The sequence below is a fragment of the Ylistrum balloti genome, unplaced genomic scaffold, assembly GCF_031769215.1.
Source record: "Ylistrum balloti isolate Yb309-2 unplaced genomic scaffold, AGI_CSIRO_Ybal_v1 Utg370902, whole genome shotgun sequence".
Classification (NCBI taxonomy): Eukaryota; Metazoa; Mollusca; class Bivalvia; order Pectinida; family Pectinidae; genus Ylistrum; species Ylistrum balloti.
The window spans coordinates 322,982-467,160 of record NW_026782512.1 but is presented as its reverse complement, the minus strand read 5'-3'; the positions used below and the strand labels follow the sequence as shown (position 1 = coordinate 467,160).

The following is a 144,179-nucleotide window of genomic DNA, read 5'->3' as shown; positions in this document are numbered from 1 at the left end:
AAGCACTCCACCATTACCAGATATATGTAAAGAAGCACTCCACCATTACTAGATATATGTAAAGAAGCACCCCACCATTACCAGATATATGTAAAGAAGCACTCCACCATTACCAGATATATGTAAAGAAGCACTCCACCATTACCAGATATATGTAAAGAAGCACCCCACCATTACCAGATATATGTAAAGAAGCACCCCACCATTACCAGATATATGTAAAGAAGCACCCCACCATTACCAGATATATGTAAAGAAGCACTCCACCATTAACAGATATATGTAAAGAAGCACTCCACCATTACCAGATATATGTAAAGAAGCACCCCACCATTACCAGACATATGTAAAGAAGCACTCCACCATTACTAGATATATGTAAATAAGCACCCCACCATTACCAGACATATGTAAAGAAGCACCCCACCATTACCAGACATATGTAAAGAAGCACCCCACCATTACCAGATATATGTAAAGAAGCAATCCACCATTACCAGATATATGTAAAGAAGCACTCCACCATTACCAGATATATGTAAAGAAGCACCCCACCATTACCAGATATATGTAAAGAAGCACTCCACCATTACCAGATATATGTAAAGAAGCACTCCACCATTACCAGATATATGTAAAGAAGCACTCCGCCATTACCAGATATATGTAAAGAAGCACTCCACCATTACCAGATATATGTAAAGAAGCACTCCACCATTACCAGATATATGTAAAGAAGCACCCCACCATTACCAGATATATGTAAAGAAGCACCCCACCATTACCAGATATATGTAAAGAAGCAATCCACCATTACTAGATATATGTAAATAAGCACCCCACCATTACCAGATATATGTAAAGAAGCACCCCACCATTACCAGATATATGTAAAGAAACAATCCACCATTACCAGATATATGTAAAGAAGTACCCCACCATTACCAGACATATGTAAAGAAGCACTCCACCATTACCAGACATATGTAAAGAAGCACCCCACCATTACCAGACATATGTAAAGAAGCACTCCACCATTAACAGATATATGTAAAGAAGCACTCCACCATTACTAGATATATGTAAATAAGCACCCCACCATTACCAGACATATGTAAAGAAGCACCCCACCATTACCAGACATATGTCATAAAGCACTCCACCATTACCAGATATATGTAAAGAAGCAAACCACCATTACCAGATATATGTAAATAAGCACCCCACCATTACCAGATATATGTAAATAAGCACTCCACCATTTCTAGATATATGTAAAGAAGCACCCCACCATTACCAGATATATGTAAAGAAGCACCCCATCATTACCAGATATATGTAAAGAAGCACCCCACCATTACCAGATATATGTAAAGAAGCACCCCATCATTACCAGATATATGTAAAGAAGCACTCCACCATTTCTAGATATATGTAAAGAAGCACTCCACCATTACTAGATATATGTAAAGAAGCACTTCACCATTACCAGATATATGTAAAGAAGCACCCCATCATTACCATATGTATGTAAAGAAGCACTTCACCATTAACAGATATATGTAATTAAACACTCCATCATCTCTCCCAAAACCTAACCATGTAAGCAGCACAAACTGGTCTGTTCCACCTAAGGAAGTGAGCATCCAGCACACAATTTGGATCTACAGCTTTACTGAGCTATTTCAGCACATCTATTCTTCTTACATAACCTGTGTATCATTTTCTTATATTTAATTCTAATATGTACCTGGTAATCATTATCTAAAACATGTTATAAACTAGACTATAACTGAAAGATTAGCATGTACATTTTAAACATTTGAAATAAGGCCTAAAGGGCCTAGTATTCAATGTTTTTTTACAAATACATTGTCTTTTCACATCAATTACATTCAAAATCTGGGTTAATGAAAAATCATTTTAAGACTTACGCAAATTAGACTCCTGTGACCTTGTTTGTGGATCAAGGCCATTTTTTTTTTTTTTTTCAAAAAAGTTTGTTTGGCTTCATTCCAGGAAACCCATACCATGGAAACCTTTATTTTAAGGTCATTTGATTCATAAGAGGAAGTCATTTAAAGGTTTCAATAAAACTGACATTCTGCTTATGGAGACGAAAATGCCAGGTGGGTTAAAAACGACATAATTTTATATTTCAATGCTAAATTGTTTTTGATTGATGTTCATTACTTGATGGAACTGGTTACCATACAAGGATGAATTATAATTTTCTCCATAACACTTATGATAGTTTAAAATAAGGTACTAGATGGAGTAACATTCAATGCCTTTGTATGCAAATTAGATCTATCATTATCTAAAATGCAATATCTTTTAAAAACCTAGATATAATTCTTATAAATATACATACAACATAGGAAGTAGATGCAGAGTTCAATTATTATAAACACAGTGATTGACCAGACAGATTTTCCTCATGTGACTGCCCGAAGTGTCTGCTTTTTCCTATAGGTCACCACACAAAGTAATTCTATGTGTCAGGTCTAGGGGATCATCTATCCTTCATACATCCTGTAGAATCAAATAAAACAGGAAATCTTGTCCACATCAATCTATAATCATTGCTTACTTTGGGCTTTTCTCAGTATATCTGCTATTGAATGGTTCAAAAAGGTCAACTACACGAGATAAATACAGACAATAGAGCTGACACAAGGATAGCTCTGTTCCTTACACAGATTTAACAGTCATTCATAATGCATCACTAAGTCTCGTTTACTTAAGACTTATAGTGAGAAACCTATAAAAGTTTCTGTGAAAACATCAATAAATAATAAGAAAAGTCTATCTTTTTTATTTTCAGTTATTGGTTTTGAAAACCAATACTTGTACATCATCAAGGTCTGGGCTTCACAAATTATATTATATTGTTAATAATTATAAATCAGCTATAATGGCTGACTTCATTTTGTTTTGACTACAAGTTGAATTTTTAATGAATCAATATTGCAATTTATCCTATAACCTTATCCTATGTTTAATAATGCCAGCATATAATTGATTGTTATTACACACGCATCGAAGAGACCAAACTTCACACCATGGACCTAAAGCACTGGTCTCATGCTCTACTGACTCAGCTTTTCCAGCGACTTTGAGTTAAGGAGGTAAAAATTTCCCCGACCCAGTGGACAAGATTTTTTAAAATCAGCACAGATACCTCTCCTTGTGAACCTTAAGTCCCAAATTGTGTGTCAGGGCAAACTTTTACATGTATTGACTTCTGATGACTGTAAAAATGGCTCAGACCTGAGTACATTATGTAAGTTCATCTGAGGCCAGGTAGATATTTTCCCTTATACTCCTCATTCTAAACCTGACATTCAGTTTTTCTTGTAGTATAATATTGTCAATAAAGGGGATGCACCAGTGGATGTATAATCTGATATTTTAGTCGATATCTTCTAGTTCATACATAGCACTGACCGATATACATTGCTTGTGAAGGTCATTGAGATTGTTTATGTACACATACAATCCTCCATTTTCTGCTTTACTACACTTTCTAAGAGTCAAAAGCCATTATAGAAACTTCAGCATATAAAAGCTACTTAGCCAAGAGAAAGTGTCGTCTGCCTGTTACATTAGAACTACTGACCAAGTTCTTATTCTGTTTATAGGCTGGAAGGCATACGACAAGGAAGATTTTACTGTGTGTGAAGTCTTTGCCAAATAGGGTTCTCACTGGCTGATTGACAAGCAGGATAACTTAAAGCAGTCAGGTTTCTAATGATGAGTTTAATGGACTTCTCAAGTAGGTGAAAGCATGTTTAATCTTTCAATTGAAGAAAGCAATGCTATCTTGCGCAAAAACAGCATTACAACACTTAAATCCTGACACTAGCCTTAATTTTGTATTGAAAGTGATAAATGTCTTCAATATTGCTTGGTTGTGATGACAATGGCTGTCTTCAATATTGATTGGTTGTGATGACAATGGCTGTCTTCAATATTGATTGGTTGTGATGACAATGGCTGTCTTCAATATTGATTGGTTGTGATGACAATGACTGTCTTCAATATTGATTGATAATGATGACAATGGCTGTCTTCAATATTGATTGATAATGATGACAATGGCTGTTTTCAATATTGATTGATAATGATGACAATGACTGTCTTCAATATTGATTGGTTGTGATGACAATGGCTGTCTTCAATATTGATTGATAATGATGACAATGGCTGTCTTCAATATTGATTGGTTGTGATGACAATGGTTGTCTTCATTATTGCTTGGTTGTGATGACAATGACTGTTTTCAATATTGATTGGTTGTGATGACAATGGCTGTCTTCAATATTGATTGATAATGATGACAATGGCTGTCTTCAATATTGATTGATAATGATGACAATGACTGTCTTCAATATTGATTGGTTGTGATGACAATGGCTGTCTTCAATATTGATTGATAATGATGACAAAATATTGATTGATAATGATGACAATGGCTGTTTTCAATATTAATTGATAATGATGACAATGGCTGTCTTCAATATTGATTGGTTGTGATGACAATGGCTGTCTTCAATATTGATTGATTGTGATGACAATGGCCGTCTTCAATATTGATTGGTTGTGATGACAATGGCTGTCTTCAATATTGATTGGTTGTGATGACAATGGCTGTCTTCAATATTGATTGATAATGATGACAGTGACTGACGCCTTTGTTGAAATATTAATTTATTCTTCTAACATGTAAGGATTTTCTTTAGGTGTTTTTGAAATATCAGCACTGATTATTCCTTTAGACTTTCTTCAGTCTTGACTTCAAACTGCAACATTTTAAAAAGAATATTTTTGTTGTCTTAATTGGTAACCAAAACATTTTGTGTGTGTAACAATGACTGGCAATTACATTATATTGTTTTTTTTCATCTGTCAATCATTTCACAAATCAATTTTTTACTTCCTGCAAAAGGTATTTACAAATCATTTAATTCTGTAAGGGAAAAAATTTCATTCCACTTGCTGTATTCTGCGCATCCATTTTAACCACTAGGCAATTCACGAAATATATAAGCTCAGGCATTTATGGCACTACAACATCCTGTTATTTTCCAATGAAACCACTGCCACAATTAGTCTCATGATTCCCAGTGGACATAAAAGGTATACAGTTGTGAGTGTGAGGTAAAATACACCTTCACTTTCCAAACTTAACCACAATGTTTCACAATTCACATCATAGACAAGTGCTCACAGACAAAGTGCTCATGAACAAGTGCTCTCCATCATTTATTGCTCTGGCTACATATACACTCAAATTTATCTCTTTGATGTGAAAATCTACCGCATGTTACATTCTCCATAGCCTAAATATTTACCCCTGAAGAGAAGCTGAGAACTACCTGTAGATCGACATGTTACAGAAAATCCATTGTTGTGTCTCTCAACCTTGAAATGTCAATGTAGCCATTTCACTTGCTTAGTATAAACAATAAGCCTGTGAAATTGTCTCATTTCTGCCATCTATTTCCTTTGTAATCAGTAGCAAGGCACTCTGACTGCCTAGACTTTATGATGGTGTGAATACATTGGTATGCAAGCAAACTGAGACACCTGGAGGAACAGACCTCCAGTGTATACAGTTGCAATGTTTATATCCTGGAGCTGTTGAAAGTCAGATATAAACGAACATGGAGAGAGGGACACCATATATAAACAAGGGGATATCTTAATCATTTCCTCCTGATGATACAAGCCTCGGTAAGATACCTCCAGGGGTATCATTATTACTTTGACACTAAACAAGTTCTACACGGAGATTGAACTGATAAAAACAATAATAGGGACACCCACTCTCCAGAGCAAAAACATAACTCTACACCAACATGGGACAGTAAAAATATCTGTATAAACACCACGCACGATTCTACTCCTTTAACTTGTGCCAAAGTATGCTACAGAAGGAAAAAACATATAAAAGACATTATCAATTGTTTTCCAACACCCACTCAGAACCCATTAAGATATGCAACATCCCATGATGACGTAGATGTATCGTGGGACCTGACATTCCATCACTGGGTCACAGCATTTTTCATTGGCTGGAAACTCAGGCGCTGAATCTCTGAAATTACTTCACAGGCCAATAAAACACATGGTACACAACTTAGGTAGATTTTTATGGACTAGTACTTGGTATTGTACTTCTTTATGTAATTCATCTCTTACCTTGATCAATTATGTCCACTGACATACATTGAACAAATTACATGAGCAGTACTTTGGCAGAGAGTATGGTACATGGTGTTTACTTGATGTTGGACCAATTCAAAATAAAGCTGTGTACTTTTAGCATCATTTCCAAGTACAGTATCTGGCATAATTGTTGACTAAGATTTTAATTAAAACAAATGAGTTTTCACAGAAGCAAGTAATTTCCTTTTACAATCATTTTCCTGAATGTTTTCTTTGTCTGTGACAACAATGCAATGAATATCATAGAATTTGGAAACAGATATGTTATCTGTATGTGCCACTAATAACTTGTAGTCAAATCTTGTAACCAGTATATGGAACTCGTATAACTCAAAGACACCATTTGATTGGAAGTATTTCAACTATTTTGTTTGTCCTAGCCAAACTTGACACCAAACATTCAGCCTCACTTAAATCAAATACTTGGATAACGCCTAGGTTTTCCCACAGTCAAGATAACAAGATTCCACTGTATATGATGAAGACTAGTCAAAATACATTTACTTGGGACAAAATTTTTGCAAAGAGTTCTCCTATTATTCTTTCACAAGCTAATCTATCATTTATTTGAAACTTGCGATACAAAATTTCTTGTTTGTTTCATGTAAATTCAAGATTTTAACGATAGTTTTCAGTCTATATGTAGACATACAGTTGCAGTTAATTTTCCTTTAATTGAAAAGATGGAAATCATCTCTTCAGAAATATTGGAATAGTACACCTCCCTTCGTATATCTGAACATTTAATTTGATCAATTCTTTTTTATTGTCTGTCTTTCTATAATTTCACATTTTTAGAGCTATTAGGACCAATAAAAAGTCCTAGAAGGATGAAGCAAAACGTTTCATACATTTTTATGTTCTGTGTTAGACAACGACTGGGTCTACTATATATAGAATAAGACGATTTTCATATGTGTGCCTTCTGTATATAGAACAGAAAATCAAATTCATGGATATAGCTGGTAAACATTATGAGCTTAACATTTACTTGGGTAGATTTTCTGTCTCAATCATAAATTGCTGTGTAATTTCATTTCTCTCCTTGACAAAACAAAATTTACTATTTACTATACCCTTCTGCATGTAGAAACATGATGGCATGTTTGTAGGGTAGCAAGGTGAGAAGCACATGCAGTAATTCATTCACATTCAAAGTGCAGATTAAGAAATCACCATAGACTAAAGTGGGAGATTTGTTTACTTCCATGAGGATGAGGTAGAGAGATCTCAACCCTAGGGGAAAGATTCTTAAATATCACTTCAAAGGTTGAGATTTCACTATCTCAGAAAAGAGTATAATGATTATCCTATTGGATTTCACAATGAATGATCATGAAAAATAATTTTTCCAAAATGTTGATCTTCATATCATTCACAGAAGTAAAATGAGATTATGATCGCAACCACAAAACCTTTCCAGTGCATCTTTTGAAACCTGGTTTTATCGGTTTGTCTGTTAGTAGTCAGCATAAATCACAGAAATTCAAAGCAATTGTGAGCCAACATGTGAATACTTTAACTAGGATAAGCAAGTACAGTACCATAAAGAAACAGAAATGCTGCCTTTGATTCTGTGGTATGGTAAGCTATATATGACACTGGGTTCCCTACATCAAAAAATAGAGTCTTGACAATACCAATGTCTCTTGTTTCATAAATCAGCCTCATAAAACACAGAATGACAGCTAGCTGCCTTAAAAGATCAGCTATAGGGTATTATCAAATCTGTCATGGCTTTCTGTATATATTATTACCAATCATATAACAATAACATTGTCCTAAAGTGTACTCTGGATCTCCATGTAGGAGATGTCTTAATTACTACTGCAATAAAGTTTCCTCCCTCGGGAAAATTACCAGTATATAAAAACAGTGGATGGAGTTGTTCACAGCCTGTTGGGGAAGCAGCAGTGTCCTTATTATAGAGTTAATGGTTGTCTATTGTACAGTATATGTGTAATCTATATAGACATACTTCCTCAATAAACAACATATTTAATGAGATTGTCCCTCATTTCTGACCTAGTGTACTACCAATAAGCTACAGCACTATAGGGTTTATAGATCAAAGTAGGATAGAAAAAACTCAGATCTAGGTCAGTGGGTCAGTAATTATATACCATCGAGATTCAGCACCATTACCTGTACCTGTAAGTACATGTAGATTTAAGGTAAAGAGATAATGGAATGTTTACACAAGGTCGATAGGAAACCTATCTTAGCCATGATCTTTCAACACATTTGATACAAGCAATACACTCAGTTGTAACTGTATTTTTTTCTAATCTATTTAATTGTGATTATATGTAGTCTTTTCCTTCCCCCCCCACCCTTCACTCCAAAAACAAAAGATGCATTGGTGAATGCATTGGTGACAACAGTAACCTTGACCCAGTTTGTATTTGACCTTAGAAAGCATAGTATGACCTTGAACCAAATTGTACTTGACATAGATAAAATAGTGGTACTGACTCAGATTGTACTTATAGAAAACATACTGACCTTGACTTATTAAATTCAATACTAAAAAATTAACTACTGACTAGTGACTTTTGAATTGATGAAATATATCTGAAGAAAGGTTGACCTCAACTGACCCATGGATGATCTAATAGGTGTAACAATACACTGATAAATGAATCAGTACATTTCACTTGTGATGTAACAATGTAAGACCATCCAATATTGATCACATGTTCTAGCATAGCATCTCCAGACTTTTCCTAAGAAGGGTTGCCAATAACTTACCATATTTTCTGGATTATAAGCTGCACTCCCTATTTGTGAGAGAAAAAGGTATGGCTTACATGTGGAAGAAAAAAAATCGGCAGCATAAAATAAAAAGCATAGGAAACATACCAATACACCAGTACAAGATGGTATCGAATTGTTTTTGTGAGTACCTGCCTGTCACGTGTGTGTGATTGAAACAAATCATCTTGAACCCTCATTTGCAATTGTATACAGGATGATTTGAAAATTGTATAACATTCTCATGGATTTAATTAATCTTATCTTGTTATAGGCCAAATTCATGAACAACTGCCATGCTTGATTACGATATGAATGGCTATGTGTAACTTACAAGAAGAAATGATATGGGACAATAAGAATTTGGTCAGCATGCCTGGGTCTTTGTTAATATTCAACAGTACGAACACTTATAACCCATGAAATATGGTAGTCATCAAATCTTCCCGTGAACAAGTTATATATTTCATTACATAGTGGTGCGGCTTATAACCAAGAAAAAATGGTAGTCATCAAATTTCTCCAAGAACCAGTAGATATTTCATTATACAGTGGTGCAGCTTATAACCTAGAAAATATGGTAGTCATCAAATTTCCCCATGAACCAGTAAATATTTCATTGTATAGTGGTGTGGATTATAATCTAGAAAATATGGTAGTCATCAAATCTCCCCATGAACCAGTAAATATTTCATTAAACAGTGGTGTGGATTATAACCTAGAAAATATGGTAGTCATCAAATCTCCCCATGAACCAGTAAATATTTCATTACGATTTCAATACCCTGATGTCAAGAGTAACAGGACAAAGCTGACTGGAACAACAAATAGAGTGGAACTTGTCCAAACTGGCCATGCATGGCACATCAAACTTTGGCTGGTTCCGGGTGGGTGAGTTTGCAGATGTCAATGAAATTGACAGGTCCAAATCTGATTCTGTACATTACATTAGTATCAAATCAATCATGATTTAATTCGTAAATGCAGAAAAAGAAAAAAAAAAAAAAAAGAGAAGAATATCAATTAAGAGACAAAATACAGGTTATATGATATCTGATTAATTCTAGAAGAAAAAAAGGATGTTTTATTGATAAGGACATCAAAATTATCTTTTCAAATAACACTCCATTAATATTTTCATTTTGTACAACTTGTAATGATATTACATTCCATAACTTAACCAGATCAGATGTGAAACTGAGGCTGTAAAGTAGAGAGTTCAGTATTGGGAAGTTTTTTGTATTGTAATAAAGAGGACATCAATCAGTACATTACCAGTTTGTTTGGTTTTAAGAGTTGACCAGTTTTGGGGAAATTGATCCGCAATATTTATTTTGATAAAGCTGAAATGTTCAGAACCATACATGCCTATTTAGCATTCATGGCTTATTCAAGGTCAGTGCTTGTTAAACTTGACTTGAATTTCTAAAGTCTTTTAGATGATTTGACCAGATAGCTCTCCTCTGTTTATACATTAAAGCAGACATTAATATTGTGCTGAAGCTCTATTAAATAAGATGAAGTTACAATCTAACAGCCGTGTATAATATATGAAGTCAATGCAATGGTGCATCTACTTCTTTTACATCTGATTTTATTCAACAATATTTCACCGAACGTTTTTTCATTTTAATCATGATTTTAAATGGAATGAATCACAATGGTTTAATAAGACCCTCCAATGAAAATCCAGGAGATTAATACCTCTGTACACAACACACCTGGTTTCAACTAATACCAGGATACCTGATGTGTCTCACTGACTGAGTGTTTAGAATACTCACCAAAAGCACTGTGAAAATTCATGAACAAGAGATCCAACGGGCCTGCAACACTCACCTGGTATATATATACACCAGCCAAATATCATGCCTTTTGGCCTTTTAGTTTATGAGAAGTCATTTAAATGGTTTAAAAGATTTGACCCCTTGTGACCTTCAACATAGGTCAAGGTCATTTATTTTCCAAACTTTGTCGCGCTTCATCCTAGGAACATACCAGCCAAATAGCAAAACATTTGGTCCATTGGTTATTGAGAAGAATTTGTTTAAAGGAAAAGGTTGTTACAGTGTCATTTATTACAAGAAGGGCTAAAGGCAAGCTAGTACACTGCTCAAGATATAAAATACCCAAATGCTTAAAGCCCCAATATCCACAACTTTCACACAAGTTTAGTTGTTTCCATATCCCCACAAACTGTTTCTTAATAGATTCTACACAGTCTAAGTATGTTTAATCTTACCTTTGCATAATTACCACGGGGAAGTTTTTTAAAAAATTTTGTTTTAACTACATAAATTTGCCAACTGATGCATATGTTGGCAGTTTTACATTGTACAACCCCTACATAAGGAATACCAGATTTCAATACAGTTGGAAGGAGGATGAATTATCTCCTTGTTTAGTATTACAGGAAATACGAATTCCGATCTCAGCAATATCAAGTTTGTGTCAATCAACTACAGTGTAACTTCTACAAACCCAACATGCATAGGACATGAATACTTGGCTGGTGGTTTAGGGAGGGTTTGGTTTGTAAAAGTGAAGTAAGTTGACCTGTCTGTATTTATATAATTGAATTGATTTGGTTCTATACATCATGTTAAACATTCCATTTCCTTTCAGTATTTACAATGCACATATCCAAATGAATACAGAAAAAAAATTTAAAGAGTGAAAGAGTGAAGATTTTGTACAATATATGTCGCGCTTTAGTCGAAAAGAAATCTGTGCATTGCTGTGTGGCGATCACGGAGCTAACTTTACATACTTGTCTGAAAGTGTTACCAACAAATATATTTGATGAATATGTGTTTTTGTTGATCAGTGTAAAAATTTATCTTCGAAAATAACACTAAGCTAATATTTCCAATCTGCATGCATTAAAATAACATTATTCAATTATCCACAATTAGATGCAAAACTGGGGCTTTCTGAAACTGCAACTTGAGAACAGAAAGACAACTGACAGTAATGGTACATCATCAGATCACCTTGGCCCTTTGGACTAGGTGAGCAAACAATATTCACTCATTCTACATGTTTGTGGTATTCACAGCTTTGATGCAATGTCGTAAGATTCAATAATCATGTATATCAAAATGACACATCATATGCAAATGATTGTGTGTGTTGTCAAACTAATGATATTTAATTATGTTAAAATATTTAAACGTTTGATGCTTTTGATTATTCATCATATGGAAATGCTTGTTTGTGTTGCTGGGTATGCTGTTTGATGTACCCTGGTCTGTAAGACTGTCATAAGGAATTCAGATTACCCTTGTACCATTTGCTTCGATCAAATCAATTCTTATCTTCTAACATTACAGCATACAGCTGGCCAGTGTGCAAGTAAATCTTTTAAACATCATAGCATAGGATTCTTATTGAATTATTCAAGCAGATACATATATATATATATCTAAATGCCTTGCAAAAAGATATGGCAATTTGATATATTCAGATATAATATAAATTGTCCTACACATTCATGAATATTAAAACTTTGAGAGAGATAAAAGATGATAACTTATCCAAAAATGTAAGCACTCTGTTTTGATTGCATCAATTCTAATTAGATTTCAACATCAAATATACTGCTAGATTCTATACTCTCTGTATAATGCACCTCAGCATTAGTCATCTACTGGTTCTACTTAAGAAACTAAGTTTTCACACTCCTCTCACCCACGAGGGGAGCGCCCCCCTCTTGTCACCAGAGAATCAACACACATTGATTGAACTCTGCCCAACGACATGCAGAGTCAAGGAGATGAGAAACCTTCGTCGTCGTCGTCGTCGTCATCGTCATCATCATCATCATCATCATCATCACACTCCTCTCAGTCAACCCTTTACTATCTCATGGCTAAAAATTCTGTTAATGTTCCCTTACAATTACTAAAAGTTTGGATGGATTTGTTCTTTTGCTGGTAAAGAAGTTGAGAGTACAGGTCACTTTATGAGCCTCAGCTAACAGGAATTTCTCTTTAGTCAAATGGTAGAGTGTCTGGCTAGGGATGGAAAGGTCATAAGTTGGAACCCAAGCACAGAAATGGTGTTATTTTATACTCTTTCCTATAAAGAACTGATGCCATTGGCTACTCCAAGGGTAGAAACTGTAGACAATTGAGATGCTTCCTTGGAGATATTGAATCAGGGTTGCTGTTGACATTGGGGTTGAAGTCTATAGCGTTACACAATACAGAGTTGTGGCCCCTTTGTTCACTCTGTCAATGTGTCTAGGGCATCTCTATAACCTCATGTTCTTAAGAAATTTCGCAGATGTGTAACACTCAAATGGATCATTCATGTTTTCAAATGAAATGAAATGATAAAAGTTCTTGGTTAGAATTGCTTTCCACTTTGATTGATTACTGATCTCAACTCAAGTTCTTTTCCGCGAAACATTTCTTTGGTCAGATAATTACCCTTTATTAGAGTAATCTAAATGCAATTCCAGCCTGTTTTAGTCTTCATACAATTACTATTTTTACCATGCAGTGTATAGTTTTTTCTTGTCATTATATAGAAGGTAACATTAAACCACAGCAAAACTTTTCATGTACATTAACTGGTGTTTTAACATAAGAACACCAAAGAGTATTAGTCAACATTTCCAAAAAACACAATTAAATGGATTCAAAAATTCGTAAAATAATATTCAATATGGCAGCACAATACAAACAAATGATGTTTCCAGAAAAAAATAGTTCACAAAAATGACAACTTTTGACAGTCATCAACTGGTTCATTTATCTCCCCAACCTTGAAAGAAAATATAAAATAGTGTGGCCAGTAAGGATTATCTCTAATCATTAATTGAGTTTTGGCTTCATATCCTCATGTTGTCCCTCTTTTAACATCCCAAACCTCTATTACATCAACCAGAGAGAGATAAGAAATTGATTCTTATCTCTATCAAATTTTACTTTATCTTTTATTTTTTACAATTAAAATCCTATACTTTAGATGTCATGTTGTATACAATTTAATAGTATGTTGTTTACTGCTTAATTCTGATGGTCCGGGGTCAGTAGAGGTCAATCTCATACAGCTGATGAGAAGCTGAAAATGATGCTGTGGTACTGAGTTAATCTAGTGGGGAAGAGTGATGATTTGATGAACAATAAATCAGGTAGATGAGGCACAGACAAGAGAAGGTATATTATACTTCTGGTTAACCAATGCTAAAGGCTGGAACACATGGTCTGATTATCTCTAACTATAGGAGGGAGCAGAGAGAGCAATCACTCCAGGGGATAGTTATGGGGTGTAACAACCACACAATGGGAGATGTACTTAGGCACCAACTACTGCAAGTAAACACGTCACATCAAGGGATAGGTACTAGTTTAACAGGTGCACCATGGGATAGGTACTAGTATAACAGGTGCATCATGGGATAGGTACTAGTATAACAGGTGCATCATGGGATAGGTACTAGTATAACAGGTGCACCATGGGATAGGTACTAGTAGATCAGGTGCACCATGGGAAATGCATCAGTATAACAGGTGCACCATGGGAAAGGCATCAGTGTAACAGTCACACCATGGGGGTAGGTACTATCAGTACAGACCAGTATACAGTCACACCATAGAATAGGTACTGGAAGAAGGCACTACAGTATAACAGCCACACCTGGATATATAAGTACCAATCTATACACCAGTGTAATTGTCACACCATTGGATAGGTACTAGGCACCAGTATAATCATCATGCTATGGGACAGGTACTAGGCACCAGTATAATCATCGTGCAATGGGATAGGTATTGAGGCATCAGTAAAATCATCGTGCTATGGGACAGGTATTGAGGCACCAGTATAATCATCATGATATGGGACAGGTACTAGGCACCACTATAATCATCATGCTATGGGACAGGTACTAGGCACCAGTATAATCATCATGCTATAGGACAGGTATTGAGGCACCAGTATAATCATCGTGCTATGGGACAGGTACTAGGCACCAGTATAATCATCATGCTACAGGACAGGTACTAGGCACCAGTATAATCATCATGCTATGGGACAGGTACTAGGCATCAGTATAATCATCGTGCTATGGGACAGGTACTAGGCATCAGTATAATCATCGTGCTATGGGACAGGTATTGAGGCATCAGTATAATCATCATGCTATGGGACAGGTATTGAGGCATCAGTATAATCATCGTGCTATGGGACAGGTACTAGGCACCAGTATAATCATCATGCTATGGGACAGGTATTGAGGCATCAGTATAATCATCATGCTATGGGATAGGTATTGAGGCACCAGTATAATCATCATGCTATGGGACAGGTACTAGGCACCAGTATAATCATCGTGTTATGGGATAGGTACTAGGCACCAGTATAATCATCATGCTATGGGACAGGTATGAGGCACCAGTATAATCATCGTGCTATGGGACAGGTATTGAGGCACCAGTATAATCATCATGCTATGGGACAGGTACTAGGCACCAGTATAATCATCGTGTTATGGGATAGGTACTAGGCACCAGTATAATCATCATGCTATGGGACAGGTATGAGGCACCAGTATAATCATCGTGCTATGGGACAGGTATTGAGGCACCAGTATAATCATCATGCTATGGGACAGGTACTAGGCACCAGTATAATCATCATGCTATGGGACAGGTACTAGGCACCAGTATAATCATCATGCTATAGGACAGGTATTGAGGCACCAGTATAATCATCGTGCTATGGGACAGGTATTGAGGCATCAGTATAATCATCATGCTATGGGACAGGTATTGAGGCATCAGTATAATCATCGTGCTATGGGACAGGTACTAGGCACCAGTATAATCATCATGCTATGTATTGAGGCATCAGTATAATCATCATGCTATGGGATAGGTATTGAGGCACCAGTATAATCATCATGCTATGGGACAGGTACTAGGCACCAGTATAATCATCGTGTTATGGGATAGGTACTAGGCACCAGTATAATCATCATGCTATGGGACAGGTATATGTGCTATGGGACAGGTATTGAGGCACTCAGTATAATCATCATGCTATGGGACAGGTACTTATAATCATCGTGCTATGGGACAGGTATTGAGGCATCAGTATAATCATCATGATATGGGACAGGTACTAGGCACCAGTATAATCATCGTGCTATGGGACAGGTATTAATGCATCAGTATAATCATCGTGCTATGGGATAGGTACTAGCCACCAGTATAATCATTATGCTATAGGACAGGTATTGAGGCACCAGTATAATCATCGTGCTATGGGACAGGTACTAGGCACCAGTATAATCATTGTGCTATGGCACAGGTATTGTGCTATGGGACAGGTACTAGGCATCAGTATAATCATCATGTATAATCTATGGGACAGGTATTGAGGCATCAGTATAATCATCGTGCTATGGGACAGGTACTAGGCACCAGTGAGGCACAGTATAATCATCGTGCTATGGGACAGGTACTGGGAGGCACCAGTATAATCATGGGACAGGTGCTATAATCATCATGGGACAGGTACTAGGCATCAGTATAATCATTGTGCTATGGGATAGGTACTACGCATCAGTATAATCATCGTGCTATGGGATAGGTACTAGGCACCAGTATAATCGTTGTGCTATGGGACAGGTACTAGGCACCAGTATAATCATCATGCTATGGGACAGGTACTAGGCATCAGTATAATCATCGTGCTATGGGACAGGTATTGAGGCATCAGTATAATCATCGTGCTATGGGACAGGTACTAGGCACCAGTATAATCATCATGATATGGGACAGGTACTAGGCACCAGTATAATCATTGTGCTATGGGACAGGTATTGAGGTATCAGTATAATCATCGTGCTATGGGACAGGTATTGAGGCACCAGTATAATTATCATGCTATGGGACAGGTACTAGGCACCAGTATAATCATCGTGCTATGGGACAGGTATTGAGGCATCAGTATAATCATCATGATATGGGACAGGTACAAGGCACCAGTATAATCATCGTGCTATGGGACAGGTATTGAGGCATCAGTATAATCATCGTGCTATGGGATAGGTACTAGGCATCAGTATAATCATCGTGCTATGGGATAGGTACTAGGCACCAGTATAATCATCATGATATGGGACAGGTACTAGGCACCAGTATAATCATCATGCTATGGGACAGGTACTAGGCATCAGTATAATCGTCGTGCTATGGGATAGGTTCTAGGCATCAGTGTAATCATCGTGCTATGGGATAGGTACTAGGCATCAGTATAATCATCGTGCTATGGGACAGGTATTGAGGCATCAGTATAATCATCATGCTATGGGACAGGTATTGAGGTATCAGTATAATCATCATGATATGGGACAGGTGCTAGGCATCAGTATAATCATCGTGCTATGGGACAGGTATTGAGGTATCAGTATAATCATCATGCTATGGGACAGGTATTGAGGTATCAGTATAATCATCATGCTATGGGACAGGTATTGAGGCATCAGTATAATCATCATGATATGGGACAGGTATTGAGGCACCAGTATAATCATTGTGCTATGGGACAGGTATTGAGGCCACCATGTGTAATACAGGCATACACTGGTAAGTATTAGGGTGACAAGTCACACCACTGTTGAGATTCCAATAGAATGTCACAACAGAAGATCAATACAATGAGGATAATGTGACAGGTTTGATGGAAAATATGTAAATATGTATAAATCTGACTAAGTCACAAAAGCTAGGAGACAAATACAAGCATAAACAAATGACAATCATACCATCCATGTTATTCCTCTGTACACAGACTAATACATGTCCTATGTTAACCTAGTTTCTGCCTGCCTGACCATGAAATAGGACACTTTTTGTTGAAGACTTCACCCACATCAAGATCAAGAATAACATGTATACTGAATTCTACATATTGAAATTACTTTTTACACTGCTTATATATTACTCAATTCTTCAAGCATAGTGAGGGTTGATAACATCATACTGATGACCTTGACCTTCTCTGAACACCAGTCAGCAGTCTTTTGTAAACATGCAGTCATGTGACCCCATGAGAAGGTTCCTGTTTTACAGAGATTCCAAAGATATAATCTACCTTAATGTTCTTCTGTCTCCGATCATTAATGTTTCATGTAATTAAACTTATCTCGAGTATATTTTACAAAAATTGAAATTATCTGTGATAGGAAAGTTAATAAAATGTTTCCTGGTTCATGTTAATATATTTAACACAGTTTTGTGTATGATGATTTTTGATACAGATAATCCCCTTTTATATGTTAGTTTTATAGGACAATAACAACAGAGTAATCAAGGATTTGGATATACAAGAACTACTATTTGATAACAGAAATAGGCTTCCAGCAGCTCTCAGTTGGAGAAAACCAAACATTTTACATGTCTGATGATCTTAACTCAGGGGAGATAATCACAATAAAGCATAGAAAACAAAGATAAAACAATGCTGTTTTAGCAAATACTATTCAAAACGCAACATCTAGTTTCCAAAAAATCATTTTGTATTAATTCTTTTAATGTAGTAAGGAGAGGCACAGACAGATTGATGAACAGGTAATGAATTAGTGTGGCCAGCAGTAGTTCTACTGTTATCAGTCCCAGCCAAGTCTCAAACTGAGCTTCCCATGTTTGATATCAGACATTACATCGATGTACAGGCCTCCTATCACAGATCTAACACTTGGTTTGTACCTGATGACCTCTGTATTAACTGTGTGGACTGGTATCACAGGTTGTTGCTTATTTACTCTAAAAGTGTTTCCTGCCAATAGAAGCAAGATTTTCACAGCTGAAGTTGCATCAGGTGTGATCTTGGAACAATATGACCTCTCTTCCTGGAAAAGTACAATATTGCATCATCCCATGACTTTGTAACATCTTGCATCCACAATATCCTGATTTGCATAGGCTTGTAGATTTCCATAAAACATTTATTGATTCTGAAGACTGATCTACAAACACAGTTATATGCTGGAGCCTGGATAATTTAGATACCTTTATTCTAAACCAAAGTAGATGGAAGATTTCAATATAGCCTCGATAATAAAGGTACAATTTGATAACAGCAAATGTTATCTGCATTCTGTCCCATGAAACACTATTGTGGGATAATAATGTGAAAGTTTTGGATTCTAAAGGTTTATTTCAATATGTCACATTCAAATTCAGAAATTGATATATACATGAATTTCATGTCGACAAACTATTTCCTAAGAATTGTATACTACTGATGACAGATTGATACTTCTCTCTCCCTTCTGTTACAATTTAACTACTGCATGTTATTATGTAACCTGTTCAGATTGGATAAATCTACTTAAGGGTCATTTTAAAGATGACAAACAAACAAGGAAAAAAATAACAAGTATGATAAGTGTTTATAAAATAGAAGTTCTTATGTCCCAAGAAGTAAGAAAATCCCCCCTCATTCCAGCATCTCTGATGTGAAACAGAAAATCTTTATCCCAACCAGTAAGTCCAACTGTGTGTGATAATTACGATGATTACACTGTCACCTCTGTATTAGATGGCTGATGAAGATGACAGTGTAGTCACAGCTTTTTACTCTTTAGGATATTGGATAAAAGAATCTCTATTTTTCACTTACTAACACATGAAAACGTTTTACATTATCAGTATTTGACACAACAGCCAAGGTCATAAGGGTCTCCTAAGATGGTGACCCTCTCAAGGGTCACTAATAACAAACTGATACTCTGAACTGCCACAATATAGACAAAGACTGTACATTCCATCGCTAAAGATAGATTTTAATTCTGTAAATATTTTTGGCAGGTAACCAACCAAAAGTATATCTAGATAATATAAAACTTTCAAAATATCTTACTTGTTGTTTGAAAATTATGGTTAATGACTAATTAGATGTATTTGGTAGCAGAAAAGTCCATGTAATGTTACTAATTTGTATAGAGGAGATACACAGCTGAAATCCCCTTTGACGTTAATTATCAACAGTTTATTCCACAAAGGGAATGGACAAACAACTGTTGTATACAGAGTTTAAAACCTGTACACTGTGTAAACTGTGATACTGTTATGACGTCTTACTATAGCTAAGTGACGTAATCTATTTTTTTTACTGTCAACATCACAGATCTTTTACTATCACCATGCATCGTGTATCTGTTTTAATCAAAGTAGACAATCTTGTGATCTACAGCTAATAACACCAGTCATGTTTACCCTGGCCAGTTAGCGTAGATTCTATCAACAATTGTTAAATGTTGTCGTTACATATAGAAGGGAAAGTATTCAATTCAGGTCATAAAAAGGTCAACCAGAAACTCCAAACAGCTAAGGCAAAAGCGTTTTTTCATAAATACCAATTTTCTTCACTTTATCTTTCAAAATGATTTTGAAGATATATATATATATATCTAAAGCATACATCATTTCTTATTCATAGGTGCTTGAGTGAAATATATGGTATTATTCTATATCTTAACACTAGTCAGTATAGAAATATAAGGCATTGTTCTATATCTTAACACTAGTCAGTATAGTATAGAAATATAAGTATTATTCTATATCTTAACACTAGTCAGTATAGAAATATAAGGTATTATTCTATATCTTAACACTAGTCAGTATAGTATATATATAATGTATTATTCTATATCTTAACACTAGTCAGTATAGATATAAGGTACTATTCTATATCTTAACACTAGTCAGTATTATTCTATATCTTAACACTAGTCAGTATAGAAATATAATGTATTATTCTATATCTTAACACTAGTCAGTATAGAAATATAAGGTATTATTCTATATCTTAACACTAGTCAGTATAGAAATATATGGTATTATTCTATATCTTAACACTAGTCAGTATAGAAATATATGGTATTATTCTATATCTTAACACTAGTCAATATAGAAATATATGGTATTATTCTATATCTTAACACTAGTCAGTATAGAAATATATGGTATTATTCTATATCTTAACACTAGTCAGTATAGAAATATAATGTATTATTCTATATCTTAACACTAGTCAGTATAGTATATAATAATGTATTATTCTATATCTTAACACTAGTCAGTATTATTCTATATCTTAACACTAGTCAGTATAGAAATATAAGGTATTATTCTATATCTTAACACTAGTCAGTATAGAAATATAAGGTATTATTCTATATCTTAACACTAGTCAGTATAGTACATATAATGTATTATTCTATATCTTATTCTATATCTTAACACTAGTCAGTATTATAAATATCTTAACACTAGTCAGTATAGAAATATAAGGTATTATTCTATATCTTAACACTAGTCAGTATAGTATATATTAATGTATTATTCTATATCTTAACACTAGTCAGTATAGAAATATAAGGTATTATTCTATATCTTAACACTAGTCAGTATAGAAATATATGGTATTATTCTATATCTTAACACTAGTCAGTATAGAAATATGATGTATTATTCTATATCTTAACACTAGTCAGTATTATTCTATATCTTAACATTAGTCAGTATAGAAATATAAGGTATTATTCTATATCTTAACACTAGTCAGTATAGTATATAATAATGTATTATTCTATATCATAACACTAGTCCGTATTATTCTATATCTTAACATTAGTCAGTATAGAAATATAAGGTATTATTCTATATCTTAACACTAGTCAGTATAGTATATAATAATGTATTATTCTATATCTTAACACTAGTCAGTATTATTCTATATCTTAACATTAGTCAGTATAGAAATATAAGGTATTATTCTATATCTTAACACTAGTCAGTATAGTATATAATAATGTATTATTCTATATCTTAACACTAGTCAGTATTATTCTATATCTTAACATTAGTCAGTATAGAAATATAAGGTATTATTCTATATCTTAACACTAGTCAGTATAGTATATAATAATGTATTATTCTATATCTTAACACTAGTCAGTATTATTCTATATCTTAACACTAGTCAGTATAGAAATATAAGGTATTATTCTATATCTTAACACTAGTATGTATAGAAATATAAGGTATTATTCTATATCTTAACACTAGTATGTATAGAAATATATGGTATTATTCTATATCTTAACACTAGTCAGTATAGAAATATAAGGTATTATTCTATATCTTAACATTAGTCAGTATAGTATATAATAATGTATTATTCTATATCTTAACACTAGTATGTATAGAAATATAATGTATTATTCTATATCTTAACACTAGTCAGTATAGTATATAATAATGTATTATTCTATATCTGAACACTAGTCAGTATTATACTGACTATTCTATATATAAGGTATTATTCTATATCTTAACACTTAATATCTTACTAGTCAGTATTATTCTATATCTTAACACTAGTCAGTATTATTCTATATCTTAACACTAGTCAGTATTATTCTATATCTTAAAACTAGTCAGTATTATTCTATATCTTAACACTAGTCAGTATTATTCTATATCTTAACACTAGTCAGTATTATTCTATATCTTAACACTAGTCAGTATAGAAATATAATGTATTATTGCTGCTTTAACAGAACTTGATTTTACTGTAATATTTGCAGCCGTAAAAGATAGCCTGAAATGAAATTCCGCAGCAAACAATGTTTCAAAATCTTTGAAAATGTATTTTCTATGCCTGGAAGCCAAATGTGTAAAATTTATTCCTGTGAATCAGAATAGTAAGTCAAAACAAGGACCACCAAGAAACTTTAGTCTCATTGAATTTATCAACTATACGATATAAATACACATCATGAACCAATATGATTTTTTATGAAAATGTATATCTGGCACTATAGTTAAAGAACCAGATTTTACTTCCATGTAAATTGCCAGGTATTTTCAGTGCTGACACCACATCTAGCATATTTTACTCAGTAGGATACTTAGATATATATATATATGCACTTTAATTGTCTTACCTTTCGCACATCTCTTCTGTTGTGCCTCACCATAGCCACTGGTGTATCTGTATAATGAACAAATTGTAAAGTTTAAGTGGGTGTAAAAAAAAACTGAGATATTGAGGGGTGAATGATCTCCAAGTGAAAAATAGGAGAGACATTTTTGTCTATGCTATAAAAATCACCATAAAGAAGACAGCCATTCCCCACAGCTACTGACAGCATTTGAAACCAATATGGAACCCATTATAATGCCTTTGACCTCCCAGACCCTCCTCTTGTATCACCCTATCAGCTGTGGTGGCCCATGTAGCAATTTAAACCATCTGGGCAGCAGTAAGCAGTAGTACAAATATTGAACAATTATCACAAATAGTCATTGTTTTTCTTTATCTTACTGACAGATTCCACAAATAGGAATTATGTTTAATCATTTTTTTCAATTGAACAGATCAATTCAATGAATAATCCTTATTTCTATCAAGTCTACTGATACATTCTTTACCAGTACAGTAAACACACCAGTGATGGTTGATACACCAGAACAGGTTGATACACCAGTACAGGTTGAAACACCAGTACAGATTGATACACCAGAACAGGTTGATGCACCAGAACAGGTTGATACACCAGAACAGGTGGATACACCAGTGAATGTTGATACACTAGTACAGGGTGATACACCAGAACAGGTTGATACACCAGTACAGATTGATACACCAGTACAGGTTGATACACCAGTACAGGTTGATACACCAGAACAGGTTGATACACCAGTACAGGTTGATACACCAGAACAGGTTGATACACCAGAACAGGTTGATACACCAGAACAGGTTGATACACCAGAACAGGTGGATACACCAGAACAGGTTGATACACCAGTACAGGTTGATACACCAGAACAGGTTGATACATCAGAACAGGTTGATACACCAGAACAGGTTGAAACACCAGTACAGATTGATACACCAGAACAGGTTGATACACTAGTACAGGTTGATACACTAGTACAGGTTGATACACCAGTACAGGTTGATACACCAGAACAGGTTGATACACCAGTACAGGTTGATACACCAGAAAAGGTGGATACACCAGTACAGGTTGATACACCAGAACAGGTTGATACACCAGTACAGGTTGATACACCAGTACAATGATACACCAGTACAGGTTGATACACCAAAACAGGTGGATACACCAGTACAGGTTGGTACACCAGAACAGGTTGATACACCAGAACAGGTTGATACACCAGTGAATGTTGATACACCAGAACATGTTGATACACCAGTACAGGTTGATACACCAGAAAAGGTGGATACACCAGTACAGGTTGATACACCAGTACAGGTTGATACACCAGAACAGGTTGATACACCAGTGAATGTTGATACACTAGTACAGGTTGATACACCAGAACAGGTTGATACACCAGTACAGGTTGATACACCAGAACAGGTTGATACACCAGAACAGGTTGATACATCAGAACAGGTTGATACACCAGAACAGGTTGATACACCAGTACAGGTTGATACACCAGAACAGGTTGATACACCAGAACAGGTTGATACACCAGAACAGGTTGATACACCAGAACAGGTTGATACACCAGTACAGGTTGATACACCAGAACAGGTTGATACACCAGTACAGGTTGATACACCAGAACAGGTTGATACACCAGTACAGGTTGATACACCAGAACAGGTTGATACACAAGTACAGGTTGATACACCAGAAAAGGTGGATACACCAGTACAGGTTGATACACCAGTACAGGTTGATACACCAGAACAGGTTGATACACTAGTACAGGTTGATACACCAGAACAGGTTGATACACCAGAACAGGTTGATACACCAGAACAGGTTGATACACCAGTGAATGTTGATACACCAAAACATGTTGACACACTAGTACAGGTTGTACACCAGAACAGGTTGATACACCAGTACAGGTTGATACACCAGAACAGGTTGATACACCAGAACAGGTTGATACACCAGAACAGGTGGATACACCAGAACAGGTGGATACACCAGTACAGGTTGACATACCAGAACAGGTTGATACACCAGTACAAGTTGATACACCAGTACAGGTTGATACACCAGTGAATGTTGATACACCAGTACAGGTTGATACACCAGAACAGGTTGATACACCAGTACAGGTTGATACACCAGTACAGGTTGATACACCAGTACAGGTTGATACACCAGTACAGGTTGATACACCAGAACAGGTTGATACACCAGTACAGGTTGACATACCAGAACAGGTTGATACACCAGAACAGGTTGATGCACCAGAACAGGTGGATACACCAGTACAGGTTGATACACCAGAACAGGTTGATACACCAGTACAGGTTGATACACCAGTACAGGTTGATACACCAGAACATGTTGATACACTAGTACAGGTTGTACACCAGAACAGGTTGATACACCAGTGAATGTTGATACACCAAAACATGTTGACACACTAGTACAGGTTGATACACCAGAACAGGTTGATACACCAGTACAGGTTGACATACCAGAACAGGTTGATACACCAGAATACACCAGTACAGTTGACATACCAGAACAGGTTGATACACAGAACAGGTTGATACACCAGTACAGGTTGATACACCAGAACAGGTTGATACACCAGTACAGGTTGATACACCAGAACAGGTTGATACACCAGTACAGGTTGACATACCAGAACAGGTTGATACACCAGTACAAGTTGATACACCATTACAGGTTGATACACCAGTGAATGTTGATACACCTGTACAGGTTGATACACCAGTACAGGTTGATACACCAGTACAGGTTGATACACCAGAACAGGTTGATACACCAGTACAGGTTGATACACCAGTACAGGTTGATACACTAGAAAAGGTGGATACACCAGTACAGGTTGATACACCAGTACAGGTTGATACACCAGTACAGGTTGATACACCAGTGAATGTTGATACACCTGTACAGGTTGATACACCAGTACAGGTTGATACACCAGAACAGGTTGATACACCAGTGAATGTTGATACATCAGAACATGTTGATACACCAGTACAGGTTGATACACCAGTACAGGTTGATACACCAGTGAATGTTGATACATCAGAACATGTTGATACACCAGTACAGGTTGACACACTAGAACAGGTTAATACACCAGTACAGGTTGATACACCAGAACAGGCTAATACAATTGTACAGTTAATATACGGGTTGATGTTTACTAAGTAATACAGAATAGTAATGGTTTGTACGCAGCAGTAATGTTACAACAGGATGACAAATACTGATCTGAATTATCTTACATTTTTTATCTTATATCCTTATTCTAATTTGTTCTATTCTGTTATTTTTTTCAGTGAAAGTAATTTACAGAAGGCAGGGAAAGTAAAGATAATGGCCTTCCTGCAGTTGCACTTTAAAGATCGTTTACAGGTATTCTATATATAGCAAAGTTCCTGGGAAATCAGTTGAAGAACAGAGGATGGATGAGAATGCTTTCAAAAACTTTGAGTAACAAATAAAGACTGACATCTATACTATAAAGTTGGTGTACCCCTTCCACCCATTAGTGTATGGTTGGCCTCCACCTCCCCCTCCCTATATCTGTATGTCCTTAGTACTACTGCCAGTGAATAGCTGTCAAAATCTGTTTCCCGTCTTGTTATATCAAGTGCCAGTCTGCACCGAAATAGTTGGTCAGTTCATTACTGTGGCTATTTCTAGCTTATCAGATATTTTCTCAGTGAAAAGATTATCGTTCCTAATCACTTTGTACAATCCATGACCTTGTACACCAACCTTGTACACATTGATTGACAATTTAATATGATGTTGCTGTCTGTTTTCACTCTCTGTTAATTCTATGTTATCATTTTTTTACCTTTTTATTTTATCCTCAAATTACTTGTAGTGAATATAACTCCTTGAAAATATATCTTTACAATATTCAATAACCAAAACCTTTTTATCTGACTTAAAGTTACTTCATCAATCATTAATTTTGTACTTAGGATGGTCGTATGGCACAGTGGTAATGCACTCGCCTTTCACCTAGCCATCCGGGGTTCAAGTTCAAAAGTTCAATCCCAGAATGGATTTGAAAAAGTATGGGGTCACCTGCCAACCACATGGGTTTTAACCGGGTATTCTTGTTTCCTCCCATCACACACCACAGTAAGATACACACACACCATCCCCTCCCCCCACAACCCCTACCCCTCGCTTCCATTCGGACTAACAAGATTGATTAATATAAGCTGACAAAGAAAGTTGGTCTATGATTTAAATTTTGTACTCTAATCATGTCAGTAACAGTGAGGATGAAGGGACCAAAGGGGTGCCGAATTGACAACTGGAGTAAGTGGTTTAATTAAGGTGGACCAATACATGCAAAAAAGTAAAATGAGGTAGCTATAATCCTCAGAAGTAAGAACTCCAAGTTATCCATGGGGAAGATAAACTGAAAGTAGAGTGAAGCAATGAAACTGAAATAAGAACAATGTCACTAACAGGTAAACTGAAAGTAGGCCGAGTGATGTCCTAACAGGTGAAGGTTAGGATGAACAGAAAGTTGGTTGAATGAGTCGATAGAGGTACAAATATAACCCAACATTTGGGGACGGTGTAAACTGAATGTATACTGCTGCATGAGGTAACTAATTACATAAAGCATATACATGTACTCCTCATTGTGGGCAAACTGAACAGAGCGTGAAGGATAACATCAATACGTGTGGAAGATAAACGAATGATGAATCAGACAACAAATCTAGGATGGTGAAGGAAACCTACTTGTCCTAACTGCGGTTGATTGGGTAAGCATAGGCAAAGGTAAATAACTCTCGCTATATATATTGATATTGTATTTTATATTATAACTATCGTATGCAATGCCCTATTAACAACCTTGTCATCTTGATTCAGCTACATGTGAAGATTCGTCATCGCATTAACACCAACAGCAAACGCCTCTCCTATCGCCCGAGTCACTCTCTTGTGCTTTTCTGCGCCCTTCTGCGCATTAAAGGACGTGCGCATACATTTCCCGTGTTATAGCGTCACCATACACTGCAACACTTGGTAGTCCGCGGGACTGTCTGTTCAGGAAATTCATTTAAGGGGAAAATAATTGGGTGGCCATGATGCAGATAATGTGTACCAGGAGTGGAATTTCTGTGGAGTCGAGAACATTATATATTTGAACGCTAGTATATATTTAAAAAGAAACAACCCACGTGGAAATATTTTTCGTAATACAAAACTCACTGCTGTCAACTGGTTTTGGAGAATTTTGGTTAAATCATTGCATTGATAACGAAATGTATTTCTCTTTTTTACATTTTTTTTCAAACAACTTGCTGACAATTTTATACGATTAACAAATGAGTTTGTTGAAAACTCGTCAAAATTTTGTCTGTAATTCAAATCGCGGCCCATCTGAATACCCAATACTACCCATTACTAACCTGATACTTTTAAATACTTATTAATTTTCAACTGTGATAAGTAAATTGATACACACGTTTCTTTGTGCTCTCAATGTCAAGTAATGACAAATATAACGTGAATATGTTACCTCAGTTGAATTTCAATATATGCGCTGCATGTGGTATAAGAACAAATGACAACTTACAAGTACAGTACATCTGAAGCGGTGAACGAACCTGGTTTTATAAAGGTGTCATTTTACGAAATATGCAGAGTAAGAAAATATTATGACTCAAGTTTTTGAAAACGGTACTTACTATGTTACAAAAAAAATCCTCCAAAATATGGCTTTAAATACCAACGTTTCACTCCAACCACGGGCTATATACGTCTCTGGTTGTACGTAATGTTAATGATATTAAGTATAAGTATTATGCACGTTGTTTTGAAGTTATACATTTTTTTCTAAATGTTAACTACTAACTCTTAATTTCTATATGTGCATATTATTTTTCTTACGATAACATTTCTTTGAGAAAATCCACGTTTTCGCGTAAAATATTTCTAAATACCTAACCCCTTTTCGAGTTACGCCCCTTCGTACACTGACTATCCGGATATTTGAATTTTAACATCAATTATCTTCGACACTTAAATTTTGTTTGTGCGTTCGTGTAAAGTTACCTTTTAATTCACAGATTGACATTATATTTAAAGAATGAATTTTGATACTTAAATCGCCAAGTTTATTGAGCTATCTTGACCTTATTTCAGTGATCAGCAGAAAGCATGCATATTTTCGAGCATCACCACACACGACCCCTTTTCAGGCTCCCGTTTTAACTCAGCGACTCTATTACTCATTGTAAAATCAGACCAGTTATGCATCATTAGAGCACCAGTAGAGTGATACAGACGTTATCAAGTCTGTTTTAATTGTGTATTAATTTGTTATTTATTTCATCTCTTTAAACCTACATTTCGCGATCACTCTGACGGAATTAAAATACCGTGTATTGGAATTAACCGCCTACGTAGTAGGATTTTGAAGTCCCGTATGTAATGATACTTCCAATTACATTTGCATGGTTTTTCTCACCCGCTGAAATGTCGTAATAGTGTTCGTAAAACCCATTAAATAAATAAATAACAGCCATTTTAATTGTTCGCCGTAATGTCGGTTGGACTTCTACAGCCGGCGGGGTTGATGAGTTGTTGACAGGAATTAAACGGCGAAATATGTTGACATTACTGTCGTATACACATTTGTGTCAGGATATCTACCATATACAAACATTAATTTGCCATCAATGTTTATGTGCTCACACGTGTCATGTTTACATGAAATCTTTTTGATCAGTTTACTGACACGAGCAGGTATTCCAAAATGGAATCTCATAGCTTTGTGATTGGGATGTAAATTCTAAATAATGGTAAGTTTATTTATCAAATAGTATTAATTTTCATGTTCTGTTGCGACAATAAGCTAGGCCGAACAAGCTATGTCAGACACGGGTGTCTGTACACCGTAATATGTTTGTAAATTCTCAATCATGTACGATATTTCCTTGCTAAATGGTTAGTCATCTAGGCTTCATAATTTCTAATTTGGCTTTGACAAGCAGCAGGCATTTGTTAAAAAAGATATCGCGACAAAGGAAGGCAATTATAATTTTCTGCATGTAGATGATGGTACAAAGACCCAAAAATGATCTATGAAATTCTACCTAAAGATCTTAAATCATGTCATGACTAATAATTAACGACAAAATCCTATTTGTGTATTCGATCGCCCGTTTAAATATGATGTCAAGTCTGGAAATAGTGACGTTAAATAATATCTTCTCTTTTGATGTGTTTCCTATATTAAATCCTTTAGACCGATAAAAATCTGTCTCTAAAAGGATAGTTTAATGACAATATTTCCATTTATTATGCTATTAATGATATTTACATTTTTTTAGTAATTATGCTCTACAAATCTGGAAAAGCGGGTGTAGACTCGTTTGCATTTTGGTTGCCATGTACGACTTTAAATTCCGCACAGTGAATGAAATGAACATATCTAGACATAATTATGTTTAGAAATTACATACCACACTGAAGGATTTTTAGCACAAAGTCTAATAAACGTTTAGATTTTGAATAAAATTCATTTTTTGTGGAACTCATTGGTTTTCCATATTTGCACAATGATGTTAAACAAAAAGGATTTATATTGAAGATAAGGCAGACAAAAAAGGGACATTTTATTTTGGAATTTATACCGTATATCTTTGCTGCTTGATACAAGTAAATGTTCTGAACACAATAAGACGTTTTAAATTAATGTCATTTTGATTATAACGATTCGTTTAGACGAATCACAGCTGTTTTCTACTCTACATAAGGTATAACATTATTTCATCTTGTCTTCATCAAGAAGCCAAATGCGACTTTCGTTGTACACAATGGTGGCCATTGCATTTAATATTTAAACGTTCGTTATCAATTAGTTTATTTTTTTCCATATGAATGTGAATCAACTACATGTCATACCTGTATACTACAGGACCTTGACACGAGGAGTGCTTACTAGTTTACTTTGTTATGTGCTGGGCACCTCAGCGTCTATATCAGAAATATATCACGGACAATAAAATTTATATTGATATCATTAAGATGACCTCATGGTCATTATTGACTTACATGAACGTTCACCAACGACATGATAAACACGTGTAAAACACTTAGTTCAAAAGTGTCATTTGTTGCGGTATTTTCCATCTACAAATAACCCTAATATGTAAACGTCGGAAAGGGTATTCGAACCCTTGATCCCTTAATCATGACGAGGACGAGTTGTTAATCTTTTTTGATGGGGGCAATGATGGTAATATCCCCTCAACCATTTGAAGAATAGTGTTAGGCGTAACATTTGATCCGAGATCTGCTATTGGAGACAGTCCTAGGTTCTTCGACGAGTTTGTAAGGCAACGAACCTTCTTTCTCTGCTCCTGTAGTGGCTAGGTATGAAACGTGTATCGTTATGCTGGACCCTCTCTAGGCTTGTTTTGTAGTATCGATAGTATGGGTCCCAAAACGACACTTCCATTACTCCAAGGTTGACTTTACAAGGCAGAGGGAGGCTGACCTTCGGCAGTGTTTCATGTTACGGATAACGAAGCTGAAGGAACGATGCACCTTTTTGACAGTCTTAGTAAATTGTGAGGTTCACCTAAAGTTTTCAATGATGAGAACTACAAGGCACTCACTAGTTTGCTGGAGAATTTGGCCACCGATCAGTGAGAATAACAGTTCTTTTCCTCGGTTTGAACATCATGCTCCTATCTGTTGTCCAACGTTTAAGTTTGTTGCGGTAATTTTGGAGTCGGCACGTCAATCTCATTGAGATGGTTTGGAACCAGTTTATTGCGAAATAACGATGCAATGTGTACATTGAACACATGTAAAAAATTGTGTGTTTATGTGTGAGAATGTGTCGTTGTAAGAAGCGTCAAATATGGATTGATATACTTATGGATCAATGTACGAATTCTCATTCGAAATCCCCTTACTTCATTATAATAATTTACAAATCAATTATATTGATTCCGATAAGGTATTCCGATTGATGAATTATAGTACATTTGAGTTACCTCCCTTCATTTGACAGCCGGTTGCCCCACCCAACTAAATGTAATTAATTTTCTCTGTTCAAAATAAGAACAAATAACATGACATTTCTTGTTGCTGCTTCTAAGGTTAGATCAAACGTTAATACAAGTCATATGGTCCAGCCTCAATCATACGGATGTATCACAGTAATCACTTTCTATTGTATTATAATATGTTGTAACTGTTTATCATGATAAGCTGTAAGGCTAATTGTAAATATAACTGTTACACTGCGTTTCACCGATCGCGGAAACCCTGGAATCTGATGGTCCTGCATCGAGATCGAGATCAATGTGTTTTTCTACCACCTTGAAATGGAAACAAAAAGAGCCAACTAAATTGATAACATCTTGTATGCTAAACGCTCATTAAAATTATATAAACCAAACAAAGCGGCTGGACTGAATGTGAAGAAAAGTACTGTTATATGTGTTTTGTAAACATTTATTTGCAATGGAATGTGTTTAAATCAAACGAAAGTTTTAAAACTGTAATAACGTTTGTTCTATAATGGATCTATAATGACTTATCTTTAACCATTTGAAATCTACATGTGTTAGCCGAAAACAAATACTTTCATGGTCACCAATTTCTCGAGGTAATATTAAATACATCTATATTAACCAACATGAATGACGTAACCCTGACATTCATACCAAGTGTCTCTAGATATTACAACATGTCTTCAGGATGCAATTTACTATCATTAAAAGTTTAATAAACTGATTAAAAGGCCCCATTGGAACCATTCTTATAGATTAACAACATGCCCATAAAATAGCAGAAATACATGGATGAATATCATAAAATAAAGACACAGTTAACATGTTTATTAGCAAAACTCCGCAGAATGTAACGTTTTACTAATTGTGTTTAATGATTTTTAAATAATGTCATTGTGTGTCATGATAAAGGTAATGTTTATTGATTGTAAGTAAAACAGATCCGCTGTTTCAGAACCCATTACCTTCAAAATCTCCCCATATTTTAGCTTTTTAATTTGTTTTGTGAAAATATCGCTACATAGTTGGTTATTTAAACATGATTATCACTCGATAGGTTGGCTTTATTTGTTGCATTGAATTTTAAGTGAAACAGCACCATGTATGCTAATTACTCTACACCCACACAGACGATTTCAAGAATCCAATATGAGAAATACACCTAAGGGAGGACGGTGGGTGTGTTTTTGTCCTAATTTGACAATATATTTAAATGAGTTATTTACATATGTAAATTGGATTTTATGCGCTATTTCCGGTCTACACTTGATCAGAAACTATGTATAATAAAAATCAATAAAAGCTGACGATGCGAGTTAAAAATATTCATGCTGAGATTGAAAAAAAATGTGTTTTAGAATGTTCCGACATCTTCCCCTAAGCTAACCATATATCCCGGTCATTGTATCTAAGGAAGTGGCAGACCACATCAAACTGTCATTATTTCAATGACGGCATGACACGACTATTAGGTACATTGCATAAGAGCATTTATTCGCTTCCATTTTTTAAAAACTCTAAGTGAATGAAGAACCTGGAAATGGACATTGAACACGTATCTATGACAAACATGTATAATATTAGCCAAATAACAGAAATACATGTATTTAGGTTACAATTTACACATCTTAAGCCATGCATTTTTGAGGAAAGAAACACAACATATCAACAAATGAATAACTACGGCAAACCCTACCTTTGTTAGAAATAATTGTATAATGAATACAGTAAATACACTTAAGACTGCAAGGAGCATCACATCAATCTACCAAATGAATGAATGAATGACAAATAAAATACTGATAACAGAATATATAAGAACAGATACAGATTAATATGATCTTTTTCAGCAGTTGCGTAGATATTTAGTAAAGTTAGAAAAGATGCTAAGAGAGAGAGAGAGAGCATATTATGCTGACCTTGACCAACTTGACCTCTATAGCCAATACGAATCGACCTTACTTTTAAATTTTTAAATATTACGTTGTGTTAACAACTGTTTAGGTGCACTAGTATTGTACACATTGTACCTCATCAGCACGGATATCTAGACTCTTATAACGAACCAATTTTAAAATCTTTTCTTGGTAACCATGATAGGACAGAGGTAGTGGGAAGATAGGAACTAAAAGGAGACCTATCAACTTTTTGAGTGTACCAGCAGAAAAGGACAGGGTCAATGTCCTTTTTTGACATATCATCATTAGTGACCAAGCGGGACATGGATAAGATGATGGACAGAAAATTGGAAAGATTAAGAGAAGACATACAACAGGAAAATTGGGTGTTGATCAAACAGCTGGACTAGGCCGAATTTTCGACCCTGGAAAAAGAGAACAATATTCTGAAGGACAAAGTGGAAAAATTAGAAGATTGTGTGAGAAAGTCCGAGAAATTCAGGTCTACTCTTTTTTTGAAATGCCACATAAGGATCTTTAGCAGGCAAGAGTGAACAATGCCCAGACAGACCACTGTTTAAAGCCACATACGCTAAACTATATCTGACCATGCCAGGCCAGTCTTTTATATAGCATAGGAACAATAAAGGCTTGAAGACAATCCCTTGCAGCACTCCAGACTCCAGATAAGTTTCAATTTCTTTATTTCCAAATGCATATAGCATATACGATACAATATGTGGACAGTTAAATATTTCATTCAATGACCATATCAGATACTTAAGATAGATTTTTCTTTAGACGTAGCTTGTATTACAAACTTACTAAGATTTCTTAATTTTTTAAAATTTGCTGGAGAATAAGTGAGTTAATTTGAATACAGATGGACGACAGAAATAATAAGGTTTGATTTATTTTGTTCAGAGTTCTGAGTAGGCTGGGCAAAACAAAATGAACTGGGTTCCATCCTTGCTGTCATTATTACTGCATAGGGTCACTGTTGTTAAGCCCTTAGAGCACCATTATACCTATCTGTTTCTATACTTAACACATGGGATTGTAACCTTTACTTAGTGGTGATATTTTTGCACTTGTAAGTTAAGATTTGGTGAGACTGCAATGCAAAATGATCTACAATGTATTAACATAGACAATATTTACAGATTTTTTCACTCGATGAACATTAAAAAATGCAAATGAACTTTTTCAGTTTGAGCTGTAGGACTGAATCCCCAAACTTCAGAAGCCTAATTTAGTAAACAAGCAATGTCAGTGTCGAATGATGTAGTTTAACCAGGGATGTATAATACAGCATTATTACTGTATTATACGTCCCTGGTTTAACAGAAAATTTCTTAATTTTCTATTCAATAAAAAAACTGGCCTTTCTATCCTTGGCAGCATTGTTATCCAATGCTAGAGTAAAACAACCATTGTAATTAAAAAGAAGTCCAAGGTAACAAAAGTTATCTCATTTTTCAATACGCCAACCGTTATGTGTCCATTGGTCATATGGGAAAACATGTTGATCTTTCCTGAGAATAACTACTTTAGTTCAGTCCAGCATTCAGCATATTTTGAAGAACAACGTCTTGCAAGTACTAGTATGAGGGACGAATGTTTACCGCCAACGACTATATATTCATGTCACGATTACAGAGGAAGGAACTGAGCCACTTGCGGATATCGCCATTAATATCATGATAATGCAATTTTATGTGATATTTTTGATGGGACACAATATCAAAACCTCAGAAAAATCTAACACTAATACATTAATTAGCTTTGTAAAGGGCTACATCAAACATTACACAAGCATCAATTGAAATATACCCTACCAAGATAAGAAGTTATGTTTATCGTAAACAAATCCAAAAAACACTTCCAATGATAAATCTTGATCAACTCTCACAAGACGAATTGATATACTGAAGTGGATGGAAATAGGAAGATGTATCTCGAAAACCGGATCCTTACTTCGGAATTCCCAGGACTCTACTTCCGCTTTCATTTTTAATGTTATTTCTATTTTATCATGTGATAGACCATATTAATGCTGCTATTTCTAAATCTGACGTAAGCTTCGCAGGGATTAAAACGATGTATATCACACATGATGCTACTATTTTATATGAACGAAAAATATGCATTCTGTATCGCAGGTGATAGGAAACATATTAACTGATAGCATCACGGTCACCTATGAACATCTGACAACTGTGGATATGGGATAACATTTTAGGTAAGGATGATTATGGGGAACTTGATTAATGAAAATATATGATAGTGTCCATTCTATTTCATAATGTATAGCTGGCTATTCCGTTTTATGCCTTTTCCACATCGCTCGATCACTACCTGACATAAGCACCTGATACTGGTTTTGCCATTTGGAAGTACATGACTTATCGAATTGAATAGGTTGACCAGACTGTTCGTCTATGAATTAAGGCTAGCCTACTGATCCACATGATTTCTGACGAATGTCAGCAACGGTTTTCCTAAATTAAATAATGTACCTGAAATGTTACATTTAAGATGTTTTGAAAAGTTGTTTTCTCCATATATTAAATCAGCTTAGGTCTAAAAGAACGGATCATTAGGAAAACAGATTTAACTGTCTACCTTTGATATGCTTTTTTTTAACTGTGACATGTATCATAAATTATCGCAGACAGATCCTCGACCTTCAGACTACATTGTACATGAACTAGATAAATGTAATCTACATGTTGTTCGAATATATCATACTCGTTCTCATTTATTTTGATTGACAATGTATGAAATCACTACAATGAGTTGAAGTATAGCCCATGTGATGTGAGTTACATCTGAACAATTTTGCTTTACTCTTGTATAATCAATAATGGGTCATTGTCCATGCACATTTTATACATAAATCTAGGCATATAAACCATTTCTGTTGACAGACTCTGTAAAAAGAAGCAAAATTTCATAACAATACAAAACGATATATTCATTTACTCTGACCAAGATATGGTATGTTATTGTTAAATTATGCTACATTTGAAAACAAATATAACCTATGCTACATGCTTGGTAGCTTTTCTGATCTAGATCTCTAGCCATGAATCTTATTGTCATTTGCCTTTCCCCTTTGGAATACCACTGTATACAGCATGCTTTTTGATACTATTGATACACTGGTGTGAAACAGGTTAGTGTGTGTATGTGCATGCATATTGTTGTATGTATACACGTTTGATTAATACCCCATTGAACTTAAGTTGGTGAAATGGTATTGCAAACAAAGGGGAAAAAAAGAAAAAATCAGAAATTTTATGATGAAAAGTCTGAAACATGCGTCAGGGAAATGTTTGGTGACAAGTTTGAGCATAATCTGATAAATGTAATTAGACAGCACAAGGCTGCATGTGTCTTCCACATCAAGAACTGGCATTCATCAATACTTACTACCTACGTTTAGCTTTAGTAATTAACAACTGAATAGAAATATCTGTTAATATCTATAAAGGTGCATTAGGAACATATGCAGGTCTCAACAGATACATGCTACAATATATACACTTTAATAGTAAGTAACCTTTGTTATAGATTAACTACAGAGAGGAAGGGATTGCATGATGGATGACTTTGCTGGTGAAGAGTTGATCCAGGCAGCTTTGTTTGATAATGATGAGTTGCTAAGGTGTCTACTGGAAGGGGATTGCCGTAACTACATCAACACAACTGACCGCTGCCATCGCACTGCTACTTACACAGCTGTGTCTAATAACAGTGTCAAGTGTCTCCGCCTCCTCCTGGAATATGGTGGTGGGTGACTTATAAATCTTACTGAGCATGTTACACATGGTACTACAAATGATAGATAATACTGTTAGTTTTGAAAACCAAGTTAGGCATAGTTTTGAGGAGTAATTTCATAATTTCAGATTAATTTAATAGGATTGATTATTTCATTCTTTTTATAATTTGCAATACCAGATGAATTGTAATATATCTTTTAGTTAAGATAAATAAACATTGTTTAGACTTTACATTCATGAATATCCCAGTACTCTTAGGTCTTCTTATATTATGTTAATGAAATTTTTAATCCAATATTTTCACAGCTGATCCTAATATTCCTGCTGGAGACATGCTCAATCTAAGAGTAAGTTAGTTTCTTCATCATTAGGAATTTTACTTTCTTGTATGATCATTGCCAGTAAAACATTTTTCTTTATCAAGCTGTACATCAAGTTGAAGTCAATATAGATAGATCATATGATTGATGACACATTTTGATAAAAATATCATTAATACCCAAGCGTGTATTTTGATGTAGATTTATGCATAATGTAATTCTTGAAATTGCTGTCTTCCGAAACCAAAATTTACCTGACATACAAGGTATATGTTAACTAGTGTATTTACTGAGGTCTGTTAGTAAAAAACTTTATTCTTTTCTGCTGTACCACTTCATCAGTAATGTCAAGTTTTCATTTAAAATTTGTTTGTCTTGTTTTAAACATTTTAGAATTTTATAAGAGGTTGATAAATATGTAAAATGTTACTGCTATCATCATCACATCACACTTGGAGGTTGTTGGGCTGTTGTATAGATTACTCTGTTGGTGTTAATCATTCAAATGATTGGTACTCAGGGTCACCAGTGTACATAATGGTTGGTGTTCAGGGTCACTGGAGGTCATAGTGATTGGTAGTCTGGGTCACATGAGTTCATAGCCTCAATTTATTTCTTAGCAGTGTCAGATATGTGTTTTTATAGTATGTATAAAATGTAGTGATTTGTGCTGGTACACTGGTTTGATATTGCTAATTCACAGGACAATGTAGATTAGGATTTCCATGTCAAGATAGGACAAGAATTCAATATCATCTCTTGTACACTTTGATATATATTGTGTTTTCATATCAGGTACCAAACTAATAAACAGCTGTTATATTACAATATTACTTCCCTTTGCAGACACCTCTACATTGTGCCCTGCTTGATGGAAAAAAAGAGATAGTGGAGTTACTAGTTCATAATGGGGCTGACTTATATGCCTTAGATGTTTTAGGGCTTTCTCCACTCTCCTTAGCCAGGAACATAGAGCGTGCTGACTTTATACAATGTCTGGAGAGAGAAAACGGTAGACTGAAAGATAAATATAATAAAACAGATTTTAAGATGATTTTAGAAATATTATAGATTTCATTTTCTATGTCAAGTCACAAGCAGAATCTTTGATTTCAAAATTCACATTCAAATATAGTCTTGCATGTTTATTGAAATATATATTTTTAGGTACAAAAGTAATTATTTGTAATTATTCTTTTATCATGACAACTGCTAAATCATATTCTGCATCGAAAGTGCTTAAAAGCTTCTAAAATTAATTGCCTTTTTTGTTGTTTCAGACCGAAGGGAGAAACTAGCTGAGATTCATAGGAAAGGTTAGACCATCTGACTAAGTAACAAAAGATAAGAGATACTATTGTACAGCAACTGAACTTCCTTAAGTGTCATAACATCAAGTGTTATAAGACATGGTCTGATTTAATTTGTTGGCTGTTGATCAAAGTAGATACATCAAAGGTCATGAATAATATTATGAATAGATTTTCATACTTTTAGGGAAACAAAGGTTTTGTCTTTTAATCTTGATTTATCTGGTTGCTGTATATTTTTTATGTTACAGATTTTATCAGAGCTTGTGAGAATGAAGATGTCAATGCTATTAAGTCAGCTTTAATTGTCGCAGAATCATCTCAACGTCTTGTAAATGACAAGATCACAGAAGATGGTCTCACAGCTCTTTGTCTGTAAGTGACTTTTTCACCTTAGCACATTGTAAACAACAAGATCACAGAAGATGGTCTCACAGCTCTTTGTCTGTAAGTGACTTTTTCACCTTAGCACATTGTAAACAACAAGATCACAGAAGATGAAGATGGGTAAATTCTTTAAAAACCTACTGCTTCTGTAGGAATGAATGGATATTTTGCATATTTTGTCTGAAACATTGTTAGGTAAAGTGTAATCAGTTTTGTATAAATGGTATGTTTCGGCTGCCAGTATCATACTTTTGTTATAATAATAATTGAAAGCACTGTTAACATGAAAAAAATACCATGTTTGAAAGTTGTAGGATATTTAAAGTTAATCAAATATATTTTTATAAACAATACAGGGCCTGTAGACAAGGTAACCATGACATGGTGTCTCTCCTATTGAAATGGGGGGCAGATCCTCGCGTGTTTGGCGACACAGGAGAGGGGCCAGCTCACATCATCTGTCAACAGGGCAACAGTAGTATACTCGAGCTCCTCCTACAGGTCAGTAACTAGTGAAAACTATCAATAGTTACCTTGGAAACAAAAAACAAATAGCAGTAAAGTCAGCAATCAATTAATTTACTAATTTCCTTAGTGTGCAAAAAAAATTTACAAAATGTTTGCTGTAGTTTAAATTTTGCTATTGTTTTAAATGCGGAAAAATACACAAAGTTGGCAAATATCAAAACACTGTAGGACACATTTTTGCCACAAGAGAAAAAAGTAACCCTTACGTTGGCTTAAAGGTCAATTTCATTATTTTGGAAGCTGTATTTGTAAAGCAGCTCGTGAACTGTTGTATGCTTTCATTTCAGCAATGTATGGACATAGTAAAATCCATGTCAGCTGATGAGAATCTTCCACTACACAAAGCTGTCGAGGGCGGCCATACTGCTCTGGTAAAGCAGTTACTGGAGTATCCTTACCCAGATGGTTTTATGGTAGAATGCAGCGTGGAAATAGGGACACAGAACTTCAGTTACTTTTTTCCTTTTGATGTCAACTCCTCCAATGTATTTGGACATACTCCACTTTATCTAGCATGTTTAGAAGGCGATCGCTCCCTTCTGGAGTATATGTTAAACTTTGAGGTGCTTGTCAACAGTTCAGGTCCTCCACTGTTTGGTCAGGTCTCAGGAAGTCAGGACACAACAGAACCCCTTACACCAGATGTAGGCTCTATAAGTCACTGTAAACCTTTTAAAGTAAATGTTGACAACACCAGTAAGTTTATCCCTCTTCATGCAGCTATTAAGAAAAAATACCATGGATTGATTGACTTACTACTGGAGAATAAGGCTGACCCAAACTGTTTCTACTTGCATAATCATCAACCAGTTTCAGCACTCATGGTCGCTTGTGAAAACAAGGATAGCCTCACTTTGGACAAACTCTTACGACATGGGGCAGAAGACAAAGACAACTCAATATTTACCTATGTTTTACGTGACCGACCAAGCCTGTTGCCTATTGTGCTCAAGTACAAGAGCACTAAGGAAATATCTGAACATACCATCAACAAAGGTGCCATGAAAGCAGCCTACCTTGAATCACTGTGTGGGTCATCAGATGATACAGGTCAATTCTCTTCCATCCATGTTAACTATAAAAAGATGTTTCCGGTGACTGCTGTCTACTTGCGCTGGCATAACTTGAAGGGATTAACAACTATAGAGGAAGGATGGCTGATGAGTTGTGCCTACCATCACAACCTGACAATGAAGACTATTAGCTCCTTTGCTTTATTTGCCATCACAAGGATAGATGTCTCCAACAACAAAATTGGAATGGTAGTTCCCCAGGTTTTTTTTAAACTGCCATCCTTGTATGCTTTGAACTTGTCTAAGAATATGCTGTGTAAGTTTCCTCCTGCAGAGAGTATGGTGATCAGTTGTAGCTGTCTGGAGGAACTCAAGATTGATTGCAATAAGTTAGAGTCCTTACCTGCATATCTCTTCAGTCTCCCGTCACTTAAACACCTATCAGTGACCAAAAACTTGATTAAAGATATTCCTGCAGACATCTGGAACTGTTCGTCTCTGGTAGTACTGAACCTCGCAGACAATAAGCTTGATTCTCTCCCTGAGCCAAAAGTTACAACTCTGAGGTCTTCAATTGCTGATGATGGAAGTGTAACTTTGGAGTTTGAAAACTCTATGATAATAGGTGCTCCTAAAAACCAGGTGAAACATGTAAATTATTGGTGCAGTCACCTTGATACCAAAGAAACAGACTTTGACATCAACCATCCAGGAAAGGATCATGTTGGCCTGAAGGACCTGGATTTGTCAAAAAATCTGCTAAAAGAAGTCCCACGCTGGCTTTGTTGTGTGTCACCACACATGGAAAATTTAAATCTTGCATATAATAAGATAAATAGTGTGTTTCGCGTTGGCATGTACCCACAGCATCTCAAAACCCTGGATGTGAGCGGTAACAAGATTGTGAACCTGACCCCTTGGGCTGGCGAGCATGATGCTGACTCCAGTATGTGCTACAGGAGTAGACTGTAAGTGTGTTGTTCACAGAGATCAGGTTTAAGTACAATGATAATTAGATAATGGAGCAAAAGTATGAGGTGTCGTAGTTATCCTATAATAAGTGCAGGCGCCTATCCCTCAGTAATGCAAAGTAAAGGAGAGGCTTATAACAAGGAATTGCTTGAAGATTTAGTATTTCATCAGAAACTGCTATAAATGTGGGTGGGCTTTTTAATAGATCTGTAAAGTATACAAGAAAGATTTCAGTTTTACTTGAAAATATGAAAATAAGAAATTCTAATTTTTTAAGTTATAAACAACAAAGAGAATTCTTTGCTTTAGAAGTGTTTCTCTGTAACTCTGTCCATCCATCCCTCTGTCTCTCTGTCTCTGCACCTCTCCCTCTCACTCTCTATCCTTCCCTCTAGTAACTAGTGCACAGTCTCTAAACAAATTCAGACCTATTTGACGTTCAAAATGGCCGCTTAGGTCACATCTTAAAATTCTTGTTATCGTTAACTATTCTGAAATCTCAAAAGAAGGACTCCTACCAAGACAGTTCTTTATTTAATGAGTTGCTTATTGTTCTCAATGGTCCTTACTGACATTGTAACCTGTGCTACATTCAAGTTAGAAGTTATAGCTACCATCTAGAAAATCTGGCTACCACGGCTTATCCTGGCCAAAATGTTGTATTGTAACAGGACTTGTGCAAAGTACACAGATGGTCCTAACTGAAATATGGACAGGTGCCACATTGAAATTGGCTTCCATCTGGAAAATATTTATATCGCTACATTTCCTTTACCACAGTTCCAGAAACTATATCAAGCAGAACTCTTAAAATATGATTCTTTGTGATAAAGTCTCTATTAATCAGATAAAAGCCAAAATATAATAGCTACATTAAATCTGATATTTTCATGGGGCTCAGATTTTGTGGTTTTTTTTTTTGTTTTTTTTTTAATCACTTTTTCACTATTTTATGGATAAAAATACATAACAGCTGGCACCAGAAAATACTTACTTCAACAGACTATGGAAATATAAATATGTGAAATAAGAGTGTCCATGAAATCCACAAAGATAAACTGCCCAAGAAAATTCATGATTTTACAGTATATACTGTTTACTACCAGCAGAGCACATGTGAATTTTGTTAGGAATTCAATGCTGTAATAATTCTGGACCGTTCTTAAATATTACAAAGAAGAAATAAAATATAAGATCAAAATTAATGAAATTCACATGTTTTTGCAATAAATCATTGATGTTACATGTATTTGCACCTTGTCTTGTATAACTGATGTGTGGTTTCTTGTCTATGTGGTACAGACAGAGGATGTCACCTTACCCAGGATCTCATAGTTCCTCATCCTACATGCCCATGTGTATACACCAGGGTCACACTCTCCTTGAGCGACTTGACACCCTTAACCTCAGCAACAACAAATATTTGAAGAAGATGATTGTGTGTAAAGATCAGCACGATCCTGTCCCGCGGAGAACAGGCTCATTGTCCTCCATTGGTTCTACAACTAGTGTATGTGTTCAATTACAAAGGGTTCCTCCCTTCGTTCATTGTGAAATCATCTCTGTGTGGAAACTTTTCACAAATCAATGGAGATTGGAAATATAATCTCTGGCATCACAGTGTGTAGAATGTAACAATCTTCTAAGCTCCTCTCACATTTACATGAATGGTGCATGTAACTAGTTTTGCCTTAGTATGAGTAGATTACTATGAGTCTACCTATTAAATAGTGATTTTTTTCATCATGCATGATTCAAGTTGAAGGTCACTGATATGTACATATTTATGTGTATATGTAGAGCATTCATTGAATTATGAATAGATCAGCATCACATTGACTCTTCTCCTCTCATTTCTGATAAGCTTAAATAACCATAAGAAGCAAACACATTGATGATGTTAGCACCGAGGACACCGAAAATCAAATATCGCAACTGTAGTTGATAAATTAAGATTGTTTTACTGTCTAACCTGGTATGAATGCAAACCTGTACTGTCAATATTTACATGGTATATATGGCTGTTAACAAGTTGCATTCATACTTACCAAACACACACCCCTCAGAATCCAACACTCGTGGGAATAAATTGTCCTTGACACTATGTTTAACCACAGATTCATGAAATGCATGACAGCTGTATGTAGTATACACTTAGATCCAGGATAATCTGTGTGAAAGGCAGTCAGTCTAATTACTACAATACAACATACCAGTCTAATTACTACAATACAACAGATATCGGTCTAATTACTACAATACAACAGATATCAGTCTTATTACTACAATACAACAGATATCAGTCTAATTACTACAATACAACAGATACCAGTCTAATTACTACAATACAACAGATATCGGTCTAATTACTACAATACAACAGATATCGGTCTAATTACTACAATACAACAGATACCGGTCTAATTACTACAATACAACAGATACCGGTCTAATTACTACAATACAACAGATACCGGTCTAATTACTACAATACAACAGATATCGGTCTAATTACTACAATACAACAGATACCAGTCTAATTACTACAATACAACAGATATCGGTCTAATTACTACAATACAACAGATACCAGTCTAATTACTACAATACAACAGATACCGGTCTAATTACTACAATACAACAGATACCAGTCTAATTACTACAATACAACAGATACCAGTCTAATTACTACAATACAACAGATACCAGTCTAATTACTACAATACAACAGATATCGGTCTAATTACTACAATACAACAGATACCAGTCTAATTACTACAATACAACAGATACCAGTCTAATTACTACAATACAACAGATATCGGTCTAATTACTACAATACAACAGATATCGGTCTAATTACTACAATACAACAGATACCGGTCTAATTACTACAATACAACAGATACCGGTCTAATTACTACAATACAACAGATACAGAATTACTACAATACAACAGATATCGTCTAATTACTACAATACAACAGATACCAGTCTAATTACTACAATACAACAGATTACTACAATACAACAGATATCGGTCTAATTACTACAATACAACAGTCTAATTACTACAATACAACAGATACCAGTCTAATTACTACAATACAACAGATACCGGTCTAATTACTACAATACAACAGATACCAGTCTAATTACTACAATACAACAGATACCAGTCTAATTACTACAATACAACAGATATCGGTCTAATTACTACAATACAACAGATATCGGTCTAATTACTACAATACAACAGATACCGGTCTAATTACTACAATACAACAGATACCAGTCTAATTACTACAATACAACAGATACCGGTCTAATTACTACAATACAACAGATACCAGTCTAATTACTACAATACAACAGATATCAGTCTAATTACTACAATACAACAGATATCAGTCTTATTACTACAATACAACAGATACCAGTCTAATTACTACAATACAACAGATACCGGTCTAATTACTACAATACAACAGATATCGGTCTTATTACTACAATACAACAGATACCAGTCTAATTACTACAATACAACAGATACCGGTCTAATTACTACAATACAACAGATATCGGTCTAATTACTACAATACAACAGATATCAGTCTAATTACTCGGTTTTCATTATAGATCTTTTAATTTGTGGCAATTGATTTTTTCAAATTTTGTTTGATCGCAAAATTTACGTAAATAATTACTCGGTTTTCATTATAGATCTTTTAATTTGTGGCAATTGATTTTTTCAAATTTTGTTTGATCGCAAAATTTACGTAAATAATTACTCGGTTTTCATTATAGATCTTTTAATTTGTGGCAATTGATTTTTTCAAATTTTGTTTGATCGCAAAATTTACGTAAATAATTACTCGGTTTTCATTATAGATCTTTTAATTTGTGGCAATTGATTTTTTCAAATTTTGTTTGATCGCAAAATTTACGTAAATAATTACTCGGTTTTCATTATAGATCTTTTAATTTGTGGCAATTGATTTTTTCAAATTTTGTTTGATCGCAAAATTTACGTAAATGTGTATGAAAGAAAGTTGGTATAGAGTAAGTATAGCTGTATTAAGAATATTTACTTCTGTGTCATTCTTCATTGGATCTTAATTATCATAGTTTTATTCCTATCAGGATTTCTGATTCAATGGATCATTCTGCCTTAGAAATTTAAGATTATGTATCTACTTGCATGTTAATGTTGTATAGTGTCAGATGTATACATGTATATTGTGTTTACATCTCATATATGTACATGTATTGTATGCATTTTATATTAGGTCACTTATTTTTTGTTTTTGATGTTTGAAATGCAACATCTTCTGTGAACCTAGATATAAAGCTTATTGCATGAACATACACAATGAAGCCTCATTTTCATATCTGATGCATTCTCATTTTTAATTTTGTGATATGGATACTAAATATACTTACAATGATTTGTTGTTTTTCAGATGGGGTCATTCCATGTATTGCCAGGTGTAGCTGATGAAGTGACCCGTCGCCTGATCTTTCCAAACTTGACCAGTCTTGACCTCAGCCATAACCCAAATCTCAGTGACCTGCCTCCAGAGATCGGCAGTCTTAAAAACTTAAAACGCTTGTCCCTCAGTAGGTCCATGATATCAGAGGTGAGTTTTGTCCCTCAGCAGGTCCTTGTTATCATTGGTGAGTTTTTGTCCCTCAGTAGGTCCTTGTTATCATTGGTGAGTTTTTGTCTCTCAGTAGGACCTTGTTATCATTGGTGAGTTTTTGTCCCTCAGTAGGACCTTGTTATCATTGGTGAGTTTTTGTCCCTAGGTAGGTCCTTGTTATCATTGGTGAGTTTTTGTCCCTCAGCAGGTCCTTGTTATCAATGGTGAGTTTTTGTCTCTCAGCAGGACCTTGTTATCATTGGTGAGTTTTTGTCCCTAGGTAGGTCCTTGTTATCATTGGTGAGTTTTTGTCCCTCAGCAGGTCCTTCTTATCATTGGTGAGTTTTTGTCCCTCAGTAGGTCCTTGTTATCATTGGTGAGTTTTTGTCTCTCAGTAGGACCTTGTTATCATTGGTGAGTTTTTGTCCCTCAGTAGGACCTTGTTATCATTGGTGAGTTTTTGTCCCTCAGTAGGCCCATGGTATCATTGGTGAGTTTTTGTCCCTCAGCAGGTCCTTGTTATCATTGGTGAGTTTTTGTCCCTCAGCAGGTCCTTGTTATCATTGGTGAGTTTTTGTCCCTCAGTAGGACCTTGTTATCATTGGTGAGTTTTTGTCCCTCAGTAGGACCTTGTTATCATTGGTGAGTTTTTGTCCCTCAGTAGGTTCTTGTTATCATTGGTGAGTTTTTCTGCCTCAGTAGGTCAATGCCCTCATGCCTTGGTTGTTTGATAATTATAATTTACTTTACAAATGCCCTCATAATTGGTTGTTTCACAGCTGTTATAACTTTACTTTACAGCTGCCCCCAGAACTTGGTTGTTTGAAGAATCTGATCACATTAGAACTTGACCTCTGCCCACTTCAGGGTCCTATTCAGGATGTAATCAAAACGTCGAAGACTCCTCGTGACATCCTTGGCTTTCTTCATTCTATCCTGGAAGAGTAAGTGTACCCATTCTGATGATGGTGACTTTACAGTAATCACAGAATTTTCAGTAAGAATCTCATCCATTCATTCATGAAATTTATATCCGAAGGAACAGTCACAATTTCTAATAAGAAATTTGAAAACTCCCTGTTCTGATGTATTATAGAAAGTGTTTGGTTTATGTACTTAAAAAAAAAAGAATAGATAAGGTCTTTGGAAATGAATTTTTGATTTTAGTTTATTTAACATAATATGTTTTTCTCCTCTACAGAGCAGTAGAATACAACTGTATGAATCTGATGTTTGTGGGTGTGCATGAAATTGGAAAGACATCCCTGCTGAGGCAGATCAGAAAGAACAGAAAAACTCCTAAAGGAATACCTATCCCTACTGTAAGTATCAGTATGTACAAGGATCTGTTTTTCTACTTGATTTATTTCTGTACACCCATTTTCTGGTATGGATTTTCAAGTACACCTAATAGAAACAGACAATTTTTAAGTATATCAGCTATGAATATATATTTATACTTCCATTGTACTGAGAGGACATTGTGATGTGGGAGGGAGTTTGTACTGAGAGGGCATTGTGATGAGGGAGGGTGTTAGTACTGAGAGGGCATTGTAATGTGGAGGCTGTTTGCACTGAGAGGGCATTGTGATGTGGGAGGCTGTCTGCACTGAGAGGGCATTGTGATGAAGGAGGGTGTTTGTACCAAGAGGGCATTGTGATGACGGAGGTTGTTTGTACTGAGAGGGCATTGTGATGTGGGAGGCTGTACTGAAAGGGGATTTTAACTGTTAAATATGGGTTAGTAATGGTATATATATAGTATATACATTTATTTACAGCATTGGATAGAGCGACGGGACAAGAAGGCTCATCCTACTGATGATGACACACCTCTCTCTACTGTGGGCATTGACATTCATGAGGTTGTCATCGGAGAGAACAGGGAGCATGGACCCATCACCTTCAGGACTTGGGATTTTGGAGGACAGGTAAACATCCATTGTAGAGGGCACTTTGCAGCTACCTGTTGAATATCATTGTTTTACAGTAGAGAAAAGTAATGATAATTTTCTACATACTAGGAAGTGAAATGCACATTGTTGAATAACTTGAGAAACCTACTCTGATGTCGTTGTGATTGATACTTTTACTTGACTTGTTTTGCAATAGAGTAAGTTATTCTGTAAGTTTTATATTGAAATTCAAAGCAAGTGCCAAGTGTAGTATAGAAATCGGGTAACATTTCTAGGATGTTACTTGCTTACTGAACAAATTGTCCATTAGATGTTCAGGATTTTTGTCAATGAGTTGAAGTTTTTGAACTGACATGGATTGTTTGGGATCAGCTAATGTATTGTATAGAATTGTTCGGTTCAGGTGACATAATTTGGTTGTTGTGCAGTAATTTCATGTACTGTATTGATCAGTGGGATGATGGGACAACTAGTTCACTGGTGGCTGTATTAAGACTTGAGAATTAAAATTTAAACCATTACTTTATTGCAGATATACTTTTCTTGTTTCGTTATTGAACCAAGTAATTATCCTTTGTAGAAAGAGTACTATGCTACCCACCAGTATTTTCTATCTGCACGGTCACTCTACCTGGTCATGTGGAAACTGACCGATGGTGAGAAGGGTGTACAAAGTATGTGGCAGTGGCTGGTCAATATACAGGTAGGTATCAGGAATGGTGACCAGTCCTCAATAATACACAGGTAGGTATCAGGAATGGTGAACACTCCTCAATACTATACAGGTAGGTATCAGGAATGGTGACCAGTCCTCAATAATACACAGGTAGGTATCAGGAATGGTGACCACTCCTCAATACCACAGGTAGGTATGGTGACCAGTCCTCAATACTACACAGGTAGGTATCAGGAATGGTGACCACTCCTCAATACCACAGGTAGGTATGGTGACCAGTCCTCAATACTACACAGGTAGGCTTCAGAAATTGTAACACCCCGCAATACTTATTTAAGTAACCCCTTATTGGCATTTCAGTTTTTGACTGAATGATATTTATTTCTAGTAAGGTAATGGAAGTAAAATTTTGTGTTTATTTTTAGATGCCAATTATTTCGGTTGACTGATATATCCATTCTTTATGGAATGTACTTGTGACAAACAATATTACTATTGTTTAATCTGAATACAGTTATTTAAACTATCAGAATAACATTTTAGTTTGCCATGAATGTTACAAAGAGCATGAAACCATAGATATAGTAAGGGTGATGTGAAAATCCTGTGTACATGACATTGGTCTTTGCAGGCAAGGGCTCCTGGTTCACCTGTGATTATCATTGGTACACACAAGGATGTACTGGAGGCACGTGCCACCAAGAAAAATTTCACTGAGAACTGGGAGGAGGACCTCAACAAGCTTATAGATCAGCAGTTCTTCCTCGTGGAGGAGCCTGACAAGTGTGGACTGCCAAACATCATTGATCGCATCAACATCAGCACACACAGTCGACGTGACGTCAACAAACTCATCGACTGTATCTACCGTACTGTGTTTGAACTCAAACATCCAAGTATGTTTGTCCACAGTTTTTAGATTGTTGGTGATTTTTAGTTCACCTTGTCTGAAGGACTAGTGAGCTTATTCCATGGTATAGTGTCCGTCATCTGTCTCTCATCTGGTGTCTGGCATTGGGCCATGGACTCTGTTCTAAAAATCACCACTTGTCATGAACAATGGAGTGAATGTTGTCCAAATTTGGTCAATAGCATACTTAGTGAAATGGGACTCATTTTTGTATAAACAATTGGTCTGATCTCCCGAGGGCCTGACAGGCAGGGTCCAAAATGGGAAAGTTCTTTAAAATGCTACTCCGCCTGTAGGAATGATTCGATTTTGACTAAATTTGTTCTGAAGCATTCTTTGGTGGAGGAAAATCAATTGTGAATAAACAGTGGGTCTCTGCCTCATGGGGCAGAAGGGATGGGGCCCAGTAGGGGAAACAGCAAATTCTTTAAAATCCCTCTCCTCCAGTTTGCATTTGTCCCAATTTGGTCTGAAGCATGCTTGGGTGAACGGGAATCAATTTTATGTAAATGGTAGGTCTCAGCTTCCTGGGATGGGTGGGGCAGGGCCCAATACGGGAAACAAAACTGAGTCTTTAAAATCCTACTCCTTCTGTAGGAATGATTTGAGTTTGCCCAAATTTGGTCTGAAGCATTCTTGGTTGTAGGAAAATTAATTTTGTATTGATATTGACTATTGGCCCCCTTGGACAGTTAGTTCCTTTAGTTTTTATGAAGCAATTTCAGCCAAGTGAAAGCCAGGTGAGTGATACAAGCCCTAAGAGCCTTTTGTTTTGAATGTCTCTCACTTTTCATATATTTTCCGTAAGTAATCTCAACCCATAGTCTCATCCCGTAGACCAGATATTATTCAACTAATGCTATTGTTGATTAAAGTATTTATATGTTTATTCTAAATCAAATTAATTTGTAAAATTTCACTTCATCATATTTTTTTGTATATGTGAAAGATAGAAAAGTTGATGGTAAATTATTGCCTATCAACTTTTAGCTTCTTCAGCCATTTAGATGAGAAGAGGTATAATTTATTGTTGTATTGATCAATCAATCTATGATATTCTGTGGTCTCTTCATTGAAATGGAGGATCAGAGTGTATTCAATCCATTTCATATGAAATCTGTTTAAACATATTTAGTTGATGATTGTTGAAATGAATATGTTTCTTTACTTCAATGAAATTGATGACTGTAGGGAGGCGACAAGAGAAACTGCTGCGCCATAAGATTCCAAAGAAATACCTGTTGCTTAAGGAGATTGTCCAGGAACTTGCTGTGGAGCGAGAGAAGGAGAAGAAAGACCCAGTACTGGACAAAGATTCCTACCTGTACGTGTCTGCACTAACAATCAATTTTAGTATTTTGTCTGTATGGTTTTGCTTTCAATGACAACTTTGACTCAGTAGTTTATATCTCAAAGTACAACACATCTACACATGCCTCTAGGAGACCATGAACATGATAATGCTGTTATGTTAAGAAGTATGTTATTTGCACATATATCCACATGTTTTACTTTAATTTTGTTATTTCAGTTATTTTTTATTACAAAATTTTGTATGTTAATGTATTTGTTTATTTTTTTGTGATCATTGTGAGAAAACTTGGATTTTATATATTTCAAGTCTTGTCACAAATTCTCATTTTTACCAAAATTAAGATGTGATGAGGAATACTCGGATAAAACATAATCAATTAGCGTTATACAAAGTAAACATTCCTGACTCTCACTCTTTCCTTGAAGTGACTGGGAGATTTTGATGTGCTGCAGCATCTTGCACTGATAGCAATTTCTTTGAATAATTAGTCCTTTTCGAACTAGTTTTAAATTCAGATATTATTAAAAACATGATAATTGACCGATATAGTGACCAGTACTAGATTCCCATAAATAATCTTGACCAGGAATAGTGTCCAATACTGTACTTAAGTAGATTCCTGTAAATAATCTTGTCTTTGTAACTTACTATTCTCTCATTGTCACTTGGATAAAATGTCTTTAAGAGCAAAATTAAAAAAAGATTTGATAAAGAAGCTTTAGATGTATTGTCATTTAGGTTTCACTGGAACATGTTCTTCCATACCATAGAAAATGATATATTGCCAGTGTTTAGGTGGTAATTTCCTCATAAAAATGACCTTGACCTACTTATTAAGTCACAAGGATGGATTGTGTTGAAACCTAAGTTTGGACATCCTTATCTAGAGAACCTTTCAGTCTATAAAGCTTAGGTAGTTTGATATATTAAATAGAGTATGATATTCTTCGTTATGTGAAAGTCATTTCAGCTGTCAAAGTCTAGTTTTTTTTATTTCTTTGAATATTTACCATTAGTGTTCAAGCTAGTACATGTTTCAATTTTACTTCTTTATCTCCAAATAATTGTTGATCAAGAAACTAGTTTTTTTGTCAGTGAATGAATTCTTGTATATTTACAAAGTGATATTTTGAATGCGTCAAAATATTTTTGTATTACATATCTTGAAATCATGTTGTGGTTTTCACTTTAATATCTTTGAGTCCTTGTCCCCTGCCTGAGTGTGTTGGCTAGTTTCATGATTACTTTGTGCCACTGAAAGGGCCTATTCTAGAAACTTTCTATTGGGACAGTCGTGGTATTAAAGCTGAGAAGAGGTTTACAACTATAGTCTACACCTACAGTGGGACAGTCTGACAACTACAGGATGTGGTATCATGATGATTAGTACATCTCTGTGAATGTGTATTTACTTTGAGCACTAGTGGTACCCATCCAAGTTAAACTTCATTCCATTGCTCCTCTGATATCAATATTAAGATATACAAGCTGTTTCATGAAAGCAGGGTCATAGGTACTTCATATACCAGTTGTCCAATTTCCAGAGCCATGGTGATGCACAAAATCTTCAACTTAACAGGAGATGAGACCAAGTAAGATGGAACACTTCTACATCAGCATATGTATATCTGTCTTGATTCTTCTGTTCACGATCAGCACCACCTCAAAATCAGACCTAGACAATGGACTGCAGAATCTAGCACCACCTCAAAATCAGACCTAGACCTGGGTAGGGGGCAGGGGAGAATCCAGCACCACCTCAAATCATACCTGGGTAGGGGGCAGGGGAGAATCCAGCACCACCTCAAAATCATACCTGGGCAGGGGGCAGGGGAGAATCCAGCACCACCTCAAATCATACCTGGGCAGGGGGCAGGGGAGAATCCAGCACCACCTCAAAATCATACCTGGGCAGGGGGCAGGGAAGAATTCAGCACCACCTAAAATCAGACCTGAGAAGGGTAGAATCCAGCACCACCTCAAAATCATACCTGGGTAGGGGACAGGGGAGAATCCAGCACCACCTCAAAATCATATCTGGGAAGGGGACAGGGGAGAATCCAGCACCACCTCAAAATCATACCTGGTAAGGGTAGAATCCAGCACCATATCAAAATTATACCTGGGATGGGGAGAATCCAGCACCACCTCAAATCAGACCTGGGAAGGGTAGAATCCACCACTACCTCAAATCACACCTGGGAAGGGTAGAATCTAGCACCACATCAAAATTATACCTGGGAAGGGGAGAATCCAGCACCACCTCAAAATCATACCTTGGAAGGGTAGAATCCACCACTACCTCAAATCACACCTGGGAAGGGTAGAATCTAGCACCACCTCAAATCAGACCTGGGAAGGGGAGAATCCAGCACCACCTCAAATCAGGCCTGGGAAGGGTAGAATCCACCACTACCTCAAATCACACCTGGGAAGGGTAGAATCTAGCACCACCACAAAATTAGATTTAGAAGGAAGGGGTGGGGCAAGACAGTTTCCAATGCCGCCTCAAATTTAAACCTGGGCAGGAAGCAGCTGCCAGCACCACTTCAATATTAGGCTTTAGCAGGGGGCAACTTCCAATTCAGAATCAGATCTGAGTAGGGTTAGAGGAGTATCCAATACCTAGATATGTATGTTGTAATTTAAGTCTGTAGATCTCTCTGACATCATGTAACAATGGGAGTGTCTCTTTAACACTGCTACATCAGAGTAGGACATCATAGGGTAACATAACCGTGTCGATTTACCCCCAGGGAATGCTCTGATTTTGAGTGGTGTTCTCAATTACATGTAGTATGTGTGTGTTCTAAACTAGTCAGTTTACCTTTTCCAAAAATGCAATTCAAATCTTTGAACTGCAAGTTTTTATAAACCATTCAGGGGATATGACAAGGTGTATGGATTAGCTTGCTGTATATCACTTCAGACACTTAGATTATATATACAGGATGTAACCATAGAGATGCTGTGTGTATGACATTGCATGATAATGATGTTTATTTGCATTTTGACTGGTATCTCTGCCATGGAAAGTATCACCTCTTGCAATAGAACAATTAAATTCTGTGATTTACAAAAAAATTCACTTTGAAAACATGAAAAAAAGTTTACTTTGTGTACACAAATGGCAAAGCTAACAAGCCTTTGTCAGGACAGATTGTTTTTTACATGTACATTTTGACGATCATACAATGATTTAACTGTAAAAGTGGAATTTATATGCTTGATAATATGGCATTATTTTCAAATTGCTGGATTGAGCGAGATATGGAAATATCTTTTTTTAATTAGCAAGAACCAAATTTTAGAATAAAGAAAAAAAAAAATTTTAGATTGCTAATCTGTAAACATCAGAATTGTTATAAGACTTTTAGACCTCGGATTGAAGAGCCTGCATGCTAGTCTCACATACCCCTCACAGGGGATACAGTAGTAGCTTAACCCCAGTCTTCTCTCTCCCTGCTAACATTTCTTTGATCCTTAACTACTAACTCCTGATCAGACCTTGTACAGTTGTAGTAGAAGAGATCTTATGTAATCAGTCAATCAACACTTGTTCAATTATCTCCACTAATTCACTTCTTTGGTAAGATGGTACTTTTACTCATTTAAATATGATATTCACTTAAATATCATAAAATATCACTGAAGATTTATATCTAGAATGAGATTGTGCATTAACTAACTTGAACATGAAATGCCATTAAAATTTTCAGTTGTTTTTGCATTTACTTATCAACATCATCACTAATTAATTAACCAACATGTTGATTACACTGTGGTCATATAGTTTGTGTTTTGTTGTTGGATTGCTTAAATATCAGTCTCTTGATTTGTCAGACTCAAGACCATGCACAAGATGCTGGACAAGGCAGGAGCACTATTTCGAGATGTGGAGGATGTAGAACAGGGTACAAGATTTCTCCATGAGAACGGTATATTTATTCATAGCTAAAGACTACTCAATAGATACCAAAATATATAATATATAATATCAAAACCTGGCTTCAACAAAAAAAAACGTGATAGCATCAAAATAAATAACCAAATCTAAACTATTGGATGGAAGAAAGATGTTTTATGAAATGACAAAATCTTGTTTATTTGAAAAAAAAAATCCTGTTATTGCTTTTGTTTACTTGTTATATAATATATTGTTTTTTTTCCCTTTTGTAAATGGTACATTGATTCCTTGTGTTGTAGGTATCTTGTTCCACTACGCTGACATCGGTCTGAAGGATCTGTACTTTCTCAACCCTCAGTGGCTTTGTGACCAGCTGGCTCAAGTAGTGGCAGTAGGACAGGTCAACAACTTCTGTAAAAATGGTTAGTTACAGCAGAAATCAAAATCCCTAAAAATGACTCTCCTGGTTTCTGTCGAGTGGATGGAGGGATGGCCACAGGCTTACACAGGTCCTTCCATTCTCTCTTTGTACGTTCAAACATACGAGAACTTGATAAGGCATTTTGTCCTATAGCATGTATACTATTGTATAACATGAACTTTTCATTATGTAGAAACATTTGTCATCATTGTTTTAACTATAGACAAACCACAATAATAAAAAATTTGTAAGGAACAGAATGTGAGATTAAAGAACTATGTGTATGGCGAAGTGGTATCCTTGAAAATTCTTCTGTTAATATGATGTCTCCTGCTCAAATCATGTGAGAAAAATGCCCATTTTATTTTGCTTAGCACACTCTACAGGCCAAGAATGTACCTTGGGATGGTGTTATGTGGTTTTGTAAATGAAGCAGTGATGCAAATAGAGTCAGATATTTGTAAACTTATGACTTTGATGTACGTGTATCACAGAATGACTTTCTCTCAGTTCAGGATTGCTGTATGTTTACTAACTAAGATTGTGATTTGCTTTCACAAATTTCATGATCGAAGCAAAATTTAGTTATGGTACCACAGTTGTTTCTGTCTATAAATAAGTCATCAATTGTGTACATAGTGGTACATAGAGACCACATATACACAACCAAAGTGTCACACACAGATCACACATACCTGGCCAGAGTGTCACACACAGATCACACATACCTGGCCAAAGTGTCACACACAGATCACACATACCTGGCCAGAGTGTCACACACAGATCACACATACCTGGCCAAAGTGTCACACACAGATCACACATACCTGGCCAAAGTGTCACACACAGATCACACATACCTGGCCAAAGTGTCACACACAGATCACACATACACATGGCCAAAGTGTCACACACAGATCACACATACCTGGCCAAAGTGTCACACACAGATCACACATACCTGGCCAAAGTGTCACACACAGATCACACATACCTGGCCAAAGTGTCACACACAGATCACACATACCTGGCCAAAGTGTCACACACAGATCACACATACACATGGCCAAAGTGTCACACACAGATCACACATACACATGGCCAAAGTGTCACACACAGATCACACATACCTGGCCAAAGTGTCACACACAGATCACACATACCTGGCCAAAGTGTCACACACAGATCACACATACCTGGCCAAAGTGTCACACACAGATCACACATACCTGGCCAGAGTGTCACACACAGATCACACATACCTGGCCAAAGTGTCACACACAGATCACACATACCTGGCCAAAGTGTCACACACAGATCACACATACACATGGCCAAAGTGTCACACACAGATCACACATACACATGGCCAAAGTGTCACACACAGATCACACATACACATGGCCAAAGTGTCACACACAGATCACACATACACATGGCCAAAGTGTCACACACAGATCACACATACACATGGCCAAAGTGTCACACACAGATCACACATACCTGGCCAAAGTGTCACACACAGATCACACATACCTGGCCAAAGTGTCACACACAGATCACACATACCTGGCCAAAGTGTCACACACAGATCACACATACCTGGCCAAAGTGACACACACAGATCACACATACCTGGCCAAAGTGTCACACACAGATCACACATACCTGGCCAAAGTGTCACACACAGATCACACATACCTGGCCAAAGTGTCACACACAGATCACACATACCTGGCCAAAGTGTCACACACAGATCACACATACCTGGCCAAAGTGTCACACACAGATCACACATACCTGGCCAAAGTGTGTCACACACAGATCACACATACCTGGCCAAAGTGTCACACACAGATCACACATACCTGGCCAAAGTGTCACACACAGATCACACATACCTGGCCAAAGTGTCACACACAGATCACACATACCTGGCCAAAGTGTCACACACAGATCACACATACCTGGCCAGAGTGTCACACACAGATCACACATACCTGGCCAAAGTGTCACACACAGATCACACATACCTGGCCAGAGTGTCACACACAGATCACACATACCTGGCCAGAGTGTCACACACAGATCACACATACCTGGCCAGAGTCACACACAGATCACACATACCTGGCCAAAGTGTCACACACAGATCACACATACACATGGCCAAAGTGTCACACACAGATCACACATACCTGGCCAAAGTGTCACACACAAATCACACATACACATGGCCAAAGTGTCACACACAGATCACACATACCTGGCCAGAGTGTCACACACAAATCACACATACACATGGCCAAAGTGTCACACACAAATCACACATACCTGGCCAGAGTGTCACACACAGATCACACATACCTGGCCAAAGTGTCACACACAGATCACACATACCTGGCCAGAGTGTCACACACAAATCACACATACACATGGCCAAAGTGTCACACACAGATCACACATACATGGCCAAAGTGTCACACACAGATCACACATACACATGGCCAAAGTGTCACACACAGATCACACATACCTGGCCAAAGTGTCACACACAGATCACACATACCTGGCCAAAGTGTCACACACAGATCACACATACCTGGCCAAAGTGTCACACACAGATCACACATACCTGGCCAGAGTGTCACACACAAATCACACATACACATGGCCAAAGTGTCACACACAGATCACACATACATGGCCAAAGTGTCACACACAGATCACACATACATGGCCAAAGTGTCACACACAGATCACACATACCTGGCCAAAGTGTCACACACAGATCACACATACACATGGCCAAAGTGTCACACACAGATCACACATACACATGGCCGAAGTGTCACACTCAGATCACACATACCTGGCCAAAGTGTCACACACAGATCACACATACCTGGCCAAAGTGTCACACACAGATCACACATACACATGGCCAAAGTGTCACACACAGATCACACATACCTGGCCAAAGTGTCACACACAGATCACACATACACATGGCCAAAGTGTCACACTCAGATCACACATACCTGGCCAAAGTGTCACACACAGATCACACATACCTGGCCAAAGTGTCACACACAGATCACACATACCTGGCCAAAGTGTCACACACAGATCACACATACCTGGCCAAAGTGTCACACACAGACCACACATACCTGGCCAAAGTGTCACACACAGATCACACATACACATGGCCAAAGTGTCACACACAGATCACACATACACATGGCCAAAGTGTCACACACAGATCACACATACCTGGCCAAAGTGTCACACACAGATCACACATACACATGGCCAAAGTGTCACACACAGATCACACATACAACATGGCCAAAGTGTCACACACAGATCACACATACCTGGCCAAAGTGTCACACACAGACCACACATACCTGGCCAAAGTGTCACACACAGATCACACATACACATGGCCAAAGTGTCACACACAGATCACACATACACATGGCCAAAGTGTCACACACAGATCACACATACCTGGCCAAAGTGTCACACACAGATCACACATACACATGGCCAAAGTGTCACACACAGATCACACATACCTGGCCAAAGTGTCACACACAGATCACATACACATGGCCAAAGTGTCACACACAGATCACACATACCTGGCCAAAGTGTCACAAACAGATCACACATACCTTGCCAGAGTGTCACACACAGATCACACATACCTGGCCAAAGTGTCACACACAGATCACACATACCTGGCCAAAGTGTCACACACAGATCACACATACACATGGCCAAAGTGTCACACACAGATCACACATACCTGGCCAAAGTGTCACACACAGATCACATACACATGGCCAAAGTGTCACACACAGATCACACATACCTGGCCAAAGTGTCACACACAGATCACACATACACATGGCCAAAGTGTCACACTCAGATCACACATACCTGGCCAAAGTGTCACACACAGATCACACATACCTGGCCAAAGTGTCACACACAGATCACACATACCTGGCCAAAGTGTCACACACAGATCACACATACCTGGCCAAAGTGTCACACACAGACCACACATACCTGGCCAAAGTGTCACACACAGATCACACATACACATGGCCAAAGTGTCACACACAGATCACACATACACATGGCCAAAGTGTCACACACAGATCACACATACCTGGCCAAAGTGTCACACACAGATCACACATACACATGGCCAAAGTGTCACACACAGATCACACATACACATGGCCAAAGTGTCACACACAGATCACACATACCTGGCCAAAGTGTCACACACAGACCACACATACCTGGCCAAAGTGTCACACACAGATCACACATACACATGGCCAAAGTGTCACACACAGATCACACATACACATGGCCAAAGTGTCACACACAGATCACACATACCTGGCCAAAGTGTCACACACAGATCACACATACACATGGCCAAAGTGTCACACACAGATCACACATACCTGGCCAAAGTGTCACACACAGATCACATACACATGGCCAAAGTGTCACACACAGATCACACATACCTGGCCAAAGTGTCACACACAGATCACACATACCTTGCCAGAGTGTCACACACAGATCACACATACCTGGCCAAAGTGTCACACACAGATCACACATACCTGGCCAAAGTGTCACACACAGATCACACATACACATGGCCAAAGTGTCACACACAGATCACACATACCTGGCCAAAGTGTCACACACAGATCACATACACATGGCCAAAGTGTCACACACAGATCACACATACCTGGCCAAAGTGTCACACACAGATCACACATACCTGGCCAAAGTGTCACACACAGATCACACATACCTGGCCAGAGTGTCACACACAGATCACACATACCTGGCCAAAGTGTCACACACAGATCACACATACCTGGCCAGAGTGTCACACACAGATCACACATACCTGGCCAAAGTGTCACACACAGATCACACATACCTGGCCAAAGTGTCACACACAGATCACACATACCTGGCCAAAGTGTCACACACAGATCACACATACACATGGCCAAAGTGTCACACACAGATCACACATACACATGGCCAAAGTGTCACACTCAGATCACACATACCTGGCCAAAGTGTCACACACAGATCACACATACCTGGCCAAAGTGTCACACACAGATCACACATACCTGGCCAGAGTGTCACACACAGATCACACATACCTGGCCAAAGTGTCACACACAGATCACACATACCTGGCCAAAGTGTCACACACAGATCACACATACCTGGCCAAAGTGTCACACACAGATCACACATACCTGGCCAAAGTGTCACACACAGATCACACATACACATGGCCAAAGTGTCACACACAGATCACACATACACATGGCCAAAGTGTCACACTCAGATCACACATACCTGGCCAAAGTGTCACACACAGATCACACATACCTGGCCAAAGTGTCACACACAGATCACACATACCTGGCCAAAGTGTCACACACAGATCACACATACCTGGCCAAAGTGTCACACACAGATCACACATACCTGGCCAAAGTGTCACACACAGATCACACATACCTGGCCAAAGTGTCACACACAGATCACACATACCTGGCCAAAGTGTCACACACAGATCACACATACCTGGCCAAAGTGTCACACACAGATCACACATACCTGGCCAAAGTGTCACACACAGATCACACATACCTGGCCAAAGTGTCACACACAGATCACACATACCTGCCCAAAGTGTCACACACAGATCACACATACACTGGCCAAAGTGTCACACACAGATCACACATACCTGGCCAAAGTGTCACACACAGATCACACATTCCTGGCCAAAATGTCACACACAGATCATACATACCTGGCCAAAGTGTCACACTCAGATCATACATTCCTGGCCAAAGTGTCACACACAGATCATACATTCCTGGCCAAAGTGTCACACACAGATCACACATACCTGGCCAAAGTGTCACACACAGATCACACATTCCTGGCCAAAGTGTCACACTCAGATCACACATACCTGGCCAAAGTGTCACACACAGATCACACATACATGGCCAAAGTGTCACACTCAGATCACACATACACATGGCCAAAGTGTCACACTCAGATCACACATACCTGGCCAAAGTGTCACACACAGATCACACATACCTGGCCAAAGTGTCACACACAGATCACACATACCTGGCCAAAGTGTCACACACAGATCACACATACCTGGCCAAAGTGTCACACACAGATCACACATACACATGGCCAAAGTGTCACACACAGATCACACATACCTGGCCAAAGTGTCACACACAGATCACACATACACATGGCCAAAGTGTCACACACAGATCACACATACACATGGCCAAAGTGTCACACACAGATCACACATACCTGGCCAAAGTGTCACACACAGATCACACATACCTGGCCAAAGTGTCACGCACAGATCACACATACATGGCCAAAGAGTCACACACAGATCACACATACCTGGCCAAAGTGTCACACACAGATCACACATTCCTGGCCAAAGTGTTACACACAGATCATACATACACATGGCCAAAGTGTCACACACAGATCACACATACCTGGCCAAAGTGTCACACACAGATCACACATACATGGCCAAAGTGTCACACACAGATCACACATACCTGGCCAAAGTGTCACACACAGATCACACATACCTGGCCAAAGTGTCACACACAGATCACACATACACATGGCCAAAGTGTCACACACAGATCACACATACCTGGCCAAAGTGTCACACACAGATCACACATACCTGGCCAAAGTGTCACACACAGATCACACATACACATGGCCAAAGTGTCACACACAGATCACACATACCTGGCCAAAGTGTCACACACAGATCACACATACCTGGCCAAAGTGTCACACACAGATCACACATACCTGGCCAAAGTGTCACACACAGATCACACATACCTGGCCAAAGTGTCACACACAGATCACACATACATGGCCAAAGTGTCACACACAGATCACACATACCTGGCCAAAGTGTCACACACAGATCATACATACACATGGCCAAAGTGTCACACACAGATCACACATACCTGGCCAAAGTGTCACACACAGATCACACATACATGGCCAAAGTGTCACACACAGATCACACATACCTGGCCAAAGTGTCACACACAGATCACACATTCCTGGCCAAAGTGTCACACACAGATCACACATACCTGGCCAAAGTGTCACACACAGATCACACATACCTGGCCAAAGTGTCACACACAGATCACACATTCCTGGCCAAAGTGTCACACACAGATCACACATACACATGGCCAAAGTGTCACACACAGATCACACATACCTGGCCAAAGTGTCACACACAGATCACACATTCCTGGCCAAAGTGTCACACACAGATCACACATACACATGGCCAAAGTGTCACACACAGATCACACATACCTGGCCAAAGTGTCACACACAGATCACACATACCTGGCCAAAGTGTCACACACAGATCACACATACATGGCCAAAGAGTCACACACAGATCACACATACCTGGCCAAAGTGTCACACACAGATCACACATTCCTGGCCAAAGTGTCACACACAGATCATACATACACATGGCCAAAGTGTCACACACAGATCACACATACCTGGCCAAAGTGTCACACACAGATCACACATACCTGGCCAAAGTGTCACACACAGATCACACATACACATGGCCAAAGTGTCACACACAGATCACACATACCTGGCCAAAGTGTCACACACAGATCACACATACCTGGCCAAAGTGTCACACACAGATCACACATACACATGGCCAAAGTGTCACACACAGATCACACATACCTGGCCAAAGTGTCACACACAGATCACACATACCTGGCCAAAGTGTCACACACAGATCACACATACACATGGCCAAAGTGTCACACACAGATCACACATACCTGGCCAAAGTGTCACACACAGATCACACATACCTGGCCAAAGTGTCACACACAGATCACACATACACATGGCCAAAGTGTCACACACAGATCACACATACCTGGCCAAAGTGTCACACACAGATCACACATACACATGGCCAAAGTGTCACACACAGATCACACATACCTGGCCAAAGTGTCACACACAGATCACACATACCTGGCCAAAGTGTCACACACAGATCACACATACACATGGCCAAAGTGTCACACACAGATCACACATACCTGGCCAAAGTGTCACACACAGATCACACATACCTGGCCAAAGTGTCACACACAGATCACACATACCTGGCCAAAGTGTCACACACAGATCACACATACCTGGCCAAAGTGTCACACACAGATCACACATACCTGGCCAAAGTGTCACACACAGATCACACATACCTGGCCAAAGTGTCACACACAGATCACACATACCTGGCCAAAGTGTCACACACAGATCACACATACATGGCCAAAGAGTCACACACAGATCACACATACCTGGCCAAAGTGTCACACACAGATCACACATTCCTGGCCAAAGTGTCACACACAGATCATACATACACATGGCCAAAGTGTCACACACAGATCACACATACCTGGCCAAAGTGTCACACACAGATCATACATACACATGGCCAAAGTGTCACACACAGATCACACATACCTGGCCAAAGTGTCACACACAGATCACACATACATGGCCAAAGTGTCACACACAGATCACACATACCTGGCCAAAGTGTCACACACAGATCACACATTCCTGGCCAAAGTGTCACACACAGATCACACATACCTGGCCAAAGTGTCACACACAGATCACACATACCTGGCCAAAGTGTCACACACAGATCACACATTCCTGGCCAAAGTGTCACACACAGATCACACATACACATGGCCAAAGTGTCACACACAGATCACACATACCTGGCCAAAGTGTCACACACAGATCACACATACACATGGCCAAAGTGTCACACACAGATCACACATACATGAATTACACTCTGGCAGTTCAGAACTTTCAGAAATAAAACTGTTTATGATTGTTTATAAGACATTTTACCTTATCTGTACTTATCAAAGTCAAAAAGTCACACTAAATTTACACCAAACTCCAATTTTTGTATTTTTTATTTGAAATTTTTCCACTTGAGATATTGAAAGAACATAGGGTATCTTCGATTTGAGATGCACAGGTCAAAGGTCATGGTAAACAACTGCACTGCGAGTGTTTGATACATGTATGAGAAGAGACGTAAATTCAAAGACATACATTAGTCTGTTTTCATATTTCAGTTTTCAAGTCAATATACAGAATCTGATGAAAAGTTTGTTGAAAGGTTCTTGTATATCTAAAGTGTTTCAGTGTACCTGACTGTTTATTTCTAAGTATAATCTTACCTGTACAGGTGTAATGAAGGCGGAGAACTTAAGGATGTTGTTTAAAGAATCCACATTCCAGCCAGAGAGTATAGAGCAGTATATCTGTGGCCTGTTAGGCAAGTTTGAGGTGGCCCTAGAATTTGACCGCAACAGACTGTTACTGCCATCCCTGCTCCCTACTGAACAAGAACTGGCCTCCAGCATCCGCAGCAACACAGATGTCAGGGTAGGAAAGATACCTGTATAATGGAGAATCTTATGAGGTGCTTCTTAGTTTTGTAGGGAATTCTTACTTTTCAGGTGACGGGATGGCTTGTAAATTGATGTGATTGTAGGAGTGGGGAAGGGCAGTGAGGTTTGGATGCTGAGGAAAATAGGATTAGAAGGGACAAGTAAACTAGTTTTAGGACTGTAGGTATGGGAAATGAAAGAGATCAGATTTTGATTGTGAAGTGAGGGATAGCGTTACTGTGAGGGAATTCATAATTCATATAAAGAGAACTAGCACCAAGTTAGTAATCAAGAAGGTGAAAGGAATATAGGTACTTAGCTGCAGGGATGGAAGGTGAATTCATTCAGATATTATTGTTGTATTTTCAGATATCTCTGTCCAAACCCTGTGATTCCAATGAGGTACAGACATTTTCCAAATTTCCTTTTGGTACCTCATTCAGAATGAAGCCAGGTAGCAACCAAACTAGTCCCTTCTCCTCACTAAAAAACCAGGACTCATTGGAGCCTAGTAGTTTGATCCTGTACAAGACAGAGTCCACCAACAACATTATGTTTTCCCTGTGTCGTCTTTATGTAATGACTTACTTCCCGAGTGGATTCTGGCCACGCCTCATCACCCGAATCCTCGCAGATGGTACACTGCATAGTATTGTAGAAAAACTGGTTGAAATATCCCCTGACATCCTTGCTGCCTGTACCGCTCTCAGAAACAAGATTCCAAAGTGGCAACCTTGGCAAACTGGTATGAAGCTCCTGTACTATGACACACCTCTATTCTGTATCAAGGAGGTGCTTGGAACATCTGCAGATCTTTGTCAATACAGCAAGTACTCATTCAAGTGTTTTATGGAGGATGACTGGACCAAGATTGACATGATAAACAGTGTAATACTGGAGATATCATTCCCCTGTGATTCCTTAGTGTTTCACCTGGCACAACATGGTATTTCACAGAAGAGCCTTGTAATATCACAGAGAGAACAAGTCTACCTGGATGAAGGTGTCAAGGCCTGCTTCATGGCCAAGATCACGGCTCATATAGACAATCTGCTTCATGACTGGTACCCTGACCTGGGAGAGGGACGTTTTAACCAGAATTGTTACGGACGTTACCTTATTACTCGAATTGTGCCATGTCCACACTGTCTAGGGCAGGCTGTGGATGAAGAAAGGAAAACTGACAATTCAAAGAATTGGCAATACATTTCCCTAACAGATTCACAAACCTCTGTCACCAATTCTCAGGGGATGCCATCATTTACAGAAGATGAGAAGCCTGTTCCAAATTCCAGGTAGGTAGAGTATAACCTGTTCCAAATTCCAGGTAGGTAGAGTATAACCTGTCCCAAATACCAGGTAGGTAGGTATAACCTGTCCCAAATACTAGGTAGGTAGGTATAACCTGTCCCAAATACCAGGTAGGTAGGTATAACCTGTCCCAAATACCAGGTAGGTAGAGTATAACCTGTCCCAAATACAAGGTAGGTAGGTATAACCTGTCTGAAATACCAGGTAGGTAGGTATAACCTGTCTGAAATACCAGGTAGGTAGGTATAACCTGTCCCAAATACAAGGTAGGTAGGTATAACCTGTCCCAAATACCAGGTAGGTAGGTATAACCTGTCCCAAATACCAGGTAGGTAGGTATAACCTGTCCCAAATACAAGGTAGGTAGGTATAACCTGTCCCAAATACTAGGTATGTAGGTATAACCTGTCCCAAATACTAGGTATGTAGGTATAACCTGTCCCAAATACCAGGTAGGTAGGTATAACCTGTCCCAAATACTAGGTAGGTAGGTATAACCTGTCCCAAATACAAGGTAGGTAGGTATAACCTGTCCCAAATACTAGGTAGGTAGGTATAACCTGTCCCAAATACCAGGTAGGTAGGTATAACCTGTCCCAAATACCAGGTAGGTAGGTATAACCTGTCCCAAATACCAGGTAGGTAGGTATAACCTGTCCCAAATACTAGGTAGGTAGGTATAACCTGTCCCAAATACCAGGTAGGTAGGTATAACCTGTCCCAAATACCAGGTAGGTAGGTATAACCTGTCCCAAATACCAGGTAGGTAGGTATAACCTGTCTGAAATACCAGGTAGGTAGGTATAACCTGTCCCAAATACCAGGTAGGTAGGTATAACCTGTCCCAAATACCAGGTAGGTAGAGTATAACCTGTCTGAAATACTAGGTAGGTAGGTATAACGGGTCCCAAATACAAGGTAGGTAGGTATAACCTGTTCCAAATACAAGGTAGGTAGAGTATAACCTGTCTGAAATACCAGTTAGGTAGTGTATAACCTGTCCCAAATACAAGATAGGTAGGTATAACCTGTCTGAAATACCAGGTAGGTAGGTATAACCTGTCCCAAATACCAGGTAGGTAGGTATAACCTGTCCCAAATACAAGGTAGGTAGGTATAACCTGTCCCAGGTAGGTAGGTATAACCTGTCCCAAATACCAGGTAGGTAGGTATAACCTGTCCCAAATACCAGGTAGGTAGGTATAACCTGTCTGAAATACCAGGTAGGTAGGTATAACCTGTCCCAAATACAAGGTAGGTAGGTATAACCTGTCTGAAATACCAGGTAGGTAGGTATAACCTGTCCCAAATACCAGGTAGGTAGGTATAACCTGTCCCAAATACCAGGTAGGTGGGTATAACCTGTCTGAAATACCAGGTAGGTAGGTATAACCTGTCCCAAATACTAGGTAGGTAGGTATAACCTGTCCCAAATACCAGGTAGGTAGGTATAACCTGTCCCAAATACAAGGTAGGTAGGTATAACCTGTCCCAAATACCAGGTAGGTAGGTATAACCTGTCTGAAATACCAGGTAGGTAGGTATAACCTGTCCCAAATACTAGGTAGGTAGGTATAACCTGTCCCAAATACCAGGTAGGTAGGTATAACCTGTCCCAAATACCAGGTAGGTAGGTATAACCTGTCCCAAATACCAGGTAGGTAGGTATAACCTGTCCCAAATACCAGGTAGGTAGGTATAACCTGTCCCAAATACCAGGTAGGTAGGTATAACCTGTCCCAAATACCAGGTAGGTAGGTATAACCTGTCCCAAATACCAGGTAGGTAGGTATAACCTGTCCCAAATACCAGGTAGGTAGGTATAACCTGTCTGAAATACCAGGTAGGTAGGTATAGGTAATAACCTGTCCCAAATACCAGGTATGTAGGTATAACCTGTTCCAAATACAAGGTAGGTAGAGTATAACCTGTCCCAAATACCAGGTAGGTAGGTATAACCTGTCTGAAATACAAGGTAGGTAGGTATAACCTGTCCCAAATACCAGGTAGGTAGGTATAACCTGTCCCAAATACCAGGTAGGTAGGTATAACCTGTCCCAAATACAAGATAGGTAGGTATAACCTGTCCCAAATACAAGATAGGTAGGTATAACCTGTCCCAAATACCAGGTAGGTAGGTATAACCTGTCCCAAATACCAGGTAGGTAGGTAACCTGTCTGAAATACCAGGTAGGTAGAGTATAACCTGTCCCAAATACCAGGTAGGTAGGTATAACCTGTCTGAAATACCAGGTAGGTAGGTATAACCTGTCCCAAATACCAGGTAGGTAGGTATAACCTGTCCCAAATACCAGGTAGGTAGGTATAACCTGTCCCAAATACCAGGTAGGTAGGTATAACCTGTCCCAAATACCAGGTAGGTAGGTATAACCTGTCCCAAATACCAGGTAGGTAGGTATAACCTGTCCCAAATACAAGATAGGTAGATACCTGTCCCAAATACCAGGTAGGTAGGTAGTCCCAAATACCAGGTAGGTAGGTATAACCTGTCCCAAATACCAGGTAGGTAGAGTATAACCTGTCTGAAATACTAGGTAGGTAGGTATAACGGGTCCCAAATACAAGGTAGGTAGGTATAACCTGGTATAACCTGTCCCAAATACCAGGTAGGTAGGTATAACTAGATGTCCCAAATCATGATAGGTAGGTATAACCTGTCCCAAATACACATAAGGATGTATAACACATAAATCTCACCAAAAAGGGTGAATACTTTGTTGATGTCATAGCTATGTCTAGGGATTTTCCTCATCCCAAGTGTAAGACAAGCTTTGAAATCTCACACTGGTTAAAAGCATGGCTATACCTGTCCAGAGTAAGACAGTAGGCCTCAAAACAAGTAAATGGTAAGAGGTTATTTTCAGTTTAAAGTAGACATGTATATACTTTCCTGAGATTACTAAGTCAGTTTATATCAAGTATCTTTTAGTTCAAGGTGTTGTTTCATCTTATGGAAGCTGACTAGCTCAGTTACAAGTGATTTGTGTAGTTGTTAGGATGAAATGATAAGGTATGTGAAATACTTTGGGATTAGAATTGCTAAATGTTTCTTTGTTCTAACAGAGATGACGTGAGTGAGAACAAGCACAATGTCCTTAACTGTTTTGTGGTGGAACGAAGCATTGTCAACTACCTGTGTGGTTACGATGAGATCTGTGACCGCCATGGCAGTGTGTCCCCAACCTACATGATGTCCTCCGACGGTACATGTAGAATTTTACATATAGCCCCAGATGTGGTAAGTCAACATTGGCCTGAATTTCACTATCACCTGCCATGCAATATATTATCTGTAGTAGACTGAACTAGGTAGTTCCATGATGTCCATTGAATCAGTTTCTTGCAATTATAAATCTATAAATGTAAATTTGAATTAAATTGTATTTATATGTATCTATAGCAACAATAAACCTGCATTTGGTAATAAACTCACTCTTAATTATTGAAGTTCATAAGGGTTACCAAGATTTTGGGTTGGAGATTATGTTTTTTGTTGTCCTATAATAAGACAGACTTTTGAGTTGGAGATGATGTTTTTTGTTGTCCTATAATAAGACAGACTTTGAGTTGGAGATGATGTTTTTTGCTGTCCTATAATAAGACAGACTTTGAGTTGGAGATGATGTTTTTTATTGTCCTATAATAAGACAGACTTTGAGTTGGAGATGATGTTTTTTGTTGTCCTATAATAAGACAGACTTTGAGTTGAGTTTTCAATGACTACACTATCACTTTCATCAGACAAATGACCAGTATGAATGATGCTAGTGTCACAGGTCATTATTTATTTCAATGCCTCCGCGTTCGAACCAGGCACCCCTGGCTTATTAGTCTAACACTCAACCAATCCAGCTAAAGAGAAGTTCTCTCTTGCCGAGTGGTATATTGCAGCTAGTATATTACCAGGGTTACATACTCCCCCTCTAGCAACGATGTATGAAGTGTCCTAGATAGTATGGACCCGACTTACCTTTTGACTGGATTAAAATCCTTTGTACAATTATAACTGTATACTAAGAATTAATAGTAAATAAAAAATGATATTTAAAGTAAATTATAATTCTTCTTTTCAGGTGTTTAGTGATTTAGACAGTGAAGTACTGATTGGTCCATCTGATCACCTGACCCTCGACAAAACACTAGGCCGAGGAGGATTCGGAGATGTTTATGCAGGAACTCTTAAAAGGGTGTGTCCATTGTTACTGATGATTCTATAGTTGTAGAATTAGGTAGTGTTCAGTGTTACAGTTATTATCTATATGTAAACCCTGATCCTGATCTTTGTATTTTAAGAAGATTTTTTTAGCCCAAATGGTCAAGTGATCTATACAGATACTGCAGCATCCTATAAATTGTAACCAGTCATGTATTGCTGAGTAGATTTTAATCATTTTTTAGTCTGGAGCATCCTTTGGGGAAGAGGAACAAATCTTGTATAAAAGGTTTTATTGGATTTTGCCTGTATTTGATATCAGTTAAACTTTAGGTTTCTGCCTTTTGGAAGAGCAGGATCCAAGAAGCAAAATCTTTAAAATTCTTCATCTTCTGTAGGAATACCTGCATGTTGTCTCAATTTGGCCTAAAAACATGCATTGGTGAATCATGTTTGTATTAATGGTCAAACTCAGCCCTGTAGGGAGGGAGGGATAGGGTCCAGTAGGGGAAATAAGACAAATTTTTAAAAATCATTCTTCATATTTAGGAATGCCAAGATTCTGTACCAATTTGAGACATGCTTAGGTGAATGGAATCAGACATGTATGAACAGTAGATTGCTGACTACTGAGGCATGAGGGATGTTGCCAAGTAGTGGAAATAGAGCAAAGTCCTTCAAATTCTTCTTACGTTGGAGCTGAAGGCATCCTTGGTAAAAAGAACTTAGTTTTTTCAAACATTGCTTCTAACCCACTTTTGGAGGAGGTTTGAGCCTATTATGGGGAAATAGCTACAAGTTTTTTAAATACTTTTCCCTTAGTTAAAATAAATCAATTTTAGAAACTTAATCAGGTGAGTGATACAGGCCTTATGGGCCTCTTGTAATATTGACCTTTCATTGCAAACTTCATGGTTGCTGTAGAGAAAAAAAACTCATCCAAGAATCTTATTAATATAGAGATATATGTGTATTTTATCAGATTTGCACCCAAGTTTGTGCCAGGAATCAATTTAGTTCATATTATAGAAGAAGATATCCACACAAATTTCATGTTAACACTTCAAGTTTGGATTTCTGTCTTTTCCAAAAAATAGGGATTTGGACAGAAAACAAAAAGAAAAGAGAATATTAGGTGTTGGTTTGTTCATTATCAAATTTGTAATTAAAATATAATTCAAAATCAGTATACCCCATAAGGATACATTTACTGCATTTATTCTGAGATAAGCCTTACTGAACAGCACTAACTGTTTAAGTCAAACTCTAGATAAGCCCACAACTTATATCAGATCCTTGAGCCACTTGCTGTTGTGTCTGACATAAAGTGTCCCAATAGAGAGGTTGAGTCATTCTGAGTTATCATATAAAGCTTTGTACCCCAGCTATCATATGTAATTATTTAAGGTTTAGTGTTGCTTCATAACATCTTTATTAGTGTTACAGTATATGGAGTAATTGTTTGAGAGCTGATGTCCTATTTATATGTTGCATGTTTTTGTCTGTAGGTTGAGAAGCCAAAGCGTGATGTGGCAGTTAAAATTCTGTTTGCTTCCCACAAAGACACTCCTCACCGTAGGGTCAGTATGTGTAATTATAACACTTTATCATTTAATGCTCGGTGAAAACTTTACAGGTGAAATGAGTAACAAAAGCAGTATGTTTGATTCTTCCAGTAGATACAGATTGTATTGACAACATTTGTCAAATTTTTGTTGTAATTACTTAATAGATTACAATGAAATGTTATTTACTGTGACATTGTCAATATTAAAGGAACACTCTTATTACTAAAACAAAATGTTCTTCCTGTACTGGTGATGAGCAGAAAGTGTCGTCAAACAAATAAGTGGTATTATGTTAACTTGACCTTGACTTTGTCCTGACCTTCATTTTAGTAACAGAGATCAGCTATTGTAACCTTGACCTTGATTACAGAAAGATAACCTGTGATATGTCATTGACCTTAGTTACAAAAGGATCAACTGTATCATGATCTTGACCTTGGATATGGAATGATAACATGTTTTATGACCTTGATCTTAATTACAGAAAGATCACCTGTATATGCAGCGAGCCTGTGATGCCTATCTGACAGCCCGACAGGAAGTGTCCATCCTTCAGGACATCCAGCACCACAACATGGTGCCACTAATAGGACTGTCTATCACACCTCTAGGGCTTATTCTGGAACTTGCCCCACATGGCTCCCTCAGAAACATCCTTGACAAACTTAAGAGTGGAGGCCAAAGGCTGTCTGTATCCACTATCAAACAAACCATTATACAGGTAAGCATACTTCCATACCTTGTGTGTCATGTGTTTAGTATTTGAGTTAACATCTTCTATGTATTTTGTACTATTTGCAGGTGGTAAACACTCTTTGTAGGTTTTAGTTCATGTGGTTTATTGTAACCTGCATGTAATGGTATAGTTTGTCTAAATAGAGACATGATACACATGTACTTAATGTACTCTGGTAGCCATTCCATATTGAATTGAAAATGATAAAATTTATGACATTTATTGAATTTTCATTCACTTTAATTAAGCTCAGTTGTCTATTTGGGCCCTAGATAGTACCAGTGACAAGTCCTTGAAGGAAGAAACAGCTGTGTGAAATAGTTTTCTTTATAAACTGACACTAACATATCTAATTCTAAATTCGTTTTGAATCAATAATTTCACTTTTGTGTCTTTGGTACAGTTTTTATTCAGTTTGAACAACCATTATACAGTAAAGAAATTTAGGATAAAGGAACAATTGTAATCTTGTTTTACAGTTACTTAGTACTGTTAATGTCAGCAAAGGTGTGTAAGCTTTTTTATTTTGCAACATTTTCTTCAGGCTGGTATGTCAATAGAATAGAAGTTCTTGTAACACAACCAGTAGAAGATTTAAGACTACATCTGTCAGAGCTAGTATGCTCCATACTGGTCATTTGTCTGATGAAGGTGATCATGTAGTCATTGAAATGTCACAATCTACTGGTTGTATTACAAGAACCTCTACCCTAATGATATCATTTTTGTTGAAATATGTTTTCATCAGCAATTAAATCATATTTTTTTTTAAATTGTTGCAGGTTTCGGATGCCCTGGCCTACCTTCACCTTGGCTCTGTAATCTACCGAGACCTGAAGGCTGATAATGTACTAGTGTGGAAGATTCCATTCATGGACAATACTGGTGACCTTGGAATGGTTCACATCAAATTGGCAGACTATGGCATCAGTCGGTCTGCACTACCCTCTGGCACCAAGGGCTTTGGAGGGACTCCACCCTTTATAGCTCCAGAAATTCTGCAATATGCTGGCAAACATACCTACACAGAACTGGTTAGTCTAATAGATAAGTTTAACAAGCTCCTTGAAACCTGTCTTTTCTTTCAATGTAACTGGAAAGAATTTGGAAATTAATATAACTGAGAAAATTTTAAATAACTCTTACAAAAGTATGAATGTGAGAAATAGATTATCTAAATATATGTTTTCAAGATTGATATATCTTTTTCAATGGCTGACATTCTGTAACAAAATCTCGTTTGAAAATTGGCTTGACTTTGAATGAGATTGTTACAGAATTTTAGACCGTGACAGATTAATCAATCTTAAAACCCGGTAACAGATTCTCTTAATCCGTACTAGTAATCAACGCAAATTTATAATTGAGAAGTTCTACTGCAAATACCAGATTTTTTTTTGTTTATGTTTTGTTTTGTTTTTTTTTTCTTTTTTGATAATAACTTTGACTCTTAACTTCATGTTTACTTGTTAATCACAGGTTGACATTTTCTCATTTGGAATGTTTATGTACGAGCTGTTGACATGCTCGAAGCCACTTGAGGATGTTACCAACCCAACATTATTCATCTGTCAAAATGGTCGTCCATGTATCACACACAAGGTAGGATGATTGATGATGGTGATGATCCATTAGAAAGTTCTGGTGATGATCCATTAGAAAGTTCTGGTGATGATCCATTAGAAAGTTCTGGTGATGAACCATTAGAAAGTTCTGGTGATGAACCATTAGAAAGTTCTGGTGATGATCCATTAGAAAGTTCTGGTGATGAACCATTAGAAAGTTCTGGTGATGAACCATTAGAAAGTTCTGGTGATGAACCATTAGAAAGTTCTGGTGATGAACCATTAGAAAGTTCTGGTGATGAACCATTAGAAAGTTCTGGTGATGAACCATTAGAAAGTTCTGGTGATGAACCATTAGAAAGTTCTGGTGATGAACCATTAGAAAGTTCTGGTGATGAACCATTAGAAAGTTCTGGTGATGATCCATTAGAAAGTTCTGGTGATGAACCATTAGAAAGTTCTGGTGATGAACCATTAGAAAGTTCTGGTGATGAACCATTAGAAAGTTCTGGTGATGAACCATTAGAAAGTTCTGGTGATGATCCATTAGAAAGTTCTGGTGATGAACCATTAGAAAGTTCTGGTGATGAACCATTAGAAAGTTCTGGTGATGATCCATTAGAAAGTTCTGGTGATGATCCATTAGAAAGTTCTGGTGATGATCCATTAGAAAGTTCTGGTGATGAACCATTAGAAAGTTCTGGTGATGAACCATTAGAAAGTTCTGGTGATGATCCATTAGAAAGTTCTGGTGATGATCCATTAGAAAGTTCTGGTGATGATCCATTAGAAAGTTCTGGTGATGATCCATTAGAAAGTTCTGGTGATGATCCATTAGAAAGTTCTGGTGATGAACCATTAGAAAGTTCTGGTGATGAACCATTAGAAAGTTCTGGTGATGATCCATTAGAAAGTTCTGTAATATTTAGTTCTTTTGTTTTGCTTTGAATATATGCAAAATAGGAATAGAATAAGTTTAAAGATTTTAAACTTACGATCATATGTTTTGTAAAGATATTCTCTGAAATCAGTAGAAAATCAACTTAAAATTTGTCCTATCAAGGATCTTATATAAACCCCCAAATTCTTGGCTTGTTCGTTTGGTGTTTTCTGACAACAACCAATGGAGGGTATCACCTGTTGTGGAGGGTATCACCTGTTGTGGAGGGTATCACCTGTTGTGGAGGGTATCACCTGTTGTATGTTTACATTCTCCTATGTCCTCTTTAAATCACAAGGTCCAAGGGTCTGATATGGTGTCCTGAAAGGTATAAGATATATGTCATATTATGATGATAACATAGATATCCTGCCCATACTTGTGAAAACATAAATGTGAAAAATATCAACAACCTGACTTATAAAGATGGTATCTGTATACAACATAGATATATCTACCCTGATAATAACACACATACCTACATGTAGAAATACAAATTATCTGTTCATATCTTTGTCTATATCAATAATACTTTATATTACTATTTTCTTCAGGAGAAGCAGTACCCTGCTCACTTTCTCGACCTAATGTGCATGTGCTGGTCCCACTATCCTGCAGAACGTCCATCTGCAGCACGCATCCGACAGGTAGCTGGCTGTCCACAGTTCACACATTTGATGGATTCCATCACCATGGATACAGATATGGGTGTGCTGGCTGGCTGTTCTGTAGCTGTAGGAGCACACAATGAGGAAGATACATATATGTATGGTACTGATCACTCGTACATTTATTTACATTTGCTGGTATCAACAATAGAAATATCGTGAGAAAGCAATACATTGTATGTGTTGTGAGAGTATAACACTGTTTGTTGGTCACATGACCATTAGTGTGATGTCATCAATCTCATAAAAATAATATCATGAATGGCTTTAGTGTTGTAACAGTTACTTTTGATGAAGAAATTTACCGTTATGTAAATATTCAGTTGATAGATGTATTTACTTTCAGTTTTATAAAGACTCCTCTCCGTCTGTAATCTAACAGGAAGACCCACAAGTATAGTTTACAAAGTATTCTGATGATTTCTAGAAATAATTTACTGGTTAATGAAATATTAAATGATCCTTGTTTTAATCTTATATACTTTGATATTAGAATTACTGATATGTCTGTAGATGACTCGGACGAGATACAACGACTTCCCCGACACACTCAGGTCTGGCTTAGTGCAACTGTACCCAATGGCAACTCTTGTCTTGACGTTTACAGCTATGACACAGATTTACTGGGTACCACTGTTAAGGTCAGTGTACAGCTTCAAGAAGTTCTGTTAAACTGGATTGTTAACAAGATTATCATACAAATATCCATATGGTGTGATCATGGTGAAAACTCTTATATCTAAAGTTAAAATCTCTAATTTTTAAACTCTGCCAAAATAACAATTCAACAGTCACACAGATTTAGATTTTCCCAAGTAACTCTGTAGAATCAAAGCTGAGATTTTCCCAAGTAACTCTGTAGAATCAAAGCTGACAGAGAAAATTGTAATATCATATATATTTGTGGAACACAATTTTCATGTTTTTTTGTTTTTAAAAGTACCAGGTATTTTATTGCTGTTTACAGCCATGGGTAAATATAGCTCAATGAAATTTCAACACGTCGTGAACATATGAAGCATTGAATCAATGGAAATTGAAAACTCCCATGAGACTTGGTGATTTTACAGTAGTAACGGAAAATTTGAAATGAAACCTCATAATGCAAGAGGGAATGCCTTATAATACTATAGAATAGGTATCCTATATATCTGTAATAGATTATTCTTTGTTAGAGATTTCCTATTTATTAACAGTGTGGTAGAATGTTAAATTGTTATGTTTTTTTGCAGTGATGTTAACCTCTAGATACTGTACCATTAGACCTAGACAATTGTGTGCTGGTAACAGGCTTATAAAATCATACAAATTTTTTATGCATGTCATGTTTAATAGCTATATGATTGGTTTATATGTCATAAACGGCACATTAATGGTTACAGACACATAAGTGTGAAACAGGAACCCACATACAGAGACTCGTGGCTGTAGAGGAAATGGTCTGGGTGGTAGACAACAAACACAATGTCCGTGTATATGAGTAAGTGAAGATCTGAGATGTAGAGTTGTAGGGTGTGTGGGTTTACTGTCAGTATAGCCTAGATATCTTAGGATTAAAACAGGAAACACCCAAAGTTTTCATTTTCACTATATTTTTATCCCTCTTGTTCCATTTAATGGTCCGTTAAGAGAACTTGGTGTCTTATTGTTTGTGTTCCTGTTTGTCCACACTCATTTTTATCAGAGAGTTGAGAATCTGAAAGAAAAATAGCTGATGATATAATCAGTTTATTTTCTTATCACCGTAATTAGAGATATTAGTTTGTTACCATGGAGATGGAAACAGAATTACAATGTATAAGGAAATCAAAATAAAACATAACATTAATATACAGTTGAAACTTGTCTCAAAATCACTTGAGTCAAAATGATTTTCAGGTTCCAATTATTATTCCTTCTATATCTTTGTAATTTAAGTTCGAATGAGTCGAAATTTCGGTTGAATCGAAGTGGTTTTTCAGTCCCTTCCATTGTAAAGCAAGGAAAAATTCATATATTGTCTCGAAATTCAATTTTGTCAAAAAATAGCCACGCCTTCTGATTTAGTGTTTGGACAATGAAGTGCTGAAAGCATTTTTCATTGATAGTCTCTATCTGTGCGTGATTTGTTAAATTTAGGAATACAAATGTATTTGATTGAAGTTGTTATTAATGTTTTGTTGTTTGGATGAATAAACAATAAAAGGAGAAAGTAGAAATAAATTCATTTGTTTATCTACTGCCATTTCAAATAACAGATTAAACTGCACTATTACTGGCTATCGTAGCCTGATTTCATTCAACTCTAATCAGTTATATAGTCAACCTTATTTATACACTTCTTGAGTTGAAATTTGGATAAGTCGAAATATTTTCCACAGTCCCTTGAATTTTGAGATAATAAATTTTGACTGTATATTGTTTCAGGTGTCTGACTACAAAGGAAGTGGGCATTGTCCAGCTTGACAAGGCTGATGTAGAGCAGTGCCTTTGTGGAAGATACTTACCTGGGCAGAATGGAGGCCAAGTTATATTTGTGTTCAAATCTGTTGAACAGAAAAGTTTGACTGTTGTAAAAATCCCAACACAGGATGACCGTGACAAGTACACTCTCACCACAGTTAAACTGAAGAGTCGTGCCTTGTGTGCTACAGTGGTTCAATCTGGTACTAAGTGAGTAGTCTTTTGTTTGATGCCCACACCACAAATATATCTAAACATAACATTTCTGTTTGTCCATATCACATGTGTCTGTATGTAGAGGAAGGTTGACTGAGGATGAAAGAAGTGTCTGTTACACTGATACGTCACTCAGTAAGGTATCTCAGTCTTCACCCAGTCATTACATTGTACTGGTAACCTTTCATGCTTTACAAGTTTGCCTTTGACTTAATAATATGTTATGACTACTGCCTTAAAATCTCCCTTGAGCATGAACATTTAATATGAATGTAATGTTAACTTTCTAATTCTTTAGAAGATCTTTAGGAGTACATGAAATGGTCCTTTTTATCTTAGGTTGGAGTTATGGGTTGGTCTAGGTGAATCACAGATTGCAGTGTTTGATCTCAGTAAAGACTCCATTTCTGGAACATCGGATGCTGAAGAGATTTTGATTCACCCCAACAGTGGTCAGGGCAGACAGTGTACTTTTATAGAGACCAATATAACAGATCAAAGAAATGATGCTGTCTGGTCCTATGTCTTCCCTAGTAAGTTTTCCAACTGTAACCTGATAGAGTAATGAGGAATCTACACACAACTTACTTGAATGAAAGAAGTAGAATTTGTATACAACTGATAACCTTGACTTTGGTCTACATTTCATGATCTTGACCTTTGTATACAGGATCTGATCAAAAGCCCTAATATGTATTTTGTTTGTGTACAGATCTATTTAACCATAGTATTCAGCAATGACCTTGACTTCTGTACATTCTGATAACCTTTACCTTTGGTTTACATATAATGATGTTTGAATTTTGCATGCAGTTGTTCAAAGAGCTTGATATTTCTTTTGTGTACAATTTGTTGATCTAGTCTTTCGTACATATAATGACTTTGACCTTTGTATTCAGCAAACAAATTTGATTTCTGTACAATCTGATGACCTTGACTTTTGTATATGGAATGACCTTTACCTTCGTGTTCAGGAAATGAACATGACTTCTGTACAATCTCATGGCCAATAATTTTATGTTGACTAGGTACAATTGTGCGAAAGTGGAATACATGGAGTAGACAGGCAGAGTGTCAGCTCGACTGTAGCCATCTTGTACCAGCCACTGAGAGTCAATTTGTCCACACAACAGAAGGCTCAGAAGGTATGTGTAAATAAGGAATGCTTGTTTTAATTTGCTTAGATGTAATTGATTGGTATGTACCAATTCATTTGATGAATTAAACGTCAAATAAAACATGAATTATTTACAAACCAATTGTTTACTTTGATACATCATGTCACTGTACAAGATGTCTTGGTTTTGTTAATTTACTGATATTACTTTCTTGTTACAGTTAGTCGGTATCTTGTAACAGCACTCAGTGTCCTAGATAAATACCTGTATGCGGGAACCACCTGGGGTTGTATTATTGTTGCCAGTGCAGTCACCCTTCTGCCCTACTCTATATTCCGTTGTCACAGCAATCAGGACTTCTTTGTGAAACTGATTTTACCATTGTTTCATGGTCATCATGACAATGGTGATTCTGAAGGAGAAGGGGTGTCAGGTATGGTGACTGTTGGTAAAGGTTACATGCCTCTCATCAACTTCAAGTCTGTCATCAATAGTGAGGAGAGTGACGATGTCTACCCTGACCCTGTCAAAGTCAAACAGCTGCAGCCCCAGGAGAAAGACACTTACATTCTCTCATGGTATGCAAAGGACTGGGAATTCTATTGATGGGAAATCATGGTGGAGGTGATATCTGTGGACCCTCTGATTCAATTAAGTCAGAAAATCTGTTGATGCAGAATGATTTTGGATATGCCTACACCCTTGTTGGTCCACAAGGACTTGAAAGTCTACAAAAAGAGAGTTAACAGTGTATTTCAGAGAGATTATTCTAAGTGACACAATATTTCAAATCATCCAAATTTAAGATCAGTGTCATGTCACAACATCACCCTTAGGAGCTAAAATTGTCTCAGCACTTGTTCATGACCTGAACTATATTACCCACATCCTGATGATGGATTTCAGCTTTTCAAACAAATTTTACCTTTTATAGTTTGTTTCTTTTCTTTGACCGATGGCACAAACTATGGAGAAGTCAAAGAAGAAAAAACACCAGTAGATATGTATTGATAAGGATGATATTGTGATGTATACTCTTAACATGATTTATAAGGCAATATTGATTGTAATTTAAACTATGTTATATATTGGAAAAAATCATCTTCTCAGATAATGGTTAAAATTGATTAATACCTTGTAGAAATTTTACCCGACTTGCAGCGTTTTGTTAAAGGGATATCACGGTAGAAACATTCATCTTTTACATGATTTTTATACTTCCATGTATGTTTCTGTGCTATCCTGATATTCACAGTCAATTTCAAATGTCCAGCTTGACCACTTCTTTGGTTCATGAAACCCCTCTCAAATTTAGTGCTGATAGCATCATGTAATAATTTTGAAAACGAGGCGGTTAATTTTGTAAACACAAATACGATGTGTACATGATTCCTGGCAAAAATGACAGTGACATTAGCGACACAGTAAGTAAAATCTGGTTAATCAGCTCTGGATTTTGTTTTATGAGTGTGGCAAATGTTATTTGATAATTCTAAGTCAATTCAGAATTACAAAATAAGTTACGTTAATTGCCAACACTGTCTTGACCAATTCTGGTAGGAAGCTATTTTTGTTTACAGGTGACCTATCTTACATACATGTGTTATCATATGTGGTGCAAAAATTGATATCTCCAACCTGTTGATTTCCTTTTTATGAATATAAACTTTATTTATTTGACAACAATTGTAGAACAAGTTATTTCTACTTATACTTATCACTCCTTTTTGTAATTATTAATTTAACTCTTGGAAATATTTCAGCGAAAAAGTGATACATTTGATATGATTGCAATAATGAAAGAAATCAGTTAAATTTATTGTTATACAGTGATGTTTTACATGTTCATATAATTATGCATTTAACAGTTAATGTCTCCACAATACATGGTCAGGTGTTTGGAAAACAATGTGCTATATATGTGAAGGTTTGTTTACCTACCTTATACCAAACTATTTATTGCTATGCATGGAATTTTGATTAGGCGAGGGTAGAGTGCAATATCAATGTTACAACTGGTGTATGTATAACTTGCTTGTTTATTTCTTCATTTTATTCTGTCCAAAAAGCTATAAACTACTGTTCAACCTGGAAAATTAACCACGACTTAAAAATTTTTGATCTAGAATCATATTTTTTCTATTTTTGTTAATAGTTTGTGTGTTTTAGGTGTTATTCGTCATGGTTTATGTAAATTCTGGATATTGGTAATAGTTATGTCCAGTTTCAAGAACATTGTACATTTAAATACTGTGTATGGCACATATATAGATAAAACATATAGATTTAGTAGCCAACCGTCCTACAGACTCTAAACAGTATATTTTCTACTTCATTTACCATATATTTCATTTGACATCACCTGTTGTTTTTAAACAAATGTTATTCTTGGTTATTTTTAAGATTTAAGGATATTAAAGTCTTATTAATATTGGCCTGTTTGTCGTGTGTCAGTTACATTTTACTGGTGTTGATATTTGTGAGGTGACCTATACTCTCAACTTCTGCACGTCTGTCATTCCTCAATTTTCATCTTGACTGCATTTCTCTTGCTTTACTCCCACATTTCATGTGAATTGACTTTTTCTTTTTTCTCCAAGATTTGATTTCATGCTTTTGAATGCTTCAGGAAGACCTTTTATTACAATAGATTTCTCTCAAAATGCTTGTCTGGATTTGAATAGCTTGTGTAACTATCATCATGGGGTGAATTTATAAATTCTCTGGTTCTTTCGGCCAAGATCAATGCTACAATTGGAGTTTTCATCTCAAATGCCTATTTTATTAAAATCTTTCTGTGTCCGTGGTCTGTCGGTTGTTTTGTTTTTGTTTCTTTTTCTTGAGAAGTACTGGATTGATCTTTCTCAATATACATATGTAGGTCCCCCTTGGTCCCTAGTTGTGCCCATTGCCAAAAGGCGGCCATCTTGGATTTTGACTTTGAAAGTTTGTTATCACTGAACTACTTTATAGATCTTTCTCAAATTTCTTCTACATGTTCGTTTAGGTCCCTAATTGAGCCTGTTTGAGTTTGGGACTGATCAGAAAAATAAAATGGCCGAAAGCAGCCATCTCTCAAATTTCATGTGTATGTTCCCTTTGGTTTCTCCTTGTGCTCGTTTGATTTTGGAATGACTTCCAGGTGGCCATTTGGAATTTTGCAGATAAAGATTATCATTGCTATTTCTGCAAAGGATTGTTTTAATGTATTATCATTAAGAGCAAATACAGAGATGAGAAAAGAAGGGAAAAGATCCAATATTCAAAGAGCATACAGTGATCAAATAATGGTTGGTGGCAAGATCCCTCTGGGATCTCGTTTTATTCTCCAGCCTGTTCCATGTTAAACATTTACTGACAGATAGAGTTAGTTCTCATGTGATCATACTGTTGTCCACTGAATTTATCCATGTAATATTTATTCGGAAGCATATTTCATTGGCATTTCCGAGTTACTGAAGTATGTGATAAAAGTATCTTTATAAGGCTTTCATAAAATCTGTTTTGAAATGAAAACTCAGTTTAAGATTTTATTTGTACAATGAAATATACATGCTTGGTACATTAATTTAATGTTTTTTTGTAGTAATATTTAAATGTAAGCTTTTTAGTGTGCTATATACCATGTAAATAATTAAAGACATGTCAGGTGCTGTGAATATGGTTATATAGATATTTATAATACACCTAAGATTTCTTATAGTGATCTTATTAGTCTGTACAACAGAAAATCATAATAAATTTCTAAACATGAGCAACTGTAATACTATATACTATGAAGAGGTAAAGACTGTAGCAGACACATACACAATGTCTTCAACTTTTATTCTGTGTCACTATTTTTTGAGAAAGCGATTTTGATCTTTCTTTCCTGTCGTTTGTAGTTTATGTCTTTTCTTCATTAAAAAAAGAACATGAATGTACCATTTGACTTTGCTTGTATTTACATTTGCCTGTAATAAACACTGTAACTGTTTTCTACATGTATATCAGCGATATTATATATATATTCAGTGAATAACTGACAAAAAGTACATTATATGTACTGTTTAGAATATAATTTTATTAACTCACCTGGCCAAAAGGGCCAAAGTGTCAAAGTGGTTAAAACCTTCAAACCTTATTGATATTATTGATCAAAATGTAAAGAATCATATTTGGCGGAAATATTTTTAAAATCTTTAAATGTTAGAGAAAACCCTATTCAAAGTCATAAGTGAAATTTGTTAATAAAGATATTTGGCTGGTATAGGTTTCTAGGATAAAGCCTAACATAGTTTGCAAAATTAACGGACCTTAAACAGTATGCAATGCTAGGCCACATGGATGAAGTTTGTTGAAACTTTTAATGAATTCAGATTAACCAAAAGGCCTTGAGAATCTTGATATTTGGTCGGTAGCCAATAGGTTCCTGGGATGAAGCTAGACTAAGTGTGTGTAAACAGAATACCTAAGTAAATTGAAACATATTCAAGGTCGCAGGGCAAATATGGAAACCAATTAATTTACCAAAAAGCTAAGGGTCTTAATAATTTCAATAATGTGATCTGATTTGTGAAAAGTGTTGAATACCATGCATATAGATATAAACTAAGCCCGTGCTTCAAGTTTACATTGTAGATGTGTTATAAGTTTGAAAGACTGATGCTTGAAGATACAAAGATATTTTTGCACACTTTACTCTATTCGAATCATTATAGATAAAATAATTTGAACATCTCTGGAGCTCACCGTTAAATTGTGTAAAAATCTTTTTCAAAAAATAGTAAGAAAGACATGTCATAATATTGGATCTGTAGTATGTTTGGATAATGGCTATTAAAGTCGTTTCAAGGAATGGTCACGACCCCTATCAAGGTCATCACCTCAGATATTTAAGGCACTGGCACTTGAAATACGAGTCAAAATCTAAAACGTCCTAGTAGGTGAAGGTAGATAACTCTTGATAAAACCTGACACGGAACTCTTTCGCTTTGGAGTTAAGTTTTTTTGGTCTGCCGGTCCTAAATTTCTACGCCATGTGGAGCGAGGAATTTAATCCAGATGTAAGCGAAACAATTTACATATCATTTGCGATATTGATAGAAGTTCACGATAAGTTATCCAACGTTAGTTTTTACAGTGTATGATGATATTAATGTAAGGATGTACCGATGAAGTATTACAGTATGCGTTCCATTCCTCTGCTATTTTTAGCACAACGGAAGATGTCAAATTTCTTCTCCGTCACTTTGGATTGGATGCAGATAAATTTGTAGCTCAGAATACATTGTCGAAACGACTTTGTAGGAAGAGAATGACTTTCATATTTATCTTATCGTATCTTTAGACACAATCATCCTTGGGGGTTGGGGGGGGGGGTGATTTTCCCATTGTGTTACAATATGTTTTGACTTCGATCGAGTGGCACATCAACTCTCCTGTGCATGCAAAACAGCAAAAAAGTATCTCCATGTATAAAATAAAAGTCTAGTAAGAAAGTATACCCAGTCATTCTGATCAAGTTTATTATATGAGAGAGAAGCAGTTTTAATCAAGTGTACCATAATAACAACAACGTACAAAATTGCCATTTTCCTTAAAAACTATCGTCCTTGATGACTACAGCTGATGATGGGATGTTATTTTTTTTACAGGTTTTGCTTATAATTTTAAAACATGTAAAATAAGTTGTTTTGGTGATCGTATCATTAAAGAGAAAATGAAATAATTCTGTTGGATAGACCATCAACTCTTAGTATTTTCAGGAACAAATAAAAAAAATCTTTCTAGGAGATATAACATTTGATTAAATTTTTAAGCGTACATACACTGAAATTAACACTTTTGATACTGTATGGTTTTGTTTGGTTATAGAGTTGAAATTAAATGTAAAATGAAAACTAATCATGTTCAAGCCAGGTTGGGAAATTCATGGATTTTATTTGGATGTATTCTACTTCACTAATTGCAATCTCTGATATCAGAGGAAATCAATTCTCTTAATGTAGCATATTAGTTCATTGGTAGGTCATGAATTTCTGTTAAACATTATCCGAAAGAATGTGTATGAGTCAAGAAAAAATTCCTTTTGCCATTTTCTAGGTGCTGATATTTTTTGTTCTTTTTGTATTTGGTATGTATATGTTCTTTTAAGTAAGTCACTTTTTAGATTGAAAAAGATTGCATGTTTGAAATGCTTTAACCATATGCCTTTTTTCTACTTAAGTGGAAGTAAGTGTGACTCTTTCATTTTCTGACTTCAATATATTTTTTCAACAGTATTATCCAGCTTACCCTGGCGGTGAATATGAGCACACAGGTAGGTGTTTCCTTATATGCTCAATATACAATGCATTAGGTTAAAGGTCAAATAAGTATATTGCTTGCAACAATTTCTGGCTCTTACCACTGGTATGTGGGAGTTTCTTTCACAAAGCAAAGTAATGTTGAAGGAAATTTAATTATAACATAATGGTTAAAACAATAAATTGAAGCGTCCATTTCATATATATAAATTCCAAAGAATTTGATTTGGCAAAGGTCTATATTTGAATTTGTTTATTTGTATTTTTCAAGAACACATATGTTTACATACAAAATTAATTATCAAGTTTTAGCTGATATTTGCTCTGGTTGATTAACTTTTATTTTTCAGTAAAATATGTTTTATATTTACATTTGTGTGCTACTGTCCCATTACCACAGTACTAGATGTCCACTAATGATGAGAATATCACTGCAGCTATAGTTTCACTGTGTCATGATCATGATGTCACTGTACTGTTTCTGGTCATTCCTTGTTTTAGCTGTTCCCATAACTATATTTATTCCATTGTATAAGTCAATACAACTGTATATCTAATTAATATTGGCTGAAATTTTAATGGTAATGTAAAAACGAGTGTTTTATTAATCTAATTATGGTTGATATAACTGAAAGATGCCCTTCTGTCATATTTTCAATGCTAGATTTTTGTGGAATTAGCAAGTAGGTAATTTACCTTAAATCAGCTATACATGTAAATAAATATTTAAAAAACACACTTTACTTAAATGGCCTATAAAAACAGTCAATATTAAACTTTTTATTTAAGTTCATGAGAAAATTTTGCAGGGAGCATATAATCGCCACTATGTCCATTCGTCTTTTCATGTCCGGAGCATAACTTTGCCCACAGTTAAACTAGGATCTTTGTGTAAACATTGATCATAATTAGATGATGTGCAGTGTACCAAATTCATAATTAACACAAAGTTTATTAGAGTTTATCCTTTTGCAGTTTCCAACTAAGCTTCATGGAGAGTAATATTAATTATCACAAGCTGTATAATATGTTTAACTCTTAATATGAGATGTTTGGTTGGGGAGGGATATACACTTTATATATGGTACATGTTCGTTCAGTTTACAATTGATACAATGTTTGCAGGAGACCCCAGACAGGACCTAGAGTATGAGCGACAGTACCAGGCACAAACCTACATAATCCCAGATGTCATCAAGAGCTTTTTTGAATACTTTCATAAAAGTGTCCATGAACAGAACATTTTTGAGATACAAAATGCCTATGAGAATGGGTAGGTGGATGATTTTAATGTTAATTGTATTTCTACCTCACCTATTGTAAAAGCATTTATTTTTTGTTGAGAATTTATTTTCGTTAAATGTTTGGGTACTCTAAATATACAAATTTATATGCCATGAAATAATCCAGAGATAAAACTTGACATGGATTTTTGTACCAAAAGATTTCTAATGGAACATGTAACCACTAAATCAAGAACCAATGGAATGTTTACAGTATTTTTGGAAAACCACAAAATTTGAGCTCCACAAAAATATGAGATTTTACAGTATACATCAAGATTTCAATTTGGTGCTAATTGTTCAAATTATTAAACTTGTCTGTGAGAAACAGGTGAGCTTGGTGCTGTGTTTAGTTTGTAGAAATGGTAATATCTTGTTTGTTAATTTCTTTAGGTTTAACAAGCTTACAGACAAGTTTTTCAAGACCTCTCCATGGCCAGATGCAGAAGTAGTGGCACCAATTGTTGGGAATGGTAATTTATTTTGTTAAATAACAGCTGTTGTATTCCTAAGCCTGGTTTTTCATATTGATGAACTTTGTGTCCTGAAAGAGTACTAATTACATGTGAGAAATATAGAAAGCACATGAAAAAGTTTTTTTTTTTAACCTTATCTGCTTCATAAAACTCAAATCAAAGATCTTATTTATCACTTGAAATGTCATGTATCTTGAAATACAAGTTCAGATTTGTCATGTCAACCAAGAAAACAATGTTCATTAATGTTAATTCCTTTTCCAAAACAATCAGCATGCTAATTTTTGGTTTGAATATTACATGTCTTCCTGAATGTGTCCTTTATGTGAAACTATTGAACCAGCTATAAGTGTATTTAATATTTAGTTATCATCATGAGATGTAGTAGAATCTACTTTGTATCCTTTTAGATACTTACTGTACAAATCTATTCACTTAGTCTGTTGATAATATTCCAGATCACATCTTCCTGATCTTGTACAAAGAACTCTACTACAGACACATTTATGCAAGGGTTCAGGTAGGTTGTCACATTATTGTATATAACTGTTGTAAATTTCAATTTTAAAAGGAACCAAGTCATCTATGCAGGCAATTCTGATGGGGAAAATTAAAACGAAAATATCACGTATGACTGAACAAAAAAATGAGCATTTATTTAATTGATTATTTCTCCAATTTGTTGTAGAATGGACCTTCCTTGGAACAAAGATTTGAATCCTACTACAACTACTGTAATTTATTTAACTACATCTTGAGTAAGTATGAGGCCACAAATTGTATCAATATTTCTCTGGTTTTATATAATATTTGAATTCTTCAAAAATACCTGCCAATTTGTTTAACACAAAGTTCTTTTTCAAAACATGGACAAGGTTCATCATTAAGAGACCAGTGTGTTTTTAGGTCATCTGGACCCGAAGGGTCCGATGACCTATAGTCATCATGCTTCGTCCGTCGTCGTCCGCCGTGCGCCGTGCGCCGTGCGCCGTCCGTAAACTTTTCATTCAAACGACTTCTTCTCAAATACTAGAAGGTCTAGGGGGCTAATACTTGGCACAGAGGATACTGGCATGGAGCTCTACCAAGTTTGTTCAAATGAATGACCTTGACCCACTTTAAAGGTCACAGGGGTCAAATATGTTAAAATCTTTAAACAACTTCTTCTCATTAACCAAAAGGCTCAGAGTGTAGATATTGGGCCTGTGACATGCTGGGATGAAGGGCTATCAAGTTTGTTTAAATGAATGACCTTGAACAACTTTCAAGGTCACAGGGGTCAAATATGTCAAAATCTTTAAATAACTTCTTCTCAAATACTAGAAGGCCTAGGGGGCTAATACTTGGCCCATAGCATGCTGGCATGGAGCCCTACAAAGTTTGTTCAAAAGAATGACCTTGGCCCACTTTCAAGGTCACAGGGGTCAAATATGTTAAAATATACAAAGGACTTCATCTCAATAAGCAAAAGTCTATGAGTGCCGATATTGGGTCTGTAGCATGCTGGGAGGAAAGGCTACCAAGTTTATTTAAATGAATGACCTTGAACAACTTTCAAGGTCGCAGGGGTCAAATATGTCAAAATCTTTAAATAACTTCTTCTCAAATACTAGAAGGCCTAGGGGGCTAATACTTGGCCCATAGCATGCTGGCATGGAGCCCTACAAAGTTTGTTCAAATGAATGACCTTGGCCCACTTTCAAGGTCACAGGGGTCAAATATGTTAAAATATACAAAGGACTTCATCTCAATAAGAAAAAATCTATGAGTGCTGATATTGGGTCTGTAGCATGCTGGCATGGAGCCCTACAAAGTTTGTTCAAAAGAATGACCTTGGCCCACTTTCAAGGTCACAGGGGTCAAATATGTTAAAATATACAAAGGACTTCATCTCAATAAGCAAAAGTCTATGAGTGCCGATATTGGGTCTGTAGCATGCTGGGAGGAAAGGCTACCAAGTTTATTCAAATGAATAACCTCAACCCACTTTCAAGGTCACAGGGGTCAAATATGTTAAAATATTTAAACAACTTCTTCTCATTAACCAAAAGGCTCAGAGTGTAGATATTGGGCCTGTGACATGCTGGGATGAAGGACTACCAAGTTTGTTCAAATGAATGACCTTGAACCACTTTAAAGGTCACAGGGGTCAAATATGTTAAAATATTTAAACAACTTCTTCTCAATAACCAAAAGGCTCAGATTGCTGATATTGTGCCTGTGGCATGCTGGGATGAAGGGCTATCAAGTTTGTTTAAATGAATGACCTTGAACAACTTTCAAGGTCACAGGGGTCAAATATGTCAAAATCTTTAAATAACTTCTTCTCAAATACTAGAAGGCCTAGGGGGCTAATACTTGGCCCATAGCATGCTGGCATGGAGCCCTACAAAGTTTGTTCAAATGAATGACCTTGGCCCACTTTCAAGGTCACAGGGGTCAAATATGTTAAAATATACAAAGGACTTCATCTCAATAAGAAAAAATCTATGAGTGCCGATATTGGGTCTGTAGCATGCTGGGAGGAAAGGCTACCAAGTTTATTTAAATGAATGACCTTGAACAACTTTCAAGGTCGCAGGGGTCAAATATGTCAAAATCTTTAAATAACTTCTTCTCAAATACTAGAAGGCCTAGGGGGCTAATACTTGGCCCATAGCATGCTGGCATGGAGCCCTACAAAGTTTGTTCAAATGAATGACCTTGGCCCACTTTCAAGGTCACAGGGGTCAAATATGTTAAAATATACAAAGGACTTCATCTCAATAAGAAAAAATCTATGAGTGCTGATATTGGGTCTGTAGCATGCTGGGAGGAAAGGCTACCAAGTTTATTTAAATGAATGACCTTGAACAACTTTCAAGGTCGCAGGGGTCAAATATGTCAAAATCTTTAAATAACTTCTTCTCAAATACTAGAAGGCCTAGGGGGCTAATACTTGGCCCATAGCATGCTGGCATGGAGCCCTACAAAGTTTGTTCAAATGAATGACCTTGGCCCACTTTCAAGGTCACAGGGGTCAAATATGTTAAAATATACAAAGGACTTCATCTCAATAAGCAAAAGTCTATGAGTGCCGATATTGGGTCTGTAGCATGCTGGGAGGAAAGGCTACCAAGTTTATTCAAATGAATAACCTCAACCCACTTTCAAGGTCACAGGGGTCAAATATGTTAAAATCTTTAAACAACTTCTTCTCAATAACCAAAAGGCTCAGATTGCTGATATTGTGCCTGTGGCATGCTGGGATGAAGGGCTATCAAGTTTGTTTAAATGAATGACCTTGAACAACTTTCAAGGTCACAGGGGTCAAATATGTCAAAATCTTTAAATAACTTCTTCTCAAATACTAGAAGGCCTAGGGGGCTAATACTTGGCCCATAGCATGCTGGCATGGAGCCCTACAAAGTTTGTTCAAAAGAATGACCTTGGCCCACTTTCAAGGTCACAGGGGTCAAATATGTTAAAATATACAAAGGACTTCATCTCAATAAGCAAAAGTCTATGAGTGCCGATATTGGGTCTGTAGCATGCTGGGAGGAAAGGCTACCAAGTTTATTCAAATGAATGACCTCAACCCACTTTCAAGGTCACAGGGGTCAAATATGTTAAAATATACAAACGACTTCTTCTCAACAAGCAAAAGTCCATGAGTGCTGATATTGGGCCTGTAAGATGCTTGGAGGAGAGGCTACCAAGTTTGTTCAAATGAATGACCTCAACCCACTTTCTAGGTTTGGCTTGCTTTTTGTCAGATGACCGTTAAGGCCCATGGGCCTCTTGTTAAAACCTAGTCTCATTACTAAGAGATAAAACTTGGGTTCTGGAATTATTTCAATGCCGAGAGTTTAATGCATTCTTAAAAGTAGTCCAATTCCCGGGAGATAAATAGGGTTTATACTGCATTGTCAAGTCCCACAGGAAAAACAGGAGTCCAAGATTAAATCACAACGGAATCTAAGATTTCTTTCATTCATTTATTAATTTACAAATATGTATTCTTAAAAGTAGTCCGATTCCTGGGAGATAAATAGGGTTTATACTGTGTTGTCAAGTCCCACAGGAAAAACAGGAGTCCAAGATTAAATCACAACGGAATCTTGGATTTCTTTCGTTTATTTATTAATTTACAAGTATGTTGTACAACATTTCATTACATCTTTGTAAAATTGCTGCCATATTAACAAGTGATTTCCTTAATAAGTGTGTAACATATTTACTCGTCACAACTACTATGTAATGAATAGCATTTTCAGTTTGATGAATATTTTCCTTTTACCAGTTTTCAATTGCTTGTTTAAAATGTTTTGCAAGAACAGATATAGTGGGTATAAACTTAGTGCTCTATTGGGTAGGTTTGTCTACATAGGTATCAATAAGTATGTTGAATATAAAACTTGAATGATAAATATTTTTGAAAAGCTGTTGCAGTTAATTAATTGCTAATAGTAGTCATGAATGGAATTTGGTAAGAAGTCTTAGTTACTCATTTTAATTAAGTGTAATGACAAGAAATGGCAGCTGTAATGTATCACACAAAATATATTTTAAAGGATTGTGTCACAACCTCAACTCAAGTCTTAATAACCAAGGATAACAAACAAAGCTTTAAAACTAAATGTCTGAAAACCCCCTTGATTTGGTTAAATTATCTTCTCATGTCTGTGTACACATTTACTTTATACTTATATTATAATTCACCAAGTACCTGTGTTATTTTAACTCTCACAATAGACGCAGAAGGCCCGGTCCCGTTGGAGTTACCTAACCAGTGGTTGTGGGATATCATTGATGAGTTCATCTACCAGGTTTGTACATCTATACCTCAATAGATTGTCTTACTTTCTTGTTTTTCCTAGTATTCGAGGGAAATAATGTAACAATTTCAAATTTTTATCAATGGTTTCCACAACTGTCATAACTATTAAAAGAATGTGATGCTCCTGATAGTTAATCCATCAAAAGAAAGCTGTAACTGCTAAGGATTTGATCAATATTTGATGTCCTGTACATAGTTGTACAATAGCGATTATTTACTAAGTATAGATGTAATCCAGTGTCTTTCCAGCAGCCTTTTCCTCCAACATCTCTTTACCTGAATGTTGGTTAGATTTAAATAAATCTTGGCTGTAAAAATCTCTGTTCCAAAGGAGCTCAGCTTGTTTCAATAAAGGTCTGAGTCCATAAAAATGAAAATGAATTGAGATTTCAACTACCAATTAAATCACTGTGATGAAAGCGGATATGGCTTAACATCAGCAAAAAACACTTACAGCATTTCCAGTGCAACTTGTTTTAATAGATAACAGTGGCATAGTAGTAGGGAAACCTGTCTCACCGATTGGTAAATGAATTAAATAAGGATGTAATCTTATTTGTGGATGACTTTTTCTGATAAATAATTTGATAGATAGTTCTTTAAATCAGGATGTTTAGGTAATTACAGTATTTTACTATTGTATTAAACTTGTTTCTTTGTCGATCCAGTTTCAGTGTTTCAGCATCTACCGCTGTAAAGTCACTAAAAAATCAGAGGAAGAAATCGCCTATCTCAGAGCGAACCCCAAGGTATATATCACTTATTTTACTTGGTTACTGAACGGTTAAGTCAGGTTAATATCATGATCCATTGATTAGTGTCAGCATTTTCTTTCAAGGTTGGAAAATTCTTTTCATTTTTGACAGTCACTTGATTTGTGATATCCTAATGCAAAACATGATGTCATTTTTTTCAATAACTATATATTTAAACAATTATAAACAACATAAAAAAATGATACATTCAAATCAGATTTAGGAAACAAGCTTATCAGCTGTTATCATATTTTCTATGAAAAATAAATTATATTTAAACCATATACTTATATACAGAACAATTTTGACAATATAATGGAACGGTTTTTTTTAATGTCACATGTCCATATTAAGAACATACAAACATTACTTCCATCTTCTTTGCCTTTTACTTAGTATTTTCATACTCAGTCTTCATACCTATTATTATCAATTAAGGATGATGTTTGTTGTTTAGATATGGAATGTACACAGTGTGCTGAATGTTCTGCATTCATTGGTTGAGAAGTCGAGCATCAACAGGCAGCTGGAGGTCTATACCAGTGGAGGTAGGTCATTCTATTGTAATAGTGTACAGTTGTCACTGTTTTCTGTGAAGCATGTATCATATCTGCCCTTCAATACTTAATTTAGGGAAATGATTAAAATATATAATTACTGCAAGAAAAAGGATCCATGCCTTGCTTTATGATTTAATGTGATGTAACATAAGCATATATTTCAGGATTCTATTACATATCTTCCATAATTCCTCCATGAGCTGGCACATATCTGATTCAAAATCAGGGAAGGGACTCATTACAGGAAACTGATATTACAGGGCTAACACCATGCCTTGTATCTCATGTTTGTCCTGACTCATGGTATTAAGGTGAATCTGTTTTTCATTTGCAGGTGATCCTGACAGCGTGGCAGGGGAGTTTGGACAACACTCTCTGTACAAAATGTTGGGATACTTCAGCCTTATTGGGCTTCTGAGGCTTCATTCTCTCCTAGGAGACTACTACCAGGCTCTCAAGTGTCTAGAGTGTATCGACTTTAACAAGAAGGTATTCAACTCGTAGTGATTTAGAATTGATTCTCATTGATTGATCCCATTCCTTTGTGAAGAGTCTATTTCTTGACTGCAAAGTGTACAAAATTGTTTCTTTTTTTTTTACTAAGTATGAATAACAGTTATTTGTAGATACTGATTGACTTACAAAATGCACGTGTGCTGTAGCTATACGTGGCAGTAATGAAGTGGAAATAGTGCTTTATAGTTTTTCTTTAATATTTAATATAATTTGATGTTTTGGTTTAATGTATAGTTGTTTAATTTTGCACTTCTAATATCTACGGTTGTCCTGGTTTGGGCTAGTTCACTGGTAATAAATTTCATACATATATTTGTTTGATGAGCTGGTATCAATGATACAGGTATAACAACATTTTCTCAAATTTTCATTCAGTGTAGAAATGTTCACTGGATATTTAATTTTGTACTCTGTTTATGGACGTGTAATAAGGCAAAATCAATATTACCAATTATACAGTACAGTACATGATTTGTTGAAATTCCTGATGTCTTTAAAAATGTTTCAAAAATGTCTCATCATTCGTGAATTGTTATGAAGTTGTTACTTTTCCAGAACATGTACTCTCGAGTACCAGCCTGCCAGATCACTACGTTCTACTATGTTGGTTTTGCTTACTTGATGATGAGGCGTTACCAGGATGCCATTCGTACTTTCTCCAACATCCTTCTATACATCCAGAGGACAAAACAGATGTTCCAGACAAGGGCTCAGCTCTATGATCAGGTATAATAGATTGGTGTATGCGAAGTAGATAAAATTATGTATCGAGCCAAATTGAACAGACAGGCTGCCATCTTGGATTTTGACTGTTTCAGTTTGTTATCTCTATTTTTTAAGTACAGGATGATTCTTCTGTCCCGAGTTGTGTATGATCAATTTCAGGACTGATTAGAAAATCAGTATAGCTGACAGGCATCTATCTTGCATTTTGCCAGTTAAAGTTTATTACTATTTTTCGTAAGAATGTACACTCCTCTCAATCCCAGGTTGTTCAAGATCAATTTAGTAACTTAATAGAAAAACGAAATAAACAACAGACAGACATCAAGGATTTTGACAGTTAAAGTTTGTTATTGCTTATTCTCAAATTTCATCCATCAGTCCCTCCTGGTCCCTCATTCTGCATGCTCAGTTTTCAGAACAATTTGGAAAAAAATTGAATGGCTGACAAAAGGGCAAATAAGCGAAGACAAAAGAAAGTAAATATCCAACTTATTTGCCATTCTCTGATTGGCTAAGAAGTGATTGGTCATAAGCATCCTTAGGTGAAGAGGAACAAATTTTGTATAAGTGATGGGTCTGAACCCTTTGGGGCCAGAGGAATGGTGCCCAATAGGGGAAAATCTTTCAGTTTCTTTAAAAGTATCTTGTTCTAAAGGAATTTTAGGTTATTCTCCAAATTTGGTCTGAAGCATGCTTTGGTGAAGGGAAATCGGTTTTGAATAAACTTTGGGTTTTGGCAGAGCCCAATAGGGGAAATAGAGCAAAATTCTGTAAAATCTTTCTTCTTCCGTAGGAATACCTGGATGTTATCTCAATTTAGCTTGAAGCATGTTTTGGGCGAAGAAGAATCCATTTTATATAAATGGTGGATCTTGGCTCCGTAGGGCAGGAGGAGTGGGGTCCATTAGGGGAAATAGGACAAATTATTTAAAATTATTCTTCTTAGGTAGAAATGCCTGGATTCTATCCCAATTTGGTCTGAGAGAATTTATAAAGGACATTTTCATGTCAATATGTTGAATATTTAGATTTTTGAGATTTCAGATATTTGGATTTGTAAATTTTTATTATGGTACATATCACAGATAGAGCTATCTATGTCACTCTTCACAGATCTCCAAGATGAATGATAAGATGTATACTCTGTTGGCTATCTGCCTTGTCCTCCACCCAATGCGTATTGATGAAAGTGTCCACTCACAGCTCAGGGAGAAATTTGCTGATAAAACATTGCGAATGCAGAAAGGGTAATGTATCCACGGCAGATATGTTGTTCCATACTCATTACATGTACTAGTGTGTCACTGCTTCAAACTTCAGTGATTTCTGCATCACATTTAGTTCAGTAATTAACTATTGTGGGCCTATACTATACTATCATAATTTTTTTTATCATCCCTGCAATGAACTCTTGAGAAATTGTTTAGATCACAGAAGTGTAAGGTATGCAAAAGAAAATTGGTTAATAGCATCAAGTTGATGATGTCCAGATTGACATGAATACTCTTGGATGGAAAAATTATTCAGGTACTTTATCAATGGGCTTTGCTATAGCTTGTTATATAAATTAACCAAACTCCTGTTGCTATGGTTATAAGACTACTCTGTTTCAGTATCATATACACTCTCTGATTTGTTTGTTGATTGAAACCTTTGATGTTCCAGAGACCAGGATGAGTTCCAACAAAACTTTTCCTTTGCCTGTCCAAAATTCCTGTCGCCGGTCCCACCCAACTATGATGCCATGGCAGTCATCAACCATAAGGTATGTTACAGGCTGTTATTTACAAAGATAAAGTGCTTTTGTTTTACAGGTAAACAACATTGTAAAATCAAAACTTTGAAATAAACTGTAAACTGATTTGCATTTGCATCTTCTGAAATTTTTTTTTTTTAAGTTAGAATTTTTAACAGATTTTATAATTCATATGATACCAAATAAGTGGTTTTATTCGTTTTGGTCTAAAACAAGTACAAATTTCAAAGTGACTGATTATTTAATTGTATATGATACAGTGGTATCTTGTATGTAATAGTGAATGTTGTTATTGTAGGAGCCATTTCAGCTTCAGCTGAAAGTTTTTCTTGAGGAAGTGAGACAACAGATAGTGTTACCTACCATACGCAGGTGAGTTCATAATGTAGACACTTACGTTTTGTGTGTAAATTACAACATTTTTGTGTGTGCTTTATTTAATGCAATTTTGCCCAAAGGCCTCGGTCCAAAACCTAATTTGCAATAGCAGAGATGCTATTTCTTAATCAAAAGTAACAAGTGTTATCTGAAACTTTTGGTGGAAGCTGAGTTTAGGATTAAACACCTAGTTTTGTCTATTTCAGAGCCAGGAAAAACTTTTGTTGAACATTCTTTATCTGTTGATCACAGATCATGATGTATATTTTACCTCACTATGATGAATTATTTCAGTGATGTAGATCGTTACAAAAATCATTACCTTTCAACGTAAAGTAGTTTTTTTGGAAATCGCATAACTGAAAAAGCCTTCATATTGGTAGATTTTAAAATTTATAAATGTTATCTTGTCCTTAAATTATGAAACTATTTATGTTTTTTTTTTCAGCTATCTGAAGCTTTACACCACTCTACCATTGACAAAGCTAGCAGTTTTCATGGACATGGTGAGTACCGAGTACAGAAAGCATGAAACACCAGTATATTTTTCCATGCATGACTTCACCCTCTCCAACAAGAGAGCTACTCTTCTACAATAGGTTTTATCACCAATTTTCAAACGATTAGCAGTTACAAACCAGTTACCATATTTTCTTAATTATAAGCCACAACTTTTTTCCTCATTGATCGGACGCACAGCTTATATACCAGTGCAGTATATATGTGGAGGGAAAAAAAAATGGAACAAAATGCATGTTTGTGACTGAAACAGATTGTGTAGAACCGTCACTTGTAATTGTGTACAGGATGATTGAAAAATACAATAAAAATAGCACTCTCACGGATTTAATTAATCATACCTTTTAATATGAATCACAATTGAATCTTCTTGATTTTTGCGGTTACTTCAAGGCAATTACAAAAAGGCATGGTAGAAGTTTAACAATAGCCTATTGCTCCCTGCAGTTTATATACCTGTGGCATAACGGAAAAAAACATGTTTATGACTTTGGTAAACATAATGGTTACCACATTGTGCAGGAAATTGGGGAGGGGTTTACAGATATTCTACTTGTTACCTTTATCTGGTTTCACTTGCAAAGTTCTCTTTATTTCTTTTCAGTCTGAGGATGAGCTCCGAACTCACTTGATGTGCTTTAAGGTACGGAATAATCTTCGACATGTGGATTAAAATTGATGCCAAGTTCTGTAAAAACTGATGAATTAGTCATGACTAGTTCAAAGCTGTCTCTCATAGCACTTCAAACATCATATTGATTGGTATATACCTACCTCCTGCACAGAAGTAGTAGGAAAGGAATCAATATCTAGTGTACATGTTTAGTTGCTAGAAGCTGACAATATCACTGTCTGTAAACTATCTTCCTGTAAACATTGGTGTCTGGTCTTGATGCCAGTGAACTGGTGTTTTAAGACAGTGTTGATACTAAGGGTACTCTTGTAAAAATTTAAGATTTGATAATTTAATAAATTTGGTGACACCTAACCCTAATTTTACTTTCCACTCAGACTTGAATAAGGAGACACTATTTATTTATTTGTTATCTTATTTTAGCACAAGATGAAGAACTTGGTTTGGACAAAGGGAACAAGTGGACTTGATGGCGAGTTTCAATCCGCATCAGAAGTGGACTTCTACATTGACAAGGTAAGCACTCGCTAATAGGGTGTACTTGTTTGATGATGTCATTGACTTTGCTATGAGGTATGCTGCAAAAAAGATTTCACCCTTTGGTATTTAGTATAACAGCATCTTTTAACCAAATACACTCAAGATAATTGATATAAGAAGGATTGAGAATGGGAGATAACCAATATAAGAGGAATTGAGAAAGGGAGATAATCAATATAAAAGAATTGAGACAGGGAGATAGAAATTCATTGTGAAGGCATTATAATGTAAGGGATTAGAAATGGCCTAGTATCAGAGAGATTGATAAATGCTGGAAGGAAATTTTGGTCTGGTTGTAGTATAATATACAGTAAAAAACCAATAAGTTGATGGGGCCAAATGAAATATGTTTTTATGAACTGAGATATTCTGCTATAAAGACTGACCTCATTTTCATGTGTGCGACAGTAATGAATATATATAAAAACACATGATATTTTTATACACTAACAATGTCTTTATTTAAATAAACAGTTACAAGTACAATTGTGAAACAATAAATGTGAAATGGTCATCAATGCAGCACACATGTGGATACAAGTCAACTTTCATGCATGTAAATTAGTCATATTGATACCTAAAGGAATATGAATATTGTACTCACATTTTTATCTTCAAGACTAAGAAGTCCCGTCAACAATTTTTGAAAGAAAACTCAATAAATATGTACTCATGAACATTGTGCATTGTAATAACATCGATATCACAGAGCTAGGTTGTGAAAATGTGAATGCCACTGCAACATCAATGAACCACAGTGTAAGAGCATATACCATAAAATGAAAAAAAGGTTGCAGGGAATTTGGTAGAATTTAGAAGAGATGGAATCATACATGTTTAATAAGTTAAAAAAAAAGGAGAAAAATTGCGCCTGAATAAAAAATTTTGACTCATCTGATATATTCGATTCCAGCGTGTTTGATACATGCAAGTTTTACTGTACCTTACACTAAAAACAGCAGTATTATGTCTCATTCCCCTGAAACTTGATCAACAGCAATTTTTATATTTGTTTCTATTGCTTGCAGGACATGATCCACATCGCCGACACAAAAGTAGCTCGTCGTTATGGAGACTTCTTCATCAGGCAGATACACAAGTTTGAGGAGGTACAATACAGTATTAAATTCATAGTCATCAGAACAATTTGAATACCCTATAACCTTGTTGTAACCATTTTATTATGATAATGGACAAATTACCAGGATGTGATTTAATATGATGAAACAGCTAGATGTTAAATACTGGCTATGAAGTTTAGATATTTTGTCATGAAACAGACTTTTAGTTTTCTTTTTTATCGAGGAATCTTTCCAAAGTTTTGTTTCATTCTTGAACACATTAAAGAATAGGAGCTATAAAAGTCAACCATTATTTCAAACTGTTTTTATTCCTGTGAATTACAAGTTACTGGTAGATAAAGTGAGGTAGCTTAACACACAATATTATTAGGGTTATTTCATTAAAACATCTATCCCATCCTAGGACTTAAGATTTTGTTTAGGACGATCACCATGCAATAATCATGAAAATGAACCATGGATAGATGTGATATATTTTGGAGCCCTGATGTTAAGTAGATATTTTTACTAGAATAACCCATAGAAGGGTGATAGGATAGACAATGTAGAGGTAATGATATACTTTAATTTTACAGATCACCAAGAACTTGAAGCTTGTGAAATAGACTGACATGTTCAAGTGCTGAATTAGACTTGCCTCCATAAGGGATGCAAATTTTAAGAATGACACTGTCTGGATTGTGTTTTATAGTAGATGATCATAGGGATTTTACCAACTCATCTGATGATTCTACATTTGGAGGAAGTCAACAGCTTTTTGTCAAGAGTTTGCAAAACTAAACACAGGATCTGTAAATTAAAATCTCTATACCAAGTTTTGGTTTTTTTTCTTTTCCTTGAAAACTAGATGTTTCTCTGCAACACAAATGCTGCCACTAGCAACCAATTAGAACTAAGGAGTTTTGTGTGCGTTATTGGTCACTTTTTAACCAATACTCATCAGGTTTTGCCTGTTATGGTCGGTCATGTGCAAGACTTCTCATATTTCAAACAAGTTCTCAATTTCCACCAATGAGATTAGGTTAAAAGCATGCCTAATATTTTTTGAAATTTTTCTAGCCTGTTCAAAATTCAATATGGTCACCAGGGTCATTTCTTGAAAACAGATTTTAAACTTCTTCAGGTCCAATGGTGGTATTGAGCTGAAAATTGGTGGAAAAAGTGTGATTTTTTGGCATTATCAAACTTTGGCATGATAGGAACAGCTGATATTTGTATCATGATTGAAATGTTTGTGAAATTTTGTGGTAATGTTAGGAAAATGAAATGAAAAGCCTTGTTTTTGTTGCCTGAACTGCTATTTTATCTGAACTGTTTAAATCATTTAATAAGTGTTCCCATTACTGTTGTTATATATCACTTATTGGTCTTTATAGTCAGATGACTGTTAAGGCTTTTTCAGTTATTGGCAGACCAAGGCCGACCACCATTACATATAGTATATTATGACTGACATGGTTGAAAAATACTACTACATACAAATTTCAATTCAATATCACCGACCAAATAAAAAATTAACATTTTTTTATTTATACAATCTTGCTCCCATTATATGAGTTCGATATCTCTAACCATCATCATAGTAATTGATTGGGAACAAAATTATGTCAGAAATGATCACCAGAGGCAACACTAGACATACTGGGTAACTCAAAATTAATTAATTACACTAGTTAAGATTTTGCCAGTGCTTACAAAAGGGATGAAAATTATGACCTTTAAAATATAAAAAAAACTCAATGTCATTCACATCCATCATTCTTTATTACACAAGTTCTTCAGTTCACAGTCAGAACTGAACAATAACTGATACAAGAGAACCTGTATTTATTTGGGGGGCATTCAAACTCACCATTTATTAATCTACAATCAATCAATGCCTAGCTCTCCTATGGGCCAAATGTAATTCACCCAACACCAGGTCGACCACACACTGGCTGCATGGGCAGTGTCAGATTATTGCATAATACTCCTAAAAAGGTCATGAACCCAACTTCAGAACCAAGTGGACAGACTTATGGCACAGATGATTGCACATGTGTTTTCCAAGATCCAACATTGGATGAGAAAATACAAAGTTCACCTCAGTTTGACAGGTCGTCCGCATGTTTTAAGGCAAAGACGTTGAACAGGGACAGGGAAGTGTATTTCTTTTAACCCCTTTCTAAACCAGTCATCCTCTGTCTTGCACCAAGTATGACTGTCAATATCTTGTACAATATGGCTATACAGCTGCCAGTCATTCTAGGCCTCAGTTTCTTATGTAACGTCAAGACCTGGCTACACAACTGCCAGTCCATCTTGCTTCTGTCTGTCTGCTGGTGAGTTTCAGACTAACCCAGCTAATTGTTATCAGCCTTACCTGCAATACTTCAGACTCGAAGAAGGTCATGTATGGTCAGAGGCAACCCTATTTTCAGCAAACTTAAATACAACAATAGAATTTTAATTCTGTTGTTTGAACTCTATTGTGTAAATCATTATTCCTTATCTCAATTCAAAATCATACACAACTAGACAATAATGCATACAAATGTACATTTATATATGTATATGTACCATCACAGACTAAAAGAAAGTTCAGAAGTTTAAAAAAAAAAACTGTCACAATATGTTTAATGGCTTTGATAGTGTCTATACAACCAGTCAATATCACAGAAATTAAAAAGAGGCTTGTGGTAGTGACGGTCACCCAAGATAAGCAATATTGAATATAAAGGTTTAGGGTTAAGTAGCTTTGATTCATGAAAAAGAAACTGAGACATTGATGAGAGTAAACCAGTGTCAATACATGCATACCATCAAAATTTCCAATGGGAAATAAGTAACATTATGCTCAAAAATGCAATTTTTCTATCAAATTAAAATAGTTAACCTCCTCCCCAGGAAATGAGAGACCCATTTTGGTAATTAAAGCACCTTAAGATGTTTCCGTCTATGAAGAGCATTAGATTCTATCTTGCCTTGGCGTTGAGAAGAAGATTTTAAAAATTTCGGTAAATCTGACCTTTTGGCCCTACATCAGCCCCTGGGGGTAAGTCAGGATCAATATATGCATACAATCTAGCCGTCATCCCTCACTCATAATTCTAACCAAGTTTGAAATGTTTCCAATGGAAATTAAATTATGTTCAAAAACCTTATTTGCCTACATAAACTATAGTAAAGTTTACCACCTCCACACCAGGAAATGCCAGACCCTGGAATCATGAAATTCACAATTTTGATGAAGCACCATAAGACACTTTCATCCATGAAGAACATTTGATTTGATCATATTCAGTGTTAAAATGAAGATTTTTGAAATCCAAATCAATTTGACCCCTTTTGCCTCCACACATCAGCCCTGGAGGTCAGCCAGGATCGATATGGGCATACTATCAAGCCGTCATGCTTCACTCATAGTTCTAACCAAGTTTAAAGTACACTATTTCCAATGGAAATTAAACAAATTATGCTCAAAAATAAATTTTTCCTATATAAACTATAGTATAGTTTACCCCCTCCCCACAGGGAAATGTGAGACCCTAGGGCCATGAAATTCACCCTAAGATGCTTCCATCCATAAAGAGAATTTGATTCCATCATATCTGGTCATTAAAAGATTTTTGGAATTTGAGTCAATTTGACCTGTTTGGCTCCACCCCTCAGACCCCTGTGGGGTGGAGATGGTATATTTCATTATATTTGGTTCATCTTATGCCAGGGAAGGTTTCTACAAAATTTCATTGAAATCAGTTAAGGATTTTTTGGGAAGAAGAAGAAAATAATAAAATTGTTTACGTATAATACCAAACAAAGGTGATTCCAATAGGTCACCATAAGGTGATCTAAAATTTTATGTACAAAACATAAATTTATAACAACGAAATAAAATCATCAGAGCTTAAGATGATTTCCGTATTATTGCAATATGAAGTTGGTACTTCCATGAAAATGCTAGTCGGCAAGAAGGACCACTTTCAAATTAAATCTGTAAGTGACACAATATTTGAAGAGATTTTTTCTATAATTTTTCATCACATCAGCTTGTTATCCAGTGAATTCTTTCAAGTAATATTTTTGCGTGTATGCCACTTGTGTTTTTCATTGATTGTGCCAGCCAGTCAATTGTGATTTCATATGGACATTGACATTTCATTAAGAATTCTAAAATAATGGTTATGTAACATAACTTTTCACTTGATAATTTTCATGATACAACTCCCTATATGCCCCATATTCTGACGTTAGCCCAAATATGGATGCCACTCAATTTAGGCAGATGATCGACTTTAACAATGGAAAAAATTATTACGACATGCTTAAATGTGTCATAAAAATGTAAAGTTGAGAAATTCTTTGTTTCATGTTCCTATTGACTTTTATCTGCCAGAGAAATATCAGAATTTCAGTAAAGATGATGCATTGTAATTGTTACAGAGGACAGTAAGCGATATTGTCAATCCAGGGATCAACTAACATCACAACTAAATAAAATCATGGTACATGGTATTGTCTCCTACTACCTTTACTGGATAATGATAGCGTGAATGATACAACAAGAGGCCCATGGGCCTTAACGGTCATCTGACAAAAAGCAAGCCAAACCTAAAAAGTGGGTTGAGGTCATTCATTTGAACAAACTTGGTAGCCTCTCCTCCAAGCATCTTACAGGCCCAATATCAGCACTCATGGACTTTTGCTTGTTGAGAAGAAGTCGTTTGTATATTTTAACATATTTGACCCCTGTGACCTTGAAAGTGGGTTGAGGTCATTCATTTGAATAAACTTGGTAGCCTTTCCTCCCAGCATGCTACAGACCCAATATCGGCACTCATAGACTTTTGCTTATTGAGATGAAGTCCTTTGTATATTTTAACATATTTGACCCCTGTGACCTTGAAAGTGGGCCAAGGTCATTCATTTGAACAAACTTTGTAGGGCTCCATGCCAGCATGCTATGGGCCAAGTATTAGCCCCCTAGGCCTTCTAGTATTTGAGAAGAAGTTATTTAAAGATTTTGACATATTTGATCCCTGTGACCTTGAAAGTTGTTCAAGGTCATTCATTTAAACAAACTTGATAGCCCTTCATCCCAGCATGCCACAGGCACAATATCAGCAATCTGAGCCTTTTGGTTATTGAGAAGAAGTTGTTTAAAGATTTTAACATATTTGACCCCTGTGACCTTGAAAGTGGGTTGAGGTTATTCATTTGAATAAACTTGGTAGCCTTTCCTCCCAGCATGCTACAGACCCAATATCGGCACTCATAGACTTTTGCTTATTGAGATGAAGTCCTTTGTATATTTTAACATATTTGACCCCTGTGACCTTGAAAGTGGGCCAAGGTCATTCATTTGAACAAACTTTGTAGGGCTCCATGCCAGCATGCTATGGGCCAAGTATTAGCCCCCTAGGCCTTCTAGTATTTGAGAAGAAGTTATTTAAAGATTTTGACATATTTGACCCCTGCGACCTTGAAAGTTGTTCAAGGTCATTCATTTAAATAAACTTGGTAGCCTTTCCTCCCAGCATGCTACAGACCCAATATCGGCACTCATAGACTTTTGCTTATTGAGATGAAGTCCTTTGTATATTTTAACATATTTGACCCCTGTGACCTTGAAAGTGGGCCAAGGTCATTCATTTGAACAAACTTTGTAGGGCTCCATGCCAGCATGCTATGGGCCACGTATTAGCCCCCTAGGCCTTCTAGTATTTGAGAAGAAGTTATTTAAAGATTTTGACATATTTGACCCCTGTGACCTTGAAAGTTGTTCAAGGTCATTCATTTAAACAAACTTGATAGCCCTTCATCCCAGCATGCCACAGGCACAATATCAGCAATCTGAGCCTTTTGGTTATTGAGAAGAAGTTGTTTAAAGATTTTAACATATTTGACCCCTGTGACCTTTAAAGTGGTTCAAGGTCATTCATTTGAACAAACTTGGTAGTCCTTCATCCCAGCATGTCACAGGCCCAATATCTACACTCTGAGCCTTTTGGTTAATGAGAAGAAGTTGTTTAAAGATTTTAACATATTTGACCCCTGTGACCTTTAAAGTGGTTCAAGGTCATTCATTTGAACAAACTTGGTAGTCCTTCATCCCAGCATGTCACAGGCCCAATATCTACACTCTGAGCCTTTTGGTTAATGAGAAGAAGTTGTTTAAAGATTTTAACATATTTGACCCCTGTGACCTTTAAAGTGGGTCAAGGTCATTCATTTGAACAAACTTGGTAGAGCTCCATGCCAGTATCCTCTGTGCCAAGTATTAGCCCCCTAGACCTTCTAGTATTTGAGAAGAAGTCGTTTGAATGAAAAGTTTACGGACGGCGCACGGCGCACGGCGGACGGCGCACGGCGCACGGCGGACGACGACGGACGAAGCATGATGACTATAGGTCATCTGGACCCAATCTCTGAAACAATCACACAAATGTGCATGAATCTCCTGTCATGATCTCTTGTTGATTCCTCTCCACGATGTCAGTTTTTTTTATTGATCTACTTTAGTGAACAATTACCTTTACCATTCAGAGATAGACATGACGAATTTCAGGTATATACACCCAGAAGCAACATAAACAACAATTTAGACAGATACTCTAGGCAATTTCTGATCTCCAGTATGTGCATAAAAACAAGCATACTATCCCCTAATTGAAAATGGCATAACAAAACCCATTTGCTTTTGCCCCCCACATTTTTACATTAAAACCTGTCAAAATGTTACTTTTCTGACATGTGAAGTATCTTAAAATTAAATGGGTCTCAAAAGTTTTAATTTTTGTTACCCTTGACTCCAAAATGAAAAATTCTATGACTTGTTTCATAAATTCTTTCATATACATTAAAAATAACTCTTCCAAAATTCTATATTGATGCAAAATTTATGCATTTACCTTTATAAAATTTTATTCATTCAACATGATTGTGCAAATTTTTTTTATTTTACACATAAGAAGCCTCTACTTCTATACCAATATATACTGTAACACATGAGTAAGAACTAGGTATGGTATTTTGACATCTTCGATAAATGGCTTGCTATTGTCTTAGCAATAGAAAACAATATATGTATGCTTTATACAAGATCCTAAAACATTTGCTTTTGTATGATAAACAGAATATTACACTCTTTAACATGTCATAATGAAGTTATCACACCCATCCAATAATGAGTTACTATGCCTGATTTAATGACCTGATGTATCATTCACTTCAATGTCCACTGGACCAGGATGTATCCAGGTCCATCATAGTCAATGGTAAAAATTCTCAAGTTCACTACTAGTGACGAAAGTTCTCCCTTGCCAACACACCAAATACATGTCAATACAGTTGAAAATGTGACCTCACAATAACATTAATGATTTTATTGTGGTTTGTAGGAGTATTATCTTGCACTCAGAAATATGATAACAGAAAAAAAAGAAATCTGCTAATTGAAATGCAACCTTCTGAGCATTTGATTTCCTTCTATCCATGATGTCTGAACCATCAAGTAACATTTTGCCTTAAGAAAAGATCAAATAAACTGCTTTTGACAAAATAAAATAAATAGTTCAGTATAGGTCAACTCATGAAAGGATCAAAGTTGGAATGTACATTATGTAGATGAGGACATGTTTTAGTAAAGCTTGTGATCCATTACCACATCATCTATAGATATATAAATACTAAATAACAGACAGGAAACCTATACATTTAGTAAAATGTGTGGATATAGTGGTCATTTAATGGTTTCCTCTCGGTACTGAGTTCTCTTTCATTATACTTTTAAAAGGAAAAACAAATAGATAAAATAAATCATAGTTAGATTTTTTTTAATTGGTTGCTCTATGTGTATTTCAACATTTTATTCCATTTTCTGTTAATAACTGCTTACAAAACTGTTAAATATCAAATTAGACAAAACTTGAAAAGCACATAAAAAAGTTACCATGAAAAACAAGCCACTAAATCTTCACCTCATTTGCATCCATAGAGAAAAATTAGAGAATTTCAATGTAGTGACTAGAAAGCACTGCTCTGATTCATTATAACAATGAAAGTCATATGATCAAAAGTTATGTCATTGCTAGTAATGATGTAAGGTTTAGATCACCACTGCTGTGATGACACATTTTTATCGAAATGATACATTCCTTTTTTCACTGGCAAAATTTTAATGAAACACTTAATGTTACTATTAAAACATTTTCTACTTTATTGTAAAACATTTTCTTCTACTCGTAATAATAAGAAACTGGCAGTATTTTCTCACAGTTTGTGATTTAAGAGCTTCCATTCTCACTAATATGCAACACATCACATTATGTACAATATTGCCCCAAAAGTACCATCTGGTGATAGTGTGATAATGAGGTCTTGTCCCTTGAGTATGACAAGGTGTCCTCATATTGAGCTCTCATGTCCAATTAATGTCATATGGTGTCACCATGAGCACTTTTTATCCCCCAGGTTGCTGTATAGTGTCTCCTTATTAAGCTCTTTATGGTCCCCAAAATGCCTAATGGAGTCACCATCATGAGCCCTTGGTTCGTCTTCTCTCCACCAGCACAATTTCATGTCCAGTGTGATAATTTTATTTCATTAAGAAATAGATATTTAGAGAAAAACATTTTGTAATATTTGTGATTTTTATGACAAGCACATGAAATAAATATACAAGGTGTTGGACTGTAAATTATCAACATATTCATAATACATTCCTCAAATGTTTGCCAAGTACAGCCTTGTATCACCAGATCAACTTCCATTCCATTGATAAACACCTCTGATGACTCAACAATAACAATGATACACCATCAATGAAGAAGCAAGGAAAAACGTCTGTTAATTGTTTGGTCTTTGACTGGCTGCTAGTTACAATGCAATCAAGACTACCACAATCAAGTATTTGATCGTCCTAAAATCACGACAACAATCTTTCTCAAGCAACAAACGAAACTCAGAGACACATCATGTTCCTTCTGTTTTCTTGTAATACATTGTAGTTTTCCGGTATCAATGTCTATTCTCTCCACAATGGGTCTACTCTATCAAACCTTATGCCTCTCTTTGAACTGTGTCTGCGATCTGTAAAAATAATAAGAAAGATCTTCAAAAATAATTTTGCAGAACTGACACCAGTGGAATTTATATTGACTTCAGGAGTAAGTATGAAAATGTTCATTTGTTATGTGTAATTTACTCAGAAAATATAAAAAAAAAATTAAACCTAAGAGGCAGATGGGCTTTAACAGTTTTCAGATCTTTGAACAGTTTTAGAACCTGTTCATCAGTCCCAGCATCAGGGCAATGAGAACAGAACTAATATATGCATACTGTTTTTTATAATTTAAAAGACTGAAGGCTTAATTTTCAACTGAACCACACTGATAACACTGTCTGTTGTAGTTTAGCAATTTTAAAAAAGATTTTAAAGGATCTTGGTACCCACCATCATTATTAGTTGGACCTGTTCCCTTCTTTTCTCTTTTTTTTTTTTTTTTTTTTTGCTTTTAAGGCCAGTAGGGCACAGTTTTTCTCCAGCAATCACAAATAAAATTGTCCAAATACAAGACAGCTATCTATCAGTCATTTTGTTATTGTAATCAGCCCAAAAATGGACAATGCACATTTAAGAGACCAAGTGGAATGTACTTATGAAATTTTACAATGATCTATCCAGTAATTATCAAAATAAATAGCAAGAAATTAGCGAAGTTGAACTGTCACAAAAAAAAAATTGCCAACTTTTTTTTAAGTGTTCCAAAAAACCAGATACTGCTCTTGGGACCATGGGGGAAAGAACGTGTGGAAATTTAGAACAATCCATCTAGTTCTAGTTCAGAGAAATTGATAAAAATATACAAGTAAAAATAAAAAGGATAGTCCAAAATAATCAATGTAAATCTGGGACCAATGGGAAATTTTGCGAGTGATCTATCCATCACTTGGCAAAATAGTGATAAACTGAGTCGTTCACAGAGGGAAGGACAAAAGCAAATCTAAATGGCCCATCATCTGAAAAATTATTAATGAAAATTTCATCAACATCCAAATTACCTGAAAACACCATTTGTGCTAACTCATCTGGTACTTTCTTTTGGTGCCTGTTATACATCTGTACTAGAGATTTCACAACACCTATATCATTTTTTGTTACTAAAGAAAAAGCTCTTCCTTTTCGGCCCCCTCTTGCTGTCCTCCCTATTCGATGAACATAAGATTCTCCATTGGCAGGCATGTCATAGTTAATGACATTATAGATATCTGCAACATCTATAAGAAAATATACAAACAAATTACATGTAACCATAACATGCCAAAACAATACCAAATCTGATTATCTTATTCCAGTTTAATCATGTTCAGATGAAATTTTCAGCACCTCATTTTATGCATGTCGTGAAACATTTCAACCTGACATCTACCTGATGACTTAACATATGATGTCACTGCCTGCATAAAAGACCATTACCCTGTACTTAGATATCTCAGTTCAATTTCATATTTTCAAATTCACAATATTGTCAGTATGTTTGTTTATCATCACTCACCGAGTCCTCTAGAAGCAACATCAGTATGACTGAACAAAAAAATGAGCATTTATTTAATTGATTATTTCTCCAATTTGTTGTAGAATGGACCTTCCTTGGAACAAAGATTTGAATCCTACTACAACTACTGTAATTTATTTAACTACATCTTGAGTAAGTATGAGGCCACAAATTGTATCAATATTTCTCTGGTTTTATGTAATATTTGAATTCTTCAAAAATACCTGCCAATTTGTTTAACACAAAGTTTTTTTTTCAAAACATGGACAAGGTTCATCATTAAGAGACCAGTGTGTTTTTAAAACCTAGTCTCATTACTAAGAGATAAAACTTGGGTTCTGGAATTATTTCAATGCCGAGAGATTAATGCATTCTTAAAAGTAGTCCAATTCCCGGGAGATAAATAGGGTTTATACTGCATTGTCAAGTCCCACAGGAAAAACAGGAGTCCAAGATTAAATCACAACGGAATCTAAGATTTCTTTCATTCATTTATTAATTTACAAATATGTATTCTTAAAAGTAGTCCGATTCCTGGGAGATAAATAGGGTTTATACTGTGTTGTCAAGTCCCACAGGAAAAACAGGAGTCCAAGATTAAATCACAACGGAATCTTGGATTTCTTTCGTTTATTTATTAATTTACAAGTATGTTGTACAACATTTCATTACATCTTTGTAAAATTGCTGCCATATTAACAAGTGATTTCCTTAATAAGTGTGTAACATATTTACTCGTCACAACTACTATGTAATGAATAGCATTTTCAGTTTGATGAATATTTTCCTTTTACCAGTTTTCAATTGCTTGTTTAAAATGTTTTGCAAGAACAGATATAGTGGGTATAAACTTAGTGCTCTATTGGGTAGGTTTGTCTACATAGGTATCAATAAGTATGTTGAATATAAAACTTGAATGATAAATATTTTTGAAAAGCTGTTGCAGTTAATTAATTGCTAATAGTAGTCATGAAAGGAATTTGGTAAGAAGTCTTAGTTACTCATTTTAATTAAGTGTAATGACAAGAAATGGCAGCTGTAATGTATCACACAAAATATATTTTAAAGGATTGTGTCACAACCTCAACTCAAGTCTTAATAACCAAGGATAACAAACAAAGCTTTAAAACTAAATGTCTGAAAACCCCCTTGATTTGGTTAAAATATCTTCTCATGTCTGTGTACACATTTACTTTATACTTATATTATAATTCACCAAGTACCTGTGTTATTTTAACTCTCACAATAGACGCAGAAGGCCCGGTCCCGTTGGAGTTACCTAACCAGTGGTTGTGGGATATCATTGATGAGTTCATCTACCAGGTTTGTACATCTATACCTCAATAGATTGTCTTACTTTCTTGTTTTTCCTAGTATTCGAGGGAAATAATGTAACAATTTCAAATTTTTATCAATGGTTTCCACAACTGTCATAACTATTAAAAGAATGTGATGCTCCTGATAGTTAATCCATCAAAAGAAAGCTGTAACTGCTAAGGATTTGATCAATATTTGATGTCCTGTACATAGTTGTACAATAGCGATTATTTACTAAGTATAGATGTAATCCAGTGTCTTTCCAGCAGCCTTTTCCTCCAACATCTCTTTACCTGAATGTTGGTTAGATTTAAATAAATCTTGGCTGTAAAAATCTCTGTTCCAAAGGAGCTCAGCTTGTTTCAATAAAGGTCTGAGTCCATAAAAATGAAAATGAATTGAGATTTCAACTACCAATTAAATCACTGTGATGAAAGCGGATATGGCTTAACATCAGCAAAAAACACTTACAGCATTTCCAGTGCAACTTGTTTTAATAGATAACAGTGGCATAGTAGTAGGGAAACCTGTCTCACCGATTGGTAAATGAATTAAATAAGGATGTAATCTTATTTGTGGATGACTTTTTCTGATAAATAATTTGATAGATAGTTCTTTAAATCAGGATGTTTAGGTAATTACAGTATTTTACTATTGTATTAAACTTGTTTCTTTGTCGATCCAGTTTCAGTGTTTCAGCATCTACCGCTGTAAAGTCACTAAAAAATCAGAGGAAGAAATCGCCTATCTCAGAGCGAACCCCAAGGTATATATCACTTATTTTACTTGGTTACTGAACGGTTAAGTCAGGTTAATATCATGATCCATTGATTAGTGTCAGCATTTTCTTTCAAAGTTGGAAAATTCTTTTCATTTTTGACAGTCACTTGATTTGTGATATCCTAATGCAAAACATGATGTCATTTTTTTCAATAACTATATATTTAAACAATTATAAACAACATAAAAAAATGATACATTCAAATCAGATTTAGGAAACAAGCTTATCAGCTGTTATCATATTTTCTATGAAAAATAAATTATATTTAAACCATATACTTATATACAGAACAATTTTGAAAATATAATGGAAAGGTTTTTTTTAATGTCACATGTCCATATTAAGAACATACAAACATTACTTCCATCTTCTTTGCCTTTTACTTAGTATTTTCATACTCAGTCTTCATACCTATTATTATCAATTAAGGATGATGTTTGTTGTTTAGATATGGAATGTACACAGTGTGCTGAATGTTCTGCATTCATTGGTTGAGAAGTCGAGCATCAACAGGCAGCTGGAGGTCTATACCAGTGGAGGTAGGTCATTCTATTGTAATAGTGTACAGTTGTCACTGTTTTCTGTGAAGCATGTATCATATCTGCCCTTCAATACTTAATTTAGGGAAATGATTAAAATATATAATTACTGCAAGAAAAAGGATCCATGCCTTGCTTTATGATTTAATGTGATGTAACATAGGCATATATTTCAGGATTCTATTACATATCTTCCATAATTCCTCCATGAGCTGGCACATATCTGATTCAAAATCAGGGAAGGGACTAATTACAGGAAACTGATATTACAGGGCTAACACCATGCCTTGTATCTCATGTTTGTCCTGACTCATGGTATTAAGGTGAATCTGTTTTTCATTTGCAGGTGATCCTGACAGCGTGGCAGGGGAGTTTGGACAACACTCTCTGTACAAAATGTTGGGATACTTCAGCCTTATTGGGCTTCTGAGGCTTCATTCTCTCCTAGGAGACTACTACCAGGCTCTCAAGTGTCTAGAGTGTATCGACTTTAACAAGAAGGTATTCAGCTCGTAGTGATTTAGAATTGATTCTCATTGATTGATCCCATTCCTTTGTGAAGAGTCTATTTCTTGACTGCAAAGTGTACAAAATTGTTTCTTTTTTTTTTTACTAAGTATGAATAACAGTTATTTGTAGATACTGATTGACTTACAAAATACATGTGTGCTGTAGCTATACGTGGCAGTAATGAAGTGGAAATAGTGCTTTATAGTTTTTCTTTAATATTTAATATAATTTGATGTTTTGGTTTAATGTATAGTTGTTTAATTTTGCACTTCTAATATCTACGGTTGTCCTGGTTTGGGCTAGTTCACTGGTAATAAATTTCATACATATATTTGTTTGATGAGCTGGTATCAATGATACAGGTATAACAACATTTTCTCAAATTTTCATTCAGTGTAGAAATGTTCACTGGATATTTAATTTTGTACTCTGTTTATGGACGTGTAATAAGGCAAAATCAATATTACCAATTATACAGTACAGTACATGATTTGTTGAAATTCCTGATGTCTTTAAAAATGTTTCAAAAATGTCTCATCATTCGTGAATTGTTATGAAGTTGTTACTTTTCCAGAACATGTACTCTCGAGTACCAGCCTGCCAGATCACTACGTTCTACTATGTTGGTTTTGCTTACTTGATGATGAGGCGTTACCAGGATGCCATTCGTACTTTCTCCAACATCCTTCTATACATCCAGAGGACAAAACAGATGTTCCAGACAAGGGCTCAGCTCTATGATCAGGTATAACAGATTGGTGTATGCGAAGTAGATAAAATTATATATCGAGCCAAATTGAACAGACAGGCTGCCATCTTGGATTTTGACTGTTTCAGTTTGTTATCTCTATTTTTTAAGTACAGGATGATTCTTCTGTCCCGAGTTGTGTATGATCAATTTCAGGACTGATTAGAAAATCAGTATAGCTGACAGGCATCTATCTTGCATTTTGCCAGTTGAAGTTTATTACTATTTTTCGTAAGAATGTACACTCCTCTCAATCCCAGGTTGTTCAAGATCAATTTAGTAACTTAATAGAAAAACGAAATAAACAACAGACAGACATCAAGGATTTTGACAGTTAAAGTTTGTTATTGCTTATTCTCAAATTTCATCCATCAGTCCCTCCTGGTCCCTCATTCTGCATGCTCAGTTTTCAGAACAATTTGGAAAAAAAATGAATGGCTGACAAAAGGGCAAATAAGCGAAGACAAAAGAAAGTAAAGATCCAACTTATTTGCCATTCTCTGATTGGCTAAGAAGTGATTGGTCATAAGCATCCTTAGGTGAAGAGGAACAAATTTTGTATAAGTGATGGGTCTGAACCCTTTGGGGCCAGAGGAATGGTGCCCAATAGGGGAAAATCTTTCAGTTTCTTTAAAAGTATCTTGTTCTAAAGGAATTTTAGGTTATTCTCCAAATTTGGTCTGAAGCATGCTTTGGTGAAGGGAAATCGGTTTTGAATAAACTTTGGGTTTTGGCAGAGCCCAATAGGGGAAATAGAGCAAAATTCTGTAAAATCTTTCTTCTTCCGTAGGAATACCTGGATGTTATCTCAATTTAGCTTGAAGCATGTTTTGGGCAAAGAAGAATCCATTTTGTATAAATGGTGGATCTTGGCTCCGTAGGGCAGGAGGAGTGGGGTCCATTAGGGGAAATAGGACAAATTATTTAAAATTATTCTTCTTAGGTAGAAATGCCTGGATTCTATCCCAATTTGGTCTGAGAGAATTTATAAAGGACATTTTCATGTCAATATGTTGAATATTTAGATTTTTGAGATTTCAGATACATTTCTTTATTTGGATTTGTAAATTTTTATTATGGTACATATCACAGATAGAGCTATCTATGTCACTCTTCACAGATCTCCAAGATGAATGATAAGATGTATACTCTGTTGGCTATCTGCCTTGTCCTCCACCCAATGCGTATTGATGAAAGTGTCCACTCACAGCTCAGGGAGAAATTTGCTGATAAAACATTGCGAATGCAGAAAGGGTAATGTATCCACGGCAGATATGTTGTTCCATACTCATTACATGTACTAGTGTGTTACTGCTTCTAACTTCAGTGATTTCTGCATCACATTTAGTTCAGTAATTAACTATTGTGGGCCTATACTATACTATCATAATTTTTTTTATCATCCCTGCAATGAACTCTTGAGAAATTGTTTAGATCACAGAAGTGTAAGGTATGCAAAAGAAAATTGGTTAATAGCATCAAGTTGATGATGTCCAGATTGACATGAATACTCTTGGATGGAAAAATTATTCAGGTACTTTATCAATGGGCTTTGCTATAGCTTGTTATATAAATTAACCAAACTCCTGTTGCTATGGTTATAAGACTACTCTGTTTCAGTATCATATACACTCTCTGATTTGTTTGTTGATTGAAACCTTTGATGTTCCAGAGACCAGGATGAGTTCCAACAAAACTTTTCCTTTGCCTGTCCAAAATTCCTGTCGCCGGTCCCACCCAACTATGATGCCATGGCAGTCATCAACCATAAGGTATGTTACAGGCTGTTATTTACAAAGATAAAGTGCTTTTGTTTTACAGGTAAACAACATTGTAAAATCAAAACTTTGAAATAAACTGTAAACTGATTTGCATTTGCATCTTCTGAAATTTTTTTTTTTTTAAGTTAGAATTTTTAACAGATTTTATAATTCATATGATACCAAATAAGTGGTTTTATTCGTTTTGGTCTAAAACAAGTACAAATTTCAACGTGACTGATTATTTAATTGTATATGATACAGTGGTATCTTGTATGTAATAGTGAATGTTATAATTGTAGGAGCCATTTCAGCTTCAGCTGAAAGTTTTTCTTGAGGAAGTGAGACAACAGATAGTGTTACCTACCATACGCAGGTGAGTTCATAATGTAGACACTTACGTTTTGTGTGTAAATTACAACATTTTTGTGTGTGCTTTATTTAATGCAATTTTGCCCAAAGGCCTCGGTCCAAAACCTAATTTGCAATAGCAGAGATGCTATTTCTTAATCAAAAGTAACAAGTGTTATCTGAAACTTTTGGTGGAAGCTGAGTTTAGGATTAAACACCTAGTTTTGTCTATTTCAGAGCCAGGAAAAACTTATGTTGAACATTCTTTATCTGTTGATCACAGATCATGATGTATATTTTACCTCACTATGATGAATTATTTCAGTGATGTAGATCGTTACAAAAATCATTACCTTTCAACGTAAAGTAGTTTTTTTGGAAATCGCATAACTGAAAAAGCCTTCATATTGGTAGATTTTAAAATTTATAAATGTTATCTTGTCCTTAAATTATGAAACTATTTATGTTTTTTTTTGCAGCTATCTGAAGCTTTACACCACTCTACCATTGACAAAGCTAGCAGTTTTCATGGACATGGTGAGTACCGAGTACAGAAAGCATGAAACACCAGTATATTTTTCCATGCATGACTTCACCCTCTCCAACAAGAGAGCTACTCTTCTACAATAGGTTTTATCACCAATTTTCAAACGATTAGCAGTTACAAACCAGTTACCATATTTTCTTAATTATAAGCCACAACTTTTTTCCTCATTGATCGGACACACAGCTTATATACCAGTGCAGTATATATGTGGAGGGAAAAAAAATGGAACAAAATGCATGTTTGTGACTGAAACAGATTGTGTAGAACCGTCACTTGTAATTGTGTACAGGATGATTGAAAAATACAATAAAAATAGCACTCTCACGGATTTAATTAATCATACCTTTTAATATGAATCACAATTGAATCTTCTTGATTTTTGCGGTTACTTCAAGGCAATTACAAAAAGGCATGGTAGAAGTTTAACAATAGCCTATTGCTCCCTGCAGTTTATATACCTGTGGCATAACGGAAAAAAACATGTTTATGACTTTGGTAAACATAATGGTTACCACATTGTGCAGGAAATTGGGGAGGGGTTTACAGATATTCTACTTGTTACCTTTATCTGGTTTCACTTGCAAAGTTCTCTTTATTTCTTTTCAGTCTGAGGATGAGCTCCGAACTCACTTGATGTGCTTTAAGGTACGGAATGATCTTCGACATGTGGATTAAAATTGATGCCAAGTTCTGTAAAAACTGATGAATTAGTCATGACTAGTTCAAAGCTGTCTCTCATAGCACTTCAAACATCATATTGATTGGTATATACCTACCTCCTGCACAGAAGTAGTAGGAAAGGAATCAATATCTAGTGTACATGTTTAGTTGCTAGAAGCTGACAATATCACTATCTGTAAACTATCTTCCTGTAAACATTGGTGTCTGGACTTGATGCCAGTGTACTGGTGTTTTAAGACAGTGTTGATACTAAGGGTACTCTTGTAAAAATTTAAGATTTGATAATTTAATAAATTTGGTGACACCAAACCCTAATTTTACTTTCCACTCAGACTTGAATAAGGAGATACTATTTATTTATTTGTTATCTTATTTTAGCACAAGATGAAGAACTTGGTTTGGACAAAGGGAACAAGTGGACTTGATGGCGAGTTTCAATCCGCATCAGAAGTGGATTTCTACATTGACAAGGTAAGCACTCGCTAATAGGGTGTACTTGTTTGATGATGTCATTGACTTTGCTATGAGGTATGCTGCAAAAAAGATTTCACCCTTTGGTATTTAGTATAACAGCATCTTTTAACCAAATACACTCAAGATAATTGATATAAGAAGGATTGAGAATGGGAGATAACCAATATAAGAGGAATTGAGAAAGGGAGATAATCAATATAAAGGAATTGAGACAGGGAGATAGAAATTCATTGTGAAGGCATTATAATGTAAGGGATTAGAAATAGCCTAGTATCAGAGAGATTGATAAATGCTGGAAGGAAATTTTGGTCTGGTTGTAGTATAATATACAGTAAAAAACCATTAAGTTGATGGGGCCAAATGAAATATGTTTTTATGAACTGAGATATTCTGCTATAAAGACTGACCTCATTTTCATGTGTGCGACAGTAATGAATATATATAAAAACACATGATATTTTTATACACTAACAATGTCTTTATTTAAATAAACAGTTACAAGTACAATTGTAAAACAATAAATGTGAAATGGTCATCAATGCAGCACACATGTGGATACAAGTCAACTTTCATGCATGTAAATTAGTCATATTGATACCTAAAGGAATATGAATATTGTACTCACATTTTTATCTTCAAGACTAAGAAGTCCCGTCAACAATTTTTGAAAGAAAACTCAATAAATATGTACTCATGAACATTGTGCATTGTAATAACATCGATATCACAGAGCTAGGTTGTGAAAATGTGAATGCCACTGCAACATCAATGAACCACAGTGTAAGAGCATATACCATAAAATGAAAAAAAAGTTGCAGGAAATTTGGTAGAATTTAGAAGAGATGGAATCATACATGTTTAATAAGTTAAAAAAAAAGGAGAAAAATTGCGCCTGAATAAAAAATTTTGACTCATCTGATATATTCGATTCCAGCGTGTTTGATACATGCAAGTTTTACTGTACCTTACACTAAAAACAGCAGTATTATGTCTCATTCCCCTGAAACTTGATCAACAGCAATTTTTATATTTGTTTCTATTGCTTGCAGGACATGATCCACATCGCCGACACAAAAGTAGCTCGTCGTTATGGAGACTTCTTCATCAGGCAGATACACAAGTTTGAGGAGGTACAATACAGTATTAAATTCATAGTCATCAGAACAATTTGAATACCCTATAACCTTGTTGTAACCATTTTATTATGATAATGGAAAAATTACCAGGATGTGATTTAATATGATGAAACAGCTAGATGTTAAATACTGGCTATGAAGTTTAGATATTTTGTCATGAAACAGACTTTTAGTTTTCTTTTTTATCGAGGAATCTTTCCAAAGTTTTGTTTCATTCTTGAACACATTAAAGAATAGGAGCTATAAAAGTCAACCATTATTTCAAACTGTTTTTATTCCTGTGAATTACAAGTTACTGGTAGATAAAGTGAGGTAGCTAAACACACAATATTATTAGGGTTATTTCATTAAAACATCTATCCCATCCTAGGACTAAAGATTTTGTTTAGGACGATCACCATGCAATAATCATGAAAATGAACCATGGATAGATGTGATATATTTTGGAGCCCTGATGTCAAGTAGATATTTTTACTAGAATAACCCATAGAAGGGTGATAGGATAGACAATGTAGAGGTAATGATATACTTTAATTTTACAGATCACCAAGAACTTGAAGCTTGTGAAATAGACTGACATGTTCAAGTGCTGAATTAGACTTGCCTCCATAAGGGATGCAAATTTTAAGAATGACACTGTCTGGATTGTGTTTTATAGTAGATGATCATAGGGATTTTACCAACTCATCTGATGATTCTACATTTGGAGGAAGTCAACAGCTTTTTGTCAAGAGTTTGCAAAACTAAACACAGGATCTGTAAATTAAAATCTCTATACCAAGTTTTGTTTTTTTTCTTTTCCTTGAAAACTAGATGTTTCTCTGCAACACAAATGCTGCCACTAGCAACCAATTAGAACTAAGGAGTTTTGTGTGCGTTATTGGTCACTTTTTAACCAATACTCATCAGGTTTTGCCTGTTATGGTCAGTCATGTGCAAGACTTCTCATATTTCAAACAAGTTCTCAATTTCCACCAATGAGATTAGGTTAAAGCATGCCTAATATTTTTTGAAATTTTTCTAGCCTGTTCAAAATTCAATATGGTCACCAGGGTCATTTCTTGAAAACAGATTTTAAACTTCTTCAGGTCCAATGGTGGTATTGAGCTGAAAATTGGTGGAAAAAGTGTGATTTTTTGGCATTATCAAACTTTGGCATGATAGGAACAGCTGATATTTGTATCATGATTGAAATGTTTGTGAAATTTTGTGGTAATGTTAGGAAAATAAAATGAAAAGCCTTGTTTTTGTTGCCTGAACTGCTATTTTATCTGAACTGTTTAAATCATTTAATAAGTGTTCCCATTACTGTTGTTATATATCACTTATTGGTCTTTATAGTCAGATGACTGTTAAGGCTTTTTCAGTTATTGGCAGACCAAGGCCGACCACCATTACATATAGTATATTATGACTGACATGGTTGAAAAATACTACTACATACAAATTTCAATTCAATATCACCGACCAAATAAAAAATTAACATTTTTTTATTTATACAATCTTGCTCCCATTATATGAGTTCGATATCTCTAACCATCATCATAGTAATTGATTGGGAACAAAATTATGTCAGAAATGATCACCAGAGGCAACACTAGACATACTGGGTAACTCAAAATTAATTAATTACACTAGTTAAGATTTTGCCAGTGCTTACAAAAGGGATGAAAATTATGACCTTTAAAATATAAAAAAAAACTCAATATGTCATTCACATCCATCATTCTTTATTACACAAGTTCTTCAGTTCACAGTCAGAACTGAACAATAACTGATACAAGAGAACCTGTATTTATTTGGGGGGCATTCAAACTCACCATTTATTAATCTACAATCAATCAATGCCTAGCTCTCCTATGGGCCAAATGTAATTCACCCAACACCAGGTCGACCACACACTGGCTGCATGGGCAGTGTCAGATTATTGCGTAATACTCCTAAAAAGGTCATGAACCCAACTTCAGAACCAAGTGGACAGACTTATGGCACAGATGATTGCACATGTGTTTTCCAAGATCCAACATTGGATGAGAAAATACAAAGTTCACCTCAGTTTGACAGGTCGTCCGCATGTTTTAAGGCAAAGACGTTGAACAGGGACAGGGAAGTGTATTTCTTTTAACCCCTTTCTAAACCAGTCATCCTCTGTCTTGCACCAAGTATGACTGTCAATATCTTGTACAATATGGCTATACAGCTGCCAGTCATTCTAGGCCTCAGTTTCTTATGTAACGTCAAGACCTGGCTACACAACTGCCAGTCCATCTTGCTTCTGTCTGTCTGCTGGTGAGTTTCAGACTAACCCAGCTAATTGTTATCAGCCTTACCTGCAATACTTCAGACTCGAAGAAGGTCATGTATGGTCAGAGGCAACCCTATTTTCAGCAAACTTAAATACAACAATAGAATTTTAATTCTGTTGTTTGAACTCTATTGTGTAAATCATTATTCCTTATCTCAATTCAAAATCATACACAACTAGACAATAATGCATACAAATGTACATTTATATATGTATATGTACCATCACAGACTAAAAGAAAGTTCAGAAGTTTAAAAAAAAAAACTGTCACAATATGTTTAATGGCTTTGATAGTGTCTATACAACCAGTCAATATCACAGAAATTAAAAAAGAGGCTTGTGGCGGTGACGGTCACCCAAGATAAGCAATATTGAATATAAAGGTTTAGGGTTAAGTAGCTTTGATTCATGAAAAAGAAACTGAGACATTGATGAGAGTAAACCAGTGTCAATACATGCATACCATCAAAATTTCCAATGGGAAATAAGTAACATTATGCTCAAAAATGCAATTTTTCTATCAAATTAAAATAGTTAACCTCCTCCCCAGGAAATGAGAGACCCATTTTGGTAATTAAAGCACCTTAAGATGTTTCCGTCTATGAAGAGCATTAGATTCTATCTTGCCTTGGCGTTGAGAAGAAGATTTTAAAAATTTCGGTAAATCTGACCTTTTGGCCCTACATCAGCCCCTGGGGTAAGTCAGGATCAATATATGCATACAATCTAGCCGTCATCCCTCACTCATAATTCTAACCAAGTTTGAAATGTTTCCAATGGAAATTAAATTATGTTCAAAAACCTTATTTGCCTACATAAACTATAGTAAAGTTTACCACCTCCACACCAGGAAATGCCAGACCCTGGAATCATGAAATTCACAATTTTGATGAAGCACCATAAGACACTTTCATCCATGAAGAACATTTGATTTGATCATATTCAGTGTTAAAATGAAGATTTTTGAAATCCAAATCAATTTGACCCCTTTTGCCTCCACACATCAGCCCTGGAGGTCAGCCAGGATCGATATGGGCATACTATCAAGCCGTCATGCTTCACTCATAGTTCTAACCAAGTTTAAAGTACACTATTTCCAATGGAAATTAAACAAATTATGCTCAAAAATAAATTTTTCCTATATAAACTATAGTATAGTTTACCCCCTCCCCACAGGGAAATGTGAGACCCTAGGGCCATGAAATTCACCCTAAGATGCTTCCATCCATAAAGAGAATTTGATTCCATCATATCTGGTCATTAAAAGATTTTTGGAATTTGAGTCAATTTGACCTGTTTGGCTCCACCCCTCAGACCCCTGTGGGGTGGAGATGGTATATTTCATTATATTTGGTTCATCTTATGCCAGGGAAGGTTTCTACAAAATTTCATTGAAATCAGTTAAGGATTTTTTGGGAAGAAGAAGAAAATAATAAAATTGTTTACGTATAATACCAAACAAAGGTGATTCCAATAGGTCACCATAAGGTGATCTAAAATTTTATGTACAAAACATAAATTTATAACAACGAAATAAAATCATCAGAGCTTAAGATGATTTCCGTATTATTGCAATATGAAGTTGGTACTTCCATGAAAATGCTAGTCGGCAAGAAGGACCACTTTCAAATTAAATCTGTAAGTGACACAATATTTGAAGAGATTTTTTCTATAATTTTTCATCACATCAGCTTGTTATCCAGTGAATTCTTTCAAGTAATATTTTTGCGTGTATGCCACTTGTGTTTTTCATTGATTGTGCCAGCCAGTCAATTGTGATTTCATATGGACATTGACATTTCATTAAGAATTCTAAAATAATGGTTATGTAACATAACTTTTCACTTGATAATTTTCATGATACAACTCCCTATATGCCCCATATTCTGACGTTAGCCCAAATATGGATGCCACTCAATTTAGGCAGATGATCGACTTTAACAATGGAAAAAATTATTACGACATGCTTAAATGTGTCATAAAAATGTAAAGTTGAGAAATTCTTTGTTTCATGTTCCTATTGACTTTTATCTGCCAGAGAAATATCAGAATTTCAGTAAAGATGATGCATTGTAATTGTTACAGAGGACAGTAAGCGATATTGTCAATCCAGGGATCAACTAACATCACAACTAAATAAAATCATGTCACATGGTATTGTCTCCTACTACCTTTACTGGATAATGATATCGTGAATGATACAAAAATCCCAATCTCTGAAACAATCACACAAATGTGCATGAATCTCCTGTCATGATCTCTTGTTGATTCCTCTCCACGATGTCAGTTTTTTTTATTGATCTACTTTAGTGAACAATTACCTTTACCATTCAGAGATAGACATGACGAATTTCAGGTATATACACCCAGAAGCAACATAAACAACAATTTAGACAGATACTCTAGGCAATTTCTGATCTCCAGTATGTGCATAAAAACAAACATACTATCCCCTAATTGAAAATGGCATAACAAAACCCATTTGCTTTTGCCCCCCACATTTTTACATTAAAACCTGTCAAAATGTTACTTTTCTGACATGTGAAGTATCTTAAAATTAAATGGGTCTCAAAAGTTTTAATTTTTGTTACCCTTGACTCCAAAATGAAAAATTCTATGACTTGTTTCATAAATTCTTTCATATACATTAAAAATAACTCTTCCAAAATTCTATATTGATGCAAAATTTATGCATTTACCTTTATAAAATTTTATTTATTCAACATGATTGTGCAAAAAATTTTATTTCACACATAAGAAGCCTCTACTTCTATACCAATATATACTGTAACACATGAGTAAGAACTAGGTATGGTATTTTGACATCTTCGATAAATGGCTTGCTATTGTCTTAGCAATAGAAAACAATATATGTATGCTTTATACAAGATCCTAAAACATTTGCTTTTGTATGATAAACAGAATATTACACTCTTTAACATGTCATAATGAAGTTATCACACCCATCCAATAATGAGTTACTATGCCTGATTTAATGACCTGATGTTTCATTCACTTCAATGTCCACTGGACCAGGATGTATCCAGGTCCATCATAGTCAATGGTGAAAATTTTAAGTTCACTACTAGTGACGAAAGTTCTATCTTGCCAACACACCACATACATGTCAATACAGTTGAAAATGTGACCTCACAATAACATTAATGATTTTATTGTGGTTTGTAGAAGTATTATCTTGCACTCAGAAATATGATAACAGAAAAGAAAGAAATCTGCTAATTGAAATGCAACCTTCTGAGCATTTGATTTCCTTCTATCCATAAGGTCTGAACCATCAAGTAACATTTTGCCTTAAGAAAAGATCAAATAAACTGCTTTTGACAAAATAAAATAGATAGTTGAGTATAGGTCAACTCATGAAAGGATCAAAGTTGGAATGTACATTATGTAGATGAGGACATGTTTTAGTAAAGCTTGTGATCATTACCACATCATCTATCCAAACATAAAATAAATCATAGTTACTGAGTTGAAAACAAGATGAGATTTTTAATTGGTTGCTCTATGTGTATTCCAACATTTTATTCCATTTTCTGTTAATAACTGCTTACAAAACTGTTAAATATCAAATTAGACAAAACTTGAAAAGCACATAAAAAAGTTATCATGAAAAACAAGCCACTAAATCTTCACCTCATTTGCATCCATAGAGAAAAATTAGAGAATTTCAATGTAGTGACTAGAAAGCACTGCTCTGATTCAGTAAAACAATGAAAGTCATATGATCAATAAAAGTTATGTCATTGCTAGTAATGATGTAAGGTTTAGATCATCACTGCTGTGATGACACATTTTTATCGAAATGATACATTCCTTTTTTCACTGGCAAAATTTTAATAAAACACTATGTTACTATTAAAACATTTTCTACTTTATTGTAAAACATTTTCTTCTACTTGTAATAATAAGAAACTGGCAGTATTTTCTTACAGTTTGTGATTTAAGAGCTTCCATTCTCACTAATATGCAACACATCACATTATGTACAATATTGCCCCTAAAGTACCATCTGGTGATAGTGTGATAATGAGGTCTTGTCCCTTGAGTATGACAAGGTGTCCTCATATTGAGCTCTCATGTCCAATTAATGTCATATGGTGTCACCATGAGCACTTTTTATCCCCAAGGTTGCTGTATAGTGTCTCCTTATTAAGCTCTTTATGGTCCCCAAAATGCCTAATGGAGTCACCATCATGAGCTCTTGGCTCGTCTTCTCTCCACCAGCACAATTTCATGTCCAGTGTGATAATTTTATTTCATTAAGAAATAGATATTTAGAGAAAAACGTTTTGTAATATTTGTGATTTTTATGACAAGCACATGAAATAAATATACAAGGTGTTGGACTGTAATTATCAACATATTCATAATACATTCCTCAAATGTTTGCCAAGTACAGCCTTGTATCACCAGATCAACTTCCATTCCATTGATAAACACCTCTGATGACTCCACAATAACAATGATACACCATGAATGAAGAAGTAAGGAAAAACGTCTGTTAATTGTTTGGTCTTTGACTGGCTGCTAGTTACAATGCAATCAAGACTACCACAATAAAGTATTTGATCGTCCTAAAATCAGTCTTCCTCAAGCAACAAACGAAACTCAGAGACACATCATGTTCCTTCTGTTATCTTGTAATACATTGTAGTTTTCTGGTATCAATGTCTATTCTCTCCACAATGGGTCTACTCTATCAAACCTTATGCCTCTCTTTGAACTGTGTCTGCGATCTGTAAAAATAATAAGAAAGATCTTCAAAAATAATTTTGCAGAACTGACACCAGTGGAATTTATATTGACTTCAGGAGTAAGTATGAAAATGTTCATTTGTTATGTGTAATTTACTCAGAAAATATAAAAAAGAAATAAAAAAACCTAAGAGGCAGATGGGCTTTAACAGTTTTCAGGTCTTTGAACAGTTTTAGAACCTGTTCACCAGTCCCAGCATCAGGGCAATGAGAACAGAACTAATATATGTTTTTTATAATTTAAAAGACTGAAGGCTTAATTTTCAACTGAACCACACTGATAACACTGTCTGTTGTAGTTTAGCATATCCCTGTGACCTTGAATGAAGGTCCAGGCTATTCATTTGAACAAACATGGTAGCCCTTCATCCCAGCATGCTACTAGCCCAATACCATGGCCCTTGGTTTTTGGGTTATTGAGAAGTTGAAATCAAAATTTTAAAAAAGATTTTAAAGGATCTTGGCACCCACTATCATTATTAGTTGGACCTGTTCCCTTCTTTTCTCTTTTTTTTTTTTTCTCGCTTTTAAGGCCAGTAGGGCACAGTTTTTCTCCAGCAATCACAAATAAAATTGTCCAAATACAAGACAGCTAACTATCAGCCATTTTGTTATTGTGATCAGCCCAAAAATGGACAATGCACATTTAAGAGATCAAGAGGAATGTACTTATGAAATTTTACAATGATCTATCCAGTAATTATCAAAATAAATAGCAAGAAATTAGCGAAGTTGAACTGTCACAAAAAAAAAAAAATTGCCAACTTTTTTTTTAAGTGTTCCAAAAACCAGATACTGCACTTGGGACCATGGGGGAAAGAACATGTGGAAATTTAGAACAATCCATCTAGTTCTAGTTCAGAGAAATTGATAAAAATATACAAGTAGAAATAAAAAGGATAGTCCAAAATAATCAATGTAAATCTGGGACCAATGGGAAATTTTGCGAGTGATCTATCCATCACTTGGCAAAATAGTGATAAAATGTGTCGTTCACAGAGGGAAGGACAAAAGCAAATCTAAATGGCCCATCATCTGAAAAATTATTAATGAAAATTTCATCAACATCCAAATTACCTGAAAACACCATTTGTGCTAACTCATCTGGTACTTTCTTTTGGTGCCTGTTATACATCTGTACTAGAGATTTCACAACACCTATATCATTTTTTGTTACTAAAGAAAAAGCTCTTCCTTTTCGGCCCCCTCTTGCTGTCCTCCCTATTCGATGAACATAAGATTCTCCATTGGCAGGCATGTCATAGTTAATGACATTATAGATATCTGCAACATCTATAAGAAAATATACAAACAAATTACATGTAACCATAACATGCCAAAACAATACCAAATCTGATTATTTTATTCCAGTTTAATCATGTTCAGATGAAATTTTCAGCACCTCATTTTATGCATGTCGTGAAACATTTCAACCTGACATCTACCTGATGACTTAACATATGATGTCACTGCCTGCATAAAAGACCATTATCCTGTACTTAGATATCTCAGTTCAATTTCATATTTTCAAATTCACAATATTGTCAGTATGTTTGTTTATCATCACTCACCGAGTCCTCTAGAAGCAACATCAGTAGCAATCAGGATGATCTTCTTTTTTTCTCTGAACACTACAATCCAAACAAAACCAAAAACTTCATGATTTCTTTGTAAGAATAATTTCATTCCAGAATTTGAAACATCAATAAGAGGCCCAATGGGCCTGAATCGCTCACATGATTGGTATTCAATGTTCATCAAAAACAAAATCGGTGTTTATCACAAATATATTAACACATACACCATAGGCATTCAAAGTAGGCACATGAAACCAATATCCAACATAAACAGCATCTAATATTCAACTCTAAAGAGTGACAGTTATGACCTTGGATTATAGGTAAATGTTGTTTCTCTTTGTCAGGAAATTTGTCAGGCTTTGACCTGGTAACATCTTTCCACAAAATTTCCAAGCTTCTTAGACTTTTGGTTTATCAAAAGAAGTCACGAACAGATTTAGAAAATTTGACCCCTGTCAAGGTCATTTTTATAGCAGACATTTGATGGCTTCATCCCAGCAACCTACAAGCCAAATATCATGACATTTGGTCTGTTGGTTACAGAGAAGTTGCTTAAATGGAAAAGTTGTTGCTCAATGGATGACAGACGATGGAAAATGGACGCTGCAACACAGCAAAAGCTTGTCTGGCCGTTAAGTGGACTATAAACATTTTGAAAACTATAAAGTACATCTGGAGAAATAGCGTTAACAACTTTACACATGTCGAAATCCATGATGGCAGCCTGACATCACCATCAGAACTCCAACGGAATTATTAGGGATGAGGGGGAACCTACTTAAGAAATTCAAGAAAGATTCATCTAGTACTTCTCAAGAAATAGTGATATCAAACTTTCATAGTCAAAATCCAAGATTCGTGCAGGATGATCTGAATATCTAACCTTGTTGATAAATACAAATTTTGCAAGGTTTAATTGAAACCAAACAGGGTCCTTTGGAGTCTTTGATTATTTATTTATTTCATTTTTTGTGAGGTTGGAGGAGAGAGACAAAGGTCCATTGTTTGCATCACAAAATGATGGACTAAGGACAATTGTAATAGGTGTTGGTTTTGGAGGGTTAACACCACAGCTGAGTCAAAAAGAAGTGGTGATTCTGTTGCAAGTACAAATAAGATTTGAAGTATTCCTTATCTGAGTTCAGGACTGCAATGCTTACAAACATCTACTTACTTCCCATAATTCTATCCCTTTCTTGCTGTTTTTTATCCCCGTGCAGAGCAACAGTTGGGATTCTGAAAAAAATGACATTATTTCATTATTAAAGATTTCAGAAGTCATTCACATGAAGACATGTTTTCTGTTATACATGTTGGGGTATGGGCAAGAGCCCACATTTTTATTAATACTTATATGTATATGTGTGCACTTTCCAAATTTTTGTTTTGTTACTTCATATTCATTTGAATGACTTACGACTTAATTTGAGAGTGATATCAGATACACTGAGATACAGCAAGAACTCCTGAGAATAGACAAAACGTGAATTCACTTACCCTTTGCTCAGAAGTGCGTTGTGCAGGTCGTCAGCTGTTCTCTTTTTTTCTGTGAAAATTAGCGTCTTACATTCTTTTGGATATTCTGAAGCAATGGTGGACAGAAGTTTGACAACTCTGAAACAGGTTTGGAAAAGTCTTGTATTTTTAATCATGCCAAATATATTAATATATTCATCTAGTGCACAAAGTATAACTGTTTTTATCTAATAATATTTCCAGGGGTTCAACATGCATATCTTACTCATAGTAAGGGGCTAGGTAAAATTATGGAACAAATGAACTAACAAACACATGCATGCATTGTTAGATGGGTTGGTGTTGTGTAGGCGGTAACACATATGCTTTTCACCTACATTACATTTCACATGCGATCTTCACTCTCCACCCACCAATTATCTTTCTCGTCATTATGACTCCACAATAATATCATCACCAGCACTTCATGCTACACATCAGCCGTACTCTCTGCCAGCATGGAAAAACGTGGACTCACTAATTCCTAATCCACAATTATTGGGTACATTGTAGGAATAATTATTTAATTCATCCCATCCATAGTGAATGCCTTTCTACAATTTTGCCTCTAAAATGAGCAACGTCAATGAAAATTGACAATACATTATCATTTTAGAGACAGAACTTTTCAGTCTACCCAACCAGTGACATATGAAACAGTATCATATATGCCCAATCCAATGAGAAAATCAGAACACTACATCACATAGTCCAGCTTTCCACTGGCTTCTATGCCAAAATATTGCTTTTATATATTTACAGGTTTTATGTATTGCAGCTGACAAGTAAGCAATAGCCTTCCTAGGTTTTGTAGTCTTTTATAACATGTGTACATTTTTGTAGAGTTAATATTTGTTGTGAGGTTAGAATAAATACTGTACCTGTGTATAAATATTGCTGAGTGGTACAATTATAAAATGAAAATTGTTATCATTATTGAGAATTGTATCAAGTGACATTGGCCTGGAAGAGTATTAGGTCTGTGATTTAAGTATGTAGTTTACCTAAACCTTAGAATGTATTATTTATCATATGACAGCAGCGTTCATGTTCAGATATCACAACTGATCTAGCAATATGAGTGTTGTCATAATAACTACTGCCAGATCCTCGCCCTGGGCGCTTACCTATGTAACCTCATGACATGGGTCAGAGAAAGCATCTCCACATAACTTAGGTACTAGCCGTAATCAATCATTTCATTTAATCGTTATTTACCTATAAGACAACTTGTCACCATGAATATCGTAGATATACTACGATACTGACAGGGACATATCAATATTATTACTATCCCTGATTTTATTAACATTAATGTTTGTACTTGAAGTTTGGATTTGAAAATGTTGAATTGTTGACACACAAACAAACTTCAACATTGTGAAACTACAATTATTTATTTATTCATAAGGTTTTACATCCACTATAATGACCTTCAACCTTTCAGTAGATGAAAAAGGCTAGAAAATCGAGAGGGAAAAGTATGAAGTGATGAAAGGTGAAGTATTAATTGATACGTAATTATGTAGGTAGTTTTAATTGTAAAAGCTAATCAAAACTTTTGGCAAACCTTATGGATAAAACCCCAGTACCCCAGTAGTCAAAACATCTGTTCACCGAGATTTCCAACGATTAGTGTAAAGGGCCAGAGGAAACTCTCTGGATGGAAAAACAAGAAAACAATGGCCCTAAACGATCATCTGACAATCAACAAATGGATGGACACCTACCCAGACATTAAGAAGGAGTAGCATTTTGGAGCAAAACATTGTCGAACTTCCCCTTTTGTTGCCCCACCCCTTAGTCTCTAGGGTTGAATCAACTTTCTGAATGTAAGAAATGATAACCCACCTGCAATATTGTTTCAGACCAAATTTGGTCCAAATCCATTCAAGCATTAAGAAAGAGTTGCATATTGAAGCAAAATATTGTCCAATTTCCCCTTTTGGGGTCTGCTTCTAGGTCCCTAGGAGTTGAATCAAATTTCTGAATTAATTGCCTACCCTAACTGATGAATCAGGCCAGAGTTTGTTGAAATCCATCCAGGCAGAATGGAGGAGTAGGATTTTAAATCTAATTTCAGCACTTTCCACTTTGGGGCTCCTACCCCGAACCTCTTAGGTCAAATTTTTATCTGGGGTGACCTAAAAATCCAGACAACTTTGTTCCCTGGCAAAACTGTCAGGTTTACACGTTTTCATCTACCAGACAATCTAATATGTGTTGTTTCGCTGCTTATATGTTGATAAAGTCATCAGTGTAATGCCGTTGTTTGTTTTTCAGCATGTGTAATATGTAGTGTGCCTTTCATTGTCTAATTGTAGTTTATTTTCATTAATTACCTTACTGATTAAAGACAAACAACTAACCAGGAATATAGGGCAGTTTGAATAACTCACTATATGATAATGTTGGGCTAAGTAGTCAATTCTGTTCCTGAACTGGTGTTTCCTGAACAAGTATTTAAACGTCTTGTGTTGAACATAAGGGAATTCCCTTCTCAAATATTTTGATTGTAAAATTTGTTTACTATTGCTGCTCAGATTGTGAGATTTCCAGACTATCGATGCCCAAATTATTGCTGGTCCACTGTATTATGTCTCATTAGAATTAAGTGTCTTATGTTGGTAATTGTTTCATGAGTGATGTTTGATAGTCTTCGTTAGCTAGGTGTTGTCATCTTCCTCTGTCTGTAGAGCTCACAAATATCCAAATCCAGAAATCACGACCAGCATTTAAATAAGATGGATAACAAAGACTGAAATTAACAACTTACTGTGATGCTTTATCGTACGGAGATGTAAGGATAAAGTTTTGTTCAACATTTGGGTTGGCCATCAGTTCCAGGCTTCCTATGCGCACCTGTACAGGATTTTTGAGGTACACTGCAGCTAAACTTTGTATTTCTTTAGGCCATGTAGCACTCCACATCAGCATTTGTCGGTTAGGCTGTCACAATAGAAAATGTATCTTTCAGTCCGCTGCACATTCGTGTAATATTGCGAGGGCCGATCTCTTACATAATCCACTGTATATGTTTCCTTGGAAAGTATGGTTAAACTGACAGGGATGTATATCATATATTGTATTTGTTGTGTTTGACTGAGATATCCTTTTGAACCTATACAGAAATCACAACAAACCTAATCCTTCAGTTGTGCAGCAGAAAATGTTCAGAATGAAACTGTGGGGACCTTGAAAATCAGTTCATTATCAGCATAGTGTTTGTATGGCAAATTTTGGCAATTATTTTACAATTGTTTGTTACCACTAATTGAGAATAATACAAATTCATCATAAACAAGAGATACCAGAGAGATCTTGGCACCTACCATTGCTAATCTTTATTTGCTCTTTGAAAGTTGGATCTTTTCCATCATTTCTGTTATTCCTCTAAATGATAAGAAATTTAAACATTCCTTTGGAGAAATAGCAATGATAATCTTTACCTGCCAAATCCAAGATGGTCGTCTGCAATCCATGTTGTTTTTTCTCATTAGTCCAAGACATAAGACATAATCCAAGATGGCTATTGGACAGCCATTTCGTTTACTGATTAGTTCCAAATTTAAATGGGCACAACTAGGGACCACAGTTAACCTACATATTAAGTTTGAGTAATCAGTCCCAAATTTAAATGGGCACAAGTTGGGACCACAGTTAACCTACATATGATGTTTGAGGAAGATTCATCCACTAGTGCTAAACAAATAGTGATAACAAAAACTGGACGTAGGGCATCTGATGATGGTGGGCTATAAAAGGGAATTAAAACTAACAGCAGGAGGCAACTTATAACAACACAAACTGTACTGAAGCTGGTTTTACATACCTGTATATATCTCAAGATTTGTTTAAGTTGAACCTCAAATCCCATGTCCAGCATTCTGTCAGCTTCATCAACCACTACGTAAGTACACCTTCTAAGGTTCATAATTCCATTAGACAAGTAGTCATTTAGCCTTCCTGGTGTTGCAACACAAATATCTGCACCTGAAAACAAAATATTTCAGCAAAATTTAACAAGCTACCCAGGAGTGTGACAGTTCTCACATATCTGTATCCTCCATGTGATGAAAAAATTACACAAATTATGTCATCATTTTACATGGTTTTTACAGACTTGGAATTGCCACCTTTCAAGGACTTTTCAAGGAAAATCAAAAGTGATCAATGTACTCCTTCACTAATGTACAACATATAAGGCCACAAGTCATGATTAAATATCCAACATTATCGTATACTTTAGTACAATTTACCTCTTCCAATGACCTTAAACCCTTGGGGTCAACCAGGATCAATATGTGTATATAATAAAACTCACCCTATAATATTTATTCTATACAAGTTTAGATATTTCAAATGGCAATTAAAGAAATTATGCTAAAAAATGTAGTTTTCCCATATAAACTATAGTAAACCTTTCTCTCTCCACAGGGTAAAATGTGAAACATTGAGGTCATTGAATTTACAATTTGGTAAAGAATCTTAAGAACATCTGACCCTGCCATATTGCGAAAAAGATTTCTGAAATCTTAGTCAAGTTGAACATATTAGGCCCCACCCTTAGGCTTCTGGGGAGGAAGGAACCACATGATTTATTATTTTGATTCACCCTTGGCTATAAAAGGTTAATGCTAACAAGAGGGCCATGGCCTTTAACATCTGACAATTTATGGTTGGACGAAGAGGCCTCGGAATTTGCTGGTGGTGGTCTAACAAATCTAATGAATTCAAACTTTGAACATTACTAGAAAGTATCTGAAACTCATAAATTTGTTCATGGAAAATAGTTGAGCACTTATCTTTTAAAAGCAAAAAAACTTTCTATCAGGTGACCTAATAAACCACATATCAGTACAAATATGATGGTCAGATGGACAGACATCACACCAAGCTAAGCTTGTTTGACTCTTCTGTCCAAGTGAGCTAAAATGTTATCACAGAATGGAGGAATGACACTTACACCAGAGTTCACAAAAAGTTCTTACCTCTTAAATTTCTAAGTTGACTTCCTCTATTTCCTCCTCCAAAAGCACTCCCTGTGTGAATTTTATAATCCTTACCCACCTCCATGGCAACTTTTTCCACCTGCTGTGTCAACTCTCTAGTAGGGGTCAGTATTAGTACCTAAAATACAGAAAAAAACATGATTAATTATCACAGGACACATGCCAAAGTTTATCAACAATTTGAATGCAACATTCCTTCACCAATTATGTACATACATGTTATTATCACTGTCTTTAATTCAGCAGTGAAGCAGGTATCGAGTATACAATACATTAAGAAATGAAAGAATGAAAATTTTACTTAATCTCAGTTATAATTATCTGATCTGATTGATCAGAATCCTGCCATGTAATTAACAATATTCCTTATGTCAATGCATTGACAGAAAAATTTCCAAATAATCCAGTCTTTCATTGGTCTCCTAAAAAAACACCATGTCACAAAGTGAAAACTCTACTGTCCTCAGAAAACCTTGTATACCCCGCTTCCTGTCTACACAATGATGATGGTAGATGATGAGTTTTTAGAATACCGTCTATACAATGATAACGGTAGATGATGAGTTTTTAGCTTACCGTCTACACAATGATGACAGTAGATGATGATTGTTAATCTTATTGTCTACACAATGATGATGGTAGATGATGAGTGTTAATCTTATTGTCTACACAATGATGATGGTAGATGATGAGTTTTTAGCTTACCGTCTACACAATGATGACAGTAGATGATGATTGTTAATCTTATTGTCTACACAATGATGATGGTAGATGATGAGTGTTAATCTTATTGTCTACATAAAGATGGTAGATGATGAGTGTTAATCTTATTGTCTACACAATGATGACGGTAGATGATGAGTGTTAATCTTATTGTCTACACAATGATGACGGTAGATGATGAGTGTTAATCTTATTGTCTACACAAAGATGATGGTAGATGATGAGTGTTAATCTAATTGTTTACACAAAGATGATGGTAGATGATGATTGTTAATCTTATTGCCTACACAAAGATGACGGTAGATGATGAGTGTTAATCTTCTTGTCTACACAAAGATGATGGTAGATGATGATTGTTAATCTTATTGTCTACACAAAGATGACGGTAGATGATGAGTGTTAATCTTATTGTCTACACAAAGATGACGGTAGATGATGAGTGTTAATCTTAATGTCTACACAAAGATGACGGTAGATGATGAGTGTTAATCTTATTGTCTACATAAAGATGGTAGATGATGAGTGTTAATCTTATTGTCTACGCAAAGATGACGGTAGATGATGAGTGTTAAGTCATTTCCAGAGCAATCAAATTGTTTAGAAATTTGCTGTCATCTAGTATGACATCAAGAATTCGAGAACTTCAAAACAGACAAGGAGTGAAAAGTTCTGTAGCATACATCGGTGAATTTCATTTATACTGGAGTACAAAAAGACGATTGAACACTAAGCAATAGCTGTTCCCTGTTGTGCTTTTTGTGACATGATAAAAACAAAAATAAATTCACCTAGTATATTTTAACATTTAAGAATTGTTTTTCAGTACAATGATTGGACATGATTATTTTGCCCACCATCTAATAGTCAAGTCAGTCTTGGGTGACTTAACATCTCTCAAGTGGACATGCATGTAATAGTCACCATCAAATAATCATGTCAGCCTTGGAAACAAGATGAAGATCAATAGTTGTATGGTAAAATTCATCTGAATCGAATAATGAACAAAGGAACACCACCAACATAAGGTACAGATACTGGGAAGTTTGGAGGAGCAATGAAACTGCAGCAACAGGGAATACTTACAGTTGGCTCAATCATGTGTCTTTGTACTGTTTGCCTCTGCTGCCTTATATGCACAATTGCAGGCAAAATGTACTGTAAAATAAAAACAGCATTAGTCAAATCAACAGGCATTCTTTGATAAACAAGACAATTACACAAATTACAGTCTCCCATCAACACACCACTTCACCAAGGTGAACCCATACACATGTGTAAGTTTCAGTGACTAGTAGAGTTGGAGACAGAGCTTGGACAATCTTTTCCATTAATGTAGGTCAGAAGTCAAAATGTACATGATTCATGACACACTATCTGACCTGGGTGAATCCATACCTTACGTATTAGCAAATTTCAGTGACAGGAAGTGTAGGAGACAAAGCCTGGATAAAATAATAGAGGAAGGATAGAAAGATAGACAAAAGACAGAACAACAGACTGACAAAGTCCTTCAGGCCAGATGAGCTTAAAATGAAAGGTCCCTCTACATTCTTCAGGTATCTATCATCCATGTGATTTGTCAGCAATTAACCACCAAGACGGCCTAATATGGATAAATATGGACCTTTGATTCTTACGTTACATTTACTAGACCACAGACATAGAGATAACATATATATATATATTTTTTCAAGACCATTCATCATAGATCGATTTCAAAATAATTAAGAAAATCGAAGAACATCTCCTAGTTAGAATACCAATCTTATTGGAGCAATAGTTTGTAAGTTTATTCTCAAATACATACTCCAAGGGTCTTTCCTGAACCAGTCTGGGCAATCCCTATCATATCTTTGCCTGACAAGGCAATAGGCCAAGTCATAGCCTGGATAGGAAAAGGGCTTGTCCATCCATTTTTGCCAATCAGTTTCTTTATGTACTCTGCAAAAAACATAAAAAGTATCAGTAAGACAGAGTTCTGCTTCAATGATTTTATTCAGTTTCATAGATGTCATTGAAATATCAATGTGTTTTTGAGCCATGCCTTGTGACACTTAATCAATGGAGATATCAAAAAATTACCATGTTTAGTCCAGAAATTTTCTATTTGGAAACCGAAAGCTTGAAATAAGTACAGAAAATATGTGTCATCAAAGACACTTTTCTTTTATATACACATATATGGTGTAATTCAGGTTCCAAACCATATATGTAAAACATAAATGCCTTTATATAATCATTCTCGCTTCAAAGAGGGGAATGCATCTGCAATGACCATTATCACTGCATAATGTTGTTTCAGCATTTCAAAGCTCACTTGGTATCATATATCTGTATTCTGACAATTATTTTCTGGATGGATTTCAAAATCATTACTCAGCTGTTTTAATAACTATTCAACAGTAGAATATCAGATCTAACACTCTCTGTTATTATGAAAAACATTTTTTAAGCAAATTTGATAACAGGACATTGTGATCAATGTACCACTAGGTCAAAATTAAAATTCTTTAAATAATGAAAGATAGAATGCAAACATGTTAGAAAACTTTTGCTAACTGTTAATGTGAGGCACTAGCTATAATAACTAACATGTAATAACTAACTATAGGCCATTTTGATAATATAAATGAAAAATTAAACATTGATGGAGGCACTAAGACCCTAAAAACTAAGTGGCAGTGACCTACCAGTGGTATGTTAAATCTGTCCCCTAAGCCTATAGAAGCATAGAAATTTAAAAGGATTCCATATATTTTCAGAAATATATATGCCACTGAAAATATACAGGGAGATTCCATTTAATTTGAGAAGAACCGTATTTATATACCCAATGGAAACTTTGTGCAAATTTATCCCTGTCTCGATCTCAATACAACACAAAATGTTAGTTATTGCCTGCATCCTTCTTCAGCTTCCCCAAACAAAGGGGATCTTAGTGGGATTTGGGTAACCAGCAACAAGTCATATTCATTGGTTCAAACAAACTTGGTCTTTCCTCTCTTTTCCTCCTAGTTGCTCTTAAATATTTGTTGCATTGACAGATGAATGATTCATGTAAGAAGACATTAATCAATTTAACAAAGGAAACCTACCTTTTCTAATGATCATCTAATGAGAATATTTCTGATCACACTACACACCATTTACTTGTTTAACTCACCTATGCAATATATTTTACCCATGGAAGATATTTCATCAAAAGTCAATATCAGCTTCATGTTATCTGAATCAATATCGCTTTGATATTACACTACCAAACATTTACTTGTCTAACTTACCCATGGAAGATATTTCATCAAAAGTCAATATTGGCTTGATATCATCTGAATTAATCACTCTGATATTGTTTTCTTTATAATACTTCAGTATTTCTCCCTGTAAATAAAAATCACATTGATAAAATAGATAAGGTCATCATGCATCTGACACTGATCAATAAAACATAAGTTAAAACAAGAATTCAAGACTTTTCATGATGATTGGCAAACAATAAAAAATTAGGTCTGAAATCACAAGGGGCATTTCAATAAACAAATTATTAATGGTGGATTTTATTTGATTGAATGGTATCAATTAGTGATGGGAAATTGGCTAAATACATAATTGATTATCAGTTAAAACTGGACAGATTTCCAGTGTTCTTAATCGGATTACACTGGCTAACACAAGAAAACATTAATGTTATCAATCATCATAATGAATCAAAGTACTGTTGTTACTGAGACAAACGGCAGAACTGATTTCAACTGTGATTGATGTAAATGTTGGATATTTGTAAAAGTTATACAAAATAAAGAGTTAAAACAGACAAAAAAGGTATAATGACTTTTTATGTTGCAAGCAAATTGAAACTGTGTCCATGTTGATGAATATTTGGAATAAGCCTCAAATATTCCATATATCAGAAGGCTTAAAATATTGTTAATTCATTGTCACTTGTTTAAACCACTGCAATGTGATGATGATGGCAACAACAAAAGAAAAAACTGCTTTGATAACAGTAAGTTGAGTGGAACTTTTATAAAACGTGTTGTCCACAATGTATGAATGACTGTGGAAAATATGTTCCTGTATCAAGTTTTCCTATAATATGCAGACAGTACAATGGGTCGATTTTCAAAGTCTCATCATTTGATCATAGTCTGGAAAACCCTTCCTGTATCTTGATATGGAATTGGTATCCAGGTATATACCAGTAAACACACTCTGTACATATCACATGTATATCAATAAACAGAAACACTACAACTTGTAAACTTCCTTCGTCCTAATTCTCCTTTTTTTGGAACAGTTCTGACTGGTCAAATGTCAGATACTTTATGAATGAAAGTAACAGTTCAAAATTTTCGTGGCTCAAATTACATAGACATAGTAGAGGTAACAATACCAGTGACAGAGTCAATTGCATCAAAAATTACAATTGTGATGTGAAACAATGAAAAAATTTATTTTATATTATCATTGTCTCATCAATAGTCTCAAAATATCAAATACAACCTCATGACAAATGATGAACATACTTATTTATGGATGCCTAATAGATGAAAAAGTAGACTAATGGCAATGCAAATAAAAACAATTTGTGATTTTGTCTTAAACAACTTAAAAATTATACAAATTTGTATAAATTGTGCAATTTTTAGTTTAAAAAATTTTCAAACTTACTTTTTCTCTCTCAGCAGTCATTGTATGCTCCTTGTAAACATCCATCTGAACCGTTGGATCATAGTCTGGGGTATTTACAGGAATGTCCTCAAAAAATGTAGACCCACTGCGCTGTGTTTGGAAACCAGGAGCATGATTCCGAGAGTCAAATCTAGCATAGCTTCTGGCATCATTTTTGTAAGAGTTATTGTAAGCGTTGCTCCTCACATCATCACTACGATGGTCGTTTACAAATCTTGTTCTATAAGTAGCGTTTGAAAACATTGATTCTGACCTATTGATTTTATCTGTTGTTGCCATATCACGAAAATTTTCCCATGAACTGTCTTCATTGCCATCTCTGTCATCTTCAATCTCAACCCTTTTTACATCACTTTCACTACTCAACAAAAGAGCATTTTTGTGGAATCTACAATTATAAACAAATGTGAAAGTTGAGACTGAATTATAAATGATTTCAAGAAAACAAATGTTTCCCCATCTCTGTCAGTAGTCTTTACTTTCCATCACATCAGGGACGTATAAATGACAGATACGTCCCTGATCACATGTAGTATATATATCGATGGCTTCAGGACTAAACATGTTTAACAAAGTCATAACTTAGTATTTTTGTTTACATTTTATTCACACTGCTTGGAAAAGCATATTTTGTTTATTACAATCAACTCCTATTGAAAGTTTTCTTTCTAGATTCCCATCTAGCCGGCTTTAGGCCAACATAGGGGGTTAAAACATTTTAAAACGATAACAAATTAAAAAGGTGTGACTAATGAGATATGTATGCAAAACAAGAGCTGTGTGTCTGTAAGTAAAATGAAATGAATTCTCATGGAAATGAAAATAAACGATCTCTGATGAGTTACATAACTTGTTCGCCTTACTTTGTAAAAAGCTATAGGTACATTATTATGAAATCTCTTTTCGACCTTTTGAACACAAATTTGAGACTGTTACATCAATGCACATGCTTTTCATCTCTGTGATAAATGAGAAAATAATCAAATACCTAAATCACGTGTCATAATTAAATACTATACCTTCTCAGTGGTTCAGATGGCTTTATGGACCGTATTCTCATAAGAACACTGATCACACGTGCTGCCATGTTGGTGTCCTTGGTCGTACATACATCTATATCCGGTATGATCGGCATGCGCAGTCGTTCATTACTGTTAAACAAAATCACCAACATAACTAGCACCTCGGCTTATTAACATTAAAAAGTCCACAAACAAATCAGTTATTATCACAGGAGGTCTTTCCTCTTTATAATCAATACTAACTAGAAATAATGCAGGACCTAAAGTAATTAATTATGTTCTAAATCTAATTAAAAATTTTGGAATTTTGGTAAAAAAAAATAGTCATGATGTACCACCACTTGTTAAAACAGCTCTCCAGAAGAAAAAAAACACGGTAGAATGTTAGGTGAAATTATCCAAGACAAACGTCTACACTGTTATCAATCAACGGATCAATAATAAATGGTCAGAAACGTGGAATAACATAGACGGATCAAACAACCTTAGGTAAGTATTAAAACAGGGATGTAGATAATGTTATCTATGTCCCTGATTAGAGCAACCGAATACAAACCAGCAAAGAACGGAATGAATTAGAAGATATTGTCATCACAAGACTAAGACTGAGGGCAACTAAACTAAAAAGTAATATCAGTATATTGACTAGATATATGTCAACATACAGTTCGTATTGTAATTCAGAAAAAAAACAACAGATACTATTTTTCAATGTTGCACTAGATTCGATCAGGAAAGAAAATATCTTATTTCCGAATTTAAATGAATAAAAATGCAATACTGGTCCACCAGCCAGGTTTTTACATCACATAAAAATGAATGACTAGTGCATAGGCTACTCGTTGAATTACTATTTGACGGTAAACAGAAAGTTCAAGGGGAGACAACTCTTTAACACATAGTCTTGTGTCGTTGTAAGAGGCGTCAAATTTGGATTGATAAACTTATGGATCTATGTACAAATTATCATTCCGTCATTACAAAAAGTGACCAATCAATTATGTATAAAGTTTATACCAATAAAGAGTAAAATTTTAGGGGAGGTGTTCCGAATGACGAATTATAGTATAATTGAGTTACCTCCCTTCATTTGAGAGCTGATTGCCCCACCCATCTAGTTAATCTTCTCTAGCTCTGTTAAAAAATTCTAGTTGCTGCTTCTTAGGTTAGATCAAATGTCAATACAAGTCATACAGCCCATCCTCAATAATGCGTATGTATCACAGTAATCACTTACTGTTGTATTATAATGTGTTGTAACTGTTTATGCTGAGTAGCTTAAAGGCCAAATGCCAATATAACTGTTAAACTGTAGCAGTGTTTCGCCGATCGCCGGAAACCTGGAAACTGATGGTCCTACGTAATATATCGTACCATTTTCTATCATTAAATGGAAGCAAAAAGAGCCAACTAAATTGATATCTTGGATGCTAAGATCTCTTTTAAAAAATTGAAATTGAAATTACATAAGCAGAATCACGCGTTTTAACTGAATGTGACAGACTCTCATGTATTTTTTAACGAAAAGTACTGTGATATGTGTTATGGATACCTGTTTCCAATAATTTTGTAAAGATTTATTTGCAAAAGAATATGTTTAAATCAAACGTATGTTTTAAAACTTTTATAACGTTTTTTCTATACTAGATTTATAATGACTTATCCTTAACCGTTTGAGAAATCTACTTTGTCTCCAAAGGGGACTTTTAAACACGTCACTATATCCAAATTTGGTAACTTTGCAAATTTTGCAAATTGGATTATATCCACTATTTCCGGACTACACTTGATTAGAAACTACGTACTACGTGTTATAAAAAGCAATTAAAGTTGACAATGTTAGTTTAAAATTTCTATGTTGCGATAAAAATATATATGCTTTTAAGAATGTTCCGATATTTGTCAGCCATTGTATCTAAGGAATTGGCAAGCCACATCAAACTGTCGTTATTTCAATGACGGCGCAACGCGACTATTAGGTACATTACAGAAGAGCATTTATTCGCTTCCATCTTTTTTTTTAATTCTGAGTGAATGAAGAACCTGGAAATGGACATTGAACACGTATCTATGACAAACATGTACAGCATTATTCAAATAACAGAAATATACACGTATTTAGGTTACAATTTACACTCATTGATACGTACGTTTTTGAGGAAAGAAACACAACATATCAACAAATGAATAACTACAGCAAACCCTCCCTTTGTTAGAAATAATTGTATAATGAATACAGTAAATACACTTAAGACTGCAAGGAGTATCACATCAACCTACCAAATGAATGACAAATTAAATACTGATATACGAAGATATACGAACTGATACAGATAGATATTGTCTTTTTAGATAATTATAGTTTATAGTTAGAAAATATTCTGAGAGA

At 35.8% G+C, this 144,179-nt stretch overlaps 4 protein-coding genes and 1 long non-coding RNA gene across 6 annotated transcripts; 3 read left to right on the top strand and 2 right to left on the bottom strand.

Annotated features, from left to right (window-relative positions):
* Positions 1-37,564: 37,564 nt before the first annotated feature.
* LOC132559385 (leucine-rich repeat serine/threonine-protein kinase 1-like) lies at positions 37,565-84,382 on the top strand. Its single transcript, XM_060223996.1, has 33 exons — positions 37,565-37,754; positions 38,054-38,094; positions 38,914-39,079; positions 39,348-39,383; positions 39,629-39,752; positions 40,121-40,265; positions 40,580-42,273; positions 43,580-43,787; positions 46,741-46,917; positions 47,722-47,864; positions 48,122-48,242; positions 48,702-48,851; positions 49,417-49,539; positions 50,144-50,408; positions 51,614-51,746; positions 53,282-53,329; positions 55,581-55,675; positions 55,944-56,066; positions 65,517-65,716; positions 66,091-67,016; positions 70,117-70,291; positions 71,127-71,240; positions 72,715-72,786; positions 73,259-73,495; positions 74,293-74,544; positions 74,990-75,112; positions 76,570-76,786; positions 77,197-77,324; positions 78,066-78,163; positions 79,090-79,335; positions 79,681-79,874; positions 80,370-80,486; positions 80,680-84,382. Exons 1-33 carry the CDS (start codon positions 37,565-37,567, stop codon positions 81,063-81,065), a joined length of 7,467 nt encoding a protein of 2,488 aa, XP_060079979.1. The 3' UTR covers positions 81,066-84,382.
* Positions 84,383-85,448: 1,066 nt separating this feature from the next.
* On the top strand, positions 85,449-101,604 carry LOC132559383 (eukaryotic translation initiation factor 3 subunit L-like). 2 transcript variants are annotated; one of them, XM_060223993.1, is made up of 19 exons: positions 85,449-85,504; positions 86,721-86,760; positions 87,872-88,019; positions 88,423-88,502; positions 88,964-89,025; positions 89,194-89,263; positions 93,240-93,313; positions 93,993-94,073; positions 94,537-94,627; positions 94,974-95,128; positions 95,711-95,881; positions 96,995-97,128; positions 97,547-97,646; positions 97,936-98,009; positions 98,464-98,521; positions 99,139-99,177; positions 99,592-99,684; positions 100,737-100,817; positions 101,366-101,604. In XM_060223993.1, the coding sequence occupies exons 1-19, from the start codon at positions 85,478-85,480 to the stop codon at positions 101,393-101,395; spliced, it is 1,608 nt and encodes a 535-aa protein (XP_060079976.1). In that variant the 5' UTR covers positions 85,449-85,477; the 3' UTR covers positions 101,396-101,604. The 2 variants fall into 2 exon arrangements, with proteins under 2 accessions (XP_060079976.1, XP_060079974.1); XM_060223991.1 differs by lacking the exon at positions 85,449-85,504 and adding an exon at positions 85,896-86,095.
* Positions 101,605-108,969: 7,365 nt separating this feature from the next.
* Positions 108,970-111,351, bottom strand: LOC132559391 (uncharacterized). Its single transcript, XR_009554624.1, has 3 exons — positions 111,326-111,351; positions 110,832-111,047; positions 108,970-109,859 (listed from the first exon to the last, which is right to left on the bottom strand). It is a non-coding gene; the product is annotated as an uncharacterized LOC132559391 (long non-coding RNA).
* Positions 111,352-111,408: 57 nt separating this feature from the next.
* Positions 111,409-120,950, top strand: LOC132559380 (eukaryotic translation initiation factor 3 subunit L-like; the record flags this gene model as incomplete). Its single annotated transcript, XM_060223988.1, has 14 exons — positions 111,409-111,478; positions 112,575-112,648; positions 113,328-113,408; positions 113,872-113,962; positions 114,309-114,463; positions 115,047-115,217; positions 116,341-116,474; positions 116,893-116,992; positions 117,283-117,356; positions 117,811-117,868; positions 118,485-118,523; positions 118,938-119,030; positions 120,083-120,163; positions 120,712-120,950. Coding segments are annotated over 14 exons (1,251 nt in total), but the record flags the coding sequence as incomplete, so codon positions are not given.
* A 927-nt stretch (positions 120,951-121,877) lies between these two features.
* Positions 121,878-141,855, bottom strand: LOC132559375 (uncharacterized). The gene is made up of 13 exons (XM_060223982.1): positions 141,788-141,855; positions 140,748-141,156; positions 139,361-139,457; positions 137,887-138,020; positions 137,163-137,234; positions 135,336-135,474; positions 134,177-134,337; positions 133,121-133,293; positions 130,327-130,443; positions 130,004-130,065; positions 128,821-128,880; positions 128,327-128,542; positions 121,878-127,231 (listed from the first exon to the last, which is right to left on the bottom strand). The coding sequence occupies exons 1-13, from the start codon at positions 141,853-141,855 to the stop codon at positions 127,167-127,169; spliced, it is 1,773 nt and encodes a 590-aa protein (XP_060079965.1). The 3' UTR covers positions 121,878-127,166.
* Between the last annotated feature and the right edge of the window lie 2,324 nt (positions 141,856-144,179).

Bases quoted from the DNA above. Each gene is read 5' to 3' on its own strand.
- LOC132559383 (XM_060223991.1), top strand. From the start codon at position 86,057: ATGACTACAGCTGATGATGGGATGTTATTTTTTTTACAG. The intron at 88,020-88,422 runs GTAGGTGGATGA...TAATTTCTTTAG, and splicing joins CAAAATGCCTATGAGAATGG to GTTTAACAAGCTTACAGACA. The intron at 93,314-93,992 runs GTTTGTACATCT...TTGTCGATCCAG, and splicing joins TTGATGAGTTCATCTACCAG to TTTCAGTGTTTCAGCATCTA.
- LOC132559385 (XM_060223996.1), top strand. From the start codon at position 37,565: ATGGATGACTTTGCTGGTGAAGAGTTGATCCAGGCAGCTTTGTTTGAT. The intron at 37,755-38,053 runs GTGGGTGACTTA...ATATTTTCACAG, and splicing joins CCTCCTCCTGGAATATGGTG to CTGATCCTAATATTCCTGCT. The intron at 39,080-39,347 runs GTAGACTGAAAG...TTGTTGTTTCAG, and splicing joins ATGTCTGGAGAGAGAAAACG to ACCGAAGGGAGAAACTAGCT.
- LOC132559375 (XM_060223982.1), bottom strand. From the start codon at position 141,855: ATGGCAGCACGTGTGATCAGTGTTCTTATGAGAATACGGTCCATAAAG. The intron at 139,458-140,747 runs GTAAGTTTGAAA...TTTTATTTACAG, and splicing joins TGACTGCTGAGAGAGAAAAA to GGAGAAATACTGAAGTATTA. The intron at 133,294-134,176 runs GTATGTAAAACC...CTATTGTGACAG, and splicing joins AAATCTTGAGATATATACAG to CCTAACCGACAAATGCTGAT.